Genomic DNA, 144,179 nt, shown 5'->3' on the forward strand with positions numbered 1-144,179 from the left:
ATGTTACGAAGAGACGGCCATTGCCCCCCCCCCCCCCAGTATTGGAAACGACCATGCGTCGAGTAAAACAATTCACCTTTGTTTTGCGGAGGAATACTAAGCAAAGTATGTGATCTTTTAATTGCATCTGATTAGTCACTTTTACATTTTTGCACATCTTATCAGAGATAAAACATATTTTGAAAGATTCTAAGATAAATTAACATAGTTACATTGCATTCATTCATTTATTCGTTAGTTTATAAAAAGGATCTATTTTTTTCAGGGTAATATTTTCCGACTCTTTCCTGAAGTGTTGTTTGTCCCAAAAAGTTGTACAAGACAGTCAACGGTAAAAATGATCGACATTTTAAGTGAATTTAGCTGACATATTTATGACCCACTGGACTTAATCTCTCCAGGATGGTGCAGAAATACCAATCACCAGTCAGGGTGTATAAACACCCCTTTGAACTGGTTATGGCGGTAAGTTTTCACTGATGTATTCGAAACGTCTCTAGACAATTGACAGTTGTGCTCAGCTGATGAGGTTATATAGGTCAATAAGAATACAATGCAGGGACCATTGGGGTCGAAATTATGCGGCATTTCAGAACTTTCAATAGGCTGTGCCTATAATTCATCATTACTTGCATATAATATCGTTTAAGTTGATTATTTTGTTAATTACTGTTTGTATATGTATATATATATATATATATATATATATATATATATATATATATATATATATATATATATACACCATCATTTTTTAATGGTTTTTATAAATTTTATTTTTATAATTCTTCTATCGCCGGATAACTGCAAGTTCCAAAAATATAATTTATCTTAGTTTAATCACAATACAAAAATGGAACCATCATATTCATGAATTGTGCACCAAAAGCAATAATGTATAACTTGATTATAAATGTGCCCACAAAATGTGAGAGAATCGGTGTACAAAGGATTTGTTAGTCCTACATTGTATTACATCGACCCCAGATATTTATGTTTTGGGTGATTGAGGTCCTACTGCCTAAATAACAGTTCCATATAGCATGCTTTGATGTCGACTTACATCAGCACGAGAAGTGATATTTTCAGGAATATCTTACACTTGGCAGCCCACATCAGTACTTTTCTTCAAATTAAAATCATGATGTTTTAGTCAGACTGTGATGTCTTGTTTCTAATCAGTTAAAATTCACACAAGCAAATGGACATGTTTTCAAGTTATGTTGGCCTACATATCAGTCAGTTAGAATGCGATGGAAGCATGATTGTTGAAATCGGTTTAAACGATGAGAAGTATCATGCATATTAATATAATTTTATTTGTTTCATTAAAGAAACTTCATGTTAATTGATGTGGTCTGCCAGGTGTGTGAGATATTCCTGAAAATTAGGCTTCTTGTTCCAATGTTAGTTGATATTAGAACATGTTACACAGTGTCGTTATATAGGCAGTAAGAACTTGATCCCCAAAACATGAATTTCAGGGTCAGTGTCTCATATTTTAGAACAAGGGTTTACTTAGACCTATTACAGAATACGCTTGTAAGGTTTTCAATCCCCATTAATGGGTTTTAGAGTTTGTTACATCTAATTATGATTATACCCCAGGAAGCATGTCCTACAATGTAAGATTTCTCCCCAGATGTTGTTTTAGGTCACTGTCTTACTGTCTTTGTTTCATTCAAAATACTTATCATCCTTTTAATTAATTTTGGCATTCCTGGTTTCCATCACATTTCAGCCAACTGAAATTTATGTTTTCGGAACATCAAAACACATCCATTTGCTTGTGTGCGAATTTGAATTTATTAGAAAAAAGACACCAGAGTAAGTAAAGTCAGACTAAAGCAATATGATTTTGTAGAAAAGTGTTGATATAGACTGCCGAGTGTGTGAGATATTCCAGAAAATTTGACTTTTCATTGCAGTGTTAGTCTACCTCAAAACATGTTACACAACACCATTATTTAACTAGTAACAGAGATCTTGGAAACGCTTAATTACACGTATTTTGATTCCAATTTTTGATCTGGGATGCAGAAAATCACTGAGGCGGGAGTCCTGTACCCATGTAATAGGTGTGCTGCAAAATTCAAAGACTTGCCAGTCCTGCTTCAACCACCTGCTTTGTGGGAAAATGTGTTGATCAATTAGCTGTGCTGATATTTACGATGGCAGATTTCAGTGACTGAAAGACCCCTTGTTGTATATACATGTTGCCATTATAAGAGTACATAAAAAAGAACATGATGCAATAGCTGGGCGGCAGGTTCAAAGGCTGTGACTGGCGACTGGGTGGGAAAATGTACTGATATTTACAGTGATTGAATTCAGAGTCAGAAAGACCTAGAGATGTACATGTGGTCATTTATAAAAGTACATCAAATAAACAACTTTAGCTTTCGTTATTGTGTTCATTTCCGAATGTATTGGAATAAGTAGTGCACAAGAATCAAGACATATTGAGACTTAGACAAAATGCCATTCGTAAATTTGAATAAGTATTTTGGGGTTAAACGGCAAACTTACGAAGATTGTAACGAGATTCAGAAGTGCTAAAGTTGTGAGAATTGATAGTTCGGATATGACACTGGCTACGTGTAAGAAAGTGTGTGATGCCTAGCTTAGTGTTTGGAATAAGTCCTTACTTGGATTGACAAAATTCAGTATCACTGATGGACGAACAAGAGCTATTTAAGAGGTACATTGACTGACCATACTTTTTTTAAAATGCCCCTCGCCTTAGCCCGGTCAGTTCTAGTGTTGTAGCGAAATGTATTCATCAATAGGTCAGTAGCTAGGCCTAGTTTTGAAATCAATTACGTTGACAAACAAACTCTTGCCCATTCACAAGCATTATGTTTTGATAGCTGATTGACCATTAACCCTTTTTAGAGTAAGGTAGCAACTATCAATTTCCTGCATGATATCCTTTGATGATAAAACATACAAACATGTGTTTTAAGATCAGAATTGGTGAAATGGATATATATTAACTGCCTCTTGTACACTATTTCATCATAAAATTAGGTTTAAACTGTAAGTGAATGTGTAGGCCTAACGGGAAATAATGGCGTTCTTCGCTAAGTCTGGGATGTACCAGTTTATTAGATTGTCTGTTTTCCTAAATCATTGGGCAAATATTTTCAGAAAAATTTACAAATCATTGAAAGCAAAGCCAAGGTATTATTTTATTAAAGATGTAACTTTAAACTGCAAATTATGTAGGTCAGAAAAGTATAGGACAATGCTATGTTGTGGAATTCGCGAGATGCGCTTTAAGGTCTAAGCTGTTTTCCAACTTGACACGTATTTGCAAAAATAAGGGGGGAAAAAAACAGCAAATCAGATACTGTTTAACCATTGCCTAAATTTACTACAAGGACATAGACAAATAAATAAATCCTGTCAATGGACTGTTGTAATGAAGTTATATTAAAGTGAGTGATTACATTACAAAAACCTCTCCATCTAAAAATAGATGCACTCACGTCTGTGTTGATTCTGTTGGAAAGAAGGGACTGCAACTTTTGATTGTATGACTCCTATTTTTGCCAAAATGGGAGTCCTGGACTCCTAGTTTTAAAATCCTAGCGAGACCTCTGTAATAAGACGGTGGCCTAAAAAAACACAGTATCATGGGAGGCATCTTGCATTGTAGTACCATCCAGGAAATATGACTTCAGTATTAAAAATCATTCAAAAAGCTTCGACTGGAAAATAGACTAATATTTTCTACATAGTTCTGATAAACAAAGCAGTATTATCTATCTACAACTTGATTAAATCAAAATGACCCAGTAGAAATCAACTTGAACATACTTATATAATACCATATACATGAACTGAATGTTACAGATCTAACTTTTCCAGTAACATAGTTGGTGTTTCTATAAAATAACTTATTGCAAATTTGTTTGAATGGTGGTCATTTCCATGAAGTTCTTTCTGTTATCATTTTTCCCCAAGATGTTTGTTGTTGCACTTGTAATAACTTTATCATTGCATTACATTTAAGGGAGGAGCTGCTTCCTATTGAGTTTATGATTTAAAGATTAAAGTTCAGGTCACTGGGTGCAAAATTATGTTTACATTTGTAATAGCAATACTCATTCAGGTGGATCAGCCATTCTTTTGATCATTATTTTTAAAAAATGTCTTTGACACTGTGATTTGCTAGGTCTGTTAATAATAATAATATTATTATTATCATTATTATTATTGGGGCCCCGAGTGGTCAAAAGCGTTCTTCATTATGGATCACTGCCATCTCACCTCTGTCTGTGTGGGTTCAAGTCTCTGATTCGGCCAATGTGGATATGTAAGAAAGCTTGCCAGTAGCTTCTCATGGGTCGGTAGTTCTTTCCGGGGTTTTCCTGGGTTCTTCCTCCACCATTAATACTGGCCACCATGTTTAGCCTACCGTGTGCTGAAAAATGGCGTTAAACCCTACAAAAACAAAAAATTATTATTATTATTATTATTATTATTATCCATCCATGAGGGGTATGATTTGTGTCTCTCCCCTGAAGCCCCTGGGAGGGGATGGAAGGTCATGTGTACAAAAATTACAATTGCAGTGACATGTTTTAATGTTTTTTTAACTAAAGTTTGTACATGTACAAGGATACACTAAGTATATACAGTAATAGGTTTTGGGTTATGAATCCTGAGTGGCATTCGCAGGGGAGTCTAAGGTACAAGTTTGGCAGCAAATGAAATTAAAATTTTTGGGATTTGCCATGGTAAGCCATGGAAGTGACATTAATGTTATTCTGTTGATGACCATTTTCATATAGGTGGAGTCATTATTGACTCTTGTGACTGGTATCTCTGGGTTGGGTCAGGAGTCAAATATTAAAAAAATTTAGTTGCAATGACACAAATGCAACTCTAACAAGAAGATTCATCATGTATATGATGTAATTTGTTTTGTGACAACTGGATCACTGAGTGTGTGCTTGGAAGAGACAATAGCAGGGTTGCGGAACATGCAGTAAACAAGATGGGGATGTGTGATGGTAAGCCGTCACATTTATTTTCTGATTTAAGTTTGTGAAGAAATTTATTTCAAATACCATCCAGAAATGAATATTTTGCATATTCAATTTTAATAATTAAGTTGCTTCCTGTTAAATTTGAAGATCAGATCTTCTTGCTTTATTTGATTACCTCTAAATTTGCCAGACCAATTGCCTTGCAAGTTTTAAAATTAAAATTTAATGTACGTAATAGCACCTACTTTTGAACCTTCAGTGCACATGCAAAAACATGGGGAGGATTTGTTTTTTTTTCTGGTATGCTTAAATCCATGTTAAAGAATGCCCATTTTTTATGTTTGGATGTATGAACTACCAACAGTTCAGTCCTTGGTACACACACATTTTTCATTGAAAATCTCTTATTTCAATCCATTTCAACAAAGCATGTACCAATCATATGGTGTGTCAGCTATCAAAGTTCAAGTGATTTTAATGAAGTAATGTGAATCTGCCTAGTTAGTTTAATGAAGTAATGTGAATCTGCCTAGTTAGTTTAATGAAGTAATGTGAATCTGCTTAGTTAGTTTAATGTTTTTGTAATGATTTCTCCTTGTCTACATGAAACTAACTAGGCAGATTCACATCACTTCAATGTGAATCTGCCTAGTTAGTTTCATGTAGACAAGGAGAAATCATTATGAAAACATTCAGCCAGGGCATCTAGAACCATGTACTGCCACTTGCTATACTATTGTACCTTTGGACTCTTTTTTAAAGATTTTGTTAGAATGGATATCTTGTATGCCAGTTGCACCTCAAACATAAGGAGTATTGTATATATTCGTAGAGTTTTTGCACTTCCAGTTTGAGAGCAAAGAATATTATTGTTATTTTTCAGGCTTACGAGAAGAGATTTCCAACCTGTAAGATGATTCCAGTGTTTTTGGGGAGTGATATCATTAATGAGTACAAGAGTCCAGATGGAGCAGAGTATGTAGTAGAAAGACGATGTAGGCTTAATGTGGATGCACCTTACATTTTGAAAAAGGTAAATCACACCTTCAGGATTCAAACTGTATATTAATGCACTTTATACCCTGTTTTATCAATACCATTGTTTCAAGACCAACTTACAATGGGATCCGATTTAAACAGCAGTTGAAAACTCACTTGTCCAAATTGAAAAGGTGAGTGAAAAATTCTGACAGTTGAGTTGATTTTCCAATCACGCATCTGATAAGGTAGTCGGCATTTCTCTTTAGTACTAGTAGGGTCACATAATAAGTTCCAGAAAACACCCATTTACGTGACTGCATTTAGGTCATTAACATCATGAGCTTTTATGTTTTTGTAAAACCTGGTTGAATAAGAATTTATGCAGGGCAAATATAATATTTTAGTACATATCTGTTTGGCTATTTAGAGTTTTTATGGGCCAGTGAAGGGATAATTTTGGTATTTAATTCATTTTCTTGTACCTTCAGAATATACAGGGTAGAAGTAATATTCATAACTAGAGGTACCATATATATTGGGACACTGTATGATTAATTTTTAAAGTAACTTTTTGTGCACTGTATGTTCTGGGACAAATTGTAGGATACCTTTTAAATCGTTCAAAAATTACATGTTGGAAATGCACTCCAGCTGAAATTTTATTTAAAAAATATAAAACTGTGTACTTGATAAAATTATTTAATCCACTGCAGCATCATCTCATCAACTCAACCCTTTTGCTGCACATGTACAATCCATTCTTTCAGTGCATGAATATTTTTTTATAGCTTTCTCATGCCATGAAAAATTATTGTCGGAGGCAAGGCATCTCCTGAAGCGGAAACTAAAATCAGCTTTTAAAAAAAATCTGCACCAGTCATGCTAATTCTCACACTTTTAACCCCCATCTTATCAACAGTCCATCCAGGAATGAGATCAAAGGTGCACTGGAATTTCATCCATGTTAATGATCATATTGTTGGTGAAGTAATCATCTTTCCTTCTGGCCTTCATGAATTCATCAAATTATTTTTTCTCCAGATCTTCTGGTCAGTGCTGGTTCTTCAGTGTCCATGTACTAAGCACTGTATTGTGTCACTTAAAAAATCATTCCTTTGTTTCAAATTATTTTCAACATTCCTGTGAAATCCGGTGAAAAGGGACCAAAGTTAGCATCCCTAGTTTTGCCAACTTTTTATTTTCCTGACGAAAAATTTGACACACTTAAAAGAATCCAAAATTAGCTCTTGAGTTCTGCTTCCTTTGTAATAAAATTAACCTCTGTCTTTGAATTCTTGTTGGGAAATTTAAACAGTGGGTTTATTACTTGCTGCCAGTTGAATTTATTCACCACCCCGGGCTTCTATTTGCTTGGCACCTGTAGTCATAATTAAAACAAACAGGCGTTGATGTTTGCGGTTAAATAGTATACACAACAATAACTTGCATTAATAATACTTTTTGTAACCCATGCTGGCGAAAAGATTGTCATTTGCACTCAAGTGAATTTTATTTCAAGTAATGGTTTTTATTTGCGAGATACTGTCATATAGTTGACCTGGATATAATGCAGCTATTTTGGTTATTTTGCACCTAACACCATGTCATGCATGCATGGCAGATGTCTTCAAGCAATCAGTTGATTATTCAGTTGGATTACATATTCAAACCTTTGAGTACAACCAAACATGATTTGTTTCTCTATGTTCATGTCAGTGGCAATGTGTTATGTGTTATCTGACATAAGTGATACATGCTACAGTATGGATGCCATCACTACATATATACAGAATTTGTGGATATGTTTTATTCTTTATTGTTCATGATAAAACAAAGAGGAATAAATGATAAAAATACAAGGTTGGTTTCTTTCACTTTAGTAACAGATTAGCATTTTGTTATCTGTTTTTTTTGCAACATTTATGGGGAGCACAAATTCAACACAGATTTATTTTGTCTCGTAAGTCTTGGGACATATGACCTAGGTGAAAAAAGTTTAACCATAAGTTCTGGGACAGGCAAAAAATTAATTATTTTACCATGTTCTAATATATAAGGTAAATATGGTATATTTGGTACAAATGAGTGTCTCAGAGCAGGGTGTGATGTATCGTTGAACCTGTCTTGAAAGACTACCCCTTCTGCCAAAATGGTCACAGTCTCTCCAGACATGTAGTATCTCACTATAAAATCTTTGTACAGAAAATCTTGTCTCCCAAGACAGGTAGTGATCTTTCAGGATACATTTTACTGTATTTTGTAATGGTGTTGGGGAGATAAAATTTCTAAGAATCATAATTTACATTTAAATCATCTTCTCTTTCTCACTCCCAGCACTTAATGTAGACCGCAGTATGCTCCCAGAGACCAGAGCGATCATATAGGTTTGATTGAGTCTCAGTCCCACAAAAGCAACCATCCTTTCCACTATTCACTGAAGAAGGTCCATGATATAGGTTAAGATTCAGAATAGAGATGTACTACGTGTAGATTAACAATGATCTGATTTTAGTGTTAGCACAATACCTGGATTCATTCTTAATAAGATGCTGTTTTGGTGTCTGTCTTTCCTACACCAATTCAAGTCTTATAGCTGTTTAAACCCTGATATTGGCTTTGAGTAATAAGCAGTGTTGATACCTCTTTGCCCACTATTATTAGTCCACATCAATTGCTGGTTTTTGTAAATTTACTATAAAATTTCATAGATATTTTAATGAATTATACAAAAAAGTATATTTTGTATATATGTTACTTTCCTCTGTAATTTCTGTCACTGTCATTAATGTCCATTACATTTCTCATTTCCCTAAGCATAGCCATTATTTCTTATTGCTGGCCTTGCCAGTTTGATATATTATTTTGCCTTCAAACAGGTGTCAACTGGAATAACCTGGTCTAAGCTCTCAACATCTTAAATTCGCATGCAGATTACACTGCATAGCCATGTGGTTGTTGTGACAATAGATATTATGTGTCAAACTGTTTATTCAGAGGTGTCAATTGATAATAGATATTGTAGTGCCCCTGTGCTTGAGGAAAATCACAATTGTTAGGAACTATAACTGAACAATACAGATTAGTCTCCCTGTAACCACTTTCTCTCCAAAATGAAAGTGGTGGGAGGGGGACATGTTAGCAATAGTGAATGCAGTAAACTAGAATAGGTTACAGTGTCACCGTTATTTTGTATAAAACCAGAAGTTAACAGTTAAAAAGATGAAGCTAAGGTGTTGATATGGCTTTGTCTTCTACTGCATATGGTCTTGTATAAGGGTGAAGGATTCAAAAGTTTAAAAAAATTAGCAAATTCAGTTTGTTTTCATCATCAAATCATAGGCTGAAACATACAGTAATTCTAACGGGGCCTCAAGTGACCAAGTGGTCTAAAGCACTCACCGTTACGGATCACTGCCATCTCACCTCTGCCTGCATGGGTTTGAGTCTCAGGCTCGGCTAATCTGGGTATGTGAGAAAGCTTGCCAGTAGCTTCTCATGGGTCGGTGGTTCTTTCCATGGTTTTCCTGGGTTCTTCCTCCACCATTAATACTGGCCGCCATGTATAGCCTATCTTGTGCTGAAAAATGGCGTTAAACCCCATTACAACAACAACAACAACAATAATTCTAGTTGCCAGGTAGAATATAACCTTTACAGTGTTGCACCTTGAGCGAGTCCAAGTGACAATCTTCCACTCAAAACTGCCATTGTTCCCCTGCAGTTAACAAATCCCCAAATCTGTGTCATTATAAGAGGACAGTGGTACAGAAAATGTCCTCCTGACTGTTCACTCAATGTGTAACACTGCATTTCATTTGTTGGTGTGCTTTTAAACATCAAACAGACCTATAAAATATCAGGAAAGCAGTTTTTTCATAGTTTATTAGCAAACGAAAAATACTGCCACATCAGCCATTTAGAAAATCTTGTTATAGCTACTCCCAGCATGGGGGTTTTCACTACAAGACTTATTATGTCTCTTTGGTCCTAAGTGAAAATGGTGCTGCTCTGATATCCAATCTCGCCACCATGCCAGCAATCTTGAAAATCTAAAAAGTGTTACTTCTTCTAAATAGATTGTCATATTGACATGTTTTCACCAGAAGACTTCTTATGAGGTTTTACATGGTACTCAGTGAAAATGGTACCACTTTGAAATACAATATGGCCACCACATTGACCAGCTTGAAAATGTTATCACTAATCCTCCTCAATGGATAGTCAAATCAGTATGGAATTTTCACTTCTTATGACATCTGGTTGGTCCCAAATGGTGCTTCTTGGACATCCAGTATGACCATTTCAAAATATTGTTATTGTAACTCCTCCTGAATGGATGGTCATATCAGGATAGTTTTTCACTTAAAGACTTATTATAATTGTTTAGTTTGTCCTAATTGAAAATGGTGCTGGTCTGACATCAAATATGGCCATCGCACCAGCCATCTTGAAAAGCTTGTTATTGCTACTTTTCCTGAATGAACAGTTATGTCATCATGGGGTATTCACTGGAAGTCTTATTATGGTGTCTGTTTGGTTTTAAATGATAATTGTACTGGTGTGGCATCAGACATCTTACAGTAACTTATTGGTCATAAATGCAAATGATACTAGTTTTATATCAAATATGGCTGCGGTGACAGTTGTCTTTAAACTTTTGTTATTGCTACTCTCTGGATGGATTTTCATATTGGCATGAGTTTTTTCTAAAAGCCTGCTAATGATGTTTAGTCTGTCCTGCATAAAACTGGTGCTGATCTTACATCCAGTATAGCCATTGAAGCAGTTAATTTGAATATCTCATCACTCAAGAATAGTAACATTCAGCAGTGAAAAAGAGACATGGTCATATCTTGAATTCCTGGATATTTTTATGATATTGTAGAGCACAAGTCCCATCAAGGGATTCTTATTTATTAGAAAACATGTATGTGGTACTAAATGAAAATGGTGTCAATATGCCATTTAACATCATTGGTCACCATGGATGGTCATGTTTGCATGGAGTGTTAACTTGAAAGCATGTTCATCTGATGGTCTGTGGTTGGTCCTGAATGAAAATAATCCTGTTCTGACATCCATTATGGATGCTAATTGCTTCTCTTGAATGGATTTTTATATAAACATGAGGTTTTCACAAAATGACTTCTTATGACATCTAGTTGGTCCTAAATGAAAATGATGCCAATCTGACATCCAATATGGTTGCCATGACAGACATCTTGAAAATCTTTTGACAGCTCATCCTGAACTAGAAAATCATGTTGAGTAGGATTTTAACCAAAAGTCTTATTATGATATCCAGTTGGTCTTAATGAAAATGGCACCAATCCAACATCCAATATAAATTCCATAAATTGGCTTTCTTGAAAGTCTTGTTATTCCTACTCCTCCTGAACGGATTGTTGTATCAGCATCTTTTTATGAAGACTTGTCATTATCTGGCAGATGCCTAGCTGGTCCTAAGTAAAATAGGTACTAACCTGACATCCAGTATCTGTCATATCAGCGATTTTGAAAATCTTTTAATTGCTACTCCTGAATGGATTTTTGGGAATAAATGAGGATTTAAGTGTTGCTATACATGATTTGAATTGTGAAGTACTGGACATTCTAGTACAGTCTGGTCTCTTGGGTGAGCTCAAACTGGCCCATGAATTGTGGAGTTTTTCTTTATCTTTATTTAATTTCTTGTTTGGAGAAATCAGAAAATATGCACATACAAAATAATAAGAACTATTAAAAATTACTCCAGCAAATGAGGATTTATTCATGTAAAAAGATACATGTAGAATGTCAGATTCTTTTGACCAGTTCAGTTACATTGAATCTTGTGATGGCAGCCATTTGCAATACATTTGTCAATCAGATCTTATGTAATCTAGTCAAGACCATCAGAGACACTTGACCATCACAGTTGTCGGGGCACTGGACAGATATTAGGAACTTTGAGAGTGACAGGAGTAAGGTGAAGTTGTTTGCATTTGCAACATGCTAATTGGAGGTAATGTCAGCATTACCTCTATGTTACTTTAATGTGCTGTGGATGAAATTCCTTTGGATATTGTACTTGTGGAGATTGTAAATGATCTTAGCACACAGCTATCCAAAATGACTGCTCATACTTGCTCGAAAAATAGTCTGAATTCTGAATTAATAGTTCACAACTTAGCAGTTATTAAAAAAAGGAAAGTGAACTTTGACAGACTGGATAATACCAACTTCTGAGAGTGCAATGAATGAATTATCAAATTATCAAATACCTAAAATGTTAATAAAGTTATCTGCATTTGTTTACAATCTTCTTCTGAAGTCGAGGAAATGAAAATGGCCAAGTGGAGCTAACAGTTTTTTGATTGGTGCACATGTGAAGCATTGCCAAGCTGTATACACTAGACAATACTACACCAATTGATCACACACCAAAATAAAGAGAATTAAAAGTTCTTTTAACAATACCCAAGATATACAAGGTCTTTTTGAAATAACCAGTACCAATTTAACCAATGAGGAAAATCGGGGAAATTATTTTTATTTACAGATCTAAGCCTGTGCAAAATACAAAATTGTTGAATGTCACCTGTGTGCAAAAGTCAACTGTCTTGATGATGAGGAACATAATTTATTATTGTCCAGTCCTGTGAGCTGGAATGTCTTGATGAATTTTGCTGTTGTAACAATTTAGTAGCCATGACTAGATGAACAGATTACATCCTTTTTTATGTGTTTTTTCATTGTGTTTCTTTGTTTTCTTCCACTGGAAGAACAGACTAGCAGAATCCTAATAGTCCCCACAACAGTTTTACTTGCACCAGCTGACTGGACAAGTGTAAATATCAAACCTGCCCAATATGGCCACTGTGTTGGCCATAATACAAATCTTATTATGGTTGCTGCATGTAAACAGATGGTGGTATCAAATGAGTTTTTCATTAAAGTATTTTTTGCAATGTGTTTTTGGTCCTGTAAGAAAATGATTTTTGTCTAATCTTCAAAGTGGCTGTCTTGGTGGCCTCTAAAAAAAATATTTTTATTCTACTTTTCCTGAATAGATGATTGCATCAGTTATAATATGTGATGTGTCCAGAATGCAAATGGTGCTGTTCTGACAGTCAACATGATGACTATAGTTGCCATGTAAAAAATCTTATCACAACTCTTCTTGAACAATTGATGGCATTGATCTTGTGATTAATTAAAATATCTCTTGGAATATGTGAGGATGGTGACACAAAGAAAATAAAATGAATGGATTTTTATCATACTCAGTGTGAGGATACGTGATGCACATTGGACGAAAATGAATGGATTTTATCAGCTCAGTAACTTTGGCTTTTTAAAAAAAGCCATTAATTATGGATTAAGCCAAAGATAGCACGTGGGTGTGTCATGATAGTATTTGAGGCAAGTTCAGTGATCTTCTGTGTATGATGTTATGTTGAATAGCAGCAGTAACTTACCCATTGTTATTGTGCAGCTGGATACTTTTTTGTGCCATAAAACCACAGTATGCTCAGTATGAACATAACCTACCATAGAGTGGAGAATTGTGTGATGCAGTCCACTTGTGCACTTGGCCTGGGACATTTGCAGAATGGTCTTCTTTTTAAAGGATGCGATGCTGTATGGATGTTACGCCTCGATTGTCACCAGAGAATATTTGCTTCAGAAAGTGTTCATTTAATTTGAATCTTGGTGTTGCACTATCCATTTTGTAATTTAATATTCTGTGCTGGTAACCTTTTCTCACGTTTGGAATTCAGTTCTTTAATCAGAGGTCTTGACCTAATTTTTTCTTCTCTTGAGCTCTACTGACTGACTTGGTTGCATGATAGCAAAACTGAATTTGTAGCTGTACTGGTATGTGTACATGTCATTTCACCAACATTATGAATGGATCAAACCCATATTATGGATGTAACTGATGAATATATTGAATGATGCCACTTGAGTAACTTTATTGTTTCCCCCCAAATATGAATTTTAGATTTTACCAATTGTAATGTCTGGGTGTAACTTGACATTGCCTTTGAAAGGTTTTACCGATTTTCTATCTATGAGATTAGGTTAAAGCGCTTTATCTCGTGAACATGTTAACTCTGACATGTAATAAATGTTTTTTTTTTTTAAAAAAATGAAATTTGGTATGTTGGAGTTTTTCGAGAATATCAGAGATAGTTCAGTTAAAATGAATAGATGGAAGAAAATGATGTAATCTTGGATTCCTGGAAATTGTTTATAGTCAGTAGAGCATCAGTCCCTTTGATGGGCACTTGTTTTTGTTTTCCATTTCTAATCTAATCTAAAAAAATTAAGAGTTTTAATAATAAATTTGCCCAGGATTTGGTTAAATTGAAATAGATTAGGTAGATTAGGACATGAAACAGGGATTGAGGATTTTCCAATTAAAAGGATAATAGCTCTGAAAACTGCATTCAGTTTGCTCATTTCCATGAGCCAGTTATGAACTTGTATTTGGGGTGGTGGTGGCCGATAAGGATGAAATTATGGTTTGCATTAAATGTACAACTTGATCAGTGCTTTATTTTTGTACATTTGCATTCCAGTAGAGGTTCTTTTTTTAAGGAGAAGACATATGCCACTGAAATTGATTTTCTGATTTTCAGTGCAATTTGTTCCTGTTTGTTTTTAGAGTGGACTTATTTTTATTTTAAGACTCTGCATTAATGCACTATTCTATTTATTGCGATCTTTTGTCATTAAGTTTTACATTTTGCTTAGGTTAACAGTACCACAATATTGATTTTTTATAATTTGTAAATTATTCAGGAACAAGACGAGTAAATAGGAAATTAATGTGAATCTCTGGAGATAACCTCGTTAGACCATGTCAGACAGAAGTTTGCTTAATTGTTATTGTAATCTAGGTAATTGGAGCATTACTTGCATTTCACAAGTGAAATGTTGGCACAAAATACATAATTGTTGGGTTTAGCGTAAGCAGCACCCAACTCAGTATTGAAATAGATTGTTCATTCTTTGTTTTAAAAACCTTGACCTTTTTCATTGTTAGGATTTGGTGTTATTGATGAGGTCACAGAAAATATTACAATATTCTGGAATTTGAGTCAGTTATTTTATTCTTTTGTTTGGTTGGAGTGAGTAGGTGTAGGTGGAGTCATGGAATACCTCATAAGCCTACATGTATGTCAGATAGAAGTTTGCGTTATTGATATCTGGGTACATGTAATTGATTGCTGGCTTTCTCATCAGAGGTATCTAGTTTATAGTGTCAGTAAATCATAATGTTTTGGTATTCTTGTGTTTATGAATACTATAAATTCAGTATATTTGTGTTGAAAAAACATTTTTTTAATGGTTCTTCCTAATAGTGTATCATATTGATTGCATTTATGTCGAGTATTTCACAACTTGCTTACTTCATGTAGATCTTCTGTGGTGATTTGTAACAATAGAATTTTATCATGGGGAGGAGGAGGAGGATATTTCTTGTAAATGTTAAAGCCTTATAAATACATGTACAGTGAATTTACAATTCTGTGTTGTGTACCAGTGTTTGGTTCTCATTGTTGCTTGCAGACAACAAATTTAGAGGACTAAAAAACAGTAATCATTGTGTGAAAATAACTCCCTATGTCCACAGATTTAAGGATTAATGCAAAGGTAATTTTTTGGCAAAATTGCAAAAATGTTTATCAACCAAAACAGTTAAATCAATAGCTCGATAAGACGAATGGATAGTCAGATATGTAACATCATTGTAACTTTGTCAGTAATGGGTAGATATTGCTGTATCTCACCACTACATGTACCACTATCATCTGCCTACTTAAATGTATAAATGTACATGTAAATTATGAAAGGAGAATATGCATACAAATAAATATGTAGTAGTAAGGCACAATTGTGTTTAGCATCAATTGTATCATGTCTATTTTGATACGGTACATGTAGCTGAACTCATTAACCCCTGGTGCTGCATTTATGTGGCAGGAGGTAGTAGTCTATTGCCGAGCTCTGTAGCCTCAGGTCATGTATGATACACTAAAGTGGGTGGTATTATAGAAAGGTGGATGGATGTAGCTCTACAATGATACCAAATAATCTGGATGTTTTAGTTGCACTACAAAATACAGAGGGAAAAACCAAATTTATTGGACCCGTATTTTTTTTTCTCACCCAAATTCGCCTGTGGTCGGAATCCAATTTTGAGTGTGGATTGTAGACTTTTTGGCTTCATGTCTGAGGCAGACCAGTCTCAACTGCACACAAACAGGTGAACCTTTGCAAAAAAGTAGGATACGGTGGGCATTTGGAATAAAGAGTGGTCTCAATACGAAAATTATGGGTCCATTAGGCAAAAAAACCAAAAAAAGAACTCCCAACTTTTACCTCTCTGCTCATGTGCGAGCAAAATACCAATGGAAAACGATGTTTCTAACACAACTAGGCATTATGCTAATGGAAAATCTCTCGGAAGTTGATGTATTTGGATGTATTCAGAAATAGCCCCCAAAATGTGTTTCCTACTCGCATTTCATGAGAAAATGAGAAAAAACCCCAGGGGTTAATGAGTTAATTGATAAATAGCATAGAGCTGGCATTGCCATGCTTCTTGCATTTTATAATGGAAATGCTGACACAAATCAGTTATTGGGCTTATCTTCATCAACACCCATTTAATACTGAAGAATCTTATTCTGTCATTCAAAATTCATTTTGTGAGAAAAAGTTAAAAATAATTTTTTCCTTCAGTTTTCTGTTTAGAACAGGCACCCGGTTCCATTCTAAGATTAAATGTATTGCATGTATATAATGATACAGAGTTCAAAAATATGATTGGTTCCTTCAGAATCAAGGGTATAATGCCAGTCTTTAAACACCATATTGGTTTGTACAAAGCATGTGCCACTGTCACTGTATTCATCATCATCATGTTGAAAAGGAAAGCAGAAGATTCAGAATTTTCTACAGCAAAGAAAAGAAAAGAAAACTGGAATTACAATTACGCAGTCATGTTTAAATTTGTGAAAGGAGAATACTGTGCATTTCTCAAATTGTGTAAGTTTGATTATGCTATTGGGCATGGAGGCACCCATGACATACAACAACATGAAAAAGCTAATAAACATCAGCTTGCTGCTTTCTTCATCAACAGCACAGCCTGAACTTAACAACATTTATAAATGCCAGAGAGAACCTTGATGTAATTCGATCAGAAGTTCATTTTACTAAATTTCTTTTAGATAGGAACCTTCCTCTTTCAGTTTGTAGTGATTTATTTTGCACACTTTTTCCAGGCAGTAAAATTGTAAAGGATTTCTCATATGCTAGAACGAAAACAATCATCTGAACTATTTGACGTTAGAACATTTTTCTTTACCACACTCTAATGCTGATTGCGAGAGAATTTTTGGTTTAGTCAAAACCAATTGCACAGAAATCAGATTATCAGTGAAAGATGTTACATTGGAATAAAAAATGATTGTATAGACAAGGTGTGGAAAAGGCTTCTATAAACAGCCTGTATCTGAAGACTTGCTTAGATGGTGCAAGAGTGCAACACATGCATCTTTGACATTAAATTATTAACGAAGTTGCTGTCCAGCTTTACTGATGGTTGTAGATGTTTTAAACAGTCTCATATACATTAAAGATTTAAAAATCAGTATTTGTTGCAAAAAGTCAGTATTTTTGTCATATGCAGTCAGTATTTTTGTACTCTGGGGTTGGCAGTTTTTTTATTTAGTGGGTTGGGATTTTTTTTTTATAAAATAATTTTCTGATAGTCATCTAAAAACTGATTTATCTTGCTCTTTTAGATAGCCAAAGTGGATCATGTAATCTTTATCCAGAAGAATTCCCTGAATAGACGTACACGAACCCTATGTATTGATGCCCATAATGAGACCTTCTCGTCCAGAATCAACATCAACGAACACTGCATATACTATGTAAGTATTGAACATACTGTATTATAGACTTGCCTACTTCTGCAGGTTGTGAGAACATGAGTAATTTCTAATGGTGAATGCTGTGATGGTAGTCAAATTCTGTTTATATTAGTGTTAATGTTTTTCAAAGTTATCTGCTTATATCACTGGAATCGACCTTAATTATGCAGCTTCTGTGGACTTATATATATCACACATTCAGATACAATCAACTCAGACCTTGATCTGCTGATGCACCGTCAGATAAGGACATAATTGTTTACTTTCAAATCTCTGATCGACCAGTTCAGTGTGGCACTGCAGGGATGGGTCTACACTGTTCAGTTGGGTGCACAGCAAACATAAATTACATTATGTAACTAGATGTATATACATTTATAGATGCAAATCATCACATGTCAGACAAGTTCTTCTAAAGTTTTTTCTTATATTGCAAAACAAAAATCATTTGCCCTCTCACAAGACCTTTGGAACAATGAAAGATAAAAATTGTTTCTTTGCATCTTTGAATGTCCAGCAGGAATATTGCAGAATGGTTGAATCAGTGCTGAAGCAAACTTTACTTAAAATTTATTTCATTGCTCAGTGGGAGAAGCATTGATGAGTTGAATTCCCAAAAGTGCCTGTTTGTATGAGTTATTAGCTCATCTGGAATTACTTCAAAACTCTATAACTTTTTTAAAATGCTTCTTAAGAAAATTTGGCAGAAATTGTCCTAGCTTGAAGGCCTTTCAGATTTATCCAAATGATGCCATTCTACCATCAGATTATGGTTGCCATTACTAGAATTGAAACTGTTAAAGCATATGATCTCTAGTAATCATGATTTGATTGACAGGTGGTTCATAGGTATTTTAAAGGTAAGACTTAAGTGTTCCACATTCCTTAAAGTTATGTTAGTTTAAGTGCAAAAGTTACACTAGAGTGATCTTAAATAATTCACTCTGACGTTGGACTCGTTCTTCAAAAATACAAATTAGTGGTTGATGTTTATTGATAACTGATATGAGCTATGGTTTAGATATCATGTATTAATATGGATAGAGTTATTGTGGGGATATAAAATCTGTGTCAAAGAAACCTTCTGTTGAACTAGACATATAACAAATTAACTAACCTAGACTGTACTGTATTATGTAGTATTTAAATCATAATACACTATTACAGTAATTAGCCGTGTTCATTTGCTGTTTAATTTGTCAAATAAATATTCCATGTTTTAAGTGTGTGTTTCAGTACTGCAAGGAATAATATTTTTTATTTTTTTTTTTTAGAAAAATTTTCTCTAGTTAATATTTGGTTGACATTCAATTTTAAAATGTTTTCTTTTCATCATGGGTATGTGTAAGCCAACAAGACTTTGCACTTAAATGATAATTGGAGAATAACTATACTATCAGTGAATATTCAGTTTCATACATTTGTGGTTGTGGGTTTAAAGCCATTTTGAAGCACATGATAGGCAATACAGAGTTATACGTTGAGTGTAGGCTCTTGGGTTTTCTGCCATTTTTCCTCCTATGGCTCTCATGTTGACCCTGGGGTCACTTTTTGTTAGAAAAAAATTGAACAGTACACCTACAACATTTTATTAGTGGATATCCATCTATGTCTCTACTGGTGCTAGCAATAGCCAAAATCATGAAATTTGATTACAGGTAATTTCAATTTTTAAATACTATATTAAGGAATGAGGACATTCAAGGTTTGCAGTAGTTGACCAGTTGCAATGTAAAGTGCTTATAGTATAATCTAGTTTTGATGTAAATGTCGCCCCTGCAGCACAGATTTGATTTTTTTAGGTTGAAATAAATGACAAAAGAGATTTGATTTATGAAATACACATTTTACCATTTAATAAATGATTTATTTGTTTGGAAAGAAAAGGAATTTAGAAAACAGATATGCATTGTAATAAATTGTGGTAGACATTGAGTGTACACTAAAGTTAACAAAGAGCAAGATCTGGAATGGAATAAACCATGGTGGAGCTCATTTGAGGTTTACCAGATAGGCATACATGTCAATGTTTTGTGAATTACTTGAGCACATGATAAAATATTTATTGCAGTAATTTAAGTGTCCAAGGCAAATATGATAGTACAGGCAGACAGCAATGTTAAGAAGGCCAAAGTGTTCCAGGAAATAAGATTATCTGATTTGTATAGCTTTATTTCTGCATTGTATTTTATCATTGCTTTTGTCTTGTTAAAATGTTGAGTGTCCACCAAAATTTGAGGAAAGGGGATACAGTGCCCCCAGCCCTTATGGTTCCTATGTGCAGTACTGGGTTCTGAAGGCAGCCAGTATACCTTTTGGAGGAAGAAGCAGGGAAAACCCTGGGAAGAACCAATGACCGATGGGAAGCTACTGGCAAGCTTTCTTATATACCCACATTCAATTTGGCAGAACCCGAGACTCAAGCCTATAAGGACAAAGGTGAGCTGTTAGTGATCAGTATCGCGAGTGTCTTAGACAACACCACCTCCTTGGACCCTGGACATCTTTTGTTCCCATAGGATTTGATATAGAATAGTAACGACATATTCATATTCATAAACAAGTACTGGATATGGACAGTCTGTGAATAGCAGTTATTATTTATGATACAAATAAATACAAGGATCCATGGTCATGCTCAATCATCAGACTTCCAAACATTTGATTTGTGAGCTGTAATACTTGCATTAACCAGGATGTGGCACTCAGCAGTCAAAAATTTGTATAGATAATGCAGATAATGTTTTTTTTTTTTTTGTGTTGTTATCATATTCAGGTTTATTTGAGAAGTGAAAAATATGCAGTTGTCATGTCAATTTTACCTCATAAAATATGGATCAAAGGAAACATGGTGTTGGGAATACTCATTATTGTATTAAAAAATCTTTAAAAATGAGGAACATTATGTTAATTGATGGGCTGGAAGCTTACATGATTACTAGTCCAGTGAACTAGTGCCTGAAAAATGACATTTGTTAAGCCCTGCATAAGTTGCAAACCAGGGCTGTACAGATGTTCTTTTTAGCTACATACACTTGCATAGGACAAGTGACTTGTTCTGGCAACTTTTTTACTTTTCCCATTTTCAAAGTTTGTATTTTCTTCATTTTGAAGTATTTAATGTCTATAAAACTATGTGCAGCATATATATAATCCTGTGGATTCAACTGGACTATATTCATAATTATTATATAATATATTTTGTGCTGCTCGTAATGTGCAGTAGGTATGTCTTCTACATGGGATGTGTTTTTGTATATCTTGTAATTTTTGTTTTTACAATGACAAACTTGGTCCGTTTACTGTTTCCTGTTTGTCATAATAATGTCTAATTTGTATTGTTCAGATTATCTGATTAACTCATTAACCCCTGGCGTTACCTTTACACGGCAGGAGGTAGTAGCTTACTGCCGAGCTCTGTAGCGTCAAGGTCATGTATGATACATTAAAGTGGTGGTATTATAGAAAGGTAGAGAGATGTAGCTCTACAATGATATCAAATAATCGGGACATTTTAGCTGCACTACAAAATACAGAGTGAAAAACCTAATGTTTTGGACCCAATTTTTTTTTCTCCACCCAAATTTCGTGTGTGGTCAGAATCCAATTTTGTGTCTGGATTTTAGACCTTTTGGCCTTCGATCTAAGGCAGACCGATCTCAACTGCACACAGACAGGTGAACCTTTGCAAAAAGTAGGATAAGATGGGCATTTGGAATAAAGAGTGGTCTTGATATGAAAATGATGGGTCCGTTAAGCAAAGAAAAACAAAAACAGAACTCCAACTTTTACCCTTCTGAGGATGCACAAATGAAATAGCCAATGAAAAACGATGTTTCTAACACAACTAGGCATTAGCTTAATGGGAAATCTCTTGGAAGTTGATGTATTAGGATGTATTCAGAAATAGCTCTCAAATTGTGTTTCCTACTTGCATTCTAGGCAAAAATGACAAAAACTTCCAGGGTTAATGAGTTAACATAAAGTTTCTTATCATTAGTGCCAGTCCCTCTCAAAAATGCCACGGTTCTCCTAAACTTTGGGTATTTTTAGTCAGTGATGGTAACCATTGATGACAGATGGGAACTATCTTAAAGCAGAGGAAAGTAAATATTGCAAAATGTGGCCAAAATCAAGAAAATGTAGGTTCAGCATGGTCTTGTCTACCTAATTATTAAACTTTTTCAGTTCAGGAATGTCCTAGACAAAATATATTAGCTTGGCTTGCCAACAGGAAAATGCCCCTGTCATTGACATATAAATGCATTTACTTTTAGCATGGTGATCTTTGGTATTTTGTTTAAAGGTTCAAAAATCATATCAGATGTATATAAAATGTGATAATGTTCAGTACTTGAGACCCTGCTTAGTCTAAATTTATTCCTATTGGCCATTTTCTGTGAAATTAAGTTTTCATCTGCTTCTAGGTACTTCCTTTCTGCCCATGACAATTTCCATCACTTACTAGAAAAATGCATACAAGAACACTTATTTTGCCTCATTTTACCAGAGAAATACATATCTAATGGTAAATACTGGTAACTATCAATTTACCTTACATACTTCTGCATGGGTTCGAGTCTCAGGCTCTGCCAATGTGGATATGTGAGAAGGCTTGCCAGTAGCTTCTTGTGGGTTGGTGGTTCTTTCCGGGGTTTTCCCGGGTTCTTCCTCCACCATTAATACTGGCCGCCATGTATAGCCTATCTTGCGCTGAAAAATGGCATTAAACCCTATAACAACAACAAAAACCTTATATACTCGCTTACAAGTCTAGTAAAACTGCAAATAATAAAGATCCAGATCTTCCGTAGCATCATGCACCTGCAGATCAGGGCCTCCGATGTGTGTTCAACTAATTACTCCTAACAAACTGCACATACCCAGATCTGCCTGCACATTATGCTAGGTGTGTGCAGTTTGCAATTGGTCTTGTCTTATAAGTGAATTAATACAGTATTATATACAAATCATGCTGATTATAGTTTGCTTCTCAAAATCAGTCTGAAATCATTGTGGAAGGCCTAAAACATGTATACCATCCAAAACTTTCTTTTGGTTGTATACATGATATAATGATTGAGCAACAATTCATATCTACTCCAGACATATATCTCTTTAGGAAAGACCAAAGTTGCTCAGATGCAAGAAGTGTGCAGAGCAGATAAAAGTTGGTTCATAAATCTTGTCAATGAAATTCAGGCATTGTATGTCTCCAGTGACACCTCACAGAGAAACTTTATTTGCATACGTGAAATCTCAAAAGCTTCCCAAAAGTCCCAAATGCATGATTGTTAGACAAAAGTTATATTCATTTATTTTGGTACCATTTAGTTTGAAACTTTATATAAAAAGAGTTCAAGAGCAAAGTCAACTATGTTTTATTACCAGATTCATCCTGAGAACCCAAGTTGGACTTGTTTTGAGCAGAGTGCAAGTCTGGACATTAAATCTTTCTTTGGTTTTGAGAGTATGGTAGAGAAGATTGCCATGAAACAGTATGCTGCCAATATTAAAAAGGTAGGTTACATACACTTCAGTCAGTCAGTCAAATAATACTCATCTTGTGGGTAGTTAGTTGGTAACCTTTATTCAGTACTGTGTGTTTGCTTTAATTCATGGGGACACTACATGTAATATTTGTGCAAAGGTTACTTCCATAAATGCAATTTTTCAGCATGTCATATTCACGAAAATGGTTTATCTTTGTCAGATACATTACCTGATCACCTTACATTAGGGATAACTTCCTCTGCTGCCTACAAATCCAGCCCTCCCAGAAAGACGAAAATGTCTATCTGTTATTGTATTATATTTTCCCTTTCTACCTGCTTCTTGGTTACCATTATGCCGGAATGTACAAATTTTTACTTTCACTGTCATACTGTAAAGATATCTCCGTAGAATTTGTTTATTCGGATACTTAAACCTAATCAGCCATCTTTTATTTTTGTTGGTATAGTAAGTTAAAATGATGTTTTACATGGTGCGTTCAACATTTTTGTAAATTCTGGTGAATTTATTAATATCTTAGCATTTATCACGCATTTTATTTTTGTCATATGATTTTGATTGGTAAGATTAAGTTTTACTTGAGAAATTTTCTGATATTGTACTTATCAGCTAATACACTTCCAAGTTGTTCTGATAATGCACCAATCATTTTTATTGCAGTTTATACTTAGTGGTCCCCCTCTTATATGGCCACCCCTTCTGCATTGGGAAAGTGGCCTTATAAGAGGGGTGGCCTTTCCAGAGGGGGTCTAAATTTGTTTTGTTAGAAGTATATGTAATGCACATAGTAGGAAAGCTACGTACTTCAAAGTAGTTAATATCTTCATGTCATATCTTCCATTAAAAGTAACATTAATTATTCAAATGTTCTTATTTTAAGAATCGACTTATTTCAACTGAACATACATTAATAAGTCTTATTATTGACACAAGCTTAATATGTGAGTGGGTATTGTTGTCAAGTACATTGTAAAACCATTCAAACACGTCATTTGAATCTTGGTACATTCATAATTTTCTTTCCTTTGGCTCCATTTTCCCACTGCTGCTGAATATTCTTATTGGTTATGATGTTGTTCATTTGAGTCTTTGAAATATAAAATTGTTTTATTTGAGTTATTTCTACACAAAATTGTTTGGCCCCTCCCCCCCCCGACCTCTTTGAGTTGAATAACTTTTACTTTCTTCTAAAGTAATACTTCTCCATTTATGTGATGACATGTTACAGTTTGTTGATGACTTATTCAGATGTTGCTTATTGTACAGTACTGTGATTTAATTATGCAGACAAAACTTTTGTAGAGTGGACAAAATACCCTCTTTATAAAGAAAGTGATACATGTATTGTCATGTGATTTTTCGCTCTTTGTCTGGTACCTAGTATTGTTCAAGGTTAGTTTCTCTGTGTGTGTTAATCCACAAAATCTGTATTTAGTCTATGCTGACCATGTTATGATCTTAACAATTACACATCAAAGAGGGGAACCCGACAGCTTTGTGAAGCCCAAAACTTGATTACAACATTGTTGAGCCCATTTCTTGTAAATGTTGGCCTTGATAGATAATGATATAATATTAATCTTAATGTTGCATGTACTTTGGCCAAGACTTCTTTTGGTAACGGAAACCTGACATCAAGAGAGAGGTATCAGTGGTAGAGATAATATGATTACTTAACATACCATATGTATTAATTATTGGTTCTGGGCTTATTTGAAATAAAAAGTAGCCACTTGTGAGGAGAACATTCTACATTTTTGTACTAATATGCTGGCCGCTGGTCACATTAGTGGGTTCCATTCTTAAGAGGTACTTTTGAACACAAACTCATTGGTGCCAAGGGATTCTGGAAGTAATTAGCAGGTGGTTGCTGGTCAGGGGGTGGCCGTTCAAGAGGGGGACCACTGTATTTGTTGTAAGCACTTGTTCCATCTCTTCATTATAGAGATGACAGCCAAGTGCAAAAAAATGGTAAATGACTTACGGTCTTGGAGATGGGCGCAAGATTTGCCTATGCATACAATTGCTCATTGGCACACACCTTTGATGTATGTGTTCTTTGGTTGGAAATACTTGGTCCAGCATTTTGAAAAATCAGGTCATTGGCTGCAAGAACAACCAAGGTCTATGCATACACCCATGTCCAAATTGTTGATTATTCTCATGGGGATGTCAAGATGCATATTGCTTTGACCTGTGAAGACACTGAACAGTGTAAGGATATACTGCATCTATGAAAACAGTAGAAAGCTACAGGTAATTCCAATTAAGCATTGAAATCACATATGATCAATGTAGAAATGGTGTTTGCAATCCCACTGGGGATAAGCCTAGGACCCCACCCATGAGGCATGAGAACCCACTAACAAAAAGGACCAAACCCATGAGTGTAAGGGCAATGAATATGACCCCACCTGAGGCATGAGATTTACAGTCAAACTTGTCTACTACCCATGAGGTGTTAGCATCTACAAGAATCATATACTCGACATGAAAATATTAATAACAAACTGGATCTGGAGGTTTGAAATTTGACCAATATGGTTGGCAATACTGACCATACTGCACTAGCCAACCAGACTTGCAAGGCATATATGTTGTTATTATGCCATTCCAACTGCAGACCAACCAATCCAGCCATACAGATTGTTTTGTATATTTGATTTAATTTAAATTTATGTAAGTTAAAAAAAAAATTTTTTATTACATGTTAATGTGATTTTGTTTACTGGAATTTGATTTTTTTCCAGAAATTTGTTTGACCTTACTGTTTAGTTTAAAACACCTAAAAATAGAACTTTATATCTTTTTGCTGACCTAGTTCCTGACCTTGATTGAGAATCAAGTAAACAACTTCTTTTTTATTATTCATTTGTAATTTGGGATTGATAATAGTGAAATGGATGCTGACTGAGACTGCGTAACTTTGGGCGTAAATAGCTTCTACGATGTTCTTGAAATTCTGGTTTTACTGGAGGGTTGACCCTCATCCAGGCATCTGTTTTGCACAGTATTCAGGTTTTATACAGATGTCTATAGAGAATTTAGTCAGTTGTGCTTCTAAACACTTGATGTCAAAGTGTTCATTTTGTTGTGACCAGTTGAGTCGAAATTTTGTTTTTGGAATTATTAATTCTTTTTCCTGGAAATATTTGAGGGCTCATACAGAATTCTTGGACAAAGACTGTCATGATCCTGGCCATGTATGTAATATCTTGAAGGTCACCAGCCATACTCAGACATTTTTCTTTTTACATCAGATTTGCATTACATGAATAAAAATATTTATACTCTCACAAAAAGAATTTTTTTATATCAAATGTAAAGAAGAAATAATAATTTAATTACTTGAAGTAGAAGTATTCAACGCTGTTACTTCCCCTTAGCAATGATTTCCCACCTATAGATAATGCCAGCAGGAAATGACATACATCTATCCCCACAAGACGAAGTTCATGCTTCTTGTTGTCAAAAAATAAAATACTATACACTATGGATAGGAAACATTTATATGAAACTGTTGAAACTAATTTACTCTTCAGCTTTATATCAATGTGCATGCACGACACACTAGATTGTGTCGCTTTTAAAACTGTTCCATTGTTTTAATTTATTTTTCAAAATTACTGTTAATCAGGTAAAAAGGAATCAATGCTGGCTTCCTTATGTCAGCAGACTTTGTGAGAAAAAAAGAGATCAGCACACTTAAAATAATCGAAAGAAACCAAAGATTGCTTCCTCATTTCAGCCGACTTCATAACAAAAATCAGCACACTTAAAAGAATCCAAAGTAAGTTTCTGGGCATGGCTTGCTTTGTAATGTAATAAGTTTATTGCTTGCTGCCAGTTGAGTTTATTCATCACCTGGGTTTCTATTTGTTTGCCATATGTAATCATGATTGTTACAAATGTTCATTATTGTTTATTGGGTAAATAGTATACACAACAATAACTTGCTTTAATAATACTTGTGTAACCCATGCTAGCAAAAAGATTATCACTTGAACTCACAGTGAATGTATTTTTAAATAATGATTTTTATTTGTGAGACACCATCTGGATACATACAATACAATCATGGCCAGTTTGCACCTTATAACTTATCAAGCATGAATGGCAGGTGCCTTCAAGCAAACTGGTGATAATCTTATCTCTTTCGCAATTTTGTTATCTGACATAAGCAATAGACAATACATTAAGGATGCATATGCCAGCCAGCATCTGCAATATATACAGAGTTCATGGATATATTGTTTTCTTTAAAAAAAATTTGCATGAGGAAAAAAGAAGAAACAATAAATGATAACAATGCAAGGTTAGTTTCTTTCATTTTATTTTTAAATAAGTGTTTGTTTATCTGTTTTATTGAACCATGCAGAGGGAGCACAAATTTAACACAAAATTATTTCCTTTAATATTTGCATGGAATAATGGAGCAAATATGATTGACGATATTGACTAGTAATGACAATATTTCAGTTTATGTGCACACACACTGAAACGTCAACTTGAAAAATAAAAACAAACAATAAAATTAACTGATAAGAGCTTCATATTGCAGCAACTAAACACTGACAAAATGCTCAGCATAATATTCTCTCTCTCTCTCTCATGTGTTGTCAAGTGTGTATTATATGCAGCAGTGTTACAGCCTGAAGCCTAAAATTTCATATTTTTTATATCATGTATGTTACTCTTAAGTATTATTGTTTTATAAATCAGCTTTGATAATTTTACCAGAAAACTTAATTGAGAATGTCATTGTGCGGATGCATGTATTGGCATAAAAAATACATGTATATAAGTATTTTAATTAGAATGAGCAAGATGTCAGTTGTATTTTCTCTTATATATATGTACGTTATGAAGTATGGTTATTTTCTTTTAAAGAATATCAAGATTGTTTAGTCTGTTTAAATTAGTTCAGGGTTTTCCTAAAACCTATTCTTTTTTACAACCTATAAATATATATATCTTACAAAGTATCTATTTGTTCTTTGCAGGAAAAGAACTTGTTCAAACTATTATTAAGTTGGGATGAATTGTCTTTGGGCCAAATTGAATATAAACCAGCATAAATGGTACAACTTTACCATCCCTCACACTATTCAAACCCACAGCTTCAATCCCTTTTTTTCCTGGTAAACAGTGTCTTTTCAAAAATGAAAGAACCCTTTTGCCCCATTATCACTCTTTTGGTTACATCCATATGCAACACTGTGCACCATATTTGCTGTACAAAAGCATGATCATAAGATATATCCCATAGACATTTAAATGGGGAAATTAAACACTTGAATGGCTAGGTTGAGTGAAGGGATAAATTTACATCATATGTTTTTGGCACGTGGAAACTACCAATTGTTTACGGAGATTGCCAGATAATTTTGTCATTTAAAAAAGCAGATTTTTAAGTCTCATTAAAGATTTTTATGGTGTATGTACATAACAAACGCATTTTGTTTTCATGACTATAATAATATCACACGTTTGTACAATATAGGTGGTCAGTGACATTTTAATTCAAGACATAGAGGAGTCAGCTGACTGGCACATCAAGTTTGCCTTCTCTAGTTTCCATTTTTATGACATGGCCTCACTAAGGAGAAAACTGTATCTTGTTGGGTTAGTGGCAGCTGTACAGACCACTGCCCGTTCATGAAAGCCTTACACACAGACATGAATTAAACCACTTTTGCTGGTTTGACCTGGGTAGCATTTTGATGGTGCGACAATAACCAGGTGTGGAATCCCACTAGAATCTCCCATGCATATGTTGTGCTGAACTAACATTAGGACAAGTTTGTCCTTTTAGTAGAGCAGTCATGCTCCTTCTGGATGATACAGGTAGAGGTAGGATGCTCAGCATTTTCTCCTCTAACATATTCTTCTAATGTGATATGATCAGTTAATGTATTTGATGGAGAAAGCAAATAATTTGGTGAACGATTATATGATAGTACTTACCTAATCATATTACAAGTAATTTCTCACACCCTTCCCTGCAATGTGAGCATTTTTTAAAGGTTTTGCTTATTAAAAACTGGTACATCTGGGTATAATGGTAGTCAGCTTGCAGGTAGAGAAAAGAGTTAACCTGTGAAAGTTGCTTCCATTTTGACTGGATTCATAGTTAGTAGAGAAAGTTATCCCTAATGTAATGTGATTAGGTAAATATTATTGGAAAAACACAATTTAGTTGAGAAAAAAATTTGCTTTCTCGGAAAAAAAAGATGTTACTCCAAAGATAAATGAATTCACAGTACACTGTAATGAAAGAAATGTATGTAACATGTTTTTCTTCTTTGTTGAATCTTATTGCAGGCTTATGGTTGGTATTTAGTTCATTCACAGAAAGAGGGCAGTAAGTCACCTGCAGTGAGCGACATATCATATTTAGACTTGTCTGATTTTTTGTTACAGATAATTAGGATATTGTAGCATTCTTAAAGATCATAAATGACAAAGTTTTGCTTTTTATCCATTGCTGCCTGCACAGTCATAATGCATGATTTCTTAACACTGTACCTCATGCAAGCGCCTTTGGACACCTCTACTCCATTCGCCTAAAAGCGCCTTTGGCCGCCTCAACCCGATTCACATACAAGCACTTTTGGCCGCCTCTACCTTATTTTGAAGCCTGCTGTAAACATCAGCCATTTTGAGCAGGTTTTCGTTGCACCATCTTTGGGGGAAACCCCTTATTAGATACTACATTCATGAAAGTTTCAATAACTTAGGTAAAAGCTCTGATATTGATGTAGGCAGCAATTAGTTTTTATAAATTATCAAATTCAGATGACTTAGTGATGTATATGCAAAGAACTTGTAAATTTCGAGTATGAGAAATGGCAGCTACAGTTGGTCATGTGGCTTCACTGACTTGATGGTGAACGAGTTCTCTCAAGATTTTAAAGCTTATAAAAATTCTTCCATGAAAAAAAATTACACAGCTATAATGATCGGACTTTACTCTTAAATTTTTCCATACATAATAGATGTGTACCAAAATGTGAAATTGTTAAAATTGCTGTTAAATGTAACATACACTACACTGCTTAACAGTTAACAGGCAGGCCTATGTGTATGGAGTTGAATAGGTAACAAGTGTTCTATTTATAATGCACTACACTGGGTAACTTTGCTGCATGTGTATCGAAGGGCTTAAAAGCCATACTCTCTGTGAGGTAAAGGGTTAAGAGAACTACACACTTGTATGAAAATATGTTCAAGCAAACTTGAGTTTTTACATAGATGCAGTTCTTTGTTTTCTGCCAGTATACTGGTAAATTCTACATTGCTTAATCTATGTTACAGGGAAAGGAGGTGGTTGAATTCTACATTAATGAGTTGATTGGGGAGGGCACCACATACATTCCACCCTGGAGAGGCCCCATTGTCAAGACAGTTGAAGGAGTGGTTGAGGATAACCCCTCTCAGGACAGTGGTATGAGATCAAGGTCAAATAGTGTAGCCAGTAGCCACAGTCATAGCAGTCAAAATAGTCTTGTGCTGGGGGCAACTGCATCCTCGATCCATAACAGTCCACCGTCAAAAGGTCAGTAGTGATGATGATCTTTCTAGCAAGTTTATGTTATAAACCCACATAATTTAATATAATGCCATTTGACTTCCTTCCTTGTGATTGTGCTGGTCCTATCCTCTTTGTGCATTCTGTGAAATGGGTCATTAGAACATCAGACCTTTTTACCCTTTCAATTTGACAATAAGTCTTACTGAAATAACCCTTAAATTCTGGACTCTCAGTATAATAGCCAGAGATCTCAGAAACGCTTAATTACACATATTTGGACGCCAATTTTTGATCTGGGATGCAGAAAATCACTGAGGTGGGAGTCCTACATACACATGTAATAGGTGTGTGGCAAAATTCAAAGACTTGCCAGTCCTGCTTCAGCCACCTGCTTTGTGGGAAAATGTGTTGATCAATTAGCTCTGCTGATATTTACAATGACAGAATTCAGTGACTGAAAGACCCCTTGATATACAAACATGTTACCATTTTATAAGAGTACATAAAAAAGAACATGATGCAATAGCTGGGTGGCAAATTCAAAGGCTTTGACTGGCAGCTGTGTGGGAAAATGTACTGATATTTACAGTGATTGAGTTCAGAGTCAGAAAGACCCAGAGATGTACATGTGGTCATTTATAAAAGTACATCAAATAAACAACTTTAGCTTTCGTTATTGTGTTCATTTCTGAATGTAGCGGAATAAGCAGTGCATGTGACCTCAGAATCAAGACAGGTTGAGACTTAGACAAAATGCCATTCGTAAGTGGGTGAAAAGTCGCCTAAAAATATGAACTTCACCTTCTTCTTTTAGGAAAGCGAAAACGACTTCGCCCTGTGATTATTTAAGAGGTACATTGACTGACCATACCATTTTTTTAAAATGCCCTTCACCTTAGCCCGGTTAGTTCTAGTGTTGTAGCGAAATGTATTCATCAAGGCATCAGTAGCTAGGCCTAGTTTTTATATCAATTACGTTGACAAACAAACTCTTGCCCATTCACAAGCATTATGTTTTGATAGCTGATTGACCATTAACCCTTTTCCGAGTAAGGTAGCAACTATCAATTTCCTGCATGCTATCCTTTGATGATAAAACATACACACTTATGTTTTAAGATCAGAATCTGTGATCTGGATATATATTAACTGCCTCTTATACACTATTTTGTCATAAAATTAGTTTGAAACTGTAAGTGAACCAGTAGGCCTAATGGTAAATAATGGCGGACTTTGCTAAGTCTGGGATGTACCAGTTTATTAGATTGTTTGTTTTCTTAAATTATCAGGCAAATATATTTAGAAAAAATATACAAATCATTGAAACCAAGCCAAGGTATTATTTTATTAAAGATTTAACTTTAAAATGCAAATTTTGTAGGTCAGAAACGTATGGGACAATGCTATGTTGTGGAATTCGCGAGATGCGCTTTAAGGTCTAAGCTGTTTTCTAACTTGAAAAGTATTTGCGAAAATACGGAAAAAAACGTCAAATCAGATACTATTTATTGGTCTAAAATTACTACAAGTACATATACAAATAAATAAACCATAAATGTGCGATCCTTTCAATGGACTGTTGTAATGAAGCTATATTATAGTGAGTGATTACATTACGAAAACCTCTCCATCTAAAAATAGATGCACTCACGTCTTTGTTGATTCTATAGGAAAGAAAGGGACTGCAACTTTTGATGGTGGGACTCCTATTTTTACCAAAATGGGAGTTGTGGTGTTTAACGCCATATTTCAGCACACGATAGGCTATGCATGGCGGCCAGTATTAATGGTGGAGGAAGAACCCGGGAAGAACCACCGACTCACGAGAAGCTACTGGCGAGCTTTCTCACATACCCACGTTAGCCAAATCCTAGACTCAAACCCACGTAGACAGAGGTGAGATGGCAGTGATTCGTAACGGAGAGAGCTTTAGACCACTCGGCCACTCGGGGCCTCTCCAAAATGGGAGTCCTGGACTCCTAGTTTTAAAATCCTAGCGAGACCTCTGAGAGCAAAAATTATGAAAATACAGTTGTTACAGTCTAATCCAGGTAGGGCTTTCTCTGTATTGGATCCTCATCTGGGTTTCAAACTAGAGTCAGTGGAGTTGGGCAGGGAACCAGACTAATTTTGCAGGAGAATTTGTGATGCTTTACACTGCACAATTTTTCATGCAAAAAGCCTGCATGATCAAGATGTTGCTTATAGTAGTTTCCAGAAAAGATGCCTGGTGAAAGGAATACTCAGATTATCAGAAATAAGCAGAAAAGACAACATTTATGTTTAATGAACAACATGTCATGTTTATTAAAGTATGTCGCTAGGCAGGAAATATGATCATTGCCTGTGAAATTGAAGAAAAAAATATAACAGTGAGTTGAGATATCTAATAAGGAGTCATTGAGCTCCATGGAGTTTGGATCTGCAGCTTTTTAAAAACTATACTAGAGGCAATTACGGTCTAAGTGTACTTTTCAAACTTTTTAAGTTAAATGTAAAGTTCTGTTTCACTGCATCCGTCTCAGAGCATACTTCTGAAGTTTAAGTGCATGTTTTCCAAGTGATGATTTTATGTGACACTTTATTGAAAATTGGTGTAACTTAATATAGGCTGCATTAATGAAATGGTCTTTATAGGGTTGAAATATCTAGAGCATAATATCCAGTGAATTAGCGATATAACCACGTTGTCAGTGGTCCATTTATAGTTTGTGCACATGGAAATGGACAGTTATTGTGCACTTCTTGTGTGCACCATACCACACAATATAGTTCATTATAACTAGATTGAGCTGTTACTATTTAGCCAAATTCGATGACTAAAGTTAAATTTTAAATAGCAAGTCTTTTCTATCAGTTTTCATTGTGCACATTTTCTGTCTCAGCTTTACATAATTTCTCAGATCTGCTGAATATTTTCATGTTTGTTGAGGAAGTGTGTTTTATGTTTACTGGCCATCTCCGATAAACATCTTCTCCAGGTTTTGACATCCCACTTAAAGTTTCAGTGCCTATTATATCATTAGTTTAGCTTGAAATTTGTAGGCCTGAGTATCAACACTTTCCTATTTTTATCAAAAGGCTGTGACTGCTCAGGTGGCCTAGTGGTTAGAGCGTCTGCCTCAGATGCAGGAGGTCGTGGGTTCGATCCCTGGCCGAGTCATACCAAAGACTTGCAAAAATGGTACTAACAGCTGTCTCGCTTAGTGCTCAGCATTAAGAGGTTAGTGTTAGGATTGGTCGGCCTGGTGTCAAGATAATGTGACTGGGTGGGACATCATGCTGTATGTCTGTGGCATGATGCCCCAGTGCTAGACATCACTTTACACTGCCATACTGCAGACATTGTAGTGATGTGACTGAAAAATCGTTAAACGTTATGTTTTAAAAAAATCCAGATCCATTCAAAAGGCTCTCTATGTCAGCATGCTATCTTTCACAGTATCAGCTTAATGATCCCATTATGCAGCTTTTAGGTTGCAGCTTATAAAACAGTTAACACACCTGTAATACTTTCATCTACTATAAGGACTGGCCATTCAATTTGTGGGTTGCAGTGGGTCTTTGATTTTCTTTTGAGCTGAATTATTCTATTTTCTTTAATCACAAGATAATATTTTTTACATGGATAACATGGTGTTATTTTACTATAAATTAGATCAAGATAAATTTTCCAGCTGTTGACAGACAGAAATTAATCAAAAAGTGTCAGGGCTGTGCCTCAGAACACTGAATAGTTGGTCCCTAATATAATTGCAATATACCACAGTATGTATCGCAGTACATTCCAAAATATTGTGATACAAAACATTTTGTGGTATCCAGCTCTACTTTCTACATATAATCAACATTTATTGGACATTAAGAATTGATTCTATTATATACAATAGACATAACATTAATTATGGCATCTATCAACAGTTGTACACGATATCTATAAGTGGCTGATACTGTGAATGCAACTGATTCTTTAAATTACATTTCAAAAGACTTGTGTTTAGTTACAACTTGATTCTGTCAAGTAACAAAAACTTTCAAGAAATCTTCGCATTTTAAGCACAAAGGTACAGCATCTGTTTGAATACAGCATTGTGTTGTCACTGTTTATTTTACAGATATAAGGCAACATAGCTGCCATTAAGGCTTGAACCTAAGATCTCCCACACTAAAGTAGCTCACACAACCAGAAGATTAAAAGGTCTAAAAGTGACATTGCATATAAAAAGTTACATTACCTTCCCCATACTGAGATCGGCTCACGTGTATCTTAACTATGCAGACTACATAGTCAGTTAATTTTATGTTTTCAGCAGACACAATCCATTCGCCCTATTCAAAAGACTATCTGACTGATACAATGTTAATGGTAAGACCAGCTGACCATATTCTCTTGTAATGTCCAACCACCATTAGAGGTAAAACACAAACCACAGTAATAATGCAGTACTGCCAACAGAACCATTCAGCACTAATCAGTGATGATGTCAGATCTCAGATTTGAAATTGAGCTGCTTTTTTTCACTTATATCTGCCTCAGAATTCAATAATTGTAAATATCAGCACATTTTCCCACCACTCATCAGCTAGTCGAAAAACTTGCTGCCCAGCTGTTGCATTATGTTCTTTTGGTGTAATCTTATAATGACAACATGCATATTTGGGGGTCTTTTAGTCACTGAATTCTGTCATTGTAAGTATCAGCACAACTAAAATGTTGATTGACCAGCACATTTTCCTACTCAGCAAGTTGCTGAAAAAGCATGACTTACGAGACTTTGAATTTGCTGTCCAGCTATTGCATATATACAGAGGATTCCAATAAGTGATTTTCTGTGTTCCAGATAAAAAAAATGCATCCAAAGATGAGTGATTAAGTGTTTCTGAGACCTCTGTTTTATTACATTATATTTGGGCTCTGTATTGGCATATATAACATTTATCAAGCTTATGATTAAAGGAACATAAATATAACTATTTTTGGAAGATTAACCAATTATTTGTGATACATTGAACTGTTGAGTAGAAAAAGATAATTTTTTGAACTATTTTGTCATGTCATCAGTGATGAAAATATGCTCTTATTATTATTGTATAAGATTCCTTGGTGAGTTCCATAATTCCTTACTGATGGAAACTACCAACATGCCAGTAGAGTGAAGAAGTACCATGATACATACCACCAGAAACCAGTATAATGATAATAACATCACATCTCTAGCAGAAAGTGTCTTACGGAAAATAAAGTACACCCAGATTGTTTGTACTTAGTTACAGTCAGAGTGAATATATATAATTGCAGCCATTGTGTTGGACATGTTCAGAACTGCAGATAAATGTGTGTGTGTAAAGATGAATTAGATAGTGTATATGGATTAACTTTCATCAAAGGTGATGCCTTATAATAGATTGATTTGGTAACTCTCCTTCAAGAAATCTGTAGTTGAATGTTAACCAAGGAAGCTGGGCATGTATAGTGACAAAAGAGCTTCAAGTCTTTTTGCAAGTTTCTCTTTCTGATTTTAAAAATGAAAGCCTCCAAGATATAAACAATGCACAAAACATAGTCATTTCATTCATTAATTTATCATTTCTAATCAGATTGTTGCCAAACACTTTGATCTTGTTCATATATCAAAGTGAACTGGATGGTTCTTTACTAACACAGTAGCCATATTTGCATGATGGAGTTGTTTGTTTTCTTCTCCAGACAACAGGAATGATGTAGTTCATCTTTTGTGTGCGATTTGTATTTTTGACATAACTTCAGCAATTTTTCAGTCATAACTCTATGATGTCTGCAGTGTGGCAGTTTATAGTGATGTCTAGCACTGGGGCATCATGCCACAAATATATAGCATGATGGCCCACCCAGTCAAATTATCCTGACACCAGGCCAACTAGTCCTAACACTAACCTCTTAAAGTTTATCTGTTGTGGGCATCAAATAATTCCATAAATTTCTGTAACTTTGAGAGTTATTTTCCATTGAACCCATGTACAATAAGGTTATACTGCTTTCCCTTTTTATTTTGCTTAGTTTATTTGAGAAATATTGAAAGTAGACATTACAGATACTGGATGCAAATGATGCATTGTGTACCTTTTGTGTGTGCATTGCCCAAGGATCTCACCTTTTCATTGAAAATGGTCTTTTTCAGGCAAGAGAAAATGGCAGTGAGCTTGAAACACAAACAAAACAATATTATGCACTACCTGGCAACATGTTAGAAATGCTAAGTTAATAAGTGAAATGACGCTATTTTGTCCATTTGTTATGTCATTGATGCTTTTCATTTTTATCATTATTTGGGGATTTACTGCCAGTAGAGTTGGCAAATACTTGAGTCAGTGTTACTGTGTCACAGTTCATAAGACAAAGGTGTCATTTTTCCATCCAGCCCATGTTATCAGGGACATTGTCATGTTACTGTGTCACAGTTCATAAGACAAAGGTGTCATATTTCCATTCAGCCTATGATAGCAGCGACACTGTCATGAAAATTTTTTAAGTCCGATACGGGTGCATCCATTAATGCACAGAAGTCAGGGGGACTCTTAGTTTGACAAAAAACTTCTTTTAATTAAATGATGCCACTTTAAATTGTCTGTTTATTTTATTATTCTCACATAACTAACATCAGCATTTTTATTCAAGTTTTAAATCAAGAATTCTAAAACAATGTTACCGGTAATTTCTTCTTTATACAATTTGAACAATTTGAACCACACTTTTGGGGAGATTTTCTTTTGAAAAGAATCAACTTTTATGCTATACTTCAGTTATTTGTTGCTATTAATGTCATCCAAATGTATTGCTGAAAAAGTTCCTATTACTATGGTGCAAGCCTCATTAAAGAGAACATGCTTACCTGCAAAACTCCTGAATAAAAGGACATGTACACCTTCTTCCTAGAGTGATAACATTGAAATATTAAAGTGGAGACCATCTCATTAAGTTTGTAAATCAATGAGATTAGATTTGTATACTAGTTTTCCCTTTGAATAGTTTTCCAAAATTATCAAAAACAGTACTTACACAGACCATTAGGAATTGCACTCCTGGAGAGTTGTTAATTTTAGCTCACCTGACCTTGTAATAATTGTATGACCTTATATCCCATGTTTAGTCTATAGTCCAGCATCCACTGTACATCAGCATTAAAATTTGTTCTTAAAGACTGGATGGCAAATTTTAATTAAACTTGATAGGAATGTTTCTCTTGACTTCCTATGGTGAGGTTTCCAAAGTTATCATGAGAAAACCTATATTCAGATTTTCACCAGAATGTCTTAGCCAACTTTGATAAAACTTGGTGTCTTCCTTGGGTTGTTTATTCTGAATTTTGTCTCAAAAATTTGTCCATATTTTCTTGGCATCTTTGGCATTAGTGTGGCTTTCTTAGCAACTAGGTTGAAAACTTGCTTGCGACTTCTCCAAAGTGGTTGGGCCAATTTTATAAGTAAACATTTCGTTATTTACCAAGTTTTAGCTCGTACGGTCAGAGACCAGAAGAGCTTATGGGATGGTCTGTCATCCTTCCAATGTCCATCTGTTAGCACAAGTTTATTATCACTACTCCTGAACTAATTGGAGGATTTCCTTTAAAATTTACCCACACATTCATCTCTTGATCTGCATGATCCTAAATGAAAATGGTTCTGCTCTGATTGTCACCAAGAGTGGCCAACTTGAAAATCTTGTTATCACAACATCTCCTGAATGGATGGTCACATCAACATTGGGTTTTTGTTAAAAGACTTACAATGTATAGTTGGTGCTAAATAAAAATGGTGCCACTCAGACATCTAATATGGACACTACAGCAACTATCTTGAAAATCGTATCGCCACTCCTCAAAGATGGATGATCATATCAGCATGGGGTTTTGAGTAAGTGGCTTCTTATGATGTGTAGTAGGTCCTTAATGAAAATGATGTCAGTCTTATATCCAATATGGCAACCATAGCAGCCATATTAAGATCTTGTTATTACAACTCTTCTTTAACAGAAAGTCATATTGATATTATTGCTAATGTCAGAGATGGTTTCAACATGATCTTATCTTTAATTCCTGGAAATTCTTTTCACCCAGAAGAGCATCAATCTTTTCAAAGGATGCCTGTTCTTTACATTATTTGAAATGAGACAAAAGCTGCAACCACATCATTTTGCATTCAGTTTCTTACATAGTGCTACTATACACTTGGATAAAAAGGAACGTCATATCAAAGACATTATAAATGAATGATCATTTCATTTTGAGCTAAACAGTAAGTGTTTATTTTACAAATACCAACTACCTTAAAAGATCACCTCTTTTGCCAAAAAAAATTGGTCCCTCACTCATGACACATGATTTTTCATTAGAGGTCATCACATTGTATAACACAGTTGATCTTTGCATTAAAACTGTGGTCTTTCATGAGAATTGGTGTTCAGAGTTTTTGCAAAATCCCCCAAATTGATACTATGACTAAAATGAATTCAGAGTGTCATATAACTTTGGGCATTAATTGAAAATCAACAATAATTCTAATGTGTTTAAAATTTAAAATGAGAAGCATTAAGGACACCCGAATCATGATTGAACAAAGCAATCTTAGGTTTGAATATAGGTTAACTCACAGACACTTACCATCTTTATTCAGGTATAAGTCGGGTTCAGCTGCAGACAGCATAGACCCTAATCTGCTGCATAATCCACAGGCAAATTAGGGTCTGTGTTGTTGGATCTATCAGTATGGATTACTCATAGCGAATTGCATAGACCCTGTTCTGTTGGTGCATCATGCAGTGACAAATCAGATTCTCTGCAGTGTGTAGTTGGATCCAATCTAATGTACAAAGTGTTTATTTTGTCCCATCAAGATAGTAGATGCTGTGCTAGTGTAAATTCTACATGCTACAATGGCTACAGTGTATATTCTACATGCTATGAGGGCTACAGTGGTTATTCTACATGTTATGAGGGCTACAGTGTATATTCTACATGCTATGAGGGCTACAGTGTATATTCTACTTGCTGCAAGGTCTCAGTATTTATTCTACATATAATGAGGGCTACATTGTTTATTTTACATGCTTAGTTATCTTAGTATTGTAAACCTAGACTGCTTATTAGTGTCACACTGGTATGTATAGATAAGAATCTTTGCAGATCACTGCTAATTCTCAACGTAACTGTCAACAATTATATTTGGGCACTAGATGTAAATCATCCTTTCCATGCTCTCTTCATCATTCTGAATTTACATTTTTATCAGAGTGCACACATGTTTAACTTCTTTTTTAAAAACCATTAAGAAGCACAATTGTATGCAAAATTATTCACCCATTCATGATATTCTATATGCACGTTGCCAAAACTGAGTGGATTGTGCAGTTAAGTATCCATTATCTTTTGAACCCTGTATTTTCAATCTATAGTCTTGTGTAGAGTGAGTTGTAACAGGACTCCATTGATTTTTGTCTGGCTAGAGAAGAGTTATTTGATAAGCATTATGTAAGAAGAGGTGCTATTATCTGACTTTACACAGCATGGAATATACACTTCTAGAGTATATTCTATCTGGTTAAATGTTAATTATTGCTGTTTCTTGCTTGTTGTAAATGATGAATAACCAGTCTCTGAAAAGGTTAAGATATCAGATTAATCATTGCATTTACACAGCTGACATGTTTTCTATGATGAACAATTATTTTGGAATATCATGTCCAGCAGAGATGATTTCTAATTAAATAATTTTGGATTGGTTATATTTTCTTCAATATTTCAAATGGGTTTTGGATGAGGCATTTAGACTTTAAGAAATAAATAGGAATGCTTCTTTTTCTTGATAGATTGGTAAGTAGTATTTGACTTGTTAGCAAAATGTTGTTCAAGCAATATAAAATCATCAGATATGATAATAACGGGTAAAACAGACTTATTTGACCTGTGCCATTACTATATTTTATATTAGGATCTTTATTTGCTTTGAACTGATTGGCCATCAGCAAGTCTATACCTATACATTTAAGATTGTTACAAAATGAATGGTACATTTTTTATACAGCCATTAAAACAAAATCTCACATGTACAAACATTCGAGAGATGTATACTTGCAATTACTGTACATACACACATTCACATATATGTATACATGTATATACACTCACATTTTAAAAATAAATAAATATATATATATATATATATATATATATATATATATATATATATATATATATATATATATATATATATATATACACACACACATGCATGCACATATACATGCCTGCCTGTATATGTATAAAAGTGAGTTTGCCCAGGGTAAGCTTACTAAAAAATTGAACTTGCCCATGGGGAATATGAGCTTATCACAAATTGAGTGAAAACTAATATAAAATAAAATATTTGCTATTTTAAGGAAATTACATTACATTGATTTTAAATTTTGTTTTTGTTGGCACCTTAGAACTATGTGTTGATAATTAAAATTAAAAAAGCATGTATGTAAATAATAAATGTAGGTAAATTATATAGATGGATTAGGATCCTGATATAGAAGAGCAAAAACAGAGATGTACATCCAAATAGACAGTAAATAGAAAAGTCATTTACATCCATTAAGACATAATCAGTATGAAGTCATCTTGGTTATATTGAACCATTCAGATGTAATTAGTATGAAGTCATCTTGGTTATATTTAACCATTCAAGTGTAATTAGCATGAAGTCATCTTAGTTACAACCATGCAGATGCAGTTAGTATTAAGTCATCTTAGTTATATTTAACCATTCAAATGTAATTAGTATGAAGTCATCTTGGTTATATTTAACCATTCAGATGTAATTAGTATGAAGTCATCTTGGTTATATTTAACCATTCAGATGTAATTAGTATGAAGTCATCTTGGTTATATTTAACCAATCAAGTGTAATTAGCATGAAGTCATCTTAGTTACAACCATGCAGATGCAGTTAATATGAAGTCATCTTAGTTATACTTAACCATTCAAATGTAATTAGTATGAAGTCATCTTTGTGACAGCCCTTCAGATACAGTAGTATGAGGTCATCTTAGCTATTTAGGACCTTTTAGATGCAATTAGTATAAAGTTATCTTAGTTATTTACAACCTTTCAGATGTAATTAGTATGAAAGTCATCTTAGTTATTTATAACCATTCAGATGTAATTAGCATGAAGTCGTATTAGTTATTTATAACCATTCAATTGTAGTTAGAACAAAGTCATATTAGGTATTGATGTAATTAGTACTGTATAAAGTCATGTTAGCTATTTATGACCAAAATGATGTAATTAGTATGAAGTCATCTTAGCTAGTTACAACATTTCAGACAGAGTTAGTATGAAAGTAATCTTAGTTACAACCATTCAGACAGAATTTAGACAAAATTGGTATGAAAGTCATCTTTGCTAGTTACAACCATTCAGACAGAGTTAGTATGAAGTCATCTTAGCTAGTTACAATCATTCAGACAGAATTAGTATGAAAGTATTCTTAGTTAGTTACAACCATTCAGACAGAATTTAGACAAAATTGGTATGAAAGTCATCTTTGCTAGTTACAACCATTCAGACAGAATTCAGACAGAATTAGTATGAAAGTCATCTTTGCTAGTTACAACCATTCAGACAGAATTCAGACAAAATTGGTATGAAAGTCATCTTTGCTAGTTACAACCATTCAGACAGAATTCAGACAGAATTAGTATGAAAGTCATCTTTGCTAGTTACAACCATTCAGACAAAATTAGTATGAAAGTCATCTTAGCTATATACTATATGACCAGTCAAATGTAGTTTCTGTGAAGCAATCATACTTATTTATCACCATTCAGATGTTAGCAGTATGAAGTCATCTTAGCTACTTATGGAGTATCACTAATTGTCACAAGATGAAGCCGGGTTGGGACTGGATTAGGGAAGACACCAAAAGCAACTGCGTTTACAAGATGTTTATTTATAAACGCAATTTAAATATAAACAAATCTGACACCATTATAAACAAAAAGATAAGGAAAATTATAAAGTTCCTAACATGGAACTATCATCAACAAATAACTCTACGAGAGAAAAACTCAACATTAATTAACGAATGGAATTTCAAAACAGACGTAAAATCCTATCACCGATCAAAAAAATAGAAGTGACCTACACCCCAGTATAAAGAGTCTTGAATGTATCATTCAAATAATGATTTAGAAAAGAATGTAATTATGAATGTATTGTTCAAATAACGATATAGAAAAGAATGTAATTATGAATGTATCGTTCAGATGACGATTTAGAAAAGAATGTAATTATGAATGTATCGTTCAAATAATGATTTAGAAAAGCAGGTAAATTTGAACGCATCATTCATAAAACAATTTTGAAAAGCAGTGTAAATTATGAACCTATTGATCGTTCACATAACGATATAGCAATAGGAATGAATGAAATTACGAACCTATCGATCGTTCATATAATGATAGGAATGAATGAAATTATGAACCTATCGTTCGTTCACACAACGGTATTGCAATAGGAATGAATAACATTATAAACCTATCGATCGTTCACATAACGATATAGCAATAGGAATGAATGAAATTATTAGCCTATCGATCATTCACTTAACGATATAGCAGTATGTGTAATTATGAACCTATTGATCGTAAACCAATATTGAAATAGGAATGAATGAAATGATGAACCTATCAATCGTTCATATAACGACATGGCAATAGGAATGAATGACATTATGAACCTATTGATCATTCATATAATGACATAACAATAGGAATGAATGAAATTATAAATGCAATTGTGGAAATAACATGGAACACTATAACTATCGTGGCACCCATTTGACGACCAAGATGTTAATTCCGGTTCCACGCGCTCTAGTAAATGGCCAGAGAAGCACACACGCACGGTCCTCTCCTCTCAGTCTGCTGAAGGATCCCTCACATCACAGACCCGATGGTTGCGAAGACTTGGTCCCTTGCATCAAGAAAACCAGTCCACTCTTCTGGTCCAACGTCACCAAAGCACAGCGTATACGTCACACAAAACCCCACAGAGTTCTGTGACTCCACATCAAACGATGTACAAGGCATGGCAGGCATGTATAAAAGCAGCTCTACAGCCGGTGACTCCACATCAAACCATATACAAGGCATGGCATTTAGGCAGCTAAAATGATAAAACAAAACCCGTGTAGTACATATGACACGGTTAAGTACTTCTGCATTGATATATGTTGCGCATGCGTGCACATGAATTCGTTACCCATTACATTAATCGTTTAATGCATGCAGCGTATAATTAAATATAAATTTGTCTGTTCAGTTACAACAAATAGCTAACTCAAACCAGACTAAAGTATTTCTAATATTACGTTGTATAACCTAGGTATTGACTCTCCGTAGAATTTAGAATAAATATACGTTTCCTGTTCGTTAGCTACTGCAATCAGTGAATATGTTTGCAGATACAAGTCTTTTTGAAACATTAATTAAGGTTCTAAAACATCTAAAGTATGAAAACAGGTCAGTCATATAAACGAATAGTAATAAAGAAAATTTCATTACCCCTACAGCTGGAGATTTGCTTCCGTAAAGGGGTAAGTGTCCTGGCAAGACTTGGCGTAATGTGATTTGGTTATAGAGAATTTGCTCTATATGTACACTAGCTGTTACAGATATGTGCAGCTAGGTACTTAGTTTCCCCGCTGCAGGCAATTTGTTCGTGCAGCATGGTCTGAGTTTCGCTCAGGATTTCGAAATAACTAAGCCGAAAAAAAATATACCACCCTCTGGTGATGCTGTACGTGGCAACAAAACCAGATTACATTTTTGACAACATATACACATTCATATAACTCTACACAATTTCGTGACACTAATACACTTGCATCTAGAGTTATATTTGGTTACATGTACACTTTTGAAGATGTTTTGTGTTCCTGTTTGTATAACACATTTTTCTTTATAGTAAGGGCAGATGTATAGTTGAATCTCATTAATCTGTTGCAGGTAGCTGCTAGTAAAAATATTGAAAAACCTGGTTTCATTGAAGTGACTTTGAATCACTTGTTGCTTTTAATAGTGTTGTACATGTAAAAGTATAATGGCATGCTGTATTTCCCAGTGTAAGATGTTTATCCACCTGCAAACAGCATAGACTCAAATCTGGTCATGTTTAATGTGCTGACAGATTGAGTTTATGAAATTTATCTGAATAGGGTTGGATGTAACTTTGTCAACCAAGATATGCTTACGTTTAGTGTGCTGGCAGATTGGGATTTTGATATTTACAGGAATAGACATGCATGTGGCATTATAGACCAAGATTCATGTTAATGTGCTGGCAGGTTGGGATTTTGATATTTACAGGAATAGATATGCATGTGGCATTATAGACCAAGATTCATGTTAATGTGCTGGCAGGTTGGGATTTTGATATTTACAGGAATAGATTTGCATGTGGCATTGTAGACGAAGGTATGCTTATGTTAATGTGCTGGCAGATTGTGATTATGCTATCCTGTTTCATGGGGTTAAGTGTAACATTGTAAACCTAAATTGGCTTATGTATAATGTGCTACAAATTGGGGTTTATTTATTTGCTTCCTTAGGGTTGCATTTAGCACTATATATCAGGGTCTCAAACGCACAGCCCGCAGACCATTTGCAGACTGTGGAGTTAATTCTTGCAGTCCACATTGACACACTGCATTTGTAGAATAATTAATTATGCACATTTTTTCTACACAGTCAGTCAGTTTTGATAAAAAAATTATTACATCATTACTTCTTGTTTCCAGTAACATGGGTGGGCTAATAAGGGTGGGAATATAATTCCTTGCCAGCTTAACAGAACAGCATGCTGTATTAGTTAGTCTTCACTTTTTTCATTTTTGACTACAGCTTTGAATGACCATATGAAAATGTTTCAGTGATCTGGCCCATGGGCCACTGTACTAGTCCTTGTGTCCCTAGTGGTGATTTGAGTTGGAGACTCCTTCTGTAAAACAATATCTATTTATGTTTAATGTGCTGGCAGATTGGAATTATGTTATTCAGTTGAATCGTGGGTAATAATTAATACTGTCGGCCAAGATCTATATACGTTTAATGTGCTGGCAGATTGGGATTGTTATTCAGTTGAATAGAGGTTACTTGTGATATTGTAGACCAAGATCTGCATATGTTTAATGTGAAGGCAGATTGGGGTTATATTATTTAGTTGAATAGGGGTTTAGTATGTTATTTTTAATGCTCCCACTGCTAACAGCTTGCACATCATGATTTGGTCCTCTTTAAATATTTTTCTGTACCAGCAATTTTTAAATTTTTTACACCTTTATTTTCCTTTTTTGTCAGTTAAAATCTTTTGATAAAAAACCTTGCTGTTATAATCAGGCAAAAACAATTTGAGGCACACAAAAGAAATATGACCATGATCTTTGTATATTGACCTGAAAAGATTTTCATGCCATTACAAAAATAATTAAAACTTTTTCAACAATTTAGCAAGTTTTTGGGACATGACTTTTGAACTGCAGTGGGGATGTGTGTTTTACAAAACACAAATCTAATTATTTTCCATTTCCAGAATCCTCACCAGTTGATGTGGTGAATAAGCTGGAGGATGATTATATTGAACGTTACCTGGGCAAACTGACCCCAGTACAAGAAAGCCGACTTGTTCAGCTTAGACAATGGTTACAGGAGACACACAAGGGCAAAGTAAGTGACTCACTTCCTGGGAAGGCTTACTCTCTAACATCTTCATAATAGTCATTGTGTTCATTTTTTATGTTTGATTGCACTGTTTAATACAGTGATTTTGGAGGTTTTAATGCCTCTTTTAGCACATGATTAGTCAAATGTGTAGGCCAGTAAAATTGGTGAAGGAAGAGCCTGGTCAGACCCAAGGAAGAATTACTGACCTACAGGAAGCTACAGGTAAGCTTTCATACATACCCGCATTGTTTGAAACAAGATTTGAATAAGCAGACAGGGGGAGATGTCAGTGCTCTGTAAACGTGTGTGCCAGCCACCCAGGGCCCCAGATCCTTAATATGGTACCGACTTGTATCCTAGCTTATTTGTGTCAAATTTACTTTTAAAATCTTAAACTTACTTGTCTAAAAGGGTCTTAAAGGAATCTTATTTCAAAGGCGAACTCATGCAGTTTTTTGTGTCTTCACACATTGTAGTGTGGTGGGTGGGTTAATCCCCATTCTCTCTTTGTGATAATGCTGCACTGTGAAGGGTTAAATACCTACAAGTCAATGCTGCAACTCAGCATTGTCTGTCTTTTACTTTTCCACCGTGAATAACCATGCAGTATGCTGCTTTTTTAAAGTTATTGCTGATGTCAAAAATGTATGCGTATTTCCAATTCAGTTAGAACAATGTAGCCTAAGATACTTACATTATTATTGTGGACAGCAGATTATCAACATTTCAAGAGTTTCGTATTTTCTCTTTAGTCAAAGAAATCTGAAAACTTACACACTGACTTGACAAGAAGCATATCCTTTGGCATCTTGAATGGCATAAATTTATACTTTTGTTACCAGGGGAAGTGTTCCTCTGAGATATGGAGTTTGTTTTCTCCAAATAACAACCACTGCTGTTTAAAATAAAGACCAGAAAATGCTGAATTTAAACTGGCACATGAACCACATGCTTAGTCCTTAAAGGGGACAAACATGCAGTACTAGAAATTCATGCAAACTTCAAATATAATTTGCTATATGTATAAGGTTCATTTTCTGAAAATTTGTACCTTTTATTGTTACTCATTATGAAGAAATTTATGAAAAACCGATCATCTCTCCTGATCCGTCTTGAATAGAACAACGTACTTCTCTCCCCCTGTAAAAATAGCGGGTGTGACGTTATTTGAGACACTGTACACACTAGCATTGTTGATAATGAATTATGGAGAACTCACCCTGGGAGAACTCATCCCAGGTATTAGGAGAAGTCACCCCATGGTGGTCAGAGAAGTCGCCCCACTGCACCTGGAGAAGTCGCCCCAAGTATCATATACACTAATTCTGAGATGTTGCCACGTGGTTGTTAAGGCTTTATTTATTGTTGTTTTTCATCAACTTAATAACTTATTAAATCTATAAAATTTGCAACTTTTCAACTTTTCCATTTGATCAATTCCGCTTCAATACTTAATGAAAAAGAAGTGGTATCTATCCCTTTTGCTCTGCACTTCAAATCATTAAATGCATTTTAATTTGAAAAATAGAGCGTGTGTAAGCATGATGTGACATCTGCAGTTTTATACATGAAAGGGATCCAACCTAATAACTAAAGGCATCCTGAGACGACTTTATGGCATGGACCTCTGTAACCCGAAATTGACAGAATTCTTGCTGACTGTCAATAATCCAACAGGTTATAGTATCATCTCTGAACAATTTAATCTGATTTTTCATCGAGATTTGCTAACCATTGATGAATGATACTCGATAAAAAGCATCATTGATGCCTACTCAGGAAATCCGGTCACTATTGAGTTCAGCATCATGGCTAATGCACAGAATTTGGATGGTTTCTGAAAGCTCACATGTGCTACACCCGTCATTTAGTTTATTTCTTCTTTTTTGTCAGAGTTCGTAATTTTATTATTTCTCAATAAAACAGACTATTTAAAGCTGAACGAGAAGTTTAAAAAATATTTCACTACTAAATTGCCGATGCACAATAAACATGATTACATTATTTTATTATATATAACAATACCATGATCACGCGTACTAATGTGATTTTATTACTTTAAATGCATATTTGAACTGCAGACAAATTTAAATGTCACATTTAAATCCTGGACTAAACTGAATAACATTTCACATGGTCCGAATCAGCTTCGAAGTTTGGAGAATCAGCCAGATATAAGGGCCGAATCAGTCAGCGATTTGTATCAAATCAGCCTGGTCCGAGTTTGAGAGTAATTACCACATTAATTAACAATGTTAGCATAATAGATTTATCAATCAAGAAAGTTAACAGTAACATTTGTTTAAAAAACTGTATTGTGATGTTCCAGTGCGTGTAGTTATAAGTTTATACACAGACTTTCAGTTATAAGTGATTTATTTTTCTATTATCGACATTACACAAACAAGATAAATGCAGAATGGGAAGGATGGGTTTATTATACAACGAGTGGAAAACAGTCTTGAATGTAAGTGTGGAAGAAAAATTCATGTTCATCTGATGCTGTTGCATACAAAATCAAAGGTGCATAAGAAATTGATGTTGGAAACATTGAATGAAACAGTGTAAACATTTCTTTAATGTTATTTCATTTAGTAGATAATTTCTTACTTTTCAAAGATGGAGAAAAACAAAGGTAAAATAATTTAGGATTGTTCCAGAACTGCTATTATTCACACAATTAGAGCTGCGCATTGAACCATCTTGTTTCTACTTGACACTTCGCTGCACAAATTGAATACAACTCTTATAAGTTAATTGTCTCAAATTGTGTCACATCTTGTTTGTATGGAAGGGAGCTAACAAATTCGGGGCAGCTTCTTTCCGTTTGATCTCAGAATACAGGACAATATTTTGTATGAAATGTTTGTGCCAATACAATAAATGCAAAGAAAAAAATAGTCGGGATAGATTATATACACATACTACTAAATATCCTTCTATTTACAATAAAATTGTGCAGATCAGGATTTTTGTCCCCTTTAAGCAATAATAGTGGTAAACACTTTAAGCTACAACACACACCCTCCATCCCCTCCCCGACCTCATCTCCTTGGGCCCTTAGAAAATTGTTTGGTCTATCTCTACAACTGACTTGACTTAAGCTGGTGTTCTTCAGAAATCAAAGCAGCAGTGATTGTCAACAATTAAATACTCACAAAAGTTTGGATCAAATGAATATGTCAATTTCAGCTTGTCTGTCATTAGGTGTCTTTTGTATTACATGAAGCCATCTGACATCTGGAGCATATTTAACAACTATTGTTAAACCCAGCAATTAAAAGCAGATGTTTGTTAATTGCCTGCAATTAAACTAAATTAAATTTATTGCCAGTGAATTCATATAGACTCTGTTGTATTGTTTAATGAGATAAAGCAGGAGTCAAGGCTTCTAATCAAAGTCATAACTGTCACACCTGGTTGAAGTGGTTTCATGTGTAACAATGTCCACACTGACAACCAATCATATTTTTGTTAACTGAATCAAGCTACCACTAGTAAATAAAAAGAAACAATTAAAATTAATTATCTGATACAATTTGATAACTACTCATGAAAAAAAATTACACAATAAATAACATGTTACAACTATTGAAAGTTTATTCTTTCTATAAATTTAAGGCAATAGTTCAAATGAATATTGGTTGAAATTAAAGAAATCATTTTGCTTATGATGCAGTATTCAGACAAAGTTATTGAATATCCCCAAGCAAAGAATAGTTGTACTGAGCACAAAAGTACAGAAATAGCAGCAAGGCAAAGTGGTATTAGAAGAGATGCCAAGAACAAATTACATGATATGGGGACTGCTTCATTCCCTGCATTGGAAAAAGAACTTGGCAATTTTGTTAGTGAATGTCGACAAAATGGAAGCATCATTACAAAAACTGCTATTTGTCTTTGTGTTGTATTTTATGAACTGGCATGGTTTCAGTCTTGGACAGCGAATGAAGATTTCACAAAAGCTACCAAAAGACTTGGAAGAAAAACTAGAATCATTTCAGAAGTTTATCATCCATCATAGAAAGGAGTGCTCATTCAAACTATCACAGATTGGAAATATGGATGAGATGCCATTGACCTTTGATCTTTAGAGAAATAAAACAGTAAATGCAGTTGGTGAGAAAACTATTCTGATAAAAGAACGACTAGTCATAAAAAATATGTGAAGTCGTCTTGGACTCGTGGGTCATCTTATGCATGGGTCGTTCACTTTTTAATGTTTTTACCTATTCAGTTTAGGGGTCTGCTTATATGCGAACAGGTTTATATGCGAGTATATATGGTAAGGGCAGTGACATAGATGAGTCCATGCCCTGCCATGTTCTCTGTTTCTTTCTATCTCACAATGAAACTCTTTGACATGCTTGCTGAGGTCATAAACATTAAATTATGACCTTCTGTATCAATACATCCTTGTCATAGTGGAGGCCAGACATGACTCCTTGAGAATGCCTGGTGTGCAGAGCTTTTATCTGGGAGAAACCATGACAGTTCCTTCAGGCCATGCAAAGAGATGTTGGAGAGTTTTTCTTAATCATCTCCACACTCTCTCCAGCAATGAATGGAGAAATAAAATATCACATGAGCTGTACATATTTTTCATAGTTTAGTGTAGACATCCCAAAACATTCACAAACAAAAAATCTTTGAAGGATGGTCATTGTAGTAATGCTGTAAAAATATAACAGTATAAAGATGGTACAGATATCTCAGGAAGGGGAGAGAGTAAATGATAGGTGGTAAGCTTGAAGATCTCCCCAACTAAATGTCAGATTTGTTTAGCATGAAAATTTCAAGGAAAAAATGGATATATCATATATACCCACAGCTTATTTTAAACAATGAAAACTAATTGAGTAGGTATGTATGACCAGGTGACTGCTCCAATAGCCTATTGGTTAGAGTGTCCGCCTCGGATGCAGGAGGTCATGGGTTTGATCCCCAGCCGAGTCATACCAAAGACTTACAGAAATGGTACTAACAGCTGCCTTGCTTGGTACTCAGCAATAAGAGGTCAGGATAATGTGACTGGGTGGGACATCATGCTACATGTCAGTGGCATGATGCCCAAGTGCTAGACATCACTATAAACTGCCACACTGCAGACATCATAGCGATATGACTGAAAAATTGTTAAAGCTACATTAAAAATCCAAATTGCACACACACACACACACACACATATATGACCAGGTAGACTTCTCCAGTGGCTTAGTGGTTAGAGCGTCTGCCTTTGATGTGGGATCTTGTGGATTAGAACTCTGGCCGAGTCATACAAAGACCTGTAAAAATGGTACTAACAGCTGCCTCGCTAGGCATTAAGAGGTCAGTGTTGGAACTGGTTGGCCTGGTGTCAGGATAATGTGACTGGGTGGGTTATCATGCTACATGTCTATGGCATGATGCACCAGTGCTAAACATCACTATAAACTACCACACTGTAGACATCTTAGCAATATGACGGGAAAATTGTTGAAGCGACATTAAAAATCAAAATCACACACACACACGTATGACCAGGTATGATTAAATGTCATGTACTGAGGTTCAGATTTAAAAACAGAACCAGTTATAAAGACCATTTGTTTTAGCAAATATTTATGTTTATGGACAATCACACCTTACTGATTGTTTTGTAATATGTTTTCTCCAGATCCCTAAGGATGCTCACATTTTACGATTTCTGCGAGCCAGAGACTTCAGTGTGGAGAAGGCAAGAGAGATGCTGGTTCACTCCCTTGCCTGGAGAAAGCTGAACAAGATTGACTACCTACTGCAGACATATGAACCACCTTCTGTATTGGAAAAGTACTATAGTGGAGGGTGGCATTACTCAGACAAAGGTAATACTTAACTGAATAAATAATTGTCACTCTTTTAAAGATTAAGAGTGAGCTGCCATGGTTCAATGGTTGGTGTGTTGGATTCATGACCAAAGTAGTAGAGGTTCAAATCCTACCGTCTTACTCATACCTACCTAACATACAGTGTGTACAACTAAGCTTAGCTACTGTAATAATCAGAAACAGAGGTGAAATACTAAGTTAAACTATGGGTATCTTAAATAGCTTAGTAGCCAGTATCTTGTTTGAATTAATTTTAGAGCACTGAATCTTGCAGATGTCTGCAGTTTTTTTGTCTCTTTCAGATGGCCGACCACTGTACATATTGAGGCTGGGTAACATGGATGTAAAAGGGATAATGAAATCGGTTGGTGAAGAGGCTATTTTAAAGCATGTAAGTAACTTTTATTTTTAGCTGTCAGTTCATTGCATTCACAATATCTTAGACCCTACTTCACCTGCACTTATGAAGATCACAGTGTGGATACATATCAGGGTAGGTAATCCTTCTGTATCAAAACTGTGGTAGGTAGTTGTGCCCTAATGTTCATGCTTGAGTGACTTCTGTGTTTTCAGGAATCTATTTGTTTGGTATCTTCACATACTTATGACTCTTAAGATGTGGATGTAGAACAATTTAGTGATTCCCAAGCTAAGTCACTTCACTGTAACCTAATTTTCTTGCTTGAGAGACTGGTAGTTTCAGCTGTCTTTTCATCACATATGCCATATTTTGCATTCTGTTATACCTACACTGATGGAAATTGGAAGGTGGATGCAACTCAAGGGTATAAACTTAATCATTCTAAGAGTAGGTCACCATGACCAAATTCACAGGCATGAGTGACTCTGGTATTTTCTTCTATACCAGTCTCTATATTGTTGACTAATCCAGATGCCCCTGTTGACAGTGTAATTCACATTTACAAGTAAATGCCTCAAAAATGTATTGTGACTTTACGAGTATGGTTAGATCATGTATGCAGGTGATTTTGGAATAGTGATGGTCCATGTAGAGAGATGGACAAGGTGATAGAGGTGATATTGGCAGTAGGGTGAATGAAATGTACCATTAAAGGTATGTAGAAAAGAAATGCAGGGATAGGTGGGGAATAAAGTAAATAGTAGAAAAAGTGCTGCTTTGATTTACTTTTCTAGTTCAGTCTTTTATCTGTTTCTTTTTATATTTTTGTTTCAATATTGTCTCACTTTTGCAAGTATCATGAGTATAGGGATACATTTTCCAGTGGTGAAAGCGGTGTCAGAATTAAAGTTTTGCATATTTGCAAGTGGATGCAGTTACACTCATGGAACACGTGCATGTTTTACAGTATTTACCTTTCTTTGTTGTAGGTCCTCTCTGTCAACGAAGAAGGGCTACGCAGAGCTGCGGAGGCCACCAGAAAGAAAGGATATCCTGTCAGGTATATGGTATATGGTATAAGTGCCTTATTTCATGCCTCTACAATGCATCAATTGGCATATGCATTACTTTCCATCTGAGGAGAGTTGTTAGGTTTTGACTAGGACCAAACATAAAAGGGTATCAGTCTACTGTGACACAACATTTCAAGGAATTTTGGCACAATGTAGGATGGTGTTTTTTGAGATCATAACATTTTATAACTTCAGTCTTGTTCTGTTTTGGTATGTATCTGGAATAGTTTTTTGCACATGATAACACTGTTTTTACACCCTTCCATGGAAGGAATATGTAGTTTAAGCTTGATCTATCGCCTCATCAGTGCATTTAACAGGTAAGTTTTGGATCACATTGGGGTCAGGGATTCATGTTCAGTTAATTTGTTTTTGGTATTTATCAACTGTGTTGCAACAGCTTGGTAATTGTGAAATAAACATTTGATCTCTGTATATAAAAAAGGCCTTCAGACATGAAAAATACACATAAATTTGGGGGTGGGGTGCATATAATTTTTATTCTGTGAATCAAGTGAATGATATTCTTTTGAGTTGCTTTATTATACCTATCGAAAAATATGGACCTTTTTGGCCTCACTCATGTATTTTATTTTTATGAATTTTTATATTAGTCAGGTGTATGCAACATTTAATCTGTGCATAAAAACTGTCCCCTGCTCCCTTAGTGCCAAAGATTATACATAACTTCTGAATCCCAGTAAGGCCGAATCTTCTCAAGCAGCCTTGTACCCACATGTTCATTCCTTGCCTGGACAGTCTTCTCCATCATGCTTAGTTCATGTCCAGAGAGCCTTGCAGCAAAAGCAATTCATCCCTTCCTTCATGGAAAGAATTGCACAAGCTAGAAAACCATCCACTTTAAAGGCTTATGAAGGAAAGTAGCATATGTTATGGGACAGTTGCAAAGTGAAAACATGTTCCTTTGAGTACATCTTTTCTTTTAACTGTTCAAAGAGAAAAAATTGGCTCTGTTTGCTATTAAGAACTATGGTTCTATGATACTGGACACATTCTGACTGACTCATTTCTAATGATGATCTTTCCTAGGTTCTGACTTAGCCTAATTCAAACCAGTTTGAGCCCCTAGCCAAGACCTTGCTAAAGCCCCTTTCATACAAAACCTGTTTCCTGACAGTGTTTACTTTGGCACACAGAGTCAGTTAAATACACGCCCTCTCTTTTGACCCAGCCTACCTTCAGTTTTGATCAGTTGGCTCAGTGGTTCTTGTGGTGCAAAATGGTTGGGTGACCAGGAATTGGTTGCTATCAGTGGGAAATCAAAAAAGTCGTTATATGACCTCCTCTCTCCTGTATTGACACAACCCAGGACCTAGTATATGTGCTTAGACTATCTGAAGCAGACTGAGCCAGTTTGTGGAGCTGAAAGATGCCTCCTTCTCCCAGTTAAACCTGAGAAAGGGGACATAACCCCTCAAGCCCACATATGGTTGAAGTGGGTAATTTGAATGGAAAACTCTGTCATGTCACTTGAACAGTCACTGGATGAAGATCTTTGCTAATGAGAAAATAGTAGTCTATGCGAGCCATGCCTTTTTACCAACATGTCTCTACTCTGAGGCCATCAGTTGGCATGCACAGTCAACCTTATCAAGTTTTTATCTACAAGACTTGGCTCCCAGCTACACACTTTGGATCTGGTAGGCCCAGTCTTAGTCGCACAAGCAACTATGGACCCACTTGACATGAGCACAGTCTCATAATGGACACCCCTATGTAGCTTCCTCTAGATTCACCTGGAATTTTTATTTTGTAACAAGTTCACATTATTTCTCTACCCGTACATAACATATCACCTCTGGTTGTGCTGCTCACAAGTTAGGAGAGTGGATTAACCTTCATATGAGGATTCCAATATTCTTCCCTCATAAGTTAACTGAGGTACAGCAGGCCTGGAAATTGTGATGGTCCGGGGACCAATTTTGTTTATCTGCAGACCATTTATATGTAAGCAGCACTAGCCGATGCATTTTTTAATCTTGGAAACATTTTGAAAGAGATCAAAAGTGCACGGATGCAAGCGAAGTCACTCGGAAGTGGGAGGCTACTGGTATACAATGTTATTAAAACTCAATAAATTTTACATGCAGTGTGGTGATAACCAGTCTAAGCTTGATTTTCATCCAATAAACGTTTATCAGTTCTCAAATATAGCTAAAATTAAGAATCAATAGTATCAGCTTGCTGTATGTTCTAAATATGCTATGAGTTTGTTTAAATATGGATTTACTGGCAGAAGGCGAGAATAAACCACAGAGAATCATCTGGCTTCAAGATGTGTTGCACTGAAGGGATTCAGATGTCCCAGGTGCAAAAAGGATGGGAATCATGATACAGATAAACATATTCAGACTTCCCAGGATCAGTGGAAAAAGACTTGGTCATGGGTTGAATATGAAGAAAAGGGATCATTTATGTTCAGCATGCATGACATATCTAGAGTCAAACAATTAGCATGCATGACATACCTAGAGTCGAACAGTTGTTCAAATATCATCTTCAAAGGCATGTCCAATTTTATAACTGATCTATTAATAGCATGTGAGACAAGCTTTGAGCATATTACTTGTACCAGAAAGGTTATTGCTAGTAAATAAAATATACTCCTCTCAGTCATCAAGACCATGATTGTCTGAGCATTTACAACCAGTTATTCTAAACTTCGAAGGGTCAGAACTAATTGATTTCTGTCCTGAGACGATTGCAAACTGACTGCATTATTCTAGAATACCCTCCCATCCTCCCTACAATGTGAGCATCCCATTACTTAATGTTCCACTTGGCTGAGACTATTGCAACGTGTAGATGGCTAGGGGAGGTAATTGGTAAGAGTGATTGCCCTTTGCAAATATAGACAGAAAAGATGAAATTTTGTCATTGGGAGAGATGGATTTGGAGGTAGCAGTGCTTATATTCCTAGCATTAATATGATTAAGAGAAATGTAACTGCTGAAAAATTTTATTTCAATTTTAAAACAAAATTCAAAATTTGTTTACTGATTAAAAAGTTGGAGAAAAATGTGTTACTCTGTCACATAGTTGAAAATGGTAGCTGAAATATGGTTGCTGGAAAATAAATAGGCTAAGTAATGCATTCATAACTGGGTGCTTGTGAGAAAAGCACAGAGAAGTTGGAGATGAGGCAAAAGTAAATATAGGGCAATACAATAAAACCTGGCTTAAGAGACCATCCCTTCTGCCAACAAAAAGTTTCTCAAGATGGGTGATCACTCATAATTGGCAAGTGCATGAGAGACACTTTTTTTAAAGTGAAAATTAAACCAAGTTTAAGATAGAAAATTACACACAATTATAGTTCATTGTTGTATTCTTAATTCTTAGTTCTATTGAAAATACTACATGCATTCATTCAAAATAGTGGTATATAACAGTGAAAATATACAGCTGTCACACAAGCTTCAAATTTTTTATTTGGGTGAAGATGTTTTAATATCCCTTATCAGTTGAAATAACAAATAGTGGTTCTGATCAAGTTTTGGGTAATGGGGATTACATAACTTTGGCACTGTAGTGGTAATTAGTGATGTACTTTATGTGATTTATGGTCTGTAGCATATGCTACCTATAAATTGAAAGAAACCTGTAGCCAGACTTAACTATTCCATATTATTTTCATCTGATTTCATAAGTCTGCACTCTTCTTGTAGACCATCCTTATCATTCATGGTTACCATAGGTTATTATCTATACTTGGTTTTGTTTTTGTTGTTGTGGGTTCCAAGCCATTTTTCAGCACATGATAGGCTATACATGGTGCACAGTGTCTGGTAGAGGAAGAACCTGGTAAAACACTTAGAAGAACCACTGACCCATGGGAAGCAATTGGAAACTTCCTCACATACCCACGTTGGCCAAGCCAAAGACTCAAAAACCATGTGGACAGGTGAGGTGTTAGTGATCAGTAAAGGCAAGTGCCTCAGACCACTCAGCTTCCAGGGGCTCCTTATTTGGTTTTGTGATTGGCCATTCCGCGCTGTATTCAGATAAATATTTTGCAAAAAATCATGACCACTGTTGCATTTAGCAGGTGCTTGCTGACAACAGTAAATTTGTGTGACAAAATCAATTCATGTATCAAAGTTTTATTCATAAATAACAGGTGGTTGCTTATAGCAGAGTCTACTCAAATCATGTTTTACTGTACAAGGAGAATGTATCATCTTATTCAGCTGAAATAGGAGTGTCTCTCTAGTGCCCATTGATATATTGTGAAGCTGCAGGAGATAAAATTGTTTTTAAATAGTCACTCCTTGGTTTCAGCTTTTGTCATGTTTCTTTATGTATTATTATGTATTTATATTTTGCTCTAAAATAAATAATCACAGGCAAATTGTACTCCTTTTCAGAGGTGGCAACAATAGTTACATATGCAGTTGAATATGCTCCATTAAATCGTTATTTCAACCAAAAAAACATTTATTCTTTTTTGTAAGATCTGTTTCTAAATTATTTACATAAGCTAATATCTTGTGTTTGCTTTTAAATCACATCATTGCTATGTTGATACTCATCTACCACCATGCATTTAAACGCTTCTATGGAGAACACTTTCATAATAATAAGTGAGAAAATAAAGGTATAATTATTCTTCCATCAGGATTAAAGGTAGAAACTCAAAATATTTTGATAGAATGAGTTTTTTTTGTGAATACATATTATGGTAATCAATATGTTATTGCCAACTTTGAGCAGGGCTGATGAAGGATGAAAGAGGAATAAAAATAATTGTAGAAAGATGCAGCTTGGCTTTATTTTTTTCACAATATATAATTTGCATTGTGGTCTTTTTATTTATTTTCAGTGCTTGTACTTGCATTGTTGACCTGGAAGGCCTAAGTATGAGACACTTGTGGCGGCCTGGAATTCGGGCATTGTTACGCATCATTGAGATAGTTGAGGCCAATTACCCTGAGACCATGGGAAGACTTCTTATTGTTCGAGCACCTCGAGTTTTTCCTGTTCTGTGGACCCTCATAAGTCCTTTTATTGATGAGAACACAAGGCAGAAATTTATGTTCTATGGTGGCAATGATTACCAGGAAGCAGGAGGGCTGATTGACTTCATTGACCAAAAATATATACCTGACTTCCTTGGAGGAGATTGCTATGTAAGTGTATTTTGTTTACTTTTGTGATTTTTTTTTTAACTCTGTACATGCCACTGTGGACAGGATAGGAAATTTAAACACCAAATAAGATTAATGTTAAGCCTTGCTGCATCTTTGCATGGTCTTTTCTGGAAAGAAAAGCATCAATGAATTTTGCTCGTGGCAATGGTCTCACCGCTTGCACAAAAGTCTTATTCTCAGAGTGTTTCAAATGTTCACATACGTAATGCAGGTGCTTTTCTCATCAATTTGATGTCTTTTTATTGGGTATATTACTGTGTGGAAAAAGTAAATGTACAATTTAAGTGTTAGTATATATACAATAATTATATAAAGTGAATAACATAGTTAAAATTAAAACTTTCCTAATCCTTTGATACACTAGATTTTCAGGTTATCTAGGTCTGTTACAAGTTTACAGATTGTCCAGGTCTGTTTCAAGTTTTCAGGTTATCCAGGTTCATTAACAAATTTTCAGTTGAACTTGGTCTGTTACAGATTTTCAGGTTGTCTAGGTCTGTTACAGGCTTGCAGGTTATCTAGGTCTTTTACAGATTTTCAGGTTATCTTGGTTATTTACAGGTTTTCAGGTTATCTAGGTCTGGTAGAGGTTTTCAGGTTATCTAGGTCTGTTTCAGGTTTGAGGTTATCTAGGTCTGTTACAGATTTTCAGGTTATCTAGGTGTGTTATAGATTTTCAGGTTATCTAGGTCTGTTACAGATTTTCAGGTAATCTAGTTGTGTTACAGATTTTCAGGTTATCTAGTTGTGTTACAGATTTTCAGGTTATCTAGTTGTGTTACAGATTTTCAGGTTATCTAGGTGTGTTACAGGTTTTCAGCTTAATCTAGGATTTTACAAGTTTGTCATGGCTTTTCTTGTCCCCAAAGTTCAAGGTTAGGAAAACACTGGTTGGTAAGACACTTTTTCATTTCCATTAACAAAACCTCAATCACTGTTCCTGTATTCATTGAAATGAAAAAAACATGGATAAATTTTCTGTCCACTTCTATTTGTCATGTGGCAAATACCCTCCAGGCTCCAGTGTTGAAAGAAACAAACAGTATATTCAGTCTTGTATTTAAAGCATGTATTAATATTGATCACTTATAAATTGATGTACTACTTAACTGCTTGAAAATTTATATTTATGCATTACTAATGGTCCATGTGATTTAAATTCACTTCAAAATTTATAGTTTATTGTGCTTTTTTTATATATCTATTCTTAGTTTAATGTCTAACCCCAAATAACAATGAATTCATCGAAAAGCATAATGATGAGTACATTGAAAAGCATATTTATCAGTACATTGAAAAGCATAAGGATCATTACATTAAAAAATCATTTGGATAAGTACATTAAAAAGCTTTAGGATGAGTACATTGAAAAGCATAAGGATAAGTACATTGAAAAGCATATGAATCAGTACATTGAAAAGCATAAGGATGAATACATTGAAAAGCATAAGGATGAGTACATTGAAAAGCATAAGAATGAGTACATTGAAAAGCATATGGATGAATACATTGAAAAGCATAAGGATGAGTACATTGAACAGCATATGGATGAGTACATTGAAAAGCATAAGGATGAATACATTGAAAAGCATAAGGATGAGTACATTGAAAAGCATAAAGATGAATACATTGAAAAGCATAAGGATGAGTACAGTGAAAAGCATAAAGATGAGTACATTGAAAAGCATATAGATGAATACATTGAAAAGCATAAGGATGAGTACATTGAAAAGCATATGGATCAGTACATTGAAAAGCATTAGGACGAGTACAGTGAAAAGCATATCAACGAATATATTGAAAAGCAAAAGTTCAGTACATTAAAAAGCTTAAGTACATTAATGACTGGTAATGGTGCTTTTCAAAATGTTTTTAAATGCACGTGGGTTTTCACAATGATAAACCAGCAAAGGCTTCAATTTGAAATCACCAGATGTATTACCCCCAAGTAATAAAGTTAGTGATTCCATACTTGCTTTATGGCCTGGCATTGACATTTCATCTGTTGCAGTATAATGTGTGGTCAGGCATTTTCCCCCAAAATAAACCCTTTTCATCTACACTGAACACTTGTTCAGCACAATAAACACCATCTCTTATAATCTCAGCCAAAACATCTGGAAATTCACTTGCTGCAGCCACATCCATCACAGCTGCTTCCCCTGCCATTTTATGATGATGTAAATAAGTACTCACTTTGAAACTATTAAACAATCCCTTACTTGCACTGAACACATTAAAAAGCTTAAGTATGAGTACATTAAAAAGCATAAGGATGAGTACATTGAATAGCATAAGGATAAGTACATTGAATAGCGTAAAGATGAGTACATTGAAAAGCTTAAGAATGAGTACTTTGAATAGCATAAGGATGAGTACATTTAATAGCATAAAGATGAGTACATTGAATAGCATAAAGATGAGTACATTGAAACCATATGTATGAGTGCTTCGGAAAGCACAAGGATGAGTTCATTGAAAAGCATAAGAATGAGTATATTGAATAGCATAAGGATGAGTATATTAAAAAGCTTAAGGATGAGTACATTAAAAAGCATAAGGATGAGTACATTGAAAAGCATAAGGATGAGTACATTGAAAAGCTTAAGAATGAGTTCATTGAATAGCATAAGGATGAGTACATTGAATAGCATAAAGATGAGTACATTGAAAAGCTTAAGAATGAGTTCATTGAATAGCATAAGGATGAGTACATTGAATAGCATAAAGATGAGTACATTGAATAGCTTAAGAATGAGTTCATTGAATAGCATAAGGATGAGTACATTGAATAGCATAAAGATGAGTACATTGAAACCATATGTATGAGTGCTTCGGAAAGCACAAGGATGAGTTCATTGAAAAGATTAAGGATGAGTACATTGAATAGCATAAAGATGAGTACATTGAAACCATATGTATGAGTGCTTTGGAAAGCATAAGGATGAGTACATTGAACAGCATAAAGATTTGTACATTGAAACCATATGTATGAGTGCTTCGGAAAGGACAAGGATGAGTTCATTGAAAAGATTAAGGATGAGTACATTGAAAAGCTGAATGAATATTTAAAGTGAAGTTTGCACAAGTTAAAGAGGAAAGCATATCTCTTATCAAATACATAATGAATATGTTAATAGCTGCATTTTTAAATTATGAGACAATTTTTAAAATCATATAAGATTTCTGCAATTTTAGGGCATGTCATAAGTTGCTTAGGATTTCCCAAAGTGATATCTTTTCGTTGACTTTATATTTTTTTGCACATTACTGTTATCATGATTAGTAAAATTGTATGATCATTTTTTCAATTATTTAATGAGAGACAGTTGTTGTGATTATGTCATTACACATCCAGTGTCTCAGAGATTTCATTGCACTACGATACATGTCAGTAAAAAGTGACACCATATTGTTGTTATCACAGTGTAATGCATCATTTGAACTACATGGTTAATGTTGATTTTACAAATGCAGACATCCGGAAGATTTGTGCTACAGTTTAGAAATTTCAAGATGTCATGAACATAAACAAAGTGTCATATTAGTGTGGAATTATTTAGGATGGAAGGTATCTATTCTGGACGTTAAATTGGACAAAATAATAATTGGTTAACAGGAATGAAGCCAGAGGAGTCGATGGTTAGATTAGTGTTCTTTAAATTCATGTGAATGAAGCAGTTTTAGAAATGGTGTTGCCTTTTTTAACCAGCTATCATGGGTAAAGAATAATTTTGACCATTGATGGGAAAAACTAAACGAGCTAAATCATTGATTTATTTCTGATAAGAGGTGGTTGCTCACGGGAGGTGACTCTGATGGATAAGGTGCTCAGTTCTTGGTTAATTACCACCATTGTTTGAAGAAAGTCCAGATCTATACGATAGATTTGAATGTGTTGTTATTTGTATTTCAGTGTCATGTGCCAGAAGGTGGGGTGGTGCCCAAGGCCCTATATAAAGAGGACTTTGTGGAGAGGTCTCCAGATGACCCCCCTCTACATGTACCTGACAGCCTCTACCAGACAGCTCTCATCATTAAGGATTATCCACAAGAAGTACTGACCTGTTTAGATTTTGGTTCTGTTGTTGTTGTTGTTGTTGTAGGGTTCAGCGCCATTTTTCAGCACATGATAGGCTGTATTTGGCGGCCAGTATTAATAGTGGAGGAAGAACCCGGGAAAACCCCAGAAAGAACCACTGGCCGACGAGAAGCTACTGGCGAGCTTTCTCACATACCCACATTGGCTGAATCCGAGACTCGAACCCGTGCAGACAGAGTTGAGATGGCAGTGATCCGTAATGGACAGCGCTTTAGACCACTCGGCCACTCAGGTCCCCGATTTGTTCTGTAGGAAAAGTGTTAACTGTGATCTGGTTTTGCATAATATTCCAGTGCCAGCAGATCCATTCTATGCTGTTTGTTATATCTGTGATTTCAAATGAGCACTACAGACCCTGATTTATCAGTGCCTTATGAAGTGGCAGATCAGAGTGTGTACTCTTTGCAGTTGGTTGCAATTTTTATGTGGTAAATGCATTAGCTTTTTATGTATCTTGCCTGAATTAGCAGATAGGTATGGGTCATCTTTGCTTTCAGATGTCACAGCAACATCATCATTTGTGATATCAGTGCTAAAATTTTTGTTATACCTATTAAAAGTAAGGTCATTGACTGGAGTACATAGTTATGTTTCCCAGTCTTGTACAGTCTCTTAAAATAAACAGTTAGTGACTTTTTGCTTGTGGATATGTTACGGTCTGTTTACCTACGACAAGTTGTGTTCCACTACGGCTTCTTCCTTGTGGAAAATGATAACCTTGGGCAAACAGATTTTCATATCTTCATCTAACAAGAGCAATAAATTTTCATTGTTAGCATTTTAAGAAGGTTATAAACCATACACTATAGTATGATTTACCATGGTTGGGATGACTGATGACAGTGGTTTTGTGATAAACCATACACTACATTATGATTTACCATTTTTTGGATAGCTGTGTGGTTTTGTGTCTGATTTAAATGAACTTGATCTTTACTTGCTTACAAGTCAGATCCAACTGCATAAACTTAGATCTGTTTTTGCCTAATGCACAGGCAGATGTGGGTCAGTGCAGTTTGATTAGGACTAATTAATAGAACAAACAAGAAAGACACTAACCTTCTGGCAGATTATGTAATTGCAGATCAGTGTCTATGTTGTTTGCAGTTTCACCTGACTTACAAGTATGTGGGATAACCCTTGTGTAAGTTGTAGCTATTCCACACCTAGATTTTTTTATTAGGCCTAAAATTGTAAGCAAGAAACTCAAGCTCAGGTTCAAAGTTAAAAAACATTGCCAGTTTATATCTTCAAGAAGATTAAAGCTAAAATCACCAAATGTTAAGATTTTCCTTTACTAGACTAAGTACCAAACTAGGTCAGGTTGCCAGTTTGGTGCTGTTTTGATGGATTGTCAATAATGAATTCATTTTAAACCATAATAATGGATTTATTACTTATATTGTGGAGGAACACTAGAGATATTGACCAAAACCAGTAGCATTGGAAGAATGAGATATAATTAAAGTAAAAACAAATTAGCTAAATCTTTGTTACCTTGTATTTCATTATATTTGATGTCAGCATTATGTTACTCTAAAGACTAGCCTTGAATTTTCTGTTCAGAAATTTCACCACGGAAGACTTCTTAACTCTAGGTTTAAACCTATGACCAAACTAAATTAATTATTAAAATTTCATTCCATCAGATTACTGGATCTGGGGCTTGAGTTGAAACTGATATTTATGAACTTCAGTCATATTCCTGCTTCTTTTGTTTGGAAAACTAATACATCCCTGACAGTATAATTTAAAGCTCACTCTTCTAATCATATTTCTAATGCAGAACAGAGCAGTTTGAAGTAATAATAATACTTTATTTACAGTGGGTGCCTCATCAAGTCAATGACTATTCTCCCTTGAGGCCCTCTTAAGAAGAGTATAATAAAGTGCATTATATGAAAGATAGTAATTTTCATTGAAGAAGAATGTTTAAGGTTAAGGTTTCTGTTCAGAGTTATTCAGTTTTCAGGGTAGAGGCAGATAATCGTAGTGTTACTAATGTCCAATCCTCAGTTTGTTCAGCAACTCAGAATAAAGAGAAAGATTTGAAATTTCAATGTTATTTACTTTTCAGGTGTTAATACAGGTACCACAGAAAGGCTGTGTGATAACATGGGACTTTGATATTCTTAAAGGAGATGTGACCTTTACTGTGTTCAGGTGTAAAAATGTCGTAGAGAAAGACTCTCACCATGAGCACCATGTCAGTGGTGCAGTAGGTGGCATAGGTTCCCGACAGTACATAGACAAATCTATGCAAGTGGGACCGGATCTTAGTATAGTGGAGCCACCTCATATATGTAGGGATGGAGATAGTGTTCAAGTAAGTAAAGCCTGTTAATGTTAATTTGTGAAATATGGTTTACACTCATTTTTAGATCGCCTGGTCACAAGTCCAAATTTTAGCTGATGGCATGGCCCAGTGTCCATCATACATCATCCATCATCAATTCCATCTCTGTACAATTGCATGTTAGCTTTGTTGAATTCATATTTCTGATTCATTTTCAATCCTACTGGGAATATTTGCTTATGTCATTAAGATCTCAGTTTTTGGAGGTTATTTTGGGGAGAGAGATCACATATTAATGAGCTGATCCTGCATCTGATTGGCTGACCTGTTACCACTCTGCATCTGATTGGCTGAACTATTATGACTCTGGAAGCTATATTTCTCTTCAGATATGTTCCCAGGATCACATTACCATTAGGGAACATTTGCATGCTACTTCAAGAATCCAGCCATACTACCAAAAAAATCTTTTCTGTCTATATCATACAGATGAAAGGCAGTAGCCCTTTCCCATTACTTCCCCCTTGCTGTCATTGGGTGTTGCTAGTTTATTTAAGCACTGTCATAGAGTTATCATTGTATTAACACATAGACACTACATACATTGTATGTGAGGATACTTTTGAACAACAGCCTTACTCAGTTCCAACTATGAAGCAGACTGAGTTCAAATTTGAGGCTGCCATTGAAGCTATATACCAGGTGTTGTCGGTTTCTGTATGCCTGCCACCTCCTACCACCATGCATGACTATAAAGTTATGGCTTTGTTAGAGACTGTTCTTGTGGCTGCTTCGCCAGTTAGCATTGATCAGGGAGATTTATAACTATCTGGATGATAGAGTCTGTGATCCAAAGAATGCTAAGGCTTTCTTTTGTGAATGCCAAGTACTAGCAACATTTTCATTGTACAAAACCAGCTCTGACACCTTCCATACTGAATTCCTGGCTCAAGATAATAATTTAGCAGCAGTCCACATGTCTGTCACACTTTTTATAAAGTGGATAAGAATGTGTTTGATGCCACATCAAAATTGGTTCGAAATGTTGCCACATCTTCATTGTTTGACTTGGCCTTATTGGTGCTGTTTGGACTGGCCGAAAAATTGGTCAGTGAGCGTGCAAGGAAGGCAAAGGCCCAAATTACTTAGGTCATTAACAAGGCAGTTTTTCATTCTGTTACTCTTTTGGAGCAAAACTGAAGAAGTTCAGAAGCAGGCAGCTGAGCCCTTTTAAGATCCATCTGCCACTGTCACAACAGAAGGACAATAGATGAGTACAGTAAAAGGGATCTTTTGTGCCACAGGTTCAGTTCATATCTCAGCCTAAGAAAATGTAGGAGGCAGTCTTAAAGAGGTCTTACAGATTCCTTGTCCAAGCTTCTCTGCTCTTATCACTGATCTACCAGCCCCACTGCCCACAACCTATAGGTGGATGCCAGATATCTGCAATTTCAATCTCACTGATCAACCTGTTTCCTCAAAAACAAATGGGTGATCCAGGTTGGTTTAGAGGGGCTTTGGATTTTACTTACCCAGTCCCCCTATTTCTAACAGACATACTGTTCGATCAGGAGAAGGTGAGATTCAGTCTGTCTTGAACAAAAGGACATTGGAGATGGTGAGAAAACAACAATCTCTGAAGTTTTATTCAAGGCTTTTCCTTATACAAGAGACAAATGGCATGTTGAGGCTGATCATTCATCTGACTTGCCTCATACAGTGCATTCTTATGATGGAGATGGCAAGACCAACAAGACTCTCAGTCTGACTAATGCATATTTTAACAAACCTATCCATCCTAATTTCTTGATTTACTTGCCAAGACAAGGTGTACCAGTTCAAGTCTTTCCCTTTCGTCTAAACATTAGCCAGTGGGTCTTTTCCAAACTGAATCATTGTATCATCACTCTGTTCTGGTTTACTGCATCAATATCAACAGTGGCATACTTCAGTGACTGCTGTCAGAAAGATTGGTAAGTTAAATTCTTTTGAAGGACAGAAATGATCTCCATACATAAAAAGGATGCAATCTTGCCTCTACTTGGCTGAGCTTGTTACTGCTTTGGCGGTCATATTTTTTTATCCAAATTTGATCACATTTGGAATGCATGCATAGATCATCATAGGTCTTGAACAGTTTCAGGAATAAGCAGGTTCACACATATTAATGATGTGATCTTACTTCTGATTTGATCAAGCTGGTTATAACTCGGGAGACAGTATTTTTTATCTGGTTTTAATCAAGCATTGAATATTGGCTTATACAATCAAGTTTCTGCGTGAGATCGATAATGTTTAGGATCCACCCTTAATAATGATGTCATCTTGCGCATGAGCTTATCACTCTGTAGTGTGTATATCTAGTTCAGTTTTGATGAGACTTGGCAGATAGGTGTAAATCATTATGATATCAGATCAAGATCCTGGCACTTGGTGATATGTTTTTACATTTGATTGGCTCATTGTTAACACTTTATCAACTTTATTTCTGATAATGTTTTTTGTACTGTTTGGTACAGGCTTGTATCATCAAGTTGTATAATATATTTTATTATGAGCTAGATCTGTGCATATAAATGAGGTGATCTTTCATCTGATTGGCTGATCTTGTTAACGCTTTAGCATTTTTACTTCTGATAATATCTTTATAAATGTTTTTAGAGGCTTATATCATTAAGATATATAATGTCTTTTATTATGAGCTAGATGTTTGCATATTAATGATCTTGCATCAGATTAACCGAGATTCTTACCACTTTATTGACCATATTTCTAATCTTCTATCCACTTTTGTGCTTGAATGCCATCTAACACTACTTCGTACATTCATACTGACCTGATTTTATGAGTGAGACCTATGCATATTTTTAGTTGAAATTGCAGGTTTTTTTTTAACCTTTCTCTTGACTTTTTTATATATGGGATTTTGACTTGGTACAAGAGCCTGTGTCATCAAGATCTTTGTTTAATGTGAATGAGTTAAATATGTGATGATGATAATGACATGACAAGCTCTGCCAATTAGATGTAAGGTCATCAATCTTTCCATCAAATACATTTCCATATCATAAAGTCCACTACCTCCTTAATTCAGCAATCCCAGAAAACAAAATTTTTATCTTTCCTGTCAGTATAACTTAGTGGCAAAGTGAAAGAAAAAACTTGTACTCATTACCTTCCTGTTCCATTTCCATCTAGCTACTTATCATTCGGATGTTTATGAGTTTAGACCTCACATAGTATGTTCAACATTATAGTGCTTGGCTATCCAAGATCGGAGTGTCTTTAATCATCAACTGACAGATGGTACAGTAATTTTGGTAAAAAGGTTTTTGTTACATCATAAAAATTTTGCTTTAATTTGGATAATAAGGTTGTGAACTTAGTATTCAGACCTTGTACTCTAACTTGGTATTATTGGTGCTCATTGTTGATTTTTGTGCACACTGCCTGTATTTTTACTTAAGTGATAGGTTTTAATTATTTACACTGGTCAGTACTTTTGTAATAATTTTGTCTTATTTTGTTGTTCTTGTCTTCCAAGTTGTACAGTGGTGACAAAATGTACTAAGTGCAACAGGTTTAAGAATGGTAAGGACTTGCATGATACATATCAGTTATGCACTGAATGTAAGTTCACTTTGACCTGAAGCATTTGCCTTTTGTGGTCCAAGGGAGTTTGGTCCACACTACTCTGTTAAAGCTTCAGGAGCAAAGAAGGACATAGGAAGCATTCAGCAGAGTGCAGTGTACCTTCATCCCAAGACATCATCACTTTGTATTGCATTTGGAGATGCCATCATGATTCCCCCTTCCTTCATAATAATAATGATGCAGACAGCAACTCTAACATCTGGTAGCTAGAAATGGAGGAGCAAGTCATGGTGGAGATATTGATCAAGCATCTTTCCCAGACAAAACTTGAGGCACAGATGCATTGACTGATTCAAGAAGTGACAACACAGTTGTTGGTCTCTAGTGATCTTTTGTCCCTTTATTCATAACATGGTTCCAGTGATGGATTGGAGTTAACTGGAGGGTGACCCCCCCATATTTAGGCAACTTAATGAGTGTATGTACTACTGTAAGTCCAAAACAAGACCTTCAGGCCTGTAACCCTGGGCATGTAAGGTATTTGTCTGGTTTTGATGATCCACTCCAGCTGGCTGATGATTGACTAGGTTTCCATCACATCAGTGAACCATGTCACATACCAGCCAGCCATTCCATTATATGTGGAATTATCTGGGGATTCAACAAGCTGGTCTGTCCATTTTGCCATGCACTCCAACTTGGTAGTACCTACGCTGACTGGCCAGTCTACCGCTAAAACACCCATCCAGTCACATGGCCAGCATGCTCACTGGCTTTGAATACTGGCAAGACAAGCAGTATCACTTACCTGTTTGCCAGTCTAGCCTGTGGGCCAGTTTTTGACAGCATATACATTAGGGAAATATAATTCCATTAGAAAAATGGATGAAGGAATCACATTGTCCATGGCCCATGGTGCCAGGTATTTTTATATGGACTTGGATGCATTGATGGAAAAAGGACAACCGCTACAGTGAGTGCAGGGATAACTCTGATGACTTTCCAATTTCCAATCCCTCAATTGAGTGGATAGACTTTAGTTTCAAAGGAGTTGAGAAGAAATGTATCAGTGTTTGGTTAATTTCTAAGTGCACACTGTCTTCAGGCCAAGAAGATGAGATGAAGCTTCTGTAAACTTTGAAGATGAAGATGATCACTCTTCATTTTGCTGCCACAGTCAGTGAATAATAAAGAAATAAATGGAGGACAATAATTTTAAAATGATGTCAGATACTGGAAAGTGATGACTGAAAGGATATGGAGGCCACCCTCCCATCAGCTGGGGTAATCTAGTAACCCCGGTCCGTGACCGGTTTCATTACTAATGTAACTCATCAGAGGGAATTTGTATGGTTGATACATTTGTTCAACTGATCCAATGTCAGATGCTGAGTTAGCTGAACCATCAACCAAAATTTAATGCAAAGTTTCAGAAATCTTGACTGTTACATTACATATGTTTAAAACACAGCACCAAAATAGATGGGATCTATGTTACTTAAAATTTTTACAGAATTTGAGGGATAATTTTATCTAGGAAATTGGCATTTGAATTTTAGGACATTGAGTCTTATTCAGATTTCAGGAAACAATGGCTGTTAACTGTGAAAAATTCTTCAAAACAACTGTCAAAAATATTTTCCAACTTGTTGAAACTGGCTGAGCCAACTTTTCATATACCACTTCAGATTATGAAAGGGGTTTCTCTGCACAATATTTCATGCATAGATAAAGAACAGATTTAGCTCAGAAATAGTCTATAGGTTAATGCTTATACAGCTGGAGGGGGAATGTTATGAGGATTTTGATTTCAGTAGAAACCAGATTGGAAGAAAGATGGATATTTATGTGTTGGTTCAGTAATTAACTATGTGTTATGAGGATTTTGATTTCAGTAGAAACCAGATTGGAAGAAAGATGGATATTTATGTGTTGGTTCAGTAATTAACTATGACAGTATAGCCCCCCTTTTTTTCTTTTACCCTCTTAGTTTGGGGACAAGTTGCAGGTTTTCAGTGACTGACACAGTAGCAACAGCATCATGTCATTGAGAACCTCAATTTCACAACTGGCTAACTTTTTTCTGTGACCTTTTCAGGAGATAAGGTTAACCATGATTACAATTATAGGCTACTGCCCCTTGATCTCAGGCATCATAGTAGAGATAAAGATTTATCAGACCAGCTATTGACCTTAATAGACCAAAGTCTCTTACCCTTTTTCCTGAATGGTAATTGTTGTGAGTCCTAACATGGCTCAATTAAAATCAGTTTAATCTTTTAGCCAGGACCTCGCTGAAACTGCTATTGTACAAAATGTGCTTCTGAAAGCTCTGCCTTTGGCATGCAGAGTGAGCGAGTTGCATACCCTATCTTTGGACCCAAATTATCACCAGTCCAGATCCAATAGTTCATAGCTAATAATAGGTTGATGTCAGTTAGTAAAAAAGGAATGGTCATTGAAAGCTCTGCCTTTGGCATGCAGAGTGAGCGAGTTACATGTCATTTCTTTTTACCCAAATTATCACCAATCCAGATACAATAGTTCATAGCTAATAATAGGTTGATGTCAGTTAGTAAAAAAAGGAATGGTCATTGTTTCCTCTCCATAATTAACATGATCAGAGAGGTGGAAATTCAGGACCTGGTCAGCGCTTTCAGGGATCAATGGTCCTGACACTACTTTCTTCAGGTAAAGGTGGGGAAAGATGATATAACACGTCAAGGCCTAGAATCAAGCTCAGGTTGGTTATGCACTCAACATACTTAGAAATCTGAGAAGATCAGATATGTCTCATGAAGATCTCAGCTCATGAGATTGGAGTGATCCCTGCAAGCCTTGTCTTTTAATGTAAAGTTTCAAACCAAGACATAATAGAAACCATGTGTTGACATAGACAGTCAACCGTCTCAAACTTTCATCAGTATTATCTGCAGAGGCAAGAATTGGATCTGATGGGTCTGGTGACTGCAGCCCAGACAACCAACAGAAAAGTTTGACATGAACACAACCTCTTCACCGGTGTGAGTTCAGCACTTTTGCTGGTTTTACTGAGAATTTTGTGTTCAGCAAGGAAAAGTCTCTTTTCCCCAATTGCATATGCTTATGCCACTTTTGTACTGTTGTCATTTTAGTAGCGCAGTTTATCCTTCATATTGGCAATCCAGCCATTCTTCCTGTGAAGATTATAGATAGGATGTGCATGACATTATATAGTGACATTATAGGGTATTGTGAATCACAAAAATATGGACATAACTTTCTTGGTTCATTTGTAAGACATGTGGAATTACAGCATCACAGAATATTGTGAATCAGATCATTCTGAAATACCATTTTTATACCAGTATGTGACCTATAAATGAATTTATGGATTTATCATATAAATGGATTTAACATGTTAAGCGTTATGGATTTTAATCGATTTAATTACCATAAAAAGTAAGTTTTTAAATATTCCACTCAATACTCAAATTTTATTTTCAACTGGTTTTGTCTTTTTTCTGTCTATCCAGTTGGGTTTTATTTTTCTAAAGTACAACTCTGATTCACTGATGACAAGTTACCCTTCAGCAGGTCTGACTTGCAAAATACACCCCAGAATATATCAGGGTCAAAGAGTAATTGGCTTTTTTGTAGTTGAGTCAACATATAACAAGTACATATGGTATTATTATTATTATTAATATCAAGATTTAATTTAGTGCACTGTTCAACAAAATCATAAAATACGTTTTCTCCCAAAGTTGTGTTCCACACAAGGTTATTTTGTCCTGCTCACTTTAATCTGTCATATACTTTAAATGAGCACTGATGTTTAACTAAATTAACTAATCTTTGTATTGTGCACCATGAAAGAATAATTTGTTCTCTAATAATTGACAGCTTGTCAGAATACTAAGTTCACTACTATTTAACAACTTGCATTGTGCACCATGTCAGAATAACAAGTTCACTACTGATTGTATTGCGCACAGTATCAGAATAATAAGTTCACTTCTATTAATTGACAGCATGTATTGTGCACCATGTCAAAATAACAAGTTCACTACTGATAGCATGTATTGTGCACCATGTCAGAATACTAAGTTCACTACTATTAATTGACAGGATGTATTGTGCACCATGTCAAAATAACAAGTTCACTACTGATTGACAGCATGTATTGTGCACCATGTCAGAATACTAAGTTCACTACTAATTGACATCTTGTACTGTGCACCATGTCAAAATACTAAGTTCACTACTAATCGACAGCTTGTATTGTGTACCATGTCAGAATACTGAGTTTGCAGAATAATTTGTTCACTGCTAATTGACATCTTGTATTGTGCATCATGTCAAAATACCAAGTTTACTACTGATTGACATCTTGTATTGTGCACTGTCAAAATACCAAGTTCACTTCTAATTGACAGCTTGTATTGTGCACCATGTCAGAATACTAAGTTCATTACTAATTGACAGCTTGTATTGTGCACCATGTGAGAATACTGAGTTCACTATTGACAGCTTACAGAATAATTTGTTCACTGCTGATTGATATCTTGTATTGTGCACCATGTCAGAATACCAAGTTCACTTCTAATTGACAGCTTACATATGAGCCTGAAACAGAACTGACTCATAGTTCTGCTACCTTGCCTAAAGTAGGCTTATGAACAGGTTTTCCAGTTCAAAACTGTATCTATAACCAGTTGCCCACATTGCTGCAGTCAAAATAGTTGGCTTGTGTAAATGTTTTGTGATAAATAGGGCATGAAAATACGCTTCCTGTGACTATTGTTATTAACACCTGACCATAATGAAATTGGATTAATTCATATATCTTCTTATTGATAAACATTTTCATCAGATATTTTAAAAAAAGATTTTGAACAATGCCTGTCACACTGTCACCAGATGGTCTCTATGACCATATTTCCTTCTGTCTAGCTATCTATTAATAAAAACCATCTCACTTCAAAAAATTTGACATACTGGCACTTTTTCGTTATTGTGTGACTGTAGATAAGAAATGATTACACATCAAAGAAGTCTAATTTGCATGCATCGAGCATGTGCTGTTGATATGCACCAGTGACCACTTAAAGCAGTTCAGCTGCTTCTTTGAAATATTATAGTCATTTTTGACAAATTCTCGTGTTAAATTTTCTCTTAGTGTATCAAACAGATGACTTGATTGATGTTTTGTTTCAGGGATCACATGTAACCAGTCTTGCGGGTAGCTACATCCTGCAGTGGAAATATTTTGATTCCACAAAGGCTTCCTTTGACTTCCCTCTGGCTGTACACAAGTCCAAACTTATGTACTACACAGAGCTTCTTCAGTCAGAGGCCTTCAGGTAGGATTGTTATATATACCCCTGTCCCGATAGAGGTGGGACTATATAGTAAACCTGATGTCCATCCATCCTTCTGTCAAGCACACACTGGTCATGATCAGAAGATATGTATTTTGGGTTAGTCATTGTGCATGCACTATTTTCAGAAAAGTTTTGTTGTTTTCTTTTCTGCTGTAGATTTATGGCCATGATGGGGTAGGCGTAAGTAGAATTTTGGAGAGGTGGGAAGTATATTCATGTGAGCAAGTCAGGGATGGTATTTTTCCCATGATAAACATTGGGGACCTGCTTTTGATGCATATTAAAAAATGAAGTGTGGGATTAATAAATAACTTTATATATAATTGGTCAATATTTGTAAAAGTGGGGGATGGAGTTAGCCATGCCATACTAAGGCAGACACAGAGGACCATTAAATAACGTGTACATATCATGTGGCATAGATGATACTTGTTCTTCTTTTCTTTGTGTTTGTTCTCATCTAAAGAAATGGGACATTTCAATTATATATTTATAAAACAAACATGTGGATAATATAGTATTTAAATTTGTTTACAAAATAATCGGATCCAATTTACTGTATATAGTTGCTTGCAGGGCAGATACAAATGCTAACTGCTCAGACTCATGTCTGCCATCACATAATGTGCTACCATATCAGTTCTGTGCAGTTTGTTCGGAGTCGCCAGTAGAAGAAACAACATGAATCCTGATATGCTGGCACATTATGTGATGGCAGATTAGGGTCTATATTGTAGGCAGTTGGACTTGATTTTAGACTATCAAAGTCCACTTATCAACAGTATTATCTGCTGCAGTGTAGTTCTAAAATTGTTTGTTTTAGTACTCCATAATTCAGACAATATTGTGTTATCAGTCTTTCTATGTGTCCGTTACTAATTTGGTTTCAAATGCAATCATTCCATTTCACTAATTACAGTTACCAGACTTAGTGGATGGTTTGTACTTGCATTAAATAAGAACCTTTTCAACTTTGGGGTCGAAAGATGAAAGGTCAAGGTAACTGTGACTGAAAGAAGAAAAATGGTTTCTGAACAATAACTCCAGTTCTCCTATCTACAGTTAACAAACTTTGCTTATAGCTTGCACTTGGGATAAGGATGAAGCCAGTTGATTTCAGGGTCAGATGTCAAGGTCATTGAGACTGAAAGAAGAAAAATGGTTTCTGCACAGTAACATTAGTTCTCCCAGCTACAGTTACCAAACCTTGTGGATAGGTTGCGCTTGAGTTAAGCATGAAGTCTATCAATTTCGGAGTCAAAGGTTGGGGTTATTGTGACTGAAAGAAGGACAATGGTTCTGCATAATAACTCCAGTTGGTCACCATCTACAGTTACCAAACTTTATGGATAGCTTGCACTTGGGATAAGAAAAAACTTGTTGATTTTTGGGTTTTTTATCATCTGTGGATACTAACCTCTGTAGATGGCATGCACTTGGGGTAAGGAAGAATCTTATTGAATTTTTATTTAAATGGTCAAAGACCAAGGTCACTGTGACAGAATGAAAAAATAGTTTCTGCATGTTATTATTCATTCTACATCACAGACCTGGGACTAACTTTTGTGGCTGGCTTACACTTGGAGTAAGGATTTTGGGGTCCAAAAGGTCAAAGGTAAGGGTCACTGTGACTGAAGGTAGAAATGAGGTTTCCGCTAAGAAAATTTAAGTTATCCGCATAGAGGACTATTAAACATGTATTGTTTTATAATGTGCTGATCTCAAGCAGAGTTAGAAAGTCAGAAATAAGTGACACTTATTCGATGGGCATTTCCAATCAATTTCTGAAGGTAAAGTTTTAGGTCCCCAAAGATGTGTTGAAGGATGATAATACAAGTTTTTTTGTTATTTGTATCTTTTTTGTTTAATTAGGGCATAGACTACTTATAAATTGTTTAAAATATATAATGCTGGTACACCACTACATGTTAAAAAGCCAATGGTATAAGGGACTGATTATTGTAATGTTTATAATAAAGATAGTGGAAAAATTATTCAGTTATTTATTTTTCCTTACACAGGACTAATGGTGTTTAGAAAACAAACATTTTTCATGGCTCATACAACCTTTAAAAAGACTTGAATTTGATGGGTTATCTAAAAAAAAAAATCCTAATGTTTCAACAGAGTTTTTTTTCCTTTAAAAGGTCCTAAAATTTTGGTTGGAAAAAAAATTGAATTTTGCCCAAAAACTAATCAAATTGATCTGAAGAAATACATAGTTTAAAACTGAATAAGTATATACCTTTTTTAATTTGGGAATTTCTGTTATTTACCTTTTGTCCAAAAATATTGAATAAATAACGTAGAAGAAAATCTGATGGATCAAATGACATACAGCCCCAGTAGTTAACAAAGTAACATATGTGAAAGGTTTAGTTTCTGTAAGACAAAATATTTCTTGAAACCCAATCAGAACTCTTTGAAAAGTCATTGAAGAACCCTCTAGAATTATATGAACCATGTCTATACTGAAAAGTCAGTCTTTGAAATTTGTCACGTTATCTTCCACTAAAGAATCAAGTTGCCATTCTCTGCCCCCTGTTTAACTGTGAGTGGTATTGTCAGCCCCTGTTTAACTGTGAGTGGTATTGTCAGGCCCTGTTTAACTGTGAGTGGTATTGTCAGGCCCTGTTTAACTGTGAGTGGCATTGTCAGGCCCTGTTTAACTGTGAGTGGCATTGTCAGGCCCTGTTTAACTGTGAGTGGTATTGTCAGGCCCTGTTTAACTGTGAGTGGTATTGTCAGGCCCTGTTTAACTGTGAGTGGTATTGTCAGGCCCTGTTTAACTGTGAGTGGCATTGTCAGGCCCTGTTTAACTGTGAGTGGTATTGTCAGGCCGTAGCATGTTTAGTTGAAGACACCTGTAGTGACTGACTGACAAAGAAATGTGTAATCCTAATCACCTCTGAATTTTGCTTCATTGTTTATCTGACACTTTAATTGATACACAAATTGAAAATAATTTGGTATAATGACAACAATTTGATATAAAGACATTTGCTCACAGTACATGCCAGTCAAAACCTTTGATCTGTCAATCATGTCCAGCTAATACAGCGAATTTAGCAGATTTTCGGAATAAAGATATTCTATTAAAAAAGGACACAAATAAATTGAATAATCTATGAATTTTATCAAGTTATATAGTGCATGTACTAGCCTGAATTTATTTTCTGCATGATGTTGTTTTACAGCAGCCACTGCAGACCACCAGAAGCTTCATAGGGGCAAACTATGTAATCAATGGTTACACTATGGTTTCTTTTCAGAGGGTCAGTTACTAGTCTACAGTCTTGCCACAGTGGGTTTTCATCACTGAGCATTAGCACAAATCAAAGCAGCCAATCAGGAACAGGCTCTCTCGTCTCCAGGTGACCACTTCAGTTTGGCAACTGTTTGCATGCTGCAAATTTATGTTCTTCTCTGTACCAATTGAGTGAATGTAGACTTAGCTTCCCACTTGTAGAACATTGTAGAAAGTTTTGTGCTGTCATACTGTATAACAATTTTTTGGGCAACCACTTTGATAGCAGATGTTTTGCTGTTGTGCATCCAATCGTTGAGTGTAAATAGCACAGAAGTTGTTTAATTGAGAGCAATGACCTGATTAGGTCATTCCAGTAATTTTTCAATTTTTGTTACACATTTTTGAAAATGTTGAACTTAATAAAGCCAAGACTATGCAAGTCAGATAAATACAATTTTGGTATACATGTTTGGGTGCATATTTCTGACCCATGTGACAGAAAAATCTAGCTGATTTACTAACCTTACTTATCTCAGTCTAGTCATCTCGGACCAGTCATCTTAGTCAAGGTGTCCACGTACTCAAAATTACTTAAAAAAAAAGAAAACCTTGTTGTCTTTTGCTGTGCCTGACATAGTTGTTCTAAAATCAAATAACAACAACAACAAATATATGACAAAAACATAGTAACTTAAGGTCAATCCACCCAAACACACCATACAAAAACATTTAGAGAGAGACAGGTACACACAAGCAACGATGTTGAGCTTTTTGGTATTATGCTAGTTCGTTCCACACAGCATGGTCAGTTTATCCTATATGCAGGCCTAGCTCAGTACATTTTTAGATCAGCATCATTCAGTGTAGCTAACTAGTTTTACATACTTCGTGTGAAACAAATTATTTACTGTTAGCTACATTTAATGACGCTGACCTGAAAATTGACTGTGCTACAGATAGAATAAACTTCTCAATGCTGTGTGAATTGAACTATGACAGAAAACACTGATCCATGCACAAAGACTATAAACTTCATAGCCTCACAACTCTCAACAGCTACGGAAAACTTCCTAACAGTCAGAAATGTGTTGTGTACATGCTTTATTCTAATTATGTTAAGCATCTCCATTGTGTCGCAGTTCAATCAAAAATATATCTACAATATTTAATGACAGATGCACTTACCAGTCAGAAGGAATCATTTATCCGTCAACACATTAACCCATGAGCAAATTTCACTGTAGCACTTGCCATATTTCCAAGACAGAAAAATAAATTTTTGAAAAATCCATGAACTTGAAAGTTTCATACATAGTTATCCACTAGTGTCCGTATTTGGAGGGTCTTTTATACATGGAGGTAATTTTACAAGCAATATTAAGAACAACACAAGTATGTCACAAACAGTTCCACCGCCAAAAAAGAAAGCAAGAGTTATACTTTAGTGACACAGATCACTAATTACCCGTGAATAACCCAAGCATGGACACTCATGCTACATGTAACTTTTCATTATAATAATAGCCTATACACTACAACAGAGGTGTGGGCCAGTATCGTTTCATTATTTACAATATAATTTTCTAAACTGTAATTTTCTAAATTGGAACTGATGAAAATGAAACATTTTCTTGTGATAAATTTTAGCTGTTGATTTCATATAATATCCATATATTAAATGTGATAATACCTCAATACTATGCAATGTTTTATGTTGTTATTTTTTTGGCTCATGCATAAAAACTGTACTTCGGATGACACGGTCATGCCACAATCCTTATTAACATATTTGTATTAATGCACTGCATGTAAACATTTGCACGTGAACTGTATTGCACAAGTGAGAAGTTCTTTTTTACTTTAAAGGAAGTAATTGGGTGAGAAAAAGAATCTGCATTGGGTTTTGGACAGAGATGAGGAAATCTCGGTCAAGGGTTTACATTATATGTCTCCCCCCTTGGCAAGCTTCGTGGGGAGACAAATAATGTAACCTCTTGACTGGGATTTCCTTGTCTCGGTCCAAAACTCAACATAGATTCTATATGTAAATGACCTGTTTAGATTTTCATGCAATTAAAGGAATTTGTGAAATTTTAATTTTTTTTTAATTTTTAGGAATTGAGACTTTTGGGTCCGCAATGGATAGGGAGCAGAAATGTTTTACAAACATAAATCTAGTTTCTCACTGTAGATAGTTCCTTGAACCCATTTTTTTGTTGTTGCCTGTTATCTGTTGTATTATACAATGTAGGATTCCCAATTGCACCCCAATTATCTTAAGTGTAAGAAAAATTACACTTTTTAAAATCATATTTCTTTGCAACCAGGAAACAGTGTCATTGCTAAATTTAAAACAAAAAGTCAAAACCACCTTATCTTTCTTCATAATAATCATCAAAGTTGATCTAAGCAGTGAAAAATACAAGGACTTCATCCATAAAACAAACTATCCAGTACTTCAGAAAATATCTTGTGTTAATATTTATGGGATCATATGGGAGTTATATAACTTGTTACTGTTCCCAATGAACTTTTAATATACAAAATGCATTGGCACAGTAAGAAAATATACTAAAAATTTACCAATCTAAGATGCAGAGTGGGTACAAATTCAGAGTTATAAAGATTTTATCCAATACACTTTCCCACATAGTGTAAATTTTAATGAAATAGATGTCTCAGAAAGCCCCATTAAGTGTAATTTTGCATGTTGTTTGTAATTTTGATATAAAAGATTAAATTTAAGATAGGAAGAGTGGAAGATAACTTTTGATAATTTTTTTCTGTGTGTTCATAACATTTTGCTTTTTGTTTTTCTTGGCTATTGTTTCATTTTTGTTTTATTGGATTGAATTATCATTAGTTTTGAACACTCGCAGATATTCATGATAAAGTTAGCATACAAGTTTTACCTTTAGTAAGGTAACTTTGAAATAATGGTGCATTATATTCATGCTTTGAAAATAAAAAGGGAAGGAGTGTTGCATGGCTTGTTTACCAGGAGTATTTGAGTAAATTATTATTCATTTAAAAATAATTGGTCATAGATAAATTCAGAATTATTTATCACTTAAGAATTCATAATTAAAAAAAAGAATTTATGCATGAATATATTGAATCCCCTTTATTTCCGAGCATAACTTTTAATATAATGTTTTATGTCCAAGTAATTTTATTGAAAGTTTAATTGTGTCACACAATTGAAATGTGAAATGTACTCTAGTACATCAGATATCTGGTATTTATATAAACCATAATTTTGTGCATGCTTGTGTGATATGCATTTGCTTTAGTATGAACATAATAAGATTATGTATTTGATTTTTGCATAAAATGTCTAGAATTTTGTCTCATCTACAGTAGCAAACAGCAAGACAGACGTATAACTTCTCCAGTAGCAGCAGTGTTGTTAACATAATTGTTAAGTGTTAAATTTTGTGTGAAAGGTTTTGCAAGTCATATGTGGGGGATGGGAGGTGGCAGGGAGCTGGATATTTAATAGCTTAGTTTTCAGGCGAGACATATGATCTGCAAAGTTCCTTTCATCGTAAGAAAAGGAATATATGCTTCCTGATTTTAATGCAGTTGCTGAAATGAATAAGGAAGATATATTCCTGTAAACCTGCATGGTAATTAGGACTTTCTGTATATATATATATACAACCAGCATGCATAACTGACATTGCCTTCTAACAGCCAGCTTTCATCATACATAAGAGCATACTGTTGAAACACACTTATAACTTCAGCTTATTTGGTAATTATGAGAAATCAACCATTTTCATTGATACTGTTTGCCCACATTAGAGTAAATACAGTAAAACATTGAAAGGATACAAAAATGTTTTGTTGGTTTAGTAGTCATGATTCCCATTATCATGGCTGTAGGGCATATTTTATGTTTTAAAATTTTGTTTAATGCATCCATTTATTGGGATGAAATGAGATATTGCTAAAAAAAAAGACAGTTGGAATAGGAAGTTTTTACTAACTGTATTTGAAAAAAGATACAATCATTACTTTATATGTTGTCATTTCTTAATAGTAATTTGTAATTTGTATTTTGACATTTTGAATGCCAGTATTTAAAATTAGTTTATGGTCTAAAGAAAATATGCCTAAGGGCATCTATGATGTTACTGTGGGAGCTGTGGTAGCCAGTTGGAAGAGCATTGGACTCGTAAGCCAAGGATTGCAGGTGTGTTACATTCACTAGCTCAACTCGGATGCCTCCGTATCTGTAAAGGAAAGGTAAAAGCTAACATTTCCTTTGATTGTTATGGTCAATGTGTTCAGAGGGCCATTAAAAAAAAACAAAAACAAAAAATTAAAAACATTCAGCTCGTAGCTAGTGTGAGTAAATCAAGATTGTCATTATCAGTATTCAAAATAGAGATTTTTTTTATATAAAAGTTTAAAATGTTGAAGCTTTAGTGTTGACAGGAGCACTATTTTAGATATCATAATGGTACCTAATGCGCAAGAAGAACAATATATGCCATCTAGTTTATAAGTCAGACACTTGTTATAGACCTTGTATGGAAATGGTAATGACACTGTATTATTTGAATATGGAGAGCATGAACAAAAATTTAACTGATGTTATCTCTACTTTTTTGGAATGTAGTTGCAGAGACATCACCTAATAAGTTAAACCCAATAGTGGACTTAGAGGCATTCTGCTGATCTCATGTAGAGAAAAATATATATATAAAAAATGGGGCATTTCCACAAATGCACTTAGTACAAGAGTTTCAGTTTTAAGATCATGGATGGAGACAACATGCGTGTTTATTCAGCAGGCCACAGAGTTAGATAAATATACCACAAACAGCACTCAAAGCAATTGTAAAAAGTAAAATAATGTATTACTGGATTAATCAGGAGTCCATATTCCTGTAGCTTGCCCAAAAGAAATAATATCTGTGACCTACCTACTTTATATACTCATTGAATCTTTGTTTTTTAGTGGATTCCTGTGAAACTTAATACATGTTGTACTGACCATGAGAAGATACGCATGTTGACAAATCATTTTACTTGCACTATTAGTTGAGACATGCACTTTTTGAAAGAATAGACTGATGTCCAATATGGACGGGTTCTTGAGGAGGTTGGGTTATTTTTACATGAGCACATTGCTGACCATTCCTTTTGTTGTGCTTTGGGTGGGGTTGGGATCCTGTTTGGAAGAATTGATGCCATTGCAGAAAAACAGCATTTATTTCTTGTTAGTCTTGCCTTATTGATTTCCTAATGCATTTGCAATTGTGAAATAAGGTCATACTGGTTTAGAGCCATGAAAGAGACATATCAATATCACACCTTGCTGCAAAGAATAGCTATTCAAAAATCTTTTCTTGTTCTTAGGGCATTATGATGTCAATGTTAGTATTGATTGCATGATAATATTAGTTACATGATGAAGCTGGTAAAATGGTATTCATGACTGATTGCAGATACAAGATGTTTTATTCCTATTCTTTGTAATGTCAAGATATTTATTGTCAATTAGAAACTTTATACTTTTGAAATAAGTGAATTTTAGGCTGAAAAAATAATGGGCACATGCTTCCAAATTTATTATGTGATAGGAATGTACACATTGAGGTTCTGGAGTCACATTTGCATAAGGCAAGTTGATAATAATGAAAAAATCTATACATATTTACTTTACAGGCATTTGTGGGAAGCAAGACAAAATTACTTTTTCAGTGGCATTGGCTGCATCAGCAACAACATTTTGCTCAGGTTTTGGTTCAAGTTTTCATTTGTACTTTGATAAACCCCTTGATGGATTCTCATCAAGATTTGGTAGTTACTGTTATGATGCCAAGACATTTGATTCTGTGACATACTAGCTAGCACCTTTAATCGCGGGGTCAGAAAATTTGTTGCAGGGTTTTAGTTAACTTTTTTTAATTTGCTTATCTTTTCTAAATGCCTTGATTGACTTTGTTCATTCTTGGGATAAACCATTTTAAAACTAAGACATGTCATTATGTAACATGTTTATGCCCATTTAACCATTGGGTCATTGTTGCAGTTATAGAGCAGTTGTGTTATGGCTTAGTTTAAGTTTTCCATTTGCTTATATTTCCTAATTCTCATAATGGATTCTATTCATACTTAGAATGAATCATTACAAAGCAAAAGCAATTCATTATACGACATGCTAATTCACCCCTTTGACTTAGGGGTCATGTTCACTGTCATTGAAAATTTGCATTAAGATTTTGCTTAAAGTTTTATATTTGAATTTTTTTCCCTTTTTTTTAAAATTATGTTTATACCTGGCCTAAATCATCACAAAGTTAAACTATTCTTGATCACACTCGCTCAAACTTTTGGCACTATTGTCAAGGTCAAGGTCACATATTTTAAAAAGTGCTTTGAGAACGCTTCAACATATGGGCCCTTGACTTGTCATTTTTGAAATGACGGTTGTGAATCTGTCTGTTGTGGTAAAATTTTAAACCAGATTTAGATTATAGGGTGTAGCTTGAAAAATCACTTATCCACCCCACATGCTGGAGGAAGATGCACATGCATGTGTTAAACAAATTATTTGCTTGTTTAATTAATTGCTTGTGGTGAAAGAATAACAGATGTCATTCAGATTTATTTAGTTCTCAATCTTTGCTTAATATTCTTTGTGTGTAATACAACAGCATAATTCTTCATTTGAATAAAATGCTTATAAGTGTTATTTCACATTTTGTCTTTGTTTTTTAAAGTGTATATGAGATGTCCATTTCTTTCAGATATATTTCTGTTGATAGCTCTTAGGCATGTGTCTCTCGACAATTGCTATTTCCAACTTTTTTGCATAAATCACAAACTAGTTTCCACCAAACATGGGGTACAGCTTTCTGTTGTAAAGTCCTTTACCATTTGTACAAATGAGACTGATCTGCCGCCATTCAGTGTAAGCATGATGACAATAAAACTGCCGCCATTCAATATAGGCATCATGTCAATAAAACTGCTGCCATTCAATATAGGCATGATGACAATAAAACTGCCACCATTCAATATAGGCATCATGTAAATAAAACTGCTGCCATTCAATATAGGCATCATGACAGTAAAACTGCCACCATTCAATATAGGCATCATGTCAATAAAAATGCCACCATTCAGGATAGGCATCATGACAATAAAACTGCCGCCATTCAATATAGACATCATGTCAATAAAATGGCTGCCATTCATTATAAACATCATGACAATGAAACTGCCACCATTCATTATAGGCATCATGACAATAAAACTGCCACCATTCATTATAGGCATCATGACAATAAAACTGCCACCATTCGTTATAGGCATCATGACAATAAAACTGCCGCCATTCAATATAGGCATCATGACAATAAAACTGCTGCCATTCAATATGGGCATCATGGCAATAAAACTGAAAAGGCTTGAAATGACTTCTTAACATTTTTTTAACTGAACTTGACCAAATTTAATAGAATGCATCTCAGCAAGGGCTTTCCAGTTTATATAAATAATGCCAATCCACCATTAAATATGAATATTGTTACTACAAAAAATTAGAAAACCTGTAAGCAATTTATTCACATATTAAGCTGCTTTACTAAAAAACTGAAACAAAAAGCTTTAAAAAACTTCTTGTAAACCACTAAAAACAGAATTTATCCAAATTTGATAGACAACATTTGGCATAGAGGGCTTTTATTTTCATAACGGTGATGCCAGTTTGCCTTGAAACTACTTAATCTGGAAATAAAATTGCCTAATATAATTTTACCAACTTTGACAGAAAGTATCATGGCATTCAGACCTTTCAGCATTGGTCAAATGTTTCTGATGTGCCTTCAGATGTGGATGAAGATACCAAAAATAGAGAAACATTTAAACAGTTGACAGCAGCACTAGAAGAAATTTCAACTGAAGCAGTTGTCAGCCAGGTGAATGATCTCAGGCCCACTTGGGTCTTTTGTCTACTATCTACTGTCTTTTGAGTATTCTTTTTTTGACAGATGTCAGTTAAGAGTGATTTGTTCAGAAATTTCCAGTGAAAATATGTCAGATGTACATTTCATACACCTAGGTGCTGGCAATGAAACATCACAACTCACTTCAGTATAAAAAAAACATGAGCTAGGCTAATGAAAACCAGCTTTTGTTTTCCATATGGAAGGTCGTGTACAATACGATAGATATGTCATTTTAAGCATGGTCTAAGAAAAATATATTTTCAGTTCCTCCCAAAAATAATTGAAAGATACAGCTACAAACCATAATGACATGAGAGCTCAGAAAGTTTTAGCAGGTAACTGAATATCAGTTTCAGTTGGAACTAAATTTACAGAAGACAGTATTTGATGTGAAAATTCCTGCACAAATCACCCATTTGTGCAAGTCATTCTGTGTAAACTGCTCCGGTGGCCTAGTGGTTAGAATGTCCGCCTCAGATGCGGAAGGTCATGGGTTCAATCCCCGGCTGAGTCATACCAAAAACTTGCATAAAAATGGTACTAACAGCTGCCTTGCTTGGCGTTCAGCATTAACAGGTTAGTGTTAGGACTGGTCGGCCTGATGTCAGGATAATGTGACTGGGTGGGACATCATGCTACATGTCTGCGGCATGATGCCCCAGTGATAGACATAACTATAAACTGTCACACTGCAGACATTGTGGCGATATGACTGAAATTTTTTTAAAGCTATATTAAAAAATCCAAATCACACACACTCATTCTGTGTAATTTTCATCAAGGTATAATGGGCATGGCTGGTATTGGGTTCTCCTTTGCCAAAAATTTCAAAATTACACTTTTTGTTGTCATGGTTTGTTATCTTTTGTAATTTTAAGTATTATTTTCAGAAAACTGAATGGATTTTATCATCTAGACGATGCTGAAATGGATTTTAGTACTGCTGAACTAATGACAACAAAGACACTTATGTATAGAGCAGTCATCAGCAAGAGTTGACTTATTTTCATAACTTTTGCAAGATGTAAACTGCCTATTATAATTTTATTTCCATTTAGTTTAAAGTGTTTGTTCATAAATGTCTGTTTTTTGTTTTACAGGTTTAAAAGATAGAGAAGAAAGAAATCTGTGAAAACTTAAAACCTCGGATGTGCAATATTAGGATGAGCAAATGGAATCACCCATAAAAAGGCGTATCAGTACATGCCAGCAGTTGGGGATTTCAGATTGGCCACAGCTCGTAGTTTTCTCATGAGAATAATCAAGAGTTTAATTGTATAGTTTTTAATCAAAGACATTTGGTTTATATTATTTAATAATGTACGGTCAATCAACACATTTATGGTGAGGTTAAAAATGAAATGGATGATTATGTGAATGTGTAAAAAGGTTGATGAATGAAATGCATGGTTACACTTGTTACAATTATGAACTTTTCTGTAGGTAAATATTAAATTTTATGAACCAGTAAATCTCATACATGACAGATTTCGTTCAGAAAACTACCTAAACATTCAAGCAAATATTTCTGGTTCATAAATCCTCATGAAAGGAAAGTTCAAGAATTGTTTTATTGCTTGTTTTACTGCTAACTTTGACACTGGACTTGTTTCAAAATGCCATTCCAGGTGCACATTGCTATGATTAAGATTTTGTGTCATCCTGTTAAGGTCATTGACATCAACACAGTGCAGTATGTCAGAGTATCAAATCACAGAACATCGTGCCAGCCAATGAAAATTATTTACTGGGCAAATTTAAAAAATACACACTGTGATTAGATAGTTTTCAACTTTTATTTGGTAGGCAGATAAGTGGAAATCTTAAACCAGAAACCTTTTAAAAATTTTAGGAATACATTTGTCTGAAAATGGATTCTTTCAAATGATCTTTTAACCTTACCATAATTGTATGGTTGAATAGTTAAGTGATGTTTTTAAAAAGAAATGCTGTCATAAGGTCCACATGATGCGTGTGGATTCCCAAGTATTATATCATTATTGACACAGGGAGATCAGTCTATATTTTATTCACTGCTAGTTAATTTTTAACTAGAAAGTCGTTAACATTTTATATTTTACATTCACTATGTAAGATTTTATATTTCTCATTATGTAATAGAATTTTGAACTTGTTGTTAGATCATATGTTTTCTCTAACATATCACTAGTTATAATCAAGGTTTAACTGTATCTTTACTTGATTTTTTTTATTCATGTAATGCACTTCAATCCATGTTATGATGGTTCAAAATTATGGAGGTAAAGTTAGCCACCAATATTTAATGTGATCTTCCATCTTGACATATTTAGCATGTATGAACTTTTCTTTTAAAAAAAATTGAAAAATTTAACAGTGTATCATTTAATGTACATCAGGTTTATAATCCTGGTGGTTACTGGTTAAAATGTCACTTATAGGGTTTTCAAGGGTTGCAGAGTACAAATACATAGGTTTTTAGTTCACTTGGCCACCAGGTCATCTGAGCTAATAATAGTATGACTCTAGTGGCTGTTATGCACCATGTGCTGTCCATTGTGCATCTGTCATGCTGTGTGCATGTGTCAGCAATTGCTTAGATAAACGTTTTCTTAGAAACTACTGAACTGAGATCAGCCAGACTTGGCATGAAGGGTTTTCAGATTTTACAAATGATGCCACTGCTTTTAAATATGGCCACCATTACTAAAAATAGAAAAACATTTAAATGACTTCTAAAAATCTTCTAAACAGAATTTGACGAAATTTAACAGAAAGTATCCTGCCATGGAAGGCTTTTGGATTTACACAAATCATGAAGATATGCCATCAAATGTGGGTGCTGTTATTACAAATAGAATAAACATCAAAGGGATTTCTGAAAAAGTGTAGAACAGAACTGAGCAAATCTGACATCAGGTGCTCTAGCATAAAGGATATTAACGTTTGTATAATTTAATGTAAAGTACAAGTGATACTGATATACCTTCAAATGTTGCTGCTTGTAGTAAAATCAGAAAAATGTGCTTTTTCTTAAAAATGCTTCAAAATTTTGACCAGATTTGACAAAAAAGACCCTTGGGGACTTCAAACTTGAACAATTGATGCCTATCCACCATCAAATATGGCTGCCATTACTTAAAATAGTAAGACCTTTTAACAACTCTGAAACTGCTCACCATAATTTTTATGATGTTTGACAGTAACTTTCATACCTTGAAAGCATGTAAATTTATACAAATTGTGTTGATCTCCTGCATATGGTTACTGTTACTGAAAGTTATAAAACAGTCAGACAATTTTATCTCACATAACCGGGGCCCCGAGTGGTCTAAAGTGCTCACCATTACTGATCACTGCCATCTCACCTCTGTCTGTGTGGGTTTCGAGTTTCGGGTTTGGCCAATGTGGGTATGTGAGAAAGTTTGCCAGTAGCTTCTCATGTGTTGGTGGTTCTTTCTGGCATTTTCTCAGGTTGTTTCTCCATCATTTATACTGGCCGCCATGTATAGCCTATCTTGCACTGAAAAATGGCATTAAACCCTACAACAACTACAACTATCTCACATAACAACTAAGCATAATTTGCCAACTGTGACAGAAAGTATCAGAAAGCATTTCATTATTGAACAAATGGTGCTTTTGTGGCATCAAATATGGATGAAGATACAAAACACTAGAGAAAACTTGAAACAGCTGTTTTCATAACAGACAATCAACATTATCAGAAATTTCTTACAGAAAGCATGCTGCTGACATGTTTCATTGCAAAGAGCTCTTGCCTGTTAGGTTGGTATCAGGTGGGCAATCTCAGGCATGTCTGGGCCTTTTGTTTTTTTATATTACTATTCCTGTAAATTTTCAGAATGGTGGTTCACCACTTGCTACAAAATTGCTCAGATTCTGTCTTGTTTTTTTACGAATGTAATTTCACCTTTTTTACAACATAATAATACAATTATTGCCCCCAGTGATGAGACTAAATTAAACATTGTTTATCAGCAGCAGCACATGTCATTTTACAATTGGGTAGCAATGCATGTACCTGTGGTGGACAGTTTTTTATATACCTTTGGGAGAAGAATATAGATTGACTGACAGGCAAGTCTCATTCAGTGTGAAAACTGATATACCATATATATACTCACTTATTAGACAAGTCCATCTGCAACTGCATTTTGTAATGGCAGATCTTGGTCTGTACAGTTTGTTAGGAGTAATCAGTAGAAATCATGGACTCTGATCTGCAGGTTCAGTGTGATATGGCAGAACAGGATCTTTGGTTTTTGCAATTTGCCTTGACTTTTAAGCAAGTATATATGGTAATGAATAATTTGTATGTATGTTATCTGCAGTATTTTCATGAACACAGCACAATTCTAAAATGAACCTGGAATCAGACTATACACTCTACACCCAGATCTACTGTTGCATGGTGCACCACCAGATTGGGGTTTTATGCTGTCCTAATAAGAACCATTAGTGGAACCAACAGTGTATACCCAGGCCTGCAAAACGTGTAACTTTGAGCAAATTGCAAAGAAATTTATATTTGTAACATGATATTCAATTAGATAAAAATGAAAAATCGATATTAAACTCAAGCTCTGAGTTTTATGACCCCTAGACCAGATCATGGTCTATTCACTAGGTATTTGTGTAAACTTTTTATGTTAGCATATATTATTTTTGAAAGTCATTTATCCAGTTGGAATCTCGAAATATTTGAGCCAGGAATCTGATTCATTTTAGTAAATTTTAAATGGAAACCAGTTTACACTTCATTTGTGGCATGTGTTTATTGTTTGTCTCCAATGGCATCCTTGTACTACAAGTAGTTCTATCCATTAAGGCATGTAGAGATAGAGAACACTGAAAAATTATCTGTTTATTCATGCTTTGGAAACTACATGAAAGCTGGCAGTATGAGGTTTTTTGAGAAGAACATATTATTATATCAGTGAATTTTATTCCAATGGAGATAACACAGAGAAGCTCTGATTAACAAGATCACACCTATATGTGCCAGTATACACAAAATAGTATTATAAAAAAAGAAAATATTTCCACTAAGATCTTTGATAGCATTCTCACACGGTCATCAGGTTAGTTATGTCATTTTTTTAAATGTTGGGTGCAAATATGGACCCAGTTTTAATATGCATACACACTTGATTTTACAATGTGATGATAAATCTAGGATTGGTAGTAATCTCACAGTTCAACAATGTGAGGGTAATTTCTCAGAAAAGTTAGTTTCTTAAGAAATGACTTGTGATATGTAGTTCCAAATCAAAACCCAGTGACCATCTGTTTGTATATTTCATTGGACTATGAGAGATACATAGAGAGCTGTAGATAAATGAAATTAGAAGAACTAAATTCATTATTATGCACATATACCTTCTAATCTGTTAATGTGTATACACCTGATGATTTGTTATTGTTTATACAACTGATGATCTGTTATTGTTTATACAACTGATGATCTGTTATTATGCATGCATCTTCTAATTGTTGTGTATATACCTCCTGATCTGTTTTGTGTATACACCTTATCTATTAAAGTTTGCATACCCCTAATCTGTTAATGTGTGTATACATCTTCCAGTTTGTTAATGTTTGCATACACCTCATCTGTTAATGTGGGCATACACCTGATCTGTTATTGTGTGCACACACATTCTAAATATGTTATTGTGTGCATACATGTTCTAATCTGTCATTGTGTGCATACACCTTCTAATCTGTTATTGTGTGCATACACCTAATCTGTCATTGTGTATAGACTATCAGATTTGTCATTGTGTGCATACACCTTCTAATCTGTTATTGTGTGCATACACCTTCTAATCTGTCATTGTGTATAGACCTTCTGATCTGTTATTGTGTGCATACACCTACTAATCTGTTAATATTTGCATACATGTGATGATCTTTATTGTGTGCATACACCTTCTAATCTATTAATGTTTGCAGTTACCTTTTGATACATTATGGGCCACATGTGGCTGATCAGTCTAAGGCACTAGCCTTTACAGATCACTGATATCTCACCAGTGTTTTGTGTGGGTTTGAGTCTTGGATTTAACCAACATGAGTATGTGAGAAAGCTAGCCAGTAGTTTCCCATGGGTTGGTGGGTATCATCTGTTGAAAAATGGCATTAAACCCATAACAACATCAACAAAAAGAAGTGATCTGTTCTTGTGTGCACACACCTGCTAATACGTTATTTTACCTCTACTGCTGAAGGGGATAGATTCTTCTGCTGTTCATTGACGTCTTTATATTCATATCACTGCATATCTGTCGATCCATTCCACATTTCAACACAGTAGCTTACAAATTATTTAAATTAGATTGTAAAATTGTGTACTTATCATGGTCATAGATTTTCAGGCTTTTTCAGCAGTATGTCAGTAATTTTTAACAGTTGAAGAAGACAAATGGAATTTGATTGATATTATAGTGATTACCTGATTCAACTTTAAAGTAAACTGAGTAACTTTTTTTTGTTTTTGTAAGCATGGTTCGTAACATTTTAGTTTGGTGGTGTTTTATGGCACATCAGCACATGCAAGTTATTTAGTGCCTAGGCATTTGAAGTAAAGCGTATTTCCCAGGATCAAACAATGGTCATTTACTTGGGTTAATAGGATACAAGCACACACCATTTTGGTGCTGAATCTGTCACCTTAGCCACTATCATTGCTGCTTTTAACTTATTGGACTGAGATGTTTTTGATAAAAATGTATTAGCAGCATTAAGCAAAGTTCATAGACATATGGAAATTCAATAGGCACATACATTTATATTTAGATATCTGATTTTCAGGATATTAACATCAATTTTTCAATTTCTTTTTTTTTATAGTACATTTTATAGAACTATTTTCGGGGCCTCGAGAGGCCGAGTGGTCTAAAGCGCTCATCGTTCCGGATCACTGCCATCTCAGCTCTGTCTGCGTATGTTTGAGTCCAAAGCTCGGCTAGCGTGGGTACGTGGGAAAGCCTGCCAGTAGCTTCTTGTGGGTCGGTGGTTCTTCCCTGGGTTTTCCAGGGTTCTTCCTCCACCAGTTATACTGGCTGCTATATATAGCCTGTCTTGTGCTGAAAAATGGCGTTAAACCCTAGAACAACAACAACAATAGAATTATTTTGGGACAGCATCTTTAAAACCATGTGTGGGAGATCAAGATACATGTTTGTATGCAGATGTAGTTTGACCTGATGCAATTTTCATTGTCATTAGAGCAATTTTTGTACATTTGTAATTTTGTGGACATTTACATTGTTTGGTTTGCAGTTTATGCATACATGTTTTTCAGACACAATTCTAATTTATTCACCTCTTGAGCAAATTTATTCAAATGATTGAATTTGGATCAAACAAATAGTTTTTTTTGTTTCATGTCACTGACTTTCTTGTCTGATGTCATAGGTTTTTACTTGGAAAATATTACACCTTTGTCAGCAAATGTTAGTTAACTGCAGACAAACCATCTATCAGATTATCACATTATCAAGTGACAGGTTGTTGAATAAGAGCAATATCTGTTGAGCTTGAAGAAATACAAGGTGGATTAAACAAGAAGCTAAACAGCGCAAAATTCTTGCACAACAAAGTAGTACGCAGCCTGTTTCTTGAATGTATATGGACTAAATATACACAATGTTGTATATTCTGATGTGAATGTAATTTAAAATGGCTGACAGTGTGGCACGTAGAGGCTTTCATCATAAATATCAAAGTTGTGGAATTGTCTGGGTGTTGACTAAGATCCCAGACCTGCCAAACCTTACAATTTTGCCGTAAGTCTTACGATAATGACCTTTTAAATATGAACTTACAGAATAAAAGCAAAAACTATGGAAACATGATTGTTGCAGTAAAATCCAGATAATTGGCTCATTCGTGTTTGATTTGGATCTTTGTTTCATATTAGATTTAGTGGAGATAATCAGGTAACCAGACTAACTTTGCAGTAGTACCTCAGGCGCTTTAATTGCACATATTTTTTTAGATGAAGTATTGGCATGATCAAACTTGAAATTTTTAAAATGATGTTCAGCAAGTGATACATGTTGAAGATGAAACGACTACTAAGTGCTTTATAAAGTGTTAATAATCAGTACAGAAGAATATAAAGGAGTATTCAGATTCTCACGAATAAAAGCAAGAAGGCACCAAATTACATTTATTGGACATCACATGTCAATTTGAGTATGTCTCATGGTAGGAGATATGATTGCAATCATTGTGAAAAAAAGTTGAGAAATAGCAACAAGCTATTGAGCTGCATAAGGTTGTAACTGAAGGTTGTGCAACTACTAGAGGTACATAAGGTTTATATATACTTTACAGAATTTTCAGTTAAAACATAATGTTTACCATCACTGCATTAGTTGCGAATACTGAACTTTTAAAATATGTTTTCCAACTTTACAGTAGCGTTAGATGATATTTTGTTACATCTTACTGAAAACTGGTCACACATATGGGGAAAAAAGTCAACTGCCTTATTGAGATGGTCTTGTCAGGGTTGGCAGGTCTGAGATTCATTTGATCAAATGTAGCCCTGATATAGTCCATTTCAAACAATAGCTGTAACCAATTGCTGATCTTTAAAAGGGCTCTGATTTCAGGGTTTTTTGTTTGGTGTTGGATGATTAAATTGAAAGGGATAAGATTCTGTTTTTGGTGCTATTATTTGCGTTCTTCTTAATCTGCATGAATACGAGTTAAAAACATCCTTTACATATCAAGAGTAAGTTCCAGTGCAAATATAGCATTTGTAAACTATGTGAATAACTGTCAGTCACCTTCCAGTGTTATTATAATTACATTAGCCATTGTTCTAAGTAAATTTAATTTCATTGTATGATCATGAGTTCTTTGACCATTAGTGTACTTGAGTAGATTATCTTGCTGCATCACATTATGTTTCAAGGCATTTATGATCATGTGAATATTTATTTCCTTGATATACTTTAGAATGTTTATTGTAGCCCTATTGGCTTAATGCAAATTTAATAATATTTAAAGAATTTTTTGTTTATATGCACTTTATTTAATATTTAACTTCTTGTTGAAAGACTGTGTTTTTGTAAAATATTTGGTAGTTGATGATTCATTTCCATGTTGGCAGTATAAATGTTTTTCTTCATTCTTGTCATCTTTACAGTCAAAGCTGTGTGTATTTTATTTTTAGTTAAGTGCTTTGATGGAAGGTATTGTGTCAGATTCTTTTATGTGTGCCAATGCACTATAGTTCAGACATCATTTATTTCCAATGTAAGCCAAATTCAGTCTCGTGGGTCGGTGGTTCTTCCCTGGGTTTTCCCAGGTTCTTCCTCCACCATTAATACTGGCTGCCATGTATAGCCTATCCTGTGCTGAAAAAAATGGCGTTAAACCCTACAACAACAACAACAGCCAAATTCAATGTTCTGAAAGAGACTTGGAGTTAATCACAGTGATATGTTCCAAATTGGTAAGTTTTTGGTGTATGAATATCTGGGTAAATAGGCAAAGAAAAGATTGCTTTATGATTGGTATTGAAAATAACATTTGGACTGTGTTTCATCTGTCAAAGAAATGCATGTACTTTTAGTTATTCCTGCAGCTTTTGAAAGAAAAAATGGAAGTAATAATTCCATTATAGGATCCTCAAAATGATTGCTTACGATGCTGTTAGTGATGATATATTATCACATCAATGTGCCTTCAATAAAATTATTTTATCAACCACACACTTGATGGCAGTTCAGAATGACCACAGTTTACATCCCAGGTCTTTTTCTAGCATTCATTGGAAAAGTCTAGGGATGTTCTGATCGAGTGCTGCCTTAGTCACCCATATATAACTGCAGACAGAATGACTGATATCTGATGTCACATAAAGTGCCAGTAAATCGGGGTCTATATGCTTTGTTGGGTCCATGGTTGTCCAATTGGTAGCTTGTTAAACTTGTAAATTCAGGGGTTGCTGATTTCGGTACCTTCCCAGGCCATCTCAAATTGACTGCCTTAGTGTATCCATGTGAAAGGTTTATAACTCCCAATTCCTTGTCATGATATAGCCAATAATGTGTTTAAAGTACATCAAAACAACAAACCAGTCATGCAATTTTCAAAAAGTCATAAATAGACTGCGCAGTGTAGACCCATATCTGCTGGTGCATTATGGGACAAAACTTGAGCCAACTCCAGATAATGCTCAAAAGTATCCTGAGTGAATAAAACACTGCATTGTACATTTGGAGTGAGAGTTCCAAGTCTGGAGTAACACGATGGATAGGCCAGTTGTTTGTCGATGGGTATGCTTAAAACGTGAACATTTTACTAATTTTATTGAGCCTGTCTTGGTGGAATGTCAAAATACCACAAATTTTGTGAACTATGTGCTTGTCTTCCCATCTGTACATTTATCCATGCCTATATTAACCTCAATGGTAATGTTTTATACTTGGCTAAATTAATAGCACGTGCAGCATAAAGGTGGGTCTTTTGTATTTATAGAGATACTCCAAGTTTTGACTAGATAATACGACATGGTCTCATGTGGGAGTCTGGAAGTTTGGGGCAACTTTATAATAAAATTACTTAATTCTTCAAATGAGTAAATATTACCAAATTTGTATATCTTTGAACACTTTAAATGGCCATTTTTCATTTTTCCTGTTCATTTTTTTCCCTTTGTTTTACAAAGATCAGCATTTTAATCACTTATCAGTGTTTTTGTTCTTTGCCTTAACTAGTTTACAGCAGACATCTTACATGACAGGAACGACAAATCTGATCATTACAATATAAAATGGTTAATATTAAAAGTAGAATAAACATTTTTGGATTTAATCTAGTCATATATTTCAAGTGGTAAATGATACAGTCATCTAGAGATATTTTGCTTGCCATTGTAAAGGTAGAAATATTAATGATTGCTTATATTCAGGAAATGGTGCTATACGAAAGATAATTTTATTGCATAGTTTTGGGAAGGAATTAAAGTGAAATGTTATCTGTTTGGCACAAGAAAGAGAAGAAAAATAAATGCTGCATACCTTGTTACTAATTGATTTGATCAGTATGGTATAAAAATTTAGAAAGTGTAAAGAAATTCACTTGGTACTGTCCTAAAACAAGTTTATGCGGTAATTGTTGCTTGCAGATAGAACAAAACCTTACACAATGAAAAAAAAAACACGAAATTTTAAGTTCCACAAAGGTAATTTCAGCAGTGTAATGCTTGAATACCAAAGGATGTGTATTGACACAAATTGCAAAATATTTTGAGAGTGAAATGGTGGCCATCATAGAGGTAAATGTGTGCCAATCAAGTAAATTAGTGCAACGAATCTTTCCCTGATTTTTACCATAGAATCCGGACAATATTGTATTGTATGTTTGTAACAAAATTAGAAAATAAAATGTGTTATTAAAAGTATTATTTCTTTTGTTCAGTTAATTCAATAGAAGTAGACCAAACTAGGTGACTTGGAAGAGTGATTTCCCCCATCTCCATAAAAGGCAGAAGACATAATATAACAAGGTCGAAATTTGTTCAAGGTCATGAGTAGCTGATCAGAATCTGGGAACCTCCTAAAGCATCTGCATATCAATTAAGATCAAAATATTGTCTTGATACTGGGACACTTTGCTAACAAGTAATGCCTTTGTAGGCACAAAATCATGACCTTAAATAGTCTTTGATATTGAGGAAATTTGTGTTAATAACTGTTCCATTTATTTCAACATGGTTTTCTTTTAGTTATTACTAGTGTTGCTGAATATTATTATTTCGAGTAAAACAACAAAGATCCTAATCTGAAATAGCATAATGGGCCTGAAAATCAGGGTCTTTGTTGTTTGTTCTGCTGATTATGCCTAACTGCATAGACCCAGATCTCTAGGTGCATTATGCGATTGTAGCTCTGGGTCTATGCATTTTACAGTTGGACTTGTCTTATAAGCGAGTATATAATTTATTAAGCCACATGTCCAGCCATGCATTCTTTTATCCAAGACACAGTCTTGTTTGCATGATCAGCTTTTGATGAATTACCGTTAAAGTGACTAAAAATATTGGTCATCACCAGAAGATGCATATATCAGTATTTCACTCTGATCACAACTATTTTTTTTAATAGAGTTAGTGCCCTTTTTGTCTTGTAGATTAATGCTGTGTATGCCAAATCTCAATAATGCAAGTGCACTGCTCCGATGGCCTAGTGGTTAGAGTGTCTGCCTTGGATGTGGGAGGTCGTGGGTTCGATCCTCAGCCAAGTAATACCATAGACATAAAAATGGTACTAACAGCTGCATCGCTTATCGCTCAGCAGTTAGAGGTTAATTTTAGGACTGGTCAGACTGGATGGGACATCATGCTACATGTCTGCGGCATGATGTCCCAGTACTTGACATCACTATAAAATACCACACTGCATACATCGTAGTGATATGACTGAAAAATTGTTAAAGCTATGTTAAAAATACACACACACATTATTACAACTAGTTGTGAAGCCAAGTAAGATTGTATGGCTTTCCAAATATAATGCGCCACCCATCATCTGTCAACAATTTATATTTTCAATTTCTCAAAATCACAAGACCAGTTTCTGCCAAGCTTGATTTAAAGCTACCTGGAATAACAGACTTTCAGGTTGATCAAATGATGCCAATTTGCCATCATTTATGACTGCCACTACTAAACAGCTACTGAAGTGAATTTTATCAAAATTTACAGCATAACAATGATGCAATAAGAAGAACTGGAAACAATTTGAACAGAGAGAATCCTTCCAACCAAGATTTCAGGACTAACAGCTCTTGTATTTGGCTATTAAGCAGACATAAGGCTCTGCGCTGGCTTTTTTGAGCACCAGTGACAGTGACGGCACAGGGTACAGTTGTTAGCTCTATCTTGGTGTAGAGATTGTTAACGTATACATGCATTTCACCTACCTGGATGGACGCTAATTTTCTTCACTCTTAGAACAACTGTGCTGTCTAAAGCAGACAGGTGATAAAAATGACTGCTTCTGTATCCTGGGTAAATGAACTTGAAACAGCATGAAGATCGTTGACTTTACCTCTCAGTGAAATAAAGAAACCAACTGTCACAGTGTAGGCATTACTATTTCCTTAGTGCACTAGGGTATTTGAAATGATCAAAAACTAAATAGGTTATCAGTTCATTAAAAAAAATATAATTTTATGAAGTTCAAAAGGTGAAAATTGTGATGCAGAGGTATCAATCTTCTATGAACTGCAAGTCAGAAGTAGGACCAAGCCATTGTCAAACCCCAATAAACTCCCACCATTCAGAAATAATGATGAAGAATATTGTAGGTTCTTTAAATTTCCCCTACGATATGCAGATTTATCATTTTATAAAAAGGATTACTAGTGGGAAAATCAGATGAAACCTTCTCTTTGAATTTTAAACCCTGTGCAAAAAATGGAAAACTCGGAAGCAGTACCTTTGCAATCACTTTACTCTCCTAATTTTATTTAAGGTGATTGCCCTTTCAGTCTGGCAGCAGAATGCAGCATATGATACAATCTTGTTACCACAACTATTGGGAGATGTAATGATCGATTTGAAGATGTGCCTGATGACAAATCTTTTTATTCTTGCTATTGTTTTTTAAAAAAAGAGTTATTTCTCTTTTTGACTTGGAGTTGGATATCATCATCATCATCATCATCAGTCCCATAGTCTGGTAGACCGTTGGGGCACCGCACAAAACCGAACAACCAGTTTCCTCCATTCCTCTTGATTTTCCGTCTTTTTCAGTGAGTCGCTCAATGTCAAGCCTGTCCACTCTCGACCATTATCTTCCCACCACTTTCTTTGCCTGCCTCTCTTTCTTCTTCCTTGTACAGTGCCTTGCAGGATTTTCTTGGCAAGTCCTGATCATCGTGAGACATGTCCACACCACTGCAGTTTACATTTTTTCACTATGATCAGAATGTCGTTGTGAGGCCCATTGTCTTGTCTTATCCTTTGCCGTATTTATTTCTTCATTGGTGACACGGTCTTTGTATGTGACGCCAAGGATCTTTCAGAAACATATCATCTCTATAGCCTGTATCCTTTTCTCTAAGCCCGCTGTTATGGCCCATGATTCGCAGGCATAAAGAAATCTGGAGATCACCAGTGAGTGCATCCGTCTGACCTTTGAACTGAGTGCGATGTTCTTGTTGTTCCAGATGGGCTTCAGTTTTGTCAGCGCTGCTGTTGTCTGTACATCCTGGAGAGTACTTCATGCTTCAATCCTTCATCTGTTACAGTTGGCCCCAAATGCTTGAAGCTGTGGACTGTTTCTAGCCTCGTACCTTGGACCCTAATGTCAGTGCTGATGCCCTTGGTGTTGTTGGTCATCATTTTGGTCTTCTTTGCACTGATTTCCATGCCGTAGGCTGCAGAGGTTTGTCCAGGCTCTCTACAAAGCTAGCTAATTCTTGCTCATTTCCTTCTTGTCCATCAATGTCATCAACAAAACGCAAGTTGGTGATTGTTCTGCCTCCGATGCTGACTGTCCCTTTATGCTTTTCAATTTTTTTCTTGTGGAGGGTACTCTCTTCCTGTTTGATCTTTTCAGACCAGTTAGGGAGGCCCTCCTGCCCTGCATGTTAATGGTTGCTATCTTGTATGTGTTGTTATAATTCGCAAATATCTTTCAGCTGATGCCACTAAAACACTTGTGTGTTCATTAGTACTTTCAAGACTGGACTATTGTAACTCAGTTCTGTCTGGTTCATCTCAATATCTACTCCAGAAACTTCAAAAAGTTCAAAACACAGCTGCTCAGATCATACTTAGAGTACCACGATCAGAGCACACCTCCCCGCTGCTCTGTACCCTACACTGGCTATCCATTCATCCAGAATCAAACAAAATTTGTTCTCTGTGCTACATTTCACTGTTGGACTCTTAGTCCCACATACCTATCTGACCTCACCCATGTGTACACACCATCAATATACTTACGCTCCTCTTCTGACAATCGTATACTCATTATTCCCACTATGAAAAGAAAGTCATATGGACAGCGTTCTTTTGCATGCCAGGGCCCAGCAACGTGGAATGAATTGTCCAGTGAATTTAGACGCAAAGACACAGTGATCACATTCAAGAGGGCTCTCAAAACTCACTTATTTCGACTGCAAGAACAAACTTAAGGACCTAATAATGTTTCCTACCTGAAATATTCTCAGCATGTTTTTTTTGTTTGTTTTGTTTTTCTAATTTCATGTTGTTTGTTTTTGTAATAATATTATTATGTTTCTTATCTTATAGATGTTGTCTAATGTTGTAAAGCGCTTAGAGCTTCTAAAGATTAGGCGCTACACAAAGTCCTCATTATTATTATTATTATTATTATTATTATTATAATTGTGTTGTTGTATATCCCTTTTTTCTCTCTTTTTTTTGGGTATAGTAATTTAATTTTTTTTTTTTTTAATTTTTTTTTTCTTTTTTCTTCCTTTCATTCTAAATATTCATCAGTGTCAAACCAGCATTATTCTATCATTCTCTGTTCTTCTTTTAGTCGTCTTCTTTTTTCTCTCCTCCTTTCTCTGTTTGCTTCCTGTATTTCTGGATTTGTTGTTACTGATTGATGCTCGTTTCTTTCAGTGGTATCTTGTTTTTCCCTTTCTATAGTGTTTATTTTAGCCTCTTGGTTCTCTTGTGCTGTTTGTTTTCTTATTGTTTCTGCGTTGTTAGTCAGTGGGTTTGTTAATTTTGCCGTTTCTAGGATCATTGTTGGTCGTATTGGTAGCGTTTGTTCTGTTTTTCCTGTTATTATTTGTGGTAATTGTGTTGTCTGTTGGTCTGGTGATGTTCTTGTTGTTGCTGTTGAGTTCTGAGTGTTTGTTTGGAAATTGGATTTTCTTGCTGCTGAGATCGTCTTTTATCTGTGTTTTTTGTTGCTTCAGTGGGTTTTTTAATTTTGCAAGGATCATTGTTGGACGTATTGGGAGCGTTTGTTACCGTGTTTTTTTTTGTTGCTTCTTTATTCGCTTTTAGTTGTGTTGTCGGTCCTATGATCATTGTTTGTTTTTCCAGTGTTTCTTTGTTAATCGGTGGATTTGTTAATTTTGTCGGTTCTAGGATCATTGTTAGTCGTATTGGGAGCGTTCGTTCTGTTTTTCCTGTTGTTATTTGTGATAGTTGTCTGTTGGATCTGGTGATGCTGCTCTTGTTGTTGCTGTTGGTTTCTGAGCGTTTGTTTGGAAATTGGATTTTCCGTGTTTTTTGTTGCTTCTTTATTCTCTTTTAGTTGTGTTGTCGGTTCTATAATCGGTGTTTGTCGTGTTCGAGGCATCGATTCTGTTGTTGTCTGTAGTATTTGTATATTCTGTTGAGTCTTGTTCCTTTGTCCAGTTGGATGTATTTCTTTTGTTGGTTTCTGTACCAGTTCTTGTTGTTACTGCTGTTGTTGAGTTCCCTGCGGGGTTTTTAGTTGTATTTCTTGCTGTAATGACTCAGTACTCTCTTGTATATCTTGTTGCTGTTGTTGTTGCTTTGTTCCTTGTTGTTGCTGTTGATTTCTCTGTATTTGTTTTGGGCCTTGCTGTTGAAATTGCCTATTCTCAGTTACTTGTTGGTTTTGTTGATGTTGTTGTTGTTGGTTCTTCTCTTGTACGTCTCTGTTTTCTGCTTGTCTCTGTACCAGTGTTTTCTGGTGATGTTGATCTTGTTGTTGTTATTGTTGTTGACTATGGTCTTGTTGTTGCTGTTGGTTTCCCTGCATTTGTTTTGGGGCTGGAGTCCCTTGCTGCTGACTATTCTCAGTTACTTGTTTATTTGGTTGATTTTGTTGTCGTTGTTGGTTCCCTCTATTTTCGGTTTGTGCCTGGCTTGTTGGACATTTAAAGGGTGTATGCCCTTTCATTTCACATCTATTGCATTTGCTGTCTAAAATGCATCCTTTGTACCATGTTTTTGCTACAAAACCAAAAATGTAGAATGCTCTCTTTATTTCCTTCAATTTTTTTTTTCAATTTCTAGTATCCGTGTCCCATCATATATTGTTGTTAAAGGGATCGTTCCCAGTCTCAGTGATATTACTGGAATCTGGAATTTTTATTCAAAGCGTTTCACTACTTCTTCTAGTGGGATTTGCACGGGAATATCAGTCACATGCAATTCTTCCGTTTTTTTTTTATTTTCCTTAAAATGGGCGTTGGCTCCATTACCATAACGTTTTCTTTCCCTATGTATATCTCTCCGAATGGTAGTACAGGTGTTTCCCATTTTGGTCTTATGATGTACCCTTTGTATCCATTTGGATTTATTGAGTAATCTCTATTTATGCAGTCCGGATTTGAGACTTTTAGTGCAATCATCACAGTTGTTATACCAGGTATTTTTTCTTTAGGTATATGCGACATATCCAGTTCTTGTGTTCCTTCCTTATATGTGCATTCAATGTGACTCCCTTCATGCGTGTCAATTTTCTTCAGCCTGAAAAACTTTCCTAGTTTGTTCATTTCGTTTCTGGTCGCCATGTTTCCACGTGCTCCACGTGCTTTGCTTTCTTTTGGTTGACAGTAGATTTTTCCTGTTTCCAAAGAATATTGAGTATATTTCCTCTTTTTTTGTAGATTCTTGTAGATTCATTATTAATTTCGTTGTTGAAACTCTGGCAGTCTTAAAACGGTCCACGTATTCATGGACTAAGCACAGGTCTGGTGGGGGCGTCCACATCGCTGTTTAGTTTGCTTGGTACGTGGCATTCTAACAAAGACTACTTCTCAACTTGCTTTTCAAGTGCGTCTGTCGTGATTCTCTCCAGAAAGATGTTGAATAGTGTAGGAGAGAGACAGCAAACAGCCTTGTCTGGCTCTGTCATTCTGAACCAGACCCATATGCTGCCGTTGAAGAATCCTGCACTGGTGGCCTTGTCATAGAGGTGCTCTATTACTGTGATGAGATTGGCATTGATGTTGTGCAGTCTCGTGGTCGTCCACAAGGCTGCATGCCCTACCCTTTCAAATGTCTTCTTTAAATCCACGAAGACATGGTACAGAGATGGATGTACTGTATGACACAATTTTGCATACACTGGCACTGTTTTCAGGGCTTTTGTTATCTGTATTGTTCAGTTAGCTGATGATTGTGATTTTCCTCGTGCACAAAGGCACTACTATATTCCATTACCAACTGACACCTTGAATAAACTATTCATTCTTGTTTTAATTACGATATCCATTGTCGCAACAATCACATGGCTATGCCGTGTTATGTGCATGCTAATTATGTATGCCTAGAACTTTGGCCAGGTTATTCCAGCTGACACCTGTAGTAAGACAAAATTCGACAGATAATCTCAAATTAGTGAGGCTACAAATGGGGAAATAAGGCTTAGGGAAATAAGGAATGTCTAGAAAATTAACGAGACAGAAAGGTCACTTAAGGAAATAATACAATATTTTTGATTTTTTTAAAAAAATGTATCGGAAATACTGTGGAAAAATTAAAGAAACAAAAAGAGAGGGGGCTTCGTTTATTGTGGTTCTCTATCCACATGAGATCTTCAAACTGGTTATTGATGTGGATTAATGGTAGAGAATAAAAAGGGTACCGGCATTGCCTATTACCCGAAGACAATACCAGTGTTAAAACAGTTGCCTGGCTTGGATTGTTGTAAAAAAAAAACAATAAAAAAATAAAATAAATAAATAAAAACAAAATAAAGACCAATCCATCAGTTGCAACAATTGCAATTAAACAGACATGCCGAAACAATAGGCTATTAAGAACAAATACCGGTAATATATTAACATTACATTGTGCTGAAATGCAAAACTAAAAACGGGTCATCGATGTCCAGAGTTTTAACCTACATCGTTGGTCTTATTTAGTGAATGTATGACAGTTCTGTGAATATACAATAATTATTTGCCTAATCTACGAAATTTTATAAATATTCATCGACCATACGAGGTGTTAATAAGGTGGATCAATGAAAAATATCTGCTGGTCATCGTTAGAGTGCATCAAATAAAATACTGGTAAGGTAAATATTAATCGACCTAAAATGTGATTAGGAAGAATCAGGTATGATAAAATAAAAAACAGATAAATAAAGCAAAATCTGTTCTTTGTTTTTGTTTTGTTTAGGATAAAACTATATTCTTTGCAGAAATACCGATACGGTATTATAGTATAGACATGTGCAACCTACGGCCATGGGTTGAATCCGGCTTTTTTTACTTCATAAGCTGTTGTCTTAAAAATCACGTATCCGGCCTGCAGCTTCGAGAAGGTTGTACATGCTGATAAAGGGTATTGCCTGTAAGTATGCTAAGTGGTCTGTGAATTGTGACCTCTTTGAATCGTGTTGGAGAATTCAGAAAATAAAAGCACATAAAAAGCATACAAAATACTGATAAAAACAACAATATGAAAACAACCCTATTAATTTAAAACAATTTATTGATATGGTAGCTGAATATGCCGATTAAATCTCAGAATCACGGTAATATCAACTTATAGGCCGGAAAATACGGTACATATTGAGAGATATTTGTTTCAGTTTTTAGGGGATTGATGTAAAACTTAGTACATATTGTTATCATCAGAAGCTATTCATATCGACCATTGTTTCTGAACTATTTTTTTTATTGATTATAGACTCGTATCTGCAATGGGATAAGGTTGGGATGAAGAAGATGTGTTGGTCTGTTTGTGAGTAAATTCACAATTCCTCTAGCTTAATTTTAAAAAAAATTGTGTTTTAGTTTGTATATGACTCTCCGCCCCGCCCCCTCTCAAACACATACACACACAGACAATATGATATTATGTATATCTATCTTTTATCGTTTACTTTTGGTGCATGACTGTAGATTGCATATGAGCTCTAAATAGGTGTTTATAAGTCCTAAAATCAATCTTGATAATAAACCTGCTGACGATTTTGAGATAATGTTGGACGATTGAGTCGTGTAGGTTCTGTTGCATCGTGGAGTATTGCGAATTATTATATACTCATTTTTTCCCCCGTTAACTTTACATTGTCAGAATCGTGCAGTATTTTTCCATACTACACTACCTCATACTTAACAACACGTGCCTAAAAATAGCATAGTGTATTACGAACTACTCTGTAAACAAGCAATGTAAGCTCTCATCTAGTTTAAGCTTTCGGCTCTGGTAATTTAGGTTTGTTTGTGGAAGAACTAAACAAGCTCTTTCGTCCATATGAAAGCAGAGGTGATAAAGTTAAGGATGTGGACGAGTTCAGCGAGTCACAAATGAAACTTTCAAACAAACAAACGAATGAACGTGATATTCGCAAAGCCAACAACAAACGCGATTTTTACAAGTCAAAACACTAAATTCGGGAATAAAATGCAACTGAAGAAGAGGGGTTCAGGTAGAAAAGCAAACGCCTCAGAGACAAGAAGGCAAGACTACGAAGTATTATTTCCGCTGGCTAAAGTGACTGTCACACTACAGCTGTTTTGCAAATTTTCCCTGTGTAACTAATTTTGATACAATATTAGGCTAGCGATAGAAGCCATGTAATGTCGTAGTTGGGGTCCCACCAACAGCGACCACGCAAGTGACAGGGCATACACATGTCTTCTTTATCTGGTACTAAAAGTGGCAAGAACTATACTTGTATACTTGCAATATTGAACTATAGGTGCGCGTTATTACTGGTAAACCGGTTTTCCGTGATTTTTTGTTCAGCGGTACTCAGTACGGTACCTTTTTACTGTACCGGTACTTCGACGCTTTCCGTCAGTTAGGAATTTAAAGAAATATGAAACGGTTATATCCGTCACGAAATAATGGTGAATATTACAAATGTCATTATGCTTATTATCCTTTAATCACATGTTTGACAAGTGTAGCATATGCCAACGCGGTGGACAAATGGAATGTTGTATAAAATATTATGTCCAGATCCAGGATTTGGGGTAAAAATAGAATTAAATAAATCAAAACAAAACACAATATAAAAAAAACACACGCATGTTTTAGTTATTTGCTAGCTTATGTGAAAATGTTAAGTACGTTTATTCTTTTACAAGCCTAAGAATCGTCCGACGATTTTCAGGAACTCAGTTGTTTTTGTTGGAACTTTAATAAATTTCTCAAGTCTACTAAAATATTTTCTCGTTTGTTGAGCTAGGGTGTTTTATGTTTACTGCACCTATCTGGTATAAATGTTGCCATGGTGCTGGCATCCCACTCAAAGTGTCCCTGCCTATTATATCAGTAGTGTAGCTAATAAATTGTAGGCTTCAGTATCAACACTTCCTATTCGTATCAACGAGCTATCAAATGTCAGCACAATGTTTTTTTTACAGTTAATGTACACCGAACCAACGCATTTAGCTATAATTTATAGATTACGACGTGTATAACAATTAACATACACATAGCAAAAATCCAACTTATACAAGGTACCAACCATATAATTTTCGTGTGTGTGTGTGTGTGTGCGTGTGTGTGTGTTTTCTTTTGAGCCGAGATAGTCTCAAGGTAGGTTATAATTTTCCAGATAATACAATGGATAAAATATGGTGTTGTTTTGTTATAAATCATAGCAAGTAATATTTCCAACTGTTGACGGACGGAAACTGAACAAAAGACTGCCAAGTACCCGCCCCAGATCGATGCTTTGTTGGTCCCTAATATAATGCTGCATACTGTGGAACGGTATCGTGGTATGCTCAGAAATACTGCCGTATACCTCTGTACAAAATATTTCGCGGAACCTAGCTGTGTTTAGCGATCAGTGAATCCTGTGCAAAACAAATACCAAAATATCATTTTGCATAGGAAATTGCTCAGTGTTGTTAAGTATCTTTGGTATAAGTGTATTTGAAATAGACATGTCAGTAAATTGAATCTTGTAAATTCATTCATTCAAGTACGACAGCGAATAGAATAGCTTGGTCTGAGGAAAGGCATATTGAAATCAAATCGGTGACAAGGGTATGGGTTGACGATACTTAAGAATACAAGACACACACCCCAAAAAAAAAACAACTAGAGGGAGGTTTCACAAAAAACACTTCCCTTAGCCATGCCTTTGATATCGTATGGAATGAAGGCCTCCAGAGGAAGCTCGATACACACGGTATCACATACAATCTTGGACTTATGAGAAAAGACGTACAGAAAAATTATTTTGCAAAGTAAAATGGTTAAATCAACTCAGCAACTACTTTTAACCTCAACAGGGAGTTAAGCGAGGCGCCAAATTATTTCCTACCATCTACAGGTGCTTTAATACACACAATCCAACGGAAAAATTCTGGGAACGTTATTTTGGAAACCCATTCATATGATCTACCACAGTAGGCGACGATAAGGCAATCCCGCTAATAAACCTCACTATACACCACAACTTTACCAGCGCCGACCACTTTTCATTCAGCCCACTCAAAAGCAACATTGTGATCTTCAATGGCCCTAAAGAAATCAGGACAGTCTTGGAACATGGAGTAAACAATAATTTTAAACAATAAGTTGAGTAAACTCAGCAAATAATTTATTTCCATAGAATTCAAAAAGAAAATTCAAAGAGTAAATTCAAAAGACACAGTATTGTGAATTAAATCACTAAATCACCAATATCCTTTCACTAGTCCAAAGATATAGAATGTTCCGAATGAACTAAAACAGTCGCGAATGTCTTCATGTATCACAATGATAAAATCCAGAATAGCTTTGAATTAATCCTCTAAAATACCAAAGGTAGTGTTTTCGTCCAAAACGTAAATGAGCACTTTGTAATTCTAATATATAATGTAAATAATAATTCCTCTCAAACTACACGTGAACACAATTGCAAATGATTTCAGAGACTGACCATAAGCCAGGAATGAAGGTTTTGTTTGCTAAACTCTTTGTATAAAGAAAGTGTAGCAGCAGAGGGGGCGAATCGGACATTTTGTCCAATCGTTATTTTGCTTAATTATTACTTTCTGCACTCAACGATCTAGTGTCGTCAGCGCCTGGTAAAAAAAAAACGACGACGTCGTTGGGGGATCGTCGCGTCGTCATTTGGTTTAATTAACACCTTCTGCGCGTCGATCCCCAGCGTCGTCAGCGTCCGGTAAGCACATCGACGACCGCGTCGATGTCATCGCCCCCTCTGCTGCTAAGAAGTTATTTACAATGAAAATTATTTACAACTAACCGAATATTTGGTCAAGTCCGATACGATATCGTGTCCGAGGATCATGTAAATTTATCGTTATGAATCCATGTGGGGTCGACTGAGCATGACTAAAAAAGTTTCGAAAAACATTAAAGTCCATGTCACCGCCGCACCATGTCTGCCAAATATTTCGTAGCGTGTGTGTATCAACGCCGTTGAATACAGCAAGAATATTGCAGTTATCTCTGATTACTTTTGGAATCTGAGTGTATCGTTGAGTGACATATATCACGTCAGTGTTTTTATGCCTGCCTCTGGAAAATATCCTAGCTGGGTTCTTTTGATTGTCTAACATAACATCATCGTACACGACTAGATTGTTAACGTCGCCATCAATATCATCAATACCCGGTGCATCATTGATATCCGTAATAAACTCAATAACATTCTTTTTAGCGATCGCTGATGCATTCTCGTTGAAATCTTTCAACACCTCGTAGCATCGTTGATCATCTACGCTAGGAGCAACCAAATACAACTTATCCCACTTCATCCATCTCATTATTAAATTGAGTAACAATTGCGTCTTGCCGGATCCAGATGGTCCGATGATAATCATCCGGATCGAGTTTGGTAACGCTGCAACATGCTTAACTGGTTCTCTTGTTTTAGTCGCCGAAAAATCAATTATATTCATATCTCTATACATAAATTATGGATCTATATTGTGTGAAGTGTAGAGTGCGTACTGGCACAAATGATATGACAACCGTTACGACAAGAAATAACAGATCGGCGCTTACTGGTAAGTGTGTACAATGCGGTACAAAGAAATTTAGATTTATTTCTATTAGACCCGGAGATGTTTTAAAAAAAAGCGAGGAGGTGACATCGCAGCCAAATTGGCAAAACTCCCCGGAACACCGTGGGCAAAGTATCCAGGAGAAAAACACCTCCCAGGATATAACTACTGTGGCCCCGGAACACGATTAGATATTAGACTCGATGCTCAGGATCAGCCCAATCCAGGTGAGTATCCGATAAATGCTATTGATAAGGCGTGTCATGCTCATGATGTTGCTTACAAAAGTAGCGATCTGCAACAGCGTCATATCGCGGATGTAAAATTAATTCACGCGCTAAATGCTATTCCTGATAAATCCGTCAAAGAAAAATTGGCCTCATGGTTGGTAAAATCGGCTATGAAAGGTAAATTAATGATTGGCGCTGGTAATTAATAACAATCATCCAAGAAAAACGATGGATTCCATCTATTATTCTCCGAGAGGATACTGGAAGGGGAAGGCCGCAATTGGTAAGCTTGCAAGCGCTGCAAAGGTAACAAAGACCACTGCGGCTAATTGGTTATCCAAACAGGCTATATGGCAAATCTATCTACCACCGCCTAAACAAATCAACTTCTCGCGCTTTGATGTCAGCGTACCTAATGAAGTTCATCAGGCTGATATACTATTTCTGCCGCATGACAACGGTTACAAATACGCGCTAACCGTAGTTGATGTTGCGAGTCGATACAAACAAGCGGAACCGTTGAAAACAAAGTCAGCAACTGAAGTAGCCGATGCGTTTGAGCGGATTTATCGAAGAGGTCCTCTGCGCTGGCCAAATCTATTACAAGTTGATCCTGGTAGTGAATTTCGCGGCGCTGTTTTATCAACGCTGAAACATCATAGCGTCGCGATACGACGAGGTCATACTGCGCTACATCGTGATCAGGCAATTGTTGAACGATTCAATCGGACTCTCGCTGAACGGTTATTTGGATATCAATACGCGAAGGAATTCATTCAAGAAAAACGATCTCGTGAATGGGTCAAAAGGTTGCCAGGTGTAATTGCAGCGTTAAATAACGAGATTACCCGAGTAATCAACATGAAGCCCAGCGACGCGATTAAATACGAGTATATACCCGGAAAATTAAAAATAAATAGCGTTTCTAAGCCGATTCTTGGCGATGTCACTGTTAGATATCTATATGAACCAGGAGAGCTTGAAGGCGGTAAAAAAAGGGCTACCGATCCTATTTGGAGTGTTACCACACATAACATATCAACGATAACACGATCAACTGGTAGACCACCGATCTATAGACTGGATTCAACTGCTCCTCAGCGCGGATTTACACGCGAGCAACTACAAGTGATACCTAACGATACTCAATTACCCCCACGTGGTCTTAACTAGCGCCGTTGCGTCTATTGCACTCAAGACAGGTCAACCTCACATTGTTTTTGACATGACCGAGACTGTTATCGATCCTATCCACGGTAAATTGGCGAGTGTCTTTATCCGAATAACGCCAACTCATTATACAATTGCAACTCGCGCAGTGATTATTCTGTTGTTGTCGTAGCGAGATTCGGCATCAATATCAAAACGCCGCTGTTTTTTTTTATCCTGTTGGCGGTAACCCGAGAGTTTTCTATCAATGACGCTTGCATCGATGGTGACTTTGTCGCCGGCTTCGTCAGTGACTCCGTCATCGGCTCCGTCAATAACAATTCTTCGAAGCTGATTTATCCTTCGTACTCTGGACACTGCAAGATAGACTAGATTTGACCATTCGATGCGATTATCAACTATCCAAACAATTGTGTCCGTGATGGTTAGTCCCTGCGAGGAATGTATTGTTGTTGCGTATCCTAGCGTCCACGGGGATTTATCAGCACGTAGCGCGTCCTCGACGACGCTGATATCAACGAGCACGATATCATTCAGCACGAGAATTTGTTTTTCTGTCCGGCCTGGAATTTCAACTTCAATGTTCTGCCGCCGTGTGTCCGCGGGTCTATAACATAACGGCACTGGACGCGTTGGAAACTTTTCCTTATGCAACGTAAACAACTTCCGCTGAAGTGTGTCTCTGACTATCTTTCTACTCGCTACAATCAAATCGTTTGGTCTCCATGTTTCCCAGAATTCATTTAACGGCGTTTCCGGAATCACCTCGCGAATTATTTCACATTGAATTCTATCCGGTTGTAATCTGATTAATTTCTTAACCTCGCGCAGTTGTTCATCAAGTGCTCGGTAATCAGTATCGGTTTCTTCATAATAGTCCACAAAACCCCTTAACCAATCATGTGGACCCTCGCCGACAAATGGTGGTGGTTGGCCATGGTCCCCACACATGATTACCGCTGTATTCGCGCGCAGCAACCACTCAAGAAACATTTGTAAAGTATCTAACGAAACAGTACATATCTCATCCCAGATGATAATGTCGGGAATAAATTTTTCACCCATTCGATCAGGAGTCCACTCACCGCCGCTGTATCGAAAAAAGCTGTGATAAGTAACGGCGTCAACATTTCGTTGTTTTATCTCTCGCGCTAGTCTATGGGTCGGTGTAAGCACGATTATACTTGCCCGCGTTCGAAATAATTCAATTGCCCGAGTCGTCTTTCCTGACCCGCCACAGCCGCTTAAATAAACCGTCTTGTGTCTACAAATTGGATCAGAACACGATGGTGCATTAGACCATTCTGACAATTTATCACCGCGTAAGTAGTTGTTCTCAACGGTGACATCTGCTGACGGGGAATAATCGCGTCGTATTTCATTTTTAATTCTCCATGTACCCCAACTCTCGTCCGGACTAGTAAACTCGGCTACGTTTTCCTTATACTTTACGTCTATGTAAAACGAATCAACGGCTACTCTAACCGCGGTATCGGGGAATCTATTTATCATCGAGAATAAATTGATAGCGGCATATCCCAGCATAGACGCCCTCAAATGTGGATACGCCGGGCTGTCTCCATCGCTGTAGGTAACAACTGTACCCAACCTCGTTCCATTGGACAAGAAAGCTGTTTTGCAGTTCACGTATCTATTTTTTGCCACTGTGTCCTTGATTACGAAATCATATTCTGCGTCATCTATAATCAGCCGTGAGCAATATCGTTTGTAGTCGTGGTTTTTTCCACCTTGTGTGAACTTACCAATTATTCTTCTACCGAGATCTTTTGCCTCGCGGTTTCGTTGGTTAAATATCCTCCTGGACCATTCGATGATATATTCCTCGTCGGCATCAATGTTTTTTCTGGACTCGTCAATTATGCTATCTAGACGCTCCGGTTCTGGTAACCAGACTTCAGTCTGTGCCCGGTATGATATAATCGCGTCACTGACAATCAACGAAACTAGCATGCTACAATCAATCATATACCGTAGCAGCGCTATTGGCAGCCATCTCTTTTCAGCCATGTGTCTACCGATCCAAATATAGCAACAGCGATGGAGTCCTGCCGCGAATTCAAATGATACTATGCGAGCGAATCCGGTTAAATCAAAATCAGGCAGTGGTCCATTAATAGCAACACGAATCATTTCATGACTGGGGTGTCCAAATCGTCTAAAGTACTCAGCGGCGGATCCATACCCGAGAAAACTCGCTGGATAACAGGCAACCATATCAACCGAGATCATAGCGTCGCGGTTGTATTCAGTGTTCCATAGTCCACCGTGATAGTATTCCAAACAACTGGATTGTACATCCGGTAGAAATTCCCTGCGCGTTGGTCTCCACGCATTTTTCCTTGCTGCAACATGAGCTACAACCGATGGAATCGTAAAACAATTTGTTAGCAGTTGTTCATCATGCTCCTCAAATTCTATGGCGGTTTTTTTCATCCTGTTGTGAAATGCTTCAGTGCGATATAATTCACCGTTTGGTCTTACAAACTGATCAAAGGTATCCGCATCGTTTTCAGCGCTGCGAAGTAACCACATTGATACAGGGTCGTTTTTACACAAGTAGGCAATAGCATCAAATAGTTTCCTCTCCGCGAGAAAACCGTCCTTGGAGAATTGTTCTCCCAGGAATTCTTCGGGTATATACTTTACTGTTCTATCCCGTGGAAATATTGTGATCACGGGCGTCCATGCGTGTTCGTTATGATCAATAATTTTGATTGGGGCTCCCTTCGATTTATACTTCGATTCGTATAATACTTCACCGGTTATCGTTGTAACGGTTATTGGAAATCTCAGCGATGTTTCTAATCTCGCTATGTCGCTGATGGTTGCTCCACGCTCTTTTACGGTTAGTTCCCACTGGTTGATTTTGCTACGTCGTAAATCAGTCAATTTGTTTCCTCGACATGCATTTGTAAAATGCTCTATTATTCGTTCTGCTACACAATTTATCCCAGTTGACTGTTTCATCGGTTTCAGTTTTCCGATATCAGGTTTCTTATTTAACGGGTATATTCCATAAACAACTGCTGTTTCAGGATACGCTCGTTCATAGTATGGTTTGTCAATTCCGGTTAACAACCCCGGCTTGGAGTCGCGGCTGACAGTGACTGTTTTCTTGTCGCTGAGAACTGGTTCAAATTTATCACGCATGATCCAATCGCCTGATTCCACCCGGACAATGAATTTTACTCTGAAGAAATACCTTTTACCGTCAAGTTGTGATATTATCATTGCTGCGCGGTTGTCGTTCATGGTAGCATCAACAATGCCATCAATTCGAAATGTTGACCAACTGTGAGATGCGCCATCACGCTTGAATTCATTGATACAATCGCGTATTTTACTCAACAGGGTTTTATCGTTTATTAACGCTTTTGGTGTGTCCTTGAGGACTCTATCGAGATTAAACCTAATATTTTTCCGGGGTTTAATTGCTGCCAATCTCTCGAACTCATCCATATAATTAAAACAAGTATTTAAATGAAAGAATATAGTATAATGAATCACTGCAAATGGTTGATGATTGGGTCGACAACCCCGTGCAATAAATCATGTAGAGGTGAATTCTGCGGGTATCATTTACAAAGCGTTCGTAATGGTTCTCTTGGCCCCCTCCCGTGCTTGGTTTGCCACGTCGGTGTAAGAGGAAAATCACAGTTGTGTATCAATTGTGGCGGAAAGCGATACAGGGAACTAAAACGCTATTATGACAAGCGAATTAAAAACGCCGTCATCAACCCCACCGCCGACTTCGTCATCAAAACCCCCCAAGACTACGTTGAAAGATTCATAATTAAACCAAATAATAAATTAGACAAGTAGTATTATTATACAAATGGACCAAGAATTTCAACCGCATCCCCTGCTCGTCAATTACGAGGCATCTCGCGACGGTATTGTTAGAAATCGTAGACTGAAGAAGCCGGTTGGATGGAAAAACAATCACGGGTATTTAATGTTTACTGCTGGAGGGAAAAAATATCTCTGTCACAGAATCATCTATGAATGTTTCCACGGATTGATCAAAGATACTCTCGTTATTGATCACATTGATTCTAATTATCAAAATAATAGACTGTGTAATCTGCAAGCCATCTCTCAGAGTGAAAATAGTAAAAAAGGCCAAACTGGTAAATACTCAAAGAAAGTAAAACCCGTAAAGTCATTTGATACAACAACTCACGAGGAAAAAATATTTCAGTCGATGAATGAGGCAGGAAAATATTTTGACATTTGTATCGCCTCAATACAATTTGTTGCAGAACGAATATATCAAACAGCGATCTCAAAAAAGACGGGTCATAGAATTCGATTTTCATATATAACATCAAAGGGAGATAACTCGTTTTGTGATAGCGTCGCATGACAAGAGTTACGTCCCTTGAAGTCTAATTAATGTTGCGTCCCTTCAAGTCCAATTAATGTTGCGATTAATTAATCATTTTACGATGAAAACTAATGAAATACACGCTATTATCTAACAGCTGTATTCTTTTTTTTAATGTTTTATTTGAGTATTTGGTTTCATTTAAATGCCGTGAAACACCATTAATAAGTATTTAAGGATTCAAACGATTCAAGGGAATTCAAATTAACACACACCTTGTGACTGACGCCGCTGTATTAGTCACTTTATATACAAGATGACTCGTTATAAGCCTGGGGCTTTCGAAAGCCAATTCAACTAATCAAAACTAACCCACGCTCTTGACCCGGGCGTGTGGTTGTCTTTTGTTCACAATCATGCAACCGGGTTAATTTAATTGGGTTGCTTTTGATTGGTTGAATTGGCCGTAGAGTTCCGCCCCGCCGTTTTATGTTTGTGCTGTCTTGTGCCGTCCCATCATCCATCAATCATTTCATTGTAAATATATTCATCCTTAATTAAGTACATGTAGTGATGTCCCCCAAGCATATCTTCTGGGCGGTCTACGATGACGTTTGTCACCCTAGGCCTCCCTCCCGGAGATGTATGCTTTGGGGTTCCAAGATGTGAATGTCCTTAATTAAGTATATGTATATGCCTGTAATCTGCCACAACACTCGAGTGGAGATCTACGGCATTGTACTGTCCATGTATGCCTGCAATCTGCCACAACACTCGAGTGGAGATCTACGGCATTGTACTGTCCATGTATGCCTGCAATCTGCCACAACACTCGAGTGGAGATCTACGGCATTGTACTGTCCATACAAAAAACGGGGTCAAAAATGGCCCCAATAATTTTATTAAAATTTTTGATATTAGAAATAAGATGTTTTATAAGAATAATGAATATCGAAGACATCAATAATATATTAACTGAGATTTCAAAATTAAAAAATCAAGGAATTGAATTATCTGATGGTCTCGACAGTGAAAAAATATTATCCGATTATGAGATTATTAACGAACAGTCGAAACGGGGGCGTTTTACCCTGGCCCGCGAGTATTTTTTTATAAAACGATTACAACATACGATTAATGAGAACCTGTACCACAATGACGCAAATGCATTCATTGGACTATTTACTGCCGTTGAAATAATACGAAAAAAACTCGGACGTGTTTATGAACGACGCCGGGAGATTTCTAGTAAGATCAAAAACATTAGAAGGATTATAGACGAAAACTCCGTGGAGCCCCCGATGGTACACTCGGCGGAAAATTAGAAAATTGCGGATCAATTTACAATAATGGTAGGTGAATCACTTACTACTCGGCTAGCCAGAGAGCGGCTAGCAGCGCTTAGAAAGTTTATACCGTTACGAGACAGAGTGAGAGAGAAACTTCAAACGCGACAACAAATGCAAACTGATTTTGCTGTTGGAAGTGAACAGTTATTTGCCCCGGTAACTAAAGCGACTAAGGATGTTACGGCGGCAACTGTACCCGTTCTTGGTGCGCTTGAAAAGATAGCGGCTCAGACCGAACAAACAAAAAGGTCTTTAGAAACACTTCCTGCAAAAATAGCGGCTGCTACAACACGGAGGCCGCCACCACTCGCTATAACCGAACCACAAGAACCCTATGTTACAATGGCCGACGAAGAAGAACTAGGCGCTACTGCGAAAGAACCAGAAGAAGAAATACCAGAAGAAGAAATACCAGAAGAAGAAATACCGGAAGAAAAAGAGGGGAATATACCCCGTATTGTACTCAAGAAGAGCACAATAGATGAAATTAGAGGCTTCAGCAACAGGGAAGAATTAATTAATTTTACTGCCAACAATTTTGCTAAGAACATACGAGATAAGAAGCATATCAATAGCGGTTACGAGAAAAATATAAAGTCGTTAAAGGACTGGGCAAGAATAGTGTATTTAGCGAGTAAACATAAAGATGCATTACCACATCGTAGTAAATCCGATTACGACGCATTCCACAAGGAAGTTAAGAGTATAACACCAAAAAAAGGAAAAGGATACTCTGTTGGTAAAGAATCCTACGGCGTTACCTGTCCTAATAGTGTTCTCAGTGATATATCACGGCTGGAAGTACTAATCGGAGGAAAACGAGCCGGAAATAACTCTACGGAAATAATCAATGAGGCCGCTGATATTTGCAAGCGGTTATTTGCAGGCGGTATTATGGACATTAATGTATATCGAACGCTCATAGACGAACTCGTGGATGATTAATTGGAAAACTGGTGTTTTTAATAAGGATGATCATACACTACAACCATGATAAACCAGTACTCGTCTACGTGGTAAACTCGCGATTGCCTGTTTACCGCGCGTACTATGGAGATGGTCTCGGTAGCACCATTGCGGGGTTATTTACAAGAATGGCTCCAAAAGTAGCGCCGTTAGCCAAACAATTAGGAATGAAGGCTATTGATGTTATTCGTGATAAGGGTATTAGTGCCATTGGAGATGTTGCCGGAAGGGCGTTTTCAGCCGCGCGGGACAAACTAATGTCATTGGTGAAATTCAGGAGAAAAAAACAGAAACCACCGGTAATGCCATCAACGACAGTGATGCCTGCAAATGTCAGTAAAGTAATAAATAACGCCGTGGAAGAAAAATTAGAGTCGTTGGCGACGACTTCGCCATCCGCCGATGCGGCAACCAACGCGCTCATGAACGCGATAGCGGGGAGTGGTTTAAATTCAAAGAATTTACGACGAAAAAATCGCAATTGAAAACATCAACATGATAAATAATAGAATGTTTGCGCGTACCGCTGATCCCGCGTTTGATATGGATGCCCCAGTGCGCAGGGATGATTCTGTCCGTGATTATCAATATTATTCTTATTATGCAGCGCAACCCGACCTACGATCGCGAATTGAACTTCAGGTCCAAGATACCAGTAAATACTTTCTGCCGTGTGAAGCGTTTATCGAAATTGAGGGAGAACTCGTGACAAATGCCGCCGATAATACACCATACGCAGATGACCATCGTGTTCGAGTTGGCTTCGTCAACAACGGTATCATGGCGTTATTTGAGAGCGCCAGATATCTTATTGACGGGCGAGAAATTGAATCAATAGAACGCGAGGTTGATGTTGCAACGACGATAATTGGGTTGGCGAGATACTCGGATGATTATACAAGATCGGCGGGCCCATCTATGATGTTTGCGAAGGACACCACCAATAACGCTGACCATATTCAGTACATCAACGTGCTGGCGGAAAGAGATACCGCAACTGACCCACAGGCTGAAGCAGCCAATCCAGACCGCAGAGCAAGACCAGGTGCTAATTTTAATATTATAAAAAGCACCAACAATGATTACAATCTAGGATTCGCAGCACGAGTAGGAATGTTGCAAGGACCACGCCGACAGTTTTCATGCGCGATTCCACTCCATCACATATTTGGATTCTGCAGAAATGTCAGAAAAGTTGTCTATGGGGCTAAGCATACAATCGCGCTGACGCGAAGGGGCGATGATAACAATGCAATATGGCATGCTGCTGGCGTCGCTGCCGGTAAAGTCATTTTAACTAAAATGGCATTGTGGATGCCGGTGCTGACTCCATCAGTTACCACGGAAGCACGATTGTTAGCATTTATGGAACAGGGAGGGAAATCGCTGTTGAGTTGGCTAACGGTAACAACTGATGCTAAAGAGGATAACGTCGCCGATACGTTTACATGGCACCTAGCATCAAAACAGGGTGTTTCAGCCCCGCGTCATATATTCATAGCGCTACAGAATAGGGAACGATTGGGTAATCAAGAACGCAGCCATATGATATTTGATCGATTAGGAGTCATGGAGGTTTCGCTGAGAATAAACGGACAACAGGAACCATCCGAGGATATACAGCTTAATTACGGTGATAACCATGTCGCACGTGTGTATCATCGATTGCTGTCATATATGGGTCGTGATCAAAACGTCGACACTGGTTTGCAAATATCACAACTTGATTTTAAAAACCTGTATCCGATTTATTACTTTTCGTTGGAACATCTTGATTTAACGAGACAATCCGTCGTTGATATACACTTCCGAGCTCGTATAGCCCCAGCTGGTGTTAATTACAGAGCGGTCGCTGTCATTCTCAGCGATAAATCAATGCTGCTAGAAGGTGTTGGTGGACGAATGAGAATCGTTGATGCGCCAGTGGAAAACATGTAATTGAAAGCACAAAACGCGTTTACAATAAAATGTCGTATAGTGTCGTCAGTGTAGAGTTGACTGATGGTCAAGTCAAGAAATTACGATCAAAGTCGGCTAAACAATGCGGGACCACAATAACGCTGAAGCCGTCACAGATGGCAGGTGGTAATCATAAGATATCGTTGACGGCGCGTCAAAGAAAACATTTCAATAATGCGATGAAGAATAAAAAGGGTGTTCAAATAGATTTCTCGGCCGCAGCGATCAAAGACATGGAAAAGACCGGTGGGATATTTCCGTTGTTAGCCGCGATTCCGGCATTGATTGCCGCGGCCGCACCAGCAGTGGCTAAGGCGGCGGCGTTAGGAGCCGTTGGTACCGCGGCGGGGATGGCATTGAAGAAGGCAACCGGGAAAGGCTACAAAAAAAAACGACCCGTGGCCGGAAAGGGTCTAAGACTACCGGGAACCCCGTATTCATGGTACTCGGGAAAGGGTCTAAGACTACCGGGAACCGTTTATTGACCCGGGGGTCAATGACTCCTATGTCTAATTTTGATTTAATAGACGCCGCGAACGCGCTAGCGATAAAAAACTTCAGAGGTGTTTTTATGAGGGATCAATTACCGGCGGCACCAAGGAATATTGAAACAGGCATAATTAACCTCGATGGGTCCTCCGGAGCGGGAACTCATTGGGTTGCATACGCGATTGATCCGCGTGCGATCGTCTATTTTGATTCATACGGGTTAGCCCCGCCGAAAGAGTTCATGCGGTATATCCGGGCGTGTTCAGCCCGGGCGTGTTCGGCCCGGGTTTTTTATTCCACGCTGCCAACACAGCAGTTAAGTGACCCACCGATATGTGGCCGCGAGGTATTGAACGTACTTGCGGCGATTTCATCATCGCGAAAACCACCTCATGTGGTTGTAAACGAATACACTAGTGGGGTCGTAGAAGCTCAACGGATTTTAGAGAATAACATTTACAATAATAATGATTGATATCTGGGGACGACCGGTTTCGGCGCTGAAAAAGCCCACGGAAACGCCCGCCACCGATGACATAAAAAAACTAATTGAGGATGAAATCGCTGATACGTTGAACTTAACCAGTGTTGACCCAGATGAAATAGTTGTATTTCAAGACCGCCAGGGTAAATTGAAATCCAGTAATGTGTCGCTGGATGACGTTTTAATACGACAGCGTGATACCGCCGAGGACACTATCGCGCTGTATACCAGCGACGGACGACTCAAACCGGGTGAATCCATCTTGACGATAAATGGAAAAATAAGTACACTTGGCGACAATTATATAACCATGTCAAATTCGTTAAAGGGTTTACGTAGTGAAATTAAATTATATGAAGAACGGATCGTGTTGACGCTAACGCATTTCGACGATGTGCAACACATTGTCAATAGTTTTTTTCGGGGACCCCCGACGGCAACCGAACCAAATCTTGCAACAATAACAAATGCTATTTCGGAACTTATGGCGCTGTCGGCCAATTTACCACCGTTGCGAAAAAATGTTAACAGGATCGATGACAACTTTGATAAATTCTTTGGTAAAAAAAATACCAAGCCGGATGAGATTACAATAACTATAAATGATATCACTGCGTATGGACAGAGAATAGAAACAATCAAAACTGATGTTGCAACGAACAAAAGGAGTGTAGACGTGCATGAACGGGAAATAGGAATAATCGGCGCTAATGTTGCAACGATCATAAATAATGTAGACTCGCATGGACGGAAAATAGAAACAATCAAAACTGATGTTACAACGATCATAAATAATATGAGCGCGCATACACAGGAAATAGGAACAATCAAAACTGATATTGAAGCGAACAAAAAGGGTGTGGACGCGCATACACAGGAAATAGGAACAATCAAAACTGATGTTGAAGCGAACAAAAAAAATGTAGACGCGTATTGGCGGGGAATAGGATTAATTAAAACTGATGTTGCAGCGAATAAAAAAGGTATAGACGTGCATACATATGAAATAGAAACAATCAAACTTGATGTTGCAGCGAACAAAAAAAGTATGACCGAGAATACACGGGAAATAGAAATAATCAAAACTAATGTTGCAGCGAACAAGAATAATATAGACGCGAGTTGGCGGGGAGTAGGAATAGTTATAACTGATGTTGAAGCGATTAAAGACAGACTACCGAGAATGGCAGAGCAACTCGAAAAAATAAAAACCCCTCATGAGAACATCATCAACACAGTATACACAATTCGGCATGGATCATTCGATTGGACTCTTACACAGAATACAGTAAATATCACCGCAACTGTTAAGGGCATTTATCGACTGACACTGGTTTCAATGATGCAGTTTAATATATTATCGTCGAGTTCATCCGGGTTTAACAATACAATATCAACAATTATAGACAAGGACGCAACTGAACCGTTTACAATTTATGCCGTTGATGGAAATTTAACCAGGGCAAACATTACATGGTATGTGGAATTTGTAGCGAATCTAAGTAATTAAAAACACTAGCTCTTTTAAAATAAAAATGACCACCAAGGAAATTGAATCAGAGGTATCACCGACGTCACATCAATATCGATTCGATACCGCAAAAGAATTTTCCGCGAACTTGAAAACGCTTTCCGAACAATACCGTGCAAAAATAAAAAAATACCGCCGAAAAATAACCGCCATCGACGCGGTCGTGTACTCGGTATCGGGTATAGTAGCTGGCGCCGGTGTTATTTTATCCACGATGACCACGATAACCCCGATCGCTGTTCCAATCGCTGTCTCCGCAATGACAACAGTTGCTGGAGTTGCCAACGCAATCACTAGGAAGATATCATCGTGTTTTCAGAAAAAACTCAACGAGTATACAGTAAAACATCAAATAGTATCCGACGCATACTCGAAATTATCCGGGTTGATCTCGTTATCGATTGATAATTTGTTCGTATCCGATGTTGAATTCTCCACGATGGTCCAGTTATATAGCTCCGCGATGTCAAAAATCGAGGATTTTCAACTGGAAGCCGAAACCACCTGGTTGTTAAAATTAGACACTAAAAACAACGAATAATAATAATGTCGCTGAACCCCGAAGGGTTTCAATTACTTCAGCGGATCGCGGAGAACACCACTCCGGTACAAACAAATATGATATCGATAACGTCAACGAAACCCGAATTCAGTGTGAACTTCCCATCACCGGTTCCAGTAAAGGAAATAGCGCTGGCAAAATTGCGAATATATCACAGTTGGCCTAATATTCGAGCGGACGCATTTAACGGACAACAACCTAATAACTCGCTGGTTTTTGCACGGACAAATAAACCCGATGGGACCCCAGACTGGGAGGAGGTTACAATACCAACTGGGTCATACCAAATAGAACAAATCAATAAAGAATTTCAACGCAGGATAAAATCGATCACAGGAAAAGAATCAAAAATCGCTATTACGGTTCATGAACCGACGTTATCGTCGACGATTGAAATAAGCACACCGGGGTATATGGTTGATATTTATAACAGTTCAATAAGAACCATACTAGGATGGCCTAAGAATCCACCCGAGGACACCCCCCCATCAACTATCCTCAGACACGATAACGGGGATGATGGTAGGCATATTGCTCCATACAACGTAAATATTGCATCGGTGATAGCGATCAATCTAGTGTGTGATGTTATCGAAGGGAGTTATCAGGTGGATACCAAACAATCAAATCAAGCTCAACAGGGGTATATCCTTTATTCGTTTTCACCAACAGCCCCTCCGGGATTTTTAATCATTGAGAGTCCGATTAATCCGGTCTATATGCGATGCCATGATCGGTTTTTAACGAGAATTAATTTTAGACTTACCGATCAGTCAAATAACCTAATTGATCTGCAAGAGGAGGAGTTAGTGATCACTCTGTTTGTAAGATCATTGTAAATAACCACTTAGCAGCAGAGGGGGCGATGACATCGACGCGGTCGTCGATGTGCTTACCGGACGCTGACGACGCTGGGGATCGACGCGCAGAAGGTGTTAATTAAACCAAATGACGACGCGACGATCCCCCAACGACGTCGTCGTTTTTTTTTTACCAGGCGCTGACGACACTAGATCGTTGAGTGCAGAAAGTAATAATTAAGCAAAATAACGATTGGACAAAATGTCCGATTCGCCCCCTCTGCTGCTAGTGTCACCTGACCTATGACGCAAACGAATGTCATGCAAATCGGATAATTGCTAATAGAAAAAATTCACTAATTCAACATTAGGCTTTGAACATAAATTTAATAAACATACTGTTTAGCACTTACGACCATAACAATGATCAGGTTAAGCAAAACATAAAAGTAATCAGGTAGGTAGAAACTTAATGCTCAATTACGAACAAAGGTCAAGAACACATTATAAATTAATACATAATGACAGTCGTCATAATTTCTACAAAGATGGAACGTACCATTACGTTGGAATAAACGATTTAAAACATTATTGTCATCAAAGATAAATAGTATCACGGACAAAACATTCATTTAAAAATGCTTTCATTTTGTTTTAATTAAACAGAAAAAAGGATCAGAAAACAAAAGACGATGTTAAGAGAACTCAGTATATGTAATGCTTCAAGAGGGTTCAGGTGTAAAACGTTGAAGCTAATACAATCAAATTAAAACTCTACATGTTACATTATTGAATCTTAAAATAGCATCGTACTACAGACACAAAGCTCAAATAGTGCCATGCGACAATCAGATCTTCCTTTGGAATACCTTACATATGGTGACGATACATCATTTGCATTGTCGCAAAGCTAACGCACATGACAAAGGTTGCATCAAAGGTCAAATAACAGTGCAAACAGTTGGACAGTACCGATCAAGATTTCATATGTACCAGAAGTAAATTAATAAATGTTACGCACCAATCATTCATAGAGATACTGATTACATTCAGGTGTTTTACAACTGTTCCAGCATTTTGCAAAATGTTATAATAGTAGTAGTGAAGTGGGGCACCCTAGGGACAATGGGACTTACCATTAAAAACAGGGTCCCGGCACTCTGGGGACCATGCAAATTTAACATGGGGAAAACTTGCCCGGCACTCTGGGGACAATGGGAATTAACATGGGAATCTATTTTGGGTCTGTCTAGGGACAATGGGAAATTTAACATGTGGAATAGATCGTGGGACTGTCTAGGGACAATGGGAAATTTAACATTACGAAAACCCCTGGGGGATATAGCCTCAAGGGAATCTAACATGGGAAAAAGTCTTGGGCAACTCTAGCCTCAAGGGGAATTTAACATATGGAAATTGAACATGGTGGGTCTGTATAGCGTCAAGGGGAATTGAACATGGTGGGACTGTCTAGGGACAATGATGGTCGAGGGTCAAACACAACAGAGACAGAGACATACATACACTAGTACAAGCGTGAGATTTATATATAAAGCATTACCAAGACCTGAAATCTTGCTGGGGTGTTCAAAAATTTGCATAATTGTAATGATGCTATAAATAGCTATAATCACGGAAATGCTCAACGACAAAATGGATGTGACTAAAAGTAACGCTAAAATGACGAAATTGTCCCAGAATTTAAAGGAAAATAAACATATCCCCGAAAATTAAGTTACAATGGTTTAGACTAAAATGGATAAAATTAGTAACTACTTACAATAGCAACTTGTGTGACGATCGTGGATAAATACCTATGTATCTATTTATAGCTATAATCAGCTAAAATTCCTATGAAATCCCACTATCTATTTATACTACAACTTGTGGGTTATTCCTTTGGAAAACCCCACTATCTTTTTATAGCCTCAGCTTGAGTGACGTTCCTGTTTATGAACTCTAGTACATATGTATAGCTACAACCTGTGGAAATCCCCAAGTCCATATTTATAGTCTCGAAATTTCCAGCGCCAGTGACGTCACTGTACTGAACACTAGGGGATAAATGTCAACAGTGTTGCAAGTGGCTGACCTGAATACACGTTACTGCAGGTAGGTAGGTAGAGTGTATCTGATAGGGATAAAGTGAGTTTTATAGGGACAAACAGAGACCAATACACACACACACACACACACACACACACACACACACACACACACACACACAACGTACGCGCGCAGACACACGCACACACACACATTCACACACACACACACACAGAGGGAAGAGGAAAAAACAAATCCCAAATATACTATCAACACAGAAGACAGATAATACAAACGCCAAATAAACTATCCACACAAACGTACGCGAACGCATACAAACCCCAAATATACTATCCACACAAACGTACGCGAACGCATACAAACCCCAAAATATACTATCCATACAAACGTACGCGAACGCATACAAACCCCAAATATACTATCCACACAAACGTACGCGAACGCATACAAACCCCAAATATACTATCCATACAAACGTACGCGAACGCATACAAACCCCAAATATACTATCAACACAGAAGGGAGATAATACAAACCCCAAAATATACTATCCATACAAACGTACCCGAACGCATACAAACCCCAAATATACTATCCACACAAACGTACGCGAACGCATACAAACCCCAAATATACTATCCATACAAACGTACGCGAACGCATACAAACCCCAAATATACTATCAACACAGAAGGGAGATAATACAAACCCCAAAATATACTATCCATACAAACGTACCCGAACGCATACAAACCCCAAATATACTATCCACACAAACGTACGCGAACGCATACAAACCCCAAATATACTATCCACACAACATCGCTAACTCATACAAACCCCAAATATACTATCCACACAACGTCGCTAACGCATACAAACCCCAAATATACTATCCACACTCGGGAGGAAGAAGAAAAAAACAACCAAATATACGATCTACACATCGTACGCGAAAACACACACACACACACACACACACACACACACACACACACACACACACGCGCGCACCACAGAGGGAAGAAGAAGAAAACCATTATACACTATCCACACGGAGTGAAGAAATAGCCCTTTATATATACTATCAACAGAGAGTGAAGAAAATAACCCATTATATTCCATCAACACAGAGTGAAGAAGAAAAAGTTTTTTGAAAGCACCTAAGCCCTCACCTGCAATGACCAACTCTGCCAAACACCTACACCCCACCCCCAACACTACAAAACCCATTTAACCCGTTATTTTATGCATCAGTGTGTGATTTAGGAAACATCAAGACACAAAATGATGGATGAATAGACTGACTATTGTTTACCGACTTGCATGCCTAAAGAGCGTGCGTGAAGGAAAACATCCTTCCTTTCAATTCTAACTAAAACATGATCCAGAGGGATAGAGAGAGGTGAAAGAGCACAATTTCATAAAGTGTGAGTAAAAACAAAACACGCCATCCTTATTATACAATGTCAAGACCAAGAGATACTTACGTTTTCTTTCTGGTCTATTCTCTTTTAGAAGGCAACGCATCGGCTCACATTGTCAATTTTTCCATTTCCATGTCTTCACTGGCACAAGTTCTTCCTCATCTTCAATTTCTTTTTCTTCTGAATCCCTCTTCTCTTTTTCGTCTTGTTTCTGTTTCTTCTCTTTTCTCTTAGGGCACTCTGAATTCCAGCGTCCTTTCTCCTGACAACGATATTAGGTATCTTGACTTTTGTCTCTCTTTCTTAGACGAAGCAGGTATTCTGGAGACAAATACCCATTTACCTTTGCAGATATAGCATACTTCATCAGCACTTACACACTTTCGTATGACTCTCATCAAATCAACGACCAAAAGAGTAAGTTTGTTTGCCACTTTCGCCTGTGAATTATGCTTTCGTATGACTTTTAGCATATATTTGACCAGCAGGTCGATCTATGCTGACTCTTCCATCTTCTTGATCGTTTGAGAGTGGAATAAATACTCTGACGCTAAGACACTCTCCTTATATACAGGTACCTGCTGCGTATGAAACCTAGTCAAATGTAATTTTGCAATAAGATGAAACGATTTCATTGAGAAAGTAAAAGGCAATGCCGTGTCGCCTCACACAAGACCTGAAGAGTTAGCTCAGATCCGTGTCAGCGATTTCGAAGACGACATAACTGAGCTTTAATCAGTGCTCTCCATTTATGCCACAAAACCACGAGTCCTGATTCACGCCAAAAGAAATTTCGTTCGGTCCATAAAAAATAGTATCACATCTGAGAAACGCAAAAATGAACTTCCAGAAAACTGAGAACGACGACTTACACCTACAACGTGAAATGTATGAGTTCAAGTAGTGCGTAAAACTTAGTCAAATTAAATTTTTATAGTCAAGACGAAACGATCTCTTTTCGAAGAAGAAAGCAGACACCAACCGACAATGGCAATCAGTGTCACACAACACTTTTCAAAATGTGTATTATTAGAGGTTTGTTCTAGCGATCTGCACGGTTAAATTAAATGTTGATGTATTTTGCAATAAGACGGACACAATTTCCATGGGATCGCCCATGGTACCATTGTTCGTGCATTAGTTTAATCTTTTTAAATAGTTTTTTTTATATAAATCGCCTATAGGATAGACCCAGTAAAGCATGGCCATTCTCGTCACTGTGTGAATAGCTATTCAAGTCAATTCGAAGTGAACGCGGTATGAAAATAAGTATAGCCAATGAAATGGCTTACAACGGGTGATGCATTGTTTTGTTCTAGGACTGTGTGGCATAATAATCCCTACGCTCTTGCGTTGTTACCATTACAGTGCAGACAGACTGGAATGTGAACTTACAAGCCCTCTTTGTGTATTGTACCATTTCTTCTTACCACATCAAAATACTGAGCGTCACAGTATTGGTTCGCGTTTTCAAGCTGACCATTTTTTTATATCTTACTTAAACATTTTAACATAAACACTCACACTCACATCGGTAGAGTCAGAACAGACGTGTTACAGTATTGAGGGGCATGTTATCTTTTTTTCTTTTCAAACTAATAAATTTGGGGTTTGTATGAAGTAAAGAACCGAAAGTACAATGAACCTCAAGGATGATGACCCAATCTGTCTGTCTATTGATGCGTGTATTTACTTAAGAAGAAATATGACCTCTAAAACACAAAGAGATACGGCAAGCATGATTAGAATGAACACAACGATGTTTTCCTTCACGCCCGTGTAATTTAGAGTTTCAATCCTCTTTCAAGACAAACTTGGTCACCTTTTGTAGGGCTTGAAATAAAAAAAAAACTGAAAAATCTTAAGCACTTTGCTATAGATAATTTCATCAACAGACTAAACAACATAAATACCGTTACAACACTAGAAAGCCTTAAATCTTCTATCAAAAAGAAATGCATCAAAAAATTAAAGATTAACGATAAATTAACCAATGAAACCGAATTTAACAAAGGCAATGACATGTGAAGAAATGTCTCTCACTTTGGAATGGTAGGCGAATGTAATCCGTCATGCACCATCAACTTGAAAAAATTATAAACAGAGAGAAATCTGAATTCAAAATTCATTTTTTTTATAAAAAATTTGTTTCGTTTCTTTTTTTTTTTTGGAACAAATCTAAGCACTAATATAGAGTGGAAAAGGGAAAATGCACATAAAAGCTTTGATATTTCTGACAAAATGAGGGGATATTCCTAACGTTTATAATCACCTATATATGCTTGGACTTGTCTGTGACTTATCCACAAAACAAGATGTACATATTTCTGGTCAAGCTGCAAGTGTGTGCGTGTTTTGGAAAATGGTAAAAACTGGATATACAATTTTCTCATGACACTTATAAAGTGAAGAGTCTGTGCAAGTGTCAAAAGCCAAAGTCATATAAGTTTTGTATTTTGTACGGCTTGTAAAGATTTCCACTTAAGAAAATGTGAGTATCACAAGTTATTATCACAAACAGAAGTGGAACATAGGGGCTTGCAAGAAAGAAAATAACCCAGACTGTTGGTGTCATCAAGAGTGCTAGAGACGGTACCCGAACTTGCTTGCTTGCTTACTTGAATTAAAGTGATTTTCGCTCCAATGGAGCATGTATCACTAGTTTAATCACGCACCGCGTGATTTTTAATTACTCCCGGGGAAGGAAAGAGAGCCTCATCCCCCAGGCTTTTATGTACTCACAGACTACTTTTAAATTTAGCCACTCAAGGTGTAGGACTAACTAGTCCTTAACAACCTGACGGAAAGGCTTTAAACATGAGTGGGAATTGTTTCACCACACACTCATTTTTCTTAGTTGGTTTGAAATGCCTCAGGTGTCAACCCGAGCAGTATGTAAAGCCCGCTACGTTTGCTCGGTAGCGATGACGTCACATTAGGACACATGGGCGTGTGGCAGGTGGAAATCGTTCCACATTCTGCCACGTGTACGATGTCCGAGCGTGGTAAAGGAGGAAAAAAGGTGCTCAGCGAGCCAGCGATGGATGTTAAGTACTCCCCAAAACGCCAGCCGGTACTTATTTCAAATCAAGTCCCGTTTTTGCTAATGGACAATAAAAAGTACCAATAATGTGTTTTCCACCTGTGCAATTAGTTCAAATCTAACGAGTCTGTTAAATTTCCTACTTCCTAACGTATCTATCTAATATTAGTACTTAGTATACATAAAAATAATCATGCTGGTCTTATTTAAAATAATATGTCTAAGCGACATATACCAGTTTTGTCACTGTTAGGTTTGACAAGTTAAGTTTGTTGCGGTGTTCCAATGGGTCAAGTTTGTTTCGAGAATAGTTTAGTCAAGGAGGGATACCAAGCCAAATATGGTTCCCTATTTAATAAAATCTTTTGCAGCCCTAAAAAGGGCTGTTTTTTCTGCTAGAAGGTCTCTCTTTCGCCCTCACGATCTTTCCCGCACTCCTAGTCTCATGATTCTTGATATCAGGAAATGCGTAGCCATGATGGGCGACAATGTAAGCAGCGGCTTCTACCAGTTGACTGAGGGGGTATCCAGTGTAGGCTTGTCTGTAGAATTGGGGGAGAACTCTGATCCCAAATCCCCATTGAGAAGGTCTTGGTTTAAAGGTGTCTAGAGATTTTTAGGCAACGTATTGTATGGCTCTTATACACTGTCTTGCTTTGTTGACGTCATACAATGCTTGATCTAGCCCCATTTCGGTGTACTTCTCAACGAGGGTCAGCGTCCCCCTCCTCCTCCTCAACCGCCTCTATTTCCTCTTCTGGTTCTGATGCTAATTCTTCAGTTGTGGTAGATAGTTTCAAATCCGCTGCTGTGATGTCTGTCGCTGTTATTGTTGTTGTGATTGTTATTTCAGCTGGAATTGCCTGTAGTATCGGAGTGAGAGAAGAACTTAGTGCCTCCGATAATTGAGTCTGAGTTTGCCATACCGTTTGTCTAACATAACTGGCCCTTTGTTCTGCCACCACTCTTTCCGGGGTGGGTTGTTTGTTAGGTATAGTCGCCTGTTGACTAGATGTTATTTGTGGTCTCGAGGTGGGTGGAGCGCTAACTGGCTGGGTCTGCATTTCTTGCTCCCGCTGCTGCGTATATTTCTTCCCTCCACACCGAGTTCTGGGTCTAATTATTTTAATTTCGTTGTACCCGAACTTACATTATCCATATTATCACCAAAAAAAAAACAAACAACAAATACATCCGCAAAGACCTAAAAGAAACACTCACTCAGTTTTTACTGACCATCACTATTTTATAAAATTTTGATAGGCGACGGAAACGAAGGGCTTAGAGTCACACTTTCTAACCAAGAAATCATGTGCTTATAGACTCACTTCTGTTTTTTTTCCAACTGACTAACATATCATAGGCAATGGAATGTTATTTCTTTTCGAGAGTCTGGGGTAGCCCTGAAATTTTTTTTTTTTTTTTAATGTGAACTTGAAGCTATGGCGACCTTTTAGGTTATAAGATGGCAGCCTCCTCTGACGACAGGCTTTCTCACAGGATAAGGTCTACTTCTTCGGAAAGAGAAGAAGAACTCTTTGGTATCGATACGACAGTCGACAAAGCCTCTGTCAGGTTCATGCTGCTGCTGCTGTTGCTGCTCTCTCTGCTGTTTATGAAGTCTGTACTTCTCCGTCCATTCTTCTTTCTCCTTCTTGATTTCCTCCTTGAAGAGCTCTTCTTTCAGGTCTTCAGTGACTTTCAACATTCTCACATTCTCTATCTCTTCAGGTCGCGATATCAGACTTGTCATGACCCTATGCAAATTCACATAGGCTTCGTACAACTTAGCTAGTCTGGAGCACATCTTCGTAGGAAGATGAGTCGACAATGGATGGTTAGACTGGACTCTGCCCCGGTTCTTAAAGTCAAAGCGCGGACGTGAAGGAAAACATCCCTCTATGGTTTTCGAGTTCAATGAGTGTCATGAGAGGGATAGTAAGAAGTCAAAGAGCATGAATCAGAATACCTATAGCCAAACAAATCACAAAGGCATTTTTTCTTTCTTCAAAACACAACATTTTTTTACTCAAAATCACTTAACACTAACAATAATTAAACAATATAAAAACAAACATTTTTTCAAATACTAAACATTTTTTTTTCAATTCACACTCTACTTTAAACAGGGCTGACAACGTTGTGAATGAAATTATGATTTCCACTATTGGAAGTCATTAGGCCATTGATGGACACTACGTTTCCTAGCTTGAGACAAAAGATAAGCATACTGGTTACAAAACCATTGATCTACTTTCACATCGTTTCTAGAAGAAGAACGAGGATCAAAATGAGTCACTAAATGTTCTAAGGAATAGCCCAGGCTGCGATGATGCAGAAAATACACACAATATTGTCCACACACCAAGGAATCTGTGCCTTGTAATTTCACATTATTGAATCGGGTGGTCTGAACATTTCTTCTCATAAAGTCGATGATATCGTCTTCCAAAGGGGGCAATCCATACGAATCAAAATATTCCACACATCCTTCTTGAGGAAAGTAGACGGCTACCCAGTGGGTTCCTGGGAGATGACTGTCGTCCGTGTTGATGACATAAGCTAGATGGTCTTGAGGTTTGCGATGAGGGAGTTCATCTTTAGCACAGACGACAGGATTCCAAGAAGCCGTGTACGAGCTGTGGTTCAAAAAGTAATAAAGTTCCCAGCTATCCATGTTTTTTTCTTCTTCACAGGTAATGATAAGTGATCAATTCGATCCTGACTTTTTGCTTGAAAATGTCTGACAAGTAACCGTTTCTACGTCTCGTCTCCCAACTCTGATCCAAGAGAGCTTCGATACGATGGATCTCTTGAGTGGTTAATTGTGGACAAGAATGTTCACGCAAGCCTTTATACCACTGTTGCAACACGACTTCGTCCGAGATGAGACTCCAAGCTTCGTCCAGATATTCGTCCAATTTTTCTTCTTGACTCAGCATTAGGCATTTATCGTGTTGAATTTGACTGGGATGATCGTTATGACATCCACAGCAATCTTTCTAAAGCCTTTCACCATATTATCTGCGTTTAGATTTTCTGCAAACTGAATTTCCACACGAATCTGGTCGGATTTTATAGGGTGGAAATGCCCCTCGTCGCTGTCTTGACTTATAATTCGTTAGAGAACCGTTTTCGAAAATGGAGTTTCACTGTAACTTTCCCTTTGGTGAATGGAATATTTTGTCCCAGATCTCCTTTTATAGCAATGTTGACAGTGTCCAAATACGACTTACTGACGGGCAAATAATGAGGATGTACAAATTCGCGGTGTACGTGATAGGTGTTTCCACCTTCCTGGTCACTGGTCGTGGCACTATCCACTTTGAAAGGAATGACACGCAGTAACGGTACGGAGGTGTGTCCAACCACGTTGTACTCCACCACATCGGAATACACAAAGATCAAATTCAGTCCTTGGTTCAGTTCTACCGGGTTTCCAAAAGTTCTGTAAAAATCCATATTACTGTTGATCTTGGGGCTCAAATTGTTTGCGACCATTTCTGCATGTCCACCCAAAATTTCAAACAAACTACCATTGAACCTGAGGGACAATGTGTCCGTATCTTGAAATTTGATCATGAGACGATGAGGCACTTTATGGTACTCAATCTTCACACTTTTTTTGGCTCTGTTCAGTGCTTTGCCAAAGGCTAACTTGAACCTGTCCGCAATAGTGTCCACCAAATGTTCACCACTAAAATAATAAACTGAAGGAGTTTTCAAGGTGTAGATAATGAAGGCTGGATTGCTGGCTGGCCATGTGTCCCCTAAAAACCCGATTTTAGTGATTTCTTCTTCCAAATGGGCATTCAGGATTTCCACCTGGAAAGTGTTTTGCTTTTCGGTGATGTTTTTGATTTGTGTTGGGTGAATGCTTTCCATCAAAGCCACTTCCCAATGGGCTTCGTGATCTAATTGGATGGTTTGAGGTAACTTGACCGTGTAACAGCACAAAGTGTTGTTGGGAAACACCTCCATGGAACTGTCACTGGGTAAGGTTAAGTAAAATTGGTTGTTATTGTTCATAATTCCAGAGTTCTGTGACTGTCCGAGGGGATACTGGAAGTCAGAGGCGTGTCTCCGCCCAAAATGGGGGTGCTGTTGTTGTTGTTAGAGTGGTGACTGACACTGGACGCAAGATTGCCCTTCTTCCCGTTCGAGGAGAATTTCAGGAAGGGATTGGGAAGCAGCTAACCGATGCAAATGCTCAATAAAATCGTCCACAATTGTTTGTCTCCTTGTTGAAAACTCAAATTGGCAATGGCTGCCCCAATGACACAATACACCACGAAGATTTGGCAGAAAAAGACGATTTAGGCACACGCTCTCCACACCACACCCACAAGGGTTGTTTTTGCAAATCTTGCAGAGAAGAACTGGGTGAAGGAGTGATCGCAGTAGCTGAATCTGTGTGAAAGGGCATGATGGTCACTTCTTTTTATAGTCGATGAATTGCGAAGCGTCGATCCAAAAATCAAAACTGGGTAGATATCCTTTCCAACGTACTTTGACTTCTTTGACACGTCGTTTGCCCACTTTACGGGTTCTGCGTTCGAGAATGACTTCGATGTCGTACACGTCTTCTTTTTTGGTGACACGACTTGATTTGAAATAAGTACGGGCTGGCGTTTTGGGGAGTACTTAACATCCATCGCTGGCTCGCTGAGCACCTTTTTTCCTCCTTTACCACGCTCGGACATCGTACACGTGGCAGAATGTGGAACGATTTCCACCTGCCACACGCCCATGTGTCCTAATGTGACGCTATCGCTACCGAGCAAACGTAGCGGGCTTTACATACTGCTCGGGTTGACACCTGAGGCATTTCAAACCAACTAAGAAAAATGAGTGTGTGGTGAGACAATTCCCACTCATGTTTAAAGCCTTTCCGTCAGGTTGTTAAGGACTAGTTAGTCCTACACCTTGAGTGGCTAAATTTAAAAGTAGTCTGTGAGTACATAAAAGCCTGGGGGATGAGGCTCTCTTTCCTTCCCCGGGAGTAATTAAAAATCACGCGGTGCGTGATTAAACTAGTGATACATGCTCCATTGGAGCGAAAATCACTTTAATTCAAGTAAGCAAGCAAGCAAGTTCGGGTACCGTCTCTAGCACTCTTGATGACACCAACAGTCTGGGTTATTTTCTTTCTTGCAAGCCCCTATGTTCCACTTCTGTTTGTGATAATAACTTGTGATACTCACATTTTCTTAAGTGGAAATCTTTACAAGCCGTACAAAATACAAAACTTATATGACTTTGGCTTTTGACACTTGCACAGACTCTTCACTTTATAAGTGTCATGAGAAAATTGTATATCCAGTTTTTACCATTTTCCAAAACACGCACACACTTGCAGCTTGACCAGAAATATGTACATCTTGTTTTGTGGATAAGTCACAGACAAGTCCAAGCATATATAGGTGATTATAAACGTTAGGAATATCCCCTCATTTTGTCAGAAATATCAAAGCTTTTATGTGCATTTTCCCTTTTCCACTCTATATTAGTGCTTAGATTTGTTCCAAAAAAAAAAAAGAAACGAAACAAATTTTTTATAAAAAAAATGAATTTTGAATTCAGATTTCTCTCTGTTTATAATTTTTTCAAGTTGATGGTGCATGACGGATTACATTCGCCTACCATTCCAAAGTGAGAGACATTTCTTCACATGTCATTGCCTTTGTTAAATTCGGTTTCATTGGTTAATTTATCGTTAATCTTTAATTTTTTGATGCATTTCTTTTTGATAGAAGATTTAAGGCTTTCTAGTGTTGTAACGGTATTTATGTTGTTTAGTCTGTTGATGAAATTATCTATAGCAAAATGCTTAAGATTTTTCAGTTTTTTTTTATTATTTCAAGCCCTACAAAAGGTGACCAAGTTTGTCTTGAAAGAGGATTGAAACTCTAAATTACACGGGCGTGAAGGAAAACATCGTTGTGTTCATTCTAATCATGCTTGCCGTATCTCTTTGTGTTTTAGAGGTCATATTACTTCTTAAGTAAATACACGCATCAATAGACAGACAGATTGGGTCATCATCCTTGAGGTTCATTGTACTTTCGGTTCTTTACTTCATACAAACCCCAAATTTATTAGTTTGAAAAGAAAAAAAGATAACATGCCCCTCAATACTGTAACACGTCTGTTCTGACTCTACCGATGTGAGTGTGAGTGTTTATGTTAAAATGTTTAAGTAAGATATAAAAAAATGGTCAGCTTGAAAACGCGAACCAATACTGTGACGCTCAGTATTTTGATGTGGTAAGAAGAAATGGTACAATACACAAAGAGGGCTTGTAAGTTCACATTCCAGTCTGTCTGCACTGTAATGGTAACAACGCAAGAGCGTAGGGATTATTATGCCACACAGTCCTAGAACAAAACAATGCATCACCCGTTGTAAGCCATTTCATTGGCTATACTTATTTTCATACCGCGTTCACTTCGAATTGACTTGAGTAGCTATTCACACAGTGACGAGAATGGCCATGCTTTACTGGGTCTATCCTATAGGCGATTTATATAAAAAAAACTATTTAAAAAGATTAAACTAATGCACGAACAATGGTACCATGGGCGATCCCATGGAAATTGTGTCCGTCTTATTGCAAAATACATCAACATTTAATTTAACCGTGCAGATCGCTAGAACAAACCTCTAATAATACACATTTTGAAAAGTGTTGTGTGACACTGATTGCCATTGTCGGTTGGTGTCTGCTTTCTTCTTCGAAAAGAGATCGTTTCGTCTTGACTATAAAAATTTAATTTGACTAAGTTTTACGCACTACTTGAACTCATACATTTCACGTTGTAGGTGTAAGTCGTCGTTCTCAGTTTTCTGGAAGTTCATTTTTGCGTTTCTCAGATGTGATACTATTTTTTATGGACCGAACGAAATTTCTTTTGGCGTGAATCAGGACTCGTGGTTTTGTGGCATAAATGGAGAGCACTGATTAAAGCTCAGTTATGTCGTCTTCGAAATCGCTGACACGGATCTGAGCTAACACTTCAGGTCTTGTGTGAGGCGACACGGCATTGCCTTTTACTTTCTCAATGAAATCGTTTCATCTTATTGCAAAATTACATTTGACTAGGTTTCATACGCAGCAGGTACCTGTATATAAGGAGAGTGTCTTAGCGTCAGAGTATTTATTCCACTCTCAAACGATCAAGAAGATGGAAGAGTCAGCATAGATCGACCTGCTGGTCAAATATATGCTAAAAGTCATACGAAAGCATAATTCACAGGCGAAAGTGGCAAACAAACTTACTCTTTTGGTCGTTGATTTGATGAGAGTCATACGAAAGTGTGTAAGTGCTGATGAAGTATGCTATATCTGCAAAGGTAAATGGGTATTTGTCTCCAGAATACCTGCTTCGTCTAAGAAAGAGAGACAAAAGTCAAGATACCTAATATCGTTGTCAGGAGAAAGGACGCTGGAATTCAGAGTGCCCTAAGAGAAAAGAGAAGAAACAGAAACAAGACGAAAAAGAGAAGAGGGATTCAGAAGAAAAAGAAATTGAAGATGAGGAAGAACTTGTGCCAGTGAAGACATGGAAATGGAAAAATTGACAATGTGAGCCGATGCGTTGCCTTCTAAAAGAGAATAGACCAGAAAGAAAACGTAAGTATCTCTTGGTCTTGACATTGTATAATAAGGATGGCGTGTTTTGTTTTTACTCACACTTTATGAAATTGTGCTCTTTCACCTCTCTCTATCCCTCTGGATCATGTTTTAGTTAGAATTGAAAGGAAGGATGTTTTCCTTCACGCACGCTCTTTAGGCATGCAAGTCGGTAAACAATAGTCAGTCTATTCATCCATCATTTTGTGTCTTGATGTTTCCTAAATCACACACTGATGCATAAAATAACGGGTTAAATGGGTTTTGTAGTGTTGGGGGTGGGGTGTAGGTGTTTGGCAGAGTTGGTCATTGCAGGTGAGGGCTTAGGTGCTTTCAAAAACTTTTTCTTCTTCACTCTGTGTTGATGGAATATAATGGGTTATTTTCTTCACTCTCTGTTGATAGTATATATAAAGGGCTATTTCTTCACTCCGTGTGGATAGTGTATAATGGTTTTCTTCTTCTTCCCTCTGTGGTGTGCGCGTGTATGTGTGTGTGTGTGTGTGTGTGTGTGTGTGTGTGTGTTCGCGTACGTTGTGTAGATCGTATATTTGGTTGTTTTTTTTCTTCTTCCTCCCGAGTGTGGATAGTATATTTGGGGTTTGTATGCGTTAGCGACGTTGTGTGGATAGTATATTTGGGGTTTGTATGCGTTAGCGACGTTGTGTGGATAGTATATTTGGGAATTGTATGCGTTCGGGTACGTTTGTATGGAAAGTATGTTTGGGGTTTGTATGCGTTCGCGTACGTTTGTGTGGATAGTATATTTGGGGTTTGTATACGTTCGGGTACGTTTGTATGGATAGTATATTTTGGGATTTGTATTATCTCCCTTCTGTGTTGATAGTATATTTGGGGTTTGTATGCGTTCGCGTACGTTTGTATGGATAGTATATTTGGGGTTTGTATGCGTTCGCGTACGTTTGTATGGATAGTATATTTTGGGGTTTGTATGCGTTTGCGTACGTTTGTCTGGATAGTATATTTGGGGTTTGTATGCGTTCGCGTACGTTTGTGTGGATAGTTTATTTGGGGTTTGTATTATCTCTCTTCTGTGTTGATATTATATTTGGGATTTGTTTTTTCCTCTTCCCTCTGTGTGTGTGTGTGAATGTGTGTGTGTGCGTGTGTCTGCGCGCGTACGTTGTGCGTGTGTGTGTGTGTATTGGTCTCTGTTTGTCCCTATAAAACTCACTTTATCCCTATCAGATACACTCTACCTACCTACCTGCAGTAGCGTCTATTCAGGTCAGCCACTTGCAACACTGTTGACATTTATCCCCTAGTGTTCAGTACAGTGACGTCACTGACGCTGGAAATTTCGAGACTATAAATATGAACTTGGGGATTTCCACAGGTTGTAGCTATACATATGTACTAGAGTTCATAAACAGGAACGTCACTCAAGCTGAGGCTATAAAAAGATAGTGGGGTTTTCCAAAGGAATAACCCACAAGTTGTAGTATAAATAGATAGTGGGATTTCATAGGAATTTTAGCTGATTATAGCTATAAATAGATACATAGGTATTTATCCACGATCGTCACACAAGTTGCTATTGTAAGTAGTTACTAATTTTATCCATTTTAGTCTAAACCATTGTAACTTAATTTTCGGGGATATATTTATTTTCCTTTAAATTCTGGGACAATTTCGTCATTTTAGCGTTACTTTTAGTCACATCCATTTTGTCGTTGAGCATTTCCGTGATTATAGCTATTTATAGCATCATTACAATTATACAAATTTTTGAACACCCCAGCAAGATTTCAGGTCTTGGTAATGCTTTATATATAAATCTCACGCTTGTACTAGTGTATGTATGTCTCTGTCTCTGTTGTGTTTGACCCTCGACCATCATTGTCCCTAGACAGTCCCACCATGTTCAATTCCCCTTGACGCTATACAGACCCACCATGTTCAATTTCCATATGTTAAATTCCCCTTGAGGCTAGAGTTGCCCAAGACTTTTTCCCATGTTAGATTCCCTTGAGGCTATATCCCCCAGGGGTTTTCGTAATGTTAAATTTCCCATTGTCCCTAGACAGTCCCACGATCTATTCCCCATGTTAAATTTCCCATTGTCCCTGGACAGTCCGACGATCTATTCCCCATGTTAAATTCCCTTTGTCCCTAGACTGACCCATAATAGATTCCCATGTTAATTCCCATTGTCCCCAGAGTGCCGGGCAAGTTTTCCCCATGTTAAATTTACATAGTCCCCAGAGTGCCGGGACCCTGTTTTTAATGGTAAGTCCCATTGTCCCTAGGGTGCCTCACTTCACTACTAGTAGTTCAGTGATTTTTTATTTGTATTGTCTCTAAAGCATCTATTTCGCAAGTTATCATCTATTCAGCTGCTTGTTGCATTTAAGAATTTGACCTTCATTTTCTCTTTCCTCTATTGTTTCTATCCTTGATTAGTAGCACATAAAGTTTTTAATCCCTGTTTTGAACAATTCATATATATCTCTGAAGCATTATTTATGTTCTGGGTCGTTTGAATATGATTTTTTAAAATAACTTTTCATTAAAATTCTGTTCCACATAATTTAATTTATTATCTAAGTTGTTTTTATGCATTCTGATATCTTTCAAAATCGTATCCTTTAAGGCTTAAATAATGTCAACATCAACTCAGTTTTAAGTATAATTTATATTAGTTACATCAGTTAATGTAACATGATTACGTATATTTGTGACATATTTATTGTTGATGCTTAAGTGAATGTACATTGTTTTATCTGTACAATGTTTAAAGATAAAACAACCTCCCTAAGTGCTCACAGTAATGCTTATATCATTGATCTAAAGATAAATCATGCACATCAGATGCACTTCATAATTTTTATTTACTTTACGTCAAAAACAAGTCACATTATTCTAGTGAAAGTCACTTTTCCGTCTTCATCTCTAATGCATGTTAAAAATCAATTAATTTTATCTCATTGGAACTGATTATAATGGTCATTAAAATTGTGCGGAGAGAGAAAAAAATCTCCGTGAAAGAAAACACTATAAACAACACGAAAACAACCACCAAATAGTTTAACAGGCAAAGATTCTTGAAAACACGAATTATAGCCATCGGTGAAATGGTTGGTGTAATGATTTAGTCTACGAATTTTTCTGATTGGTAAGGGTTTTTAGCAACTTACAATCGGCACCAGATTCAGACGATTCTTGTACATGTCTCTAAAACGTTGAATTTATAAATACAAAATTGTTTGTGTTATTTGTTTATTTATTATTTTTCTATCCTGACTGCGTGTTCGTTTTTCTGTCTCTTTGCCATTATTATACTTGTCGAAGATCAACATCAACTCCTAGTTGTTGATTGCATTATCACTGATTGCTCTGCTTATTACGTCATCGATTATGTTCCACTTGGTGACAGCAGATGTTGCCATTTCATCATGTTTAAATTTTTGTTATATATAAGCCTTTTCTTCATAAATTTTTCTAGAACTAGTCAAAGCTATAAAAAACAACAACTATGCTTGTAAATATTTCTGCCGAGCCGAATCCTTCTGCCAGAAACATTGATGCCAGCTGAAGCTGCTTCCACACATGCCCCTATTCAATTCAAACATTTTTGTGCATTAAAAATAACTAGTTTCTAAAACAACAATAGTGTTCAATCTCCTTGTTGAAATCAAATTTAATCACTTTAAATTTTTGCAGTATGAAAGCACGACCATTACAGGCAGTGCAGGGTTGTTCCTTGTGGTTAAGTGTCCCCAATTCGTCAATTAAAATTCCATTTGGTATGAAATGTTGATTGCGTGCGTACTAGTAAGTGAAATTCAAATTAACGGCTTCATACCTTGTTTAGCATTCCTTGTTGATGGTGGCCCTATTCACATCTTAAACAGTTCTTTAAAAACATGTCGCATTCAACAGTGAAAGCAAATTTAAGTGCTATATGGTAAATATATTGATTATGTTTTTTGTCTGTTTATTCGCTAGACATTTTCTTTTGCACATACATTTCTTTTATTAGCTGGAAAGGAAGTCGGCATGTTTCTTGTACTGGGCTGAATATAAATGAAGTTTTTGCCATACTATGGTTTGGTTGATTGTTATCTGTTAACAGAGGAGTCTGAGCTTCGTTCAATTTAACCCGTTTTACATCTGGATTGTGTTCTGCACGTTTGTCGAAAGATACAATGCTGAAGACTCCGTGGAGAAACATCTTACTTTTTAACCAAATATGCAAGACGCTCAGAACAGCCATAAAGGACCGCTCGTACAATAAAAAATTGTACTGTTTGAACCTCGTAGCTGGACGAAGTTCATCTTTTCCATTTCTTTCACACATAATAAATTCAACATCTTGTGATTTTATTGACTCTTGTTGTTCAGCCTTGAACCGTTCAGGACATTAAAATAATACACGACCCAAAGAAACCACCATGACGAAATTCTTTGATTAAATAACATGACAAGAGGTAGATTGTTGCAAGTATCACAAATGAAAGAAAATCAGACACGTCATTAAAGAAAATACTAGATGAAGTAATTTATCGACATTGAAACTTAATGTCTTTAAGTTTGTAAGAGACTTTAGTGCAGTTATCTGACGGTTTTGGGAAAAGAATGATTTATGAACCAAACGTTTGGACAGAGTCTTTTAAGAAATCTTTTTGCTAATGCCAGTATAATTTCATGGAAGATGATAAATTAGGCACCTTATGCTCTAGCTTTTATGAAACGACAACATTAAATTTAAACAAATATTGTATTTATCAATCAATCAATCAATCAATCAATCAATCAATCAATCAATCAATCAATCAATCTATATCTCTATCTGTCTATCTATTAATCTATCTATCAATCTATCTCTATCAATCTATCTCTATCTATCTATCTATTTATCTATCCTCTCTCTCTCTCTCTCTCTCTCTCTCTCTCTCTCTCTCTCTAGAGATACAGAGTAAGATTTGACTTTATGAGTGGACCATTTATTGATCGTACTATTATAAGTTACGAGTTTGCTAAGTCATTTTTTAAATTTTTGCGAAATAAGACACTAATCATTTAATTGTTCAATAACTGTCACATACTTGTGTGTGTGCGTGCGTGTGTGTGTGTGTGCGCGTGCGTGTGTGTGTGTGTGTGTGTGTGAATGTGTGTGTGTGAAATGATATCTTAGAGTCATTCGATAGCTATATAACTGTGTCAGAGTAGATATCATATTCAAATATATGAAATGATAATTTTTAAGTTGATTTTTAATAGTAAATCCTATTTAAGTTTTGAAGTATGCTAGTACTTGTAGTATGCTAGCTGAAGTCATTATACTAAAGCTGATATAGTCTATCTCATGAATAATCTAACCTTAATTTATCCTTTCAATTCCAGTAAAATGTCTCAAAATGTTTACAGTTTGAACTGCCGTCTTGAATAACGAGCGCACGTATCGTTTAAAAGAATCATTAGATGTCTGGCAATTTAGACATGGATATTTCCATGTGGAAGTAAGAGAGTAACCAGTTCTTAATAATTGATTGCTACTGTCAGGTAATTTAGCTGTTCAAAAATTAATCCTCTATGTTGAATGTTGATTGAAAATCGAATCAAATCCATTCTTGTACCGGCTGCACGATGTAACATTTTTCTCTCAGATACCATTACTTTCAAACACGCAGTCTCTCCTGATATTTATCCACCTGTTCGTCCTTTTGTCTTCTTCCTCTTCAAAATTATCGTCTGCATCATTGTGGTTGCAGTAATCAAAGTAACAGCAGTAAATTGTTTAAATGAATTTGCGACTGAACATATGAACGAATGAATGAATGAGTGAATGAGTGAACGAATGAATGAGTGAACGAACGAACGAACGAACGAACGAATCAATCAATCAATCAATCAATCAATCAATCAATCAATCAAAAGAGACAAAGTGTGGTTTACGAATATGTCACTGTACCAACAGAGCTATGGAAGCTCATTTGAAACACATTAATCTCAAAAATAATATACACAGTATATATATATATATATATATATATATATATATATATATATATATATATATATATATATATATATATATATATATATATATATAACTCCGTTTTATATGAATTTTTATTATACATTCAAGGGCGTCTCCAGAATTTGCTTGCTTGCCATATATTACCTCCTTAAATGTATCTAAAAACTCTTCCAAAAAATTACGCACTTGACTTATTCTGTTTTGGCAAGGACTTGTCGGTGTAATTTTCTGATTGGATGAGATGGTTGAGTATTTGAAAGTTGGTCAGTAGGGTTTTATTTCGGAATAAGTCACATGGATGAATTAGGAGTCGTAAAGACATATACAAACATAGAATTTAATTTAATTCACGATACTGTATGTTCCTGATAAAGTTAAAGAATTCAATTATTTGTTAAGTTTTAAAAACTTGATGCTTTTGCTTCTTTCTGCTACATAGTTTAAGACAATAGTATGTA

The 144,179-nt window shown here is 36.3% G+C and overlaps 1 protein-coding gene across 3 annotated transcripts; it reads left to right on the top strand.

Moving 5' to 3' along the window:
• Positions 1 to 294: 294 nt before the first annotated feature.
• LOC149802757 (SEC14-like protein 5) lies at positions 295 to 97,161 on the top strand. 3 transcript variants are annotated; one of them, XM_089952184.1, is made up of 16 exons: positions 295 to 465; positions 5,881 to 6,030; positions 17,783 to 17,914; positions 23,306 to 23,434; positions 30,746 to 30,986; positions 46,574 to 46,707; positions 52,361 to 52,550; positions 52,856 to 52,944; positions 53,904 to 53,974; positions 58,831 to 59,137; positions 63,075 to 63,215; positions 65,338 to 65,586; positions 74,350 to 74,495; positions 77,789 to 77,890; positions 85,556 to 85,703; positions 86,834 to 97,161. In XM_089952184.1, the coding sequence occupies exons 1-16, from the start codon at positions 403 to 405 to the stop codon at positions 86,837 to 86,839; spliced, it is 2,298 nt and encodes a 765-aa protein (XP_089808310.1). In that variant the 5' UTR covers positions 295 to 402; the 3' UTR covers positions 86,840 to 97,161. The 3 variants fall into 3 exon arrangements, with proteins under 3 accessions (XP_089808310.1, XP_089808311.1, XP_089808312.1); XM_089952185.1 differs by lacking the exon at positions 85,556 to 85,703; XM_089952186.1 differs by lacking the exons at positions 85,556 to 85,703; positions 86,834 to 97,161 and having other exon boundaries at positions 77,789 to 84,475.
• Positions 97,162 to 144,179: the final 47,018 nt, after the last annotated feature.

The sequence above is a fragment of the Sinohyriopsis cumingii genome, chromosome 3 (genome assembly GCF_028554795.1).
Source record: "Sinohyriopsis cumingii isolate HCF-2022 chromosome 3, ASM2855479v2, whole genome shotgun sequence".
Classification (NCBI taxonomy): Eukaryota; Metazoa; Mollusca; class Bivalvia; order Unionida; family Unionidae; genus Sinohyriopsis; species Sinohyriopsis cumingii.

Coding starts and splice junctions, on each gene's coding strand:
- LOC149802757 (XM_089952184.1), top strand. CDS start 403: ATGGTGCAGAAATACCAATCACCAGTCAGGGTGTATAAACACCCCTTT. Junction 466..5,880: donor CCTTTGAACTGGTTATGGCG/GTAAGTTTTCAC, acceptor GTTATTTTTCAG/GCTTACGAGAAGAGATTTCC. Junction 77,891..85,555: donor ACAGGCTCTCTCGTCTCCAG/GTGACCACTTCA, acceptor CAACTTTGACAG/AAAGTATCATGGCATTCAGA.